The sequence below is a fragment of the Grus americana genome, chromosome 1 (genome assembly GCF_028858705.1).
Source record: "Grus americana isolate bGruAme1 chromosome 1, bGruAme1.mat, whole genome shotgun sequence".
Lineage (NCBI taxonomy): Eukaryota > Metazoa > Chordata > Aves > Gruiformes > Gruidae > Grus > Grus americana.
This window is the reverse complement of record NC_072852.1, coordinates 171,449,833-171,594,011: the sequence shown is the minus strand read 5'-3', so window position 1 is coordinate 171,594,011 and position 144,179 is coordinate 171,449,833. Positions and strand designations below refer to the sequence as shown.

The 144,179-nt window shown below is 41.3% G+C and overlaps 2 protein-coding genes across 3 annotated transcripts in view; both read left to right on the top strand.

Annotated features, from left to right (window-relative positions):
- The window catches only part of LOC129205009 (GEM-interacting protein-like), a 5,358-nt gene extending 1,974 nt beyond the window's left edge, over positions 1 to 3,384 (top strand). The window contains exons 3-10 of the mRNA XM_054821972.1: positions 147 to 535; positions 698 to 842; positions 1,099 to 1,638; positions 1,919 to 2,080; positions 2,258 to 2,367; positions 2,487 to 2,682; positions 2,913 to 3,038; positions 3,325 to 3,384. Coding sequence (XP_054677947.1) covers positions 147 to 535; positions 698 to 842; positions 1,099 to 1,638; positions 1,919 to 2,080; positions 2,258 to 2,367; positions 2,487 to 2,682; positions 2,913 to 3,038; positions 3,325 to 3,384 — 1,728 coding nt within the window. The remainder of the gene's footprint in view (positions 1 to 146; positions 536 to 697; positions 843 to 1,098; positions 1,639 to 1,918; positions 2,081 to 2,257; positions 2,368 to 2,486; positions 2,683 to 2,912; positions 3,039 to 3,324) is intronic.
- Positions 3,385 to 45,252: 41,868 nt separating this feature from the next.
- NDFIP2 (Nedd4 family interacting protein 2) lies at positions 45,253 to 94,866 on the top strand. 2 transcript variants are annotated; one of them, XM_054827801.1, is made up of 9 exons: positions 45,258 to 45,416; positions 66,146 to 66,305; positions 67,753 to 67,880; positions 71,694 to 71,753; positions 74,909 to 74,996; positions 84,075 to 84,199; positions 87,295 to 87,361; positions 91,079 to 91,184; positions 93,055 to 94,866. In XM_054827801.1, exons 1-8 carry the CDS (start codon positions 45,381 to 45,383, stop codon positions 91,180 to 91,182), a joined length of 768 nt encoding a protein of 255 aa, XP_054683776.1. In that variant the 5' UTR covers positions 45,258 to 45,380; the 3' UTR covers positions 91,183 to 91,184; positions 93,055 to 94,866. The 2 variants fall into 2 exon arrangements, with proteins under 2 accessions (XP_054683785.1, XP_054683776.1); XM_054827810.1 differs by lacking the exon at positions 71,694 to 71,753 and having other exon boundaries at positions 45,253 to 45,416.
- Positions 94,867 to 144,179: the final 49,313 nt, after the last annotated feature.

Sequence of the window (144,179 nt, the reverse complement as noted above, 5' to 3'; positions counted from 1 at the left end):
GACACCCAAGCAGCAGCCCCAGGCCCCCGGCGCCCTGCTGCCGCCGCACGCACCCATGGCCATGCCCGTGGCAGGCGGACGCTGGAGGGGAGCCACCGGGCTGGGCCACCTCCAGGTCACTCCCTGCCGCTCCTCTCTCTCTGCAGACGGGGCAGCGCCCCGCGCCCGCAGCTCTGCCTGGCCCTGGGCCAGCTGCAGGTGCTGACCAGCAGGAAGGGGGCAGCCGGGGATGCCGCCCAGGAGGAGGAGGAGGGCCGGCACACCAACTCCCTCGTCCTCGTCTGGCCCTGCGGCTTCTGCACCGTCACTTTCCCGTGAGTCTGGCTGCCACGTCCCGCGCCAGGGCTGGGCAGCGCCTCTGTCCTGCCCCACGGGCCTTCGTCCTGCCTCTGCAGCTGTCCCCACGGGGCAGGGCTGTGCCGGCGCCCGCCTCTGCCCGCAGCCTGGGCAGCAGCGGGCACTCAGGCTGTTTCTCCTCTCTCTCTTGCCGCAGCTCCCGGGCACTGAAGGAGCTCTGGCTCAGCGCGCTCCTTGGGTAAGCCCAAGCCTGGGGGTCCGTGCTCACACCAGGGAGGGTGGAGGGATGCTCAAGGCATAGTAGCCCGACCATGCGCACAGAAATCCCCCTCCGGAGCTGGGGAGAGGTAGCTGGGGTCTCTCTCACAGGGCTCTTTCTCTGCCCCTTCCCCTGGCACAGGCCACCAGAAGGAGTGGAAGGAGCCCGGGTGACCCAGCTGCCCTCCATCAAGCTCCTGCTGCAGGAGCTGAGCGGCCGCAATGCCGTGAGTGTCCCTCCTGCCTCCGCTCTGCCCAGCCCCGAGGCTGCTCCAGCCCAGCATCAGGTGCATGGCTGCTTCTCACCTTCTGCTCTCTTTTCCCCTTGCCCAGGCCACGACGCTGCACGCCAGCAGCCTGCAGAGGCTGGTCCAGGGCCAGGCACAGGTGCGGATCGCGCGGATCGCACGGCTCGGGGTGCCAGCTCGGCCGTCCCCACCTCTCACGCAGGGCCAGGGGCCGAGGCAGCTCGCCGGGGAGGCCCCGGCGGGGGGGCCCTTTCTGCTGCGGGGCCGCTCGCTGAGCGCAGCGCCTTTCTTGCAGGCTGGTGCAGAGCAGCGGCCACCTCCCGTCCCCTCCGGCGGCAGCAGCGAACGTGGCCTTGGCCCCTCGGCTGGTGAGTGCGGATGCAGAAGACGGGGGCAGGACGGCCCTTCTCCCCTCCTCTGCCCGGCGGCCACTCCTGCTGCACTGGCGCTGCTGCTGCCCTTCCCGCAGGGCACGGCCGTCCCCATCGCTCTGCGGCGGGACAGAGCTGAGCCCCGGGGCCCCTCGCTCCCAAACGGCGCCCCTCTGCCTCTGCCTCTGCCTTGCTTTCAGCGGCGGGGGGACAGCGCCCAGAGGCCCCGGGAGCGCTCGCCCGGCGCTTCTCCTCCTCCACGGCTCTTTGCTCTCTTGTCCTTGGCAGCAGGCGGGACCCGCAGGAGGAGGAGGGGGCTGCCCTGGCCCTTCGCACGGCGGCGAGGCAGCTCGGCCGCTGCAGAGGCAGCCGGGCAGTCGGGCTCTGGCGGCAGGGGGGCTCTCTTCGGCCAGCCCCTGGCAGCTCTCTGCAGCCAGGACGGCACGCTGCCCCAGCCCATCCAGGTAAGCAAGCCTGGCCAGGGGGTGCCCATCCCGCTGGCTCCTGCGGACAGGCGCTGTCCCCGGCAGAGGAAGCCCGGCTGGGGCTCGGGGACAAAGCCGGCTCCTCCCCGCGGGGGTCCCCCACCTCCAGCCACTCCTCTGTCCCGCCCCGGGGAAAGCAGAGCCGGCCACACTGGCTCCTGCCCCGGAGGGAGGGAGGGAGGGAGAGAGGGAGGGTGGGTCACCTGGCCCAGGGCCTGTCTCCAGCCCGGCCACTGCCCTCCTCTGTCCCCTCCCGCAGGACCTGCTGGCTCTCCTGGCCGAGCACGGGCCGTCCACGGAGGGGATCTTCCGGCTGGCGGTCAAGGAGCACGTCTCCCGGGAGCTGAGGGAGGCCCTCGACAGCGGAGCAGAGGTCCACCTCGAAAGCCAGCCTGCGCACGTGCTGGCCGTCCTCCTGAAGGTGAACCCTGCTGACCTGGAGCCCGGCAGCTCCCGGCTCTGGGGATGCTGCTGATGGGCACCTGCGAGAGCAGGAGCCAAAAGCCAGCCGCCTGCTCGGGAGCCCGAGTGCCGGGGATGCTGCCTGTGCTCGCGGCAGCAGCGCTCCAAGCCTCACCCGGAGCCCTTGGCGTTGCAGGACTTCCTGCGGAAGATCCCCTCTAAGCTCCTCGGGGCAGAGCTGTACGAGGAGTGGATGAGCGCCCTGCAGAAGACCAGCAGGCAGGAGAAGCTGGCAGCACTCAGGGAGTAAGTGGAGACCAGGCGTGGCCAGGGAGCCTTCCCTGGGCTGGGCTTGGGTGAGATCAGCCCTGGAGAGCGGTGATGACAAGGTCTGCTTTCTTCACGTTGCCTTCCTGCTGCCTCAGGGTGGCCGGCAAGTTGCCCCAGGCCAACCTCGTGCTCCTCAAGAGCTTGCTGTCCCTGCTGCAAAGGATCAGCAGAAACGCGGCCAGCAGCAGGATGACTGCCGGCAACCTGGCCATCTGCGTGGGGCCGAACCTGCTCAGCCCACCCGAGGAGCAGACGCTGCCCCTGGACGCCCTGGTGCAGGTGACGGGGCAGGTACGCCGTGTTTAGCAGCTGGCGCCAGCCTTGCGGGCCCAGCCCAGCTTTGGTGTTCAGAGGTGCCTGGCTGCCTCCTCTCTTCCGCAAACGCTGGTGGGGGAGCTGCTGGGAAGAGCATCCCCACAGCTGCAGCTTTCTGCGCAGAAGCGAGGGTCGGGATCAGGAAAGGCTCCTGTTTGACCCCTTTTCAGCCACCCAGGTGCAAACCACTGGTTTGCTGTGTGCAGGTGACAGGGCTGGTGGAGTTCCTCATTGAGCACCACGGGGACCTCTTTGGGGAGGAGGTGGCCGGGCTTGCCGGCACATCGGCCGAGGAGTCGCCGGCACCAGGGCCGGAAGCAGAGACAGCAGAGGTACGTCAGGGCCACAGGCAACGTGACAACAAAAGCCTCCCCCCTCAGAAGGTGGGACTGCCGCCGCTGCTGCAGGGACAAGCAAGGTCATCCCCCAGCCTGCAGCCCTGCAAAAGCGCAGGGTGAGGCTGGTGCGGGCTGGCCGTCGCGCTTTGCGCGCTGATCCCGCCAGAACTGTCTGGGCTGAGCTGAGCAAACCCACCCAAGGGAGCTGCCTTTGAGAGCTAAGGGAGCAACTGGGCAGGTAGGTCCTTGCCAGCTGGTAACTTCCACATTCCCACTGCAGGTGCCTCCAGTCGCTGCAGAAAGCCAACACCTGAAGAGCTCCTCTGGGGAGAGAAGGTAAAATGAGCTCGCTTTGATTAAGAGCAGGAGTGGTTCAAGTTTGTCACAGCTTTCCCTGTCTAACCATACTATTGAATGGAAAGCTTGCCAGGCTCTTCACAAGAAAGCAGAAAGCGAAAACTGACCTGTGAAGAGGGGAGCGACGGGCACCCGGGCAGGAAGAGGAGAAGGCTGGAGAGGGAGCTCTCGGGGATGGGCGACTGAGATGAAATCCAAGCAGGGCGAGAAGAACGAGGAGGCCAGGTGTGTAGCAGACCCTGCCATCCCTCTTTCAAATGCTCTGAGTCAAGGAAATATTTCCATGGTGCACAGAGATGCTGCTGCTGCTCGGGTTTTGGCAAGGAGCACATCACGGCTCCCTGGGGGCTCCCTGCCGAGCCCCGCTGCCTGGCCAGGGGCCCCTGCACATCTCTGTCAACTTGCCCTGCTCTGACGCTATGGCCCATGTGGAGAAGGGGCCAAAGCAACACTAGCTGCGGCCAGGAAGGGGTCTCTTTGCCGTGCCAGAGGACTTCCCAAAGAAGGGGGGACAAAGTCACGCCCGTTCCTGCCTTCCTGGTTCCATCAGCGCTTTCTGACTCTGTCCTTGTAGGTGCCGATGTGCTTTTGCTGCTTGGATTCCCCGGATGAGCTGCGACACCTGGGCTTGGAGGGGCACGATGCAGCCCCAGCACCCCCTCGGCGGAGGCGAGGAGAGAGGCACCCATGCCCTTCTGCTCTGGCGAGCACATTTCCCTCGTGCTCCGCTCAGCCGGAGCGGCCCCGCACCGCCGTCAGACCCCCCCAGCCTGCGCAGGAGGCCTTGCTGGCTCACTCAGTGAGCCATTTGTTGGTCAAAACTGGCATTTTCCTTGGTAGTTCACCTCTCTTGATAAGTCCATAACCTGGGATTCCAGCAGTCCTCTATTACTATGTCTTTTAGAAACAAATTTTTGGATATACGTTGTGGTTTTTTGGATACATGTTATAGTATAACCTCCAAATGTAGTGTCTTAGCTCCCTTTCCTCCCCTTAAGCCAATATAGGTACATTGATAAGTGTTCTGTTGTAGTGGTTTTGTCATTTAGAAAGTAGTCGTTTCACACTTTTTGAGCACATGCTTCTAGGAACTGTGTTTTATTTCACAAGACTAGTGTTAGAGTGACTTTTCAGCAGCAGTAGTAGTAAGAAAGCAGAAGGAATGACAGTAGTCATACCCCCCCACCTTGCCATCTGCACCTTTAAAAAATTCCTGCTCTTGGGTCAGTGCAAGGTCTTGTCTGCAGCGCAAAGCAGAATACCTTTACAGCTCTTGCTCAAACGTGACTAGCTGGCAGTTTCCACGAGGTTAATAACTCCAGATCAGCTGCATAAAACATTCCTTTCTTGAGGCTTCTCCAGCAGATCAGCTCTCTCTGAACTGAGGCAAACAGCCCCCTTTCTGTCAGTCATAGCCGGAGTTTTGAAACCAGCTTTTCCCAAAGCTCCAAATACTGAAAGAGCCTCTATTGGTTTGATGCTTGAGCCCTGTCTGATGTCCAGTGGGGTCGAGCTCCTTTCAGAAGGAAAAATGCAAGTGCCAGCCACAACAGGGAATGGAATTGCACGGCTGATCTGCAGGTCTTGCAGTGGTTGTGCAGGAGGCAGCAAAGCATGGAAATTCAGGTGCAAGCAACTCTCCTGGCTGGCACCTCAAGTGTTTCGGAAGCAATGCCATCTTTTCTTCACGGGCAAAGGCTTGCTTGATGGCCTCAACAATCGCTGCCCTAAGTAATTACACTCCAAATTGCCAGCACCTCTGCCCTATGGTAAAACTGAGGGGTTTTAGGAAAAAAAAAAAAATCCTGAAATCATTTCTGGGGGAAAAAAAAATAAAAGAAATCAAAACCACAACACCCTATGCACTCAAAAGGCAGAAATGTCAGATGTTGAGACCTTACTGTGGGCATCTTTCTTACCATGTCCCTGCCATTCATTTACCTGCCTTGATGGTTAATTGAAAACTGCAGATCAGCATTTGGTCCGCAGTTACTCACCGGAGTCGATGGTGCTATTGTACACACAAAGCTGAGTACTGACAGAGTGATTGGGTTGTAATCACGCTAAGTGACTGACATCTGCCTATTCCCCTTGCCTTTGCTGGAATACATTGTACGGACTGTCTGCAGTTCCTAGCACTTCCTCCGATGTCCTTTCTGAAATTGCTTACTATTTCTTTACAGAAATAAAGTCTCAAATGTATACCTGGCCAGTCTCAGTATTTGGATGAGTCCTCTTCCGTTCCCTTCCCCTTCCCTCTTCCCTTCCCTTCCCCCTTCCCTTCCCCCTTTCCTTTTCTTCCTCTCTCCTTCCCTGTGTTTCACTTTTCTCCCTCTCAGATTTACCTGCCCAAGAAGACACCAAGGTCATGCAAGGGCTGCACTTGTAGAGGCCTTGCCTTTCTCCCAGGAGCTTGCTTTGTTCTCAGAGGAAACCTGAGGAGACACCTGCATCCAAGAAAAGCTCTTGACAAGGAAAGGACTGAGTATGTTACTACTTCTGATCAGGGAAAGAAAAGCACCGCTTTTTGTCCAGAAGGCCACCACTGGTCAATCTATTATCTTGCTATGCTTTTGATCTCCTCTACTTTCCCATTGGCCCTGTGCTCAGCTCATGAGTGACAAGAAGCTCCAGACTTGTGTCTGGGTCATGATCGTGACGTTGCCTTGCGCTTGCAGCGTAAAGTGGTGACGCTTGGCTTTGAGCCACAATCCATGCCAAGGGACTGATGGGAAGGAGGGCTTGAAAAAGAACAGCCACGTTAAATGGTGCCCAGAATCCCACCCACTCTCCAGGACAGGAAGAGGCCTCTCGAAGGACTCACTAAGACCTCGATGTATCTATCTTCCACTTCCATATTCCTTCTAGTCATCCTGTAGCCAATACAGTCATGTCGGTATTTAATTCCAGTTGATTCCACAGCTTTGTAAGAGTTGAAACATCCGGGTCATCAGGAACACGGATCTAGAAGGCTGTTGATCTGAACTGGCCCTGACTACCTGTGATGTGACAGCGTCCATAACTTGGGTTAGTCACCGGTCGTCCTGTGACATAAGGACCTACAGCTCTTCCACCTTTCTGCTTGGAAGCTTGGGGTTTCCTGCAGGAGGGCCTTATTTACCTTTCCTTGCAGAGTTGCTCACCCTTTTAGTGTTGTTTGTGATGAGGAAAAGATCCTTTCCGTATAGGTGTTAATTTATTTACTTCTCATAAACATCTAATACACATTCTATTATACTAATGCCGCAATGGTTTTCAGTTGCGGATGTTTGTAGCTACAGCAGTTCCAGAGCTGCTGGCTACCACACTCTGAGGTCCAGAGGACACCAGACTTCTTCTGAAGGCTTTCTGCCAATGTCACATTGTTTGAGACACCACTCCATTAAAACAGGACATTAAAACAGTAAGAGGTTTCTAAATGAAAATCCAGGGATAGAAACTTGTTCCTCGCTGGCAAAGTGAAAAGCACCATGAGGCGAGGCTGTCCGGAGCCTAGCTGCTGTGCTTGAGGAAAACGTCCCTTGAGTTGCAATGGGACAGACAGGGCACCGCCTTTGCAAGCCTGATCCACAATATAATACAACACAACAGATCTGTGTCCGAAGAGCATGGACTCCACCATGAGGACAACCACTCACAAGGGAGGCATTGCCAGAGTGAAGGCTGCCAGCTGTCCTCATGTCTGACTCTGTCATTCATGGCTATACGTTCCCTTTACCGTGTGCTCACAAAGCATGGGGCTGGCTTCTCACCCAGACAGCACATAGCCAGCACAGCAGGTCACTCCGTAGCTCGCTGTTTCCCACCATGATTGCTTATCTATGCAACAGGTATCTTCTTATCTATTGTTTGTGTATGGAGTAGGGCTCATAGGAGATGCGAATGGTAGGAGGCTGTCTTGGCCACAGTGATCACAAAATGGTTGATTTTAAAATTTTTGATGTACTGAGATAAAGATCAGGGTTGCTACCCTGGATTTCAAGAGAGCAAATGTTAAACTACTCATGGAGGTAGTTTGCAGTGTCTTCTGGGAACCCGCGAAGGCTTAGGGATCCTTGAGATCTGGTCAGTTTTTAAGAACCATCTTCTACAAGCACAGGAGCAGGCAATCCCGTGGTGTCCTAAGTCAAACAAGATGGGCAGAAGACCAGCTTGGTTGAACAAGGAACTCCTTTTGCAACTCAGGAGGAAGAAGAAATTGTATGATCTCTGGAAGGCTTTGCAGGAAGATCTCAGAGCTGTAATTTGCATGTGTAAGGTGAAAACATGAAAGGCCAAAGCTCAACTAGAGTTTCAACTGGCAAGTGTTGTGTCAGACAATAAAAAGGGCTTTTTAAAGTATGTTCATAGCAAGAGGATGTCTAAGGAAAATACTGGAGTGATACTTGATGAAGACGGTCACCTTACAAATGGTGATGAAGAAAAGGCAGAGGCATTTAATGTGTTTTTTGCCTCAGTCTTTCATATTTATGATAAACTTTGGGGTGCCTCGTCCCCTGAGTGGGAGGACCATGAGTTCAGGAACAGTAACTCTCCATTTATGGACACTGAGATTGTAAGGGACCAGCTTTATCAGCTGAGTGTTCACAGTTCCATGGGGTCTGATGGGATTCATCCCAGAGTACTGAAGGAGCTAGTGGATGTTATGGCAGGAGCCCTTTCAATCATCTACCAAAGGTCTTGGGAGTCTGGAGAGGTCCCTGCTAACTGGAAGCTACCAAATGTTATTCCAATTTCCAGAAAGGGTGTAAGGGGACACCTAGGGACCTCTTAGTCTAACCTCAGTTCCTGGAAAAATTATGGAGAAGATTATACTGAGTACTATTGATAAGCATTTAAAGAATAATGCAATCATCAGGCACAGTCAACATGGGTTCCTGTTTAATTAATTTGATATCCTTCTACAATAAGGTCACCTGCTGAGTAGATGAAGGGAAGGCAGTAGATGTAGTTTGTCTGGATTTTAGTAAGGCTTTTGACACTGTCCCTCCCAGCATCCTTCTGGTCAAGTGTCGTGGTTTAGGCCCAGCCGGCAGCTGAGCGCCATGCGGCCACTCACTCACCCCTCCCCCAGCGGGATGGGGAGGACAAGTATAACGAAAAGCTTATGGGTCAAGATAAGGACAGGGAGAGATCACTCACTAATTATCGTCACGAGCAAAACAGACTGAACTTAGAGAGGGAATTCATCTAATTTATTACCAAGCAAAACAGAGTAAAGGAATGAGAAATAAAATCAAATCTTAAAACACCTCCCCCCACCCCTCCCATCTTCCTGGGGTCAACTTCACTCCCGGCTTCAACCTCCTCCCCCCTCAGCGGCACAAGGGGGCAGGGAATGGGGGTTGCGGTCAGTTCATCACACGGTGTTTCTGCTGCTTCTTCATCCTCAGGGGGAGGACTCCTCTCATCATTCCCCTGCTCCAGCATGGAGTCCCTCTCACGGGGTGCAGACCTTCAGGAGCAAACTGCTCCAGCGTGGGGTCCCCCACGGGGTCACAAGTCCTGCCAGCAAACCTGCCCTGGTGTGGGCTCCTCTCTCCACGGGTCCACCGGTCCGGCCAGGAGCTTGCTCCAGCATGGGCTTCCCACGGGCCACAGCCTCCTTCAGGTTCCTCCACCTGCTCCGGCGTGGGGTCCTCCACGGGCTGCAGGGGAACCTCTACACCCCCTCATCCTTCCTCCATGGGCTGCAGGGGGACAGCCTGCTTCACCATGGTCTTCACCACGGGCTGCAGGGGGATCTCTGCTCCAGTGCCTGGAGCACCTCCTGCCCCTCCTTCTGCACTGACCTTGGTGTCTGCAGAGTTTCTTACATCTTCTCACTCCTCTCTCCGGCTGCAAAAGCTCTCTCCCTCAAAGTGTTTTTCTACTTCTTAAATATGTTATCACAGAGGCGCTGATTGGCTTGGCCTTGGCCAGGGGTGGGCCTGTCTTGGAGCCGGCTGGCATTGGCTCTATCAGACACAGGGGAAGCTTCTAACAGCTTCTCACAGAAGCCACCCCTGTAGCCCCCCCACCCCCGCTACCAAAACCTTGCCACGCAAACCCAACACACCAAGTTGTCCAACTGTGGGATTAGCAGGTACATGGTGGGCTGGGTGAAGAACTGGCTGAATAGCAGAGCTCAAAGGGCTGAATGGCTGGTATAGTAATACAACATAAATTAAGGTTTCCCATTTTTAACATCTTTTACAAAATATTTTTACATTTTCTTCTGCAGCCACTGAGGAAGGTGAAGCTTGTCAGAATGGATGAATCATAGTGGATGAAGGGAAGGCGGTGGATGTAGTTTTTCTGGATTTTAGTAAGGCTCGTGTTAAATGCTGATACAGCAAGAACACAGAACTTTCTCAGAGGCTAATCTGAAACTGAAATACTTCCTAGAAGAATCAATAACTGTACAAGGATTTTCTACCTCTTGTTTATTTAAACATATGCAGGATTTTGATATTTAAAAAACCCCACAACAACACCCAAAATGATGCAGCATATCTAAGAAACCTGTTTTGGTTTGGGGTTTTTTTTTCCCTCTAGGAAAAGAGGAATGAAGACACACACAGAGAGAAGATGACAATCACATTTTATATAGTTCTATAAAGCACTCTGACCTGGCCTGATCTACAGTTGTTTTTTGCATCTAAGTTTTGATTATTCTAGCAAAATGCCTCTTTTTTCTTTCCTCTCCCTATATTGCAGCATACGTCCATCATGTATTTCAGTTACGTGGTGTGACTCTTCCAAAAACCCTTCTCTTTTCCCACTAGAGGGCTCTCCCAAGATACACATGGGACATCCACTGACACACAGTCTTCTACTCTAGATGGGCATTTTTAGTAATATTTTGGGCACAGTAATGGCTGGCCTGCAATGAAATGAAATTAAATTAAATCTCTGTCAGGTTTTGCAAAAAGAATTGAATATTGGTATTTGCTTGGGTTTTTTTAATATAGACATATATTTGATGGGGTGATTAACTCAAAAAAACCCACACCAAAACAAACCTATGCACATTCTGAGGAGTGAAGCTGGCAGGATTTTAGATATATAAATCTTGGAAACATACGAATAAACAGAATTTGTATACAAGTATTTGACATCTTCGTTATCGCCCATCGTAATATGTCCATAAATCTGTTGGCCCAAGAAACCTTGACTGTGATACAAATCTGAAACTAAACACTTGTACCAGTGCTCAGTAAATATGTCATTCAACTAAAAATAGAAATGATTGTCATCAGCAAAGGGTATCCATGAGGGAATGATATTTCCTATAAATATACTGACACATGTGGATTAGTTTAATCTAATGAAGAAGATGTAAACAAACTAAAGGACAGAGCTTTGAATGGAGGAAGTAGGATGCATAGAAAATGTTCAAGGGAAACTTCTCTGCTAGTTAAAATTCTTAATGTTATGCCTTGTTTAAAAAAAAAAACAAAACAAACAACAACAAAGTTTCTTGTTTGTTGATAAACTACTACATTAAGAACTTGTAAAATATTATCCCCAAAGAAGTCAATCAATTTTAGGAAGAATTTCAACAGGAACAGGATTTCTTCTATACTTTTCTTACATTTTCAAATCTCAACCTGTGGTTTCGAGTATCTAAATTTCAATTTTCTGTCAGAGGTCCCTGAAAAGGGGCAGATTTTCAGAGGGTGATTGCTTAGTATTTTCTGATCGTAGTGTTTTGTCAAAACCAGGCACATTTATAACTCAGGTGAGGCTCCCAAAAACTCATTCAAAATAATTGATGACGTTTTAAAATTTAGGCCATGGAGTTAGAGACATGAAAACATTTTATAAAGAATAATTTATTTGCCTTCTATAACCCTTTTTATGTTTCCATATTTATCTGTAATCAGAAAATGATGGCTAGAAATGAGTTTGATATTCAGAGAATTTTGGCAAAACTCACGCATAAAAATAATATCAGAAAAATATTGATGAGGATAAAAGTATGGATAAAAATACTGACAATAATGCAATTTACAGTCAAAGGGAGCAAGAGGAAGATCCAGCTTCACTGACTGAGGAGTTCTCAGCTGTGCCATGCAAGGAAAACACCAGCTGGCTCTGAAGCCCAGCCAGATTTAATTGGGTTAAATTAGTTCTTGTATGGTCCCATTAAAGTCAGTTTGTGTTTGGAGTCAGTGGGCAGTCTTAGCTAAGGGCACAGAATAACTTTGGAAGAGATAACCTAATTGTTCTTTGGCAAAAGTTATAAAGCTAACTAAACTGTAACTTAAGTAGAGTACAGTTAATCTCCTCCCCCTCCCCAACCATTTTAATAAGTGAAATTAAAGTAGTGATATTTTAGGATTAAACACACTACAAAAACCTGCAGAAACTGTCTATTGATTTTCTCAAGGGTATAGCCCAAGATTATATTGGGCTATATATAACCCAATGTATATGTAGCCAAAAAAATCCAATATATGTTGGAAAAGTGTTCTTCTAAAGGATAATGAGCCCGAAGAGAAGATAAAGAGCTTTTTTGTAACTAGACAATAAAAAAGTTGTTGGCCAGATATACTGTCTTTCACTGTAATTTTGGTGTTTTCTAGCTGGTAGAGGTCATACTTCTGTTATTTATTGATCCTCAAATGTGTGTTTGGTTTTGTACAAATACGTAGAAAGTAGCCATGTTCCTGCTCAAACATTATCCAAAACATTAGCTACTTATAATACTTGGAGGCATACACAAAGCACTAAAGTACAAGGCCATATTGGGGGAAAAAATATATAAAATGTATTTTAAGAAGAGACTTGAATGCGGAGGGAGAATTACTTGGTTCAAAACAATTTACAAGCATTTCCAAAAAAATCTGTAGCACTACCTATAATAAAAGTACCCATATGCATCTCCTGGTGCTCAATATACAGCTCCCAAACAAGAAGAAAAGAGGAGAGCTGGTGATAGTGACCAGGCCAGCCAGTAATTCGGGTCGCTGGACATGTTCATGAGGATGAGGCAGGTCTGGGGTCAAGAGAAGTCAGATCAGTGGGTAGGGATCATGTCTGTGACAGCAACCAAGGTCAGCCACTGTACAGCAATCTCCAGGCAAACCCATAGTGATGAGGCAAGTCCAAGGTCAGGGTCATGGTATGACAGACAAATAGATCAGGAAAGGATTCTTGAGGCCATCCATAATAATGATATATTGCAGGGGTTTTTATTTTTTATTAGTCAATGTTTCATCTCAAGTATTGGAACAGTGCTGTTGCCAGCAGCATAGATAAATGCTACGTTGCTGTTTTTCTCCTTGACTGTTTCAATTTTTTTAAAAAAATACCTACAAATTCCAGCTGACCTTGAGAACTGTGTCAGTCAGAATGCCAGTACATACTGAAAGATTGCCATGGAAAAGTTTACAGACTGAACAGAAAATACAAATATTATTAGTCTCATTTTTCAAATGAGGAGCAGAACTTGGTCAAAGTTATACAAGACGACCTGAACTCAGTTTCCCAATTGCTTTGCAAGACCAGCCTTCTGTCCATCACTTGGCTGTTGAGTGGTCCAGGTTCCCTGGTAGCGACCAGTGGTTGTGCATTCCCAGCTGGAAGTGCCCATCACACAGAACTGGTGTCAGTACTGGAGGGTTTCTGTGCTCTGACCAAACTGGGTGAAGCATTTTTGCTACGTGAGCAGTGTGTTATCAGACCCAGGGATATTTTCATGCTCCTCGGGGTGGATGCACAGGCACCTACGAGACACAGGCACATGCTGGCATTCCTGTCTACCCCTGGGCCCTCATTTCTGAGGGAAAGAAAGAGATACTGAGGCTAGACAGAAACCAGGGAGCCACAGCTGCCTCCATGTCTGTTCTATCAGGGGTTCAGGATCCCACAGCATGACTCCAGCAGGTCAGCCCAGACATAGACACAAAGACTTCGATAGCTGCTGAAGTCCTATCCTGAACAGAAACACTTTTGAATTGAGGCATTTCCTGTCATCATTTAACCCTCAAGTTCCTTGTTTTTCCCACTACAATTTAGCCCCTTCCTGCTGCACACACTGATTGCTGGGCAATGCAGAGCATCTAGATTGTTATTTCCACCCAGTCTTTTTCCTCAAATTTATGTGAGAAAATGTTACAGTGATTTTTGAAGTGACCTGATCCTGACCAATGCGAGAGCCATCACTGTGCATCATGCAAGAGGAGCAAACTGTCAAGTGGTCACAGCTTTAGCTTGAAAAACCACATTGCTTTGTAGTCTCGTTTTATTTTAAGCATACACAGTGGACTTTCAATTAAATGCAAATTAGCTAGCTGTTTTGTTTAATAACTGTGTGTAACCAAGCCCTCCAAGAGGTGAAGATTTGCATACTTTTCATCTTAACATTATATGCTAAAAATGAAGATGTGAGAACAGATGCTGACATGATGCAGAATATTTCTGGATCTCATAGTCTGTTTTGTGCATTAGTGCTGCTCTGCAAATGTTCAAAAGTAAACTCATTTTGGAATGTTTTATAACCTATAAAAGCTGTAACAGACTAACCTTGCATCTCAAATTAGCCGTGGAGGTTGGTATGTACATGTGCTATAAATTAGACATAATATTTTATATTTTTTTAAGGATATTGTAAAACTATAATATAAAGTACAACAAATAGTATAAGTGATAATAGTTTATTAAATGCATACACATTATATATTATTGATCACTGTTATAATTTTAAAGTGTCTAGAGATCCCAAATGACAATGGGCTCTGAACAAATATATTGTATGTGACGGTTCATGCTATTAGGGCTGTAAAGGGCAAACAGAGAAAAGATAAGAAAAAAAAAAGACAGTAGAAATAGCAGTTTGCCTAAAATCTAGACTTTGTTGGTCAAAATGTGTTAGACAAATGAAATAGCCATGCAATTACAATGCATCCTTTATCCCGGACTTAGCTAGCCTCTTCAGCTCATGCTCAGTTCAAACACATTTTTAAGTCCAACTGAGGTCAGTAAACTTGAGCTCTTCCTGTCCTGCAAGTAACAGGTTCCAGACCCCTCAGAGCAGGATGGCTGACCAGTGCTCTGCATAACCTCCTACGCCCATGGAACTCTCATGGCATCTTTACCTTTCATGAGATTAAGCAAAAATACCCACAGTTTTGTGTCCCACCGCAAGGACCATCAGCTTATGCCCCTCTCATTGTAAGGAAAGGATCCGCTGCTGCTTCTCCTCACTAAGTGTTGAAAGGGTTCAATGGATGGAATAACTGTTTTGACTTAGTTAAAGAAAGTGCAAGGATATCTACTCTGCAGATGTACAAACACCAGAGCTGGCGCTGGCACCATGTATTTTACAGGACATTAGACCCGAAAACCATCAGGCCCTGAGTGCATAGTACTCATAAGTACATCACAAGACCGAACTTCAGAACCTACATATTTTTTCACTTTAGACAGACTTTAGACACCTAAATAAATCTTTTTTTTTTCTTTTTTTCTTTTTAATATCTTTACTACTTCACCAATCAAAGGCGCTCCTCTTCGTAATGAAATACTTACTTAACTAAAGCTACAGTAATGTAGGCATCCACAATACTACTATTTTGCATACCATGCTTAACTCCTAACTTGCCTTTGACCTAAAGGCACATGGCATTAAGAAGAGTTATGATTCAGTATACTTAGCTTTAGGCCTATAGGGTCAACAAGAAAACTGTGGGACTGTAACAAGGAAAACGTGGGCCTTTTACTGAGGGCAGCGGATGATTTCAGTGGCTGCAGACACAGATAAGCTCATGATGTCCCTTGAGCGATATGAGGAGAGAGGAGGGGCATGAAAGTAATCAGAGGGCTGGAGCACCTCTCTTAAGAGGGCAGGCTGAGAGAGTTGGGGTTGTTCAGCCTGGAGAAGAGAAGGCCCCGGTGAGCCCTTATTGTGGCCTTTCAATACTTCAAGGGGGCTTATAAGATGGAGAGACACTTTTTACCAAGGCCTGTAGTGACAGGACAAGGCACAATAGTTTTAAACTGAAGAGGGGTAGATTAAGATTGAAGAGAAGGAAGAAATTTTTTACGATGAGGGTGGTGAGGCACTGGAACAGGTTGCCCAGAGGAGCTGTGGATGCCCCCTCCTTGGAAGTGTTTAAGGCCAGGTTGGATGGGGCTTTGAGCAACCTGATCTAGTAGAAGACGTCTCTGCCTACGTCAGGGGGAGTTGGACTAGATGATCTTTAAAGGTCCCTTCCAACACAAACCATTCTATGATTCTATAAATATTGTATCCACTTTTGGACTCCCCAGTACAGGAAAATAGGGTGAGTTCAGTGGAGGGCCACCAAGGTGGCTGGGGCTGAAGCACTTGGCCTGTGAAGAGAAGCTGACAGACCAGCGCTTGTTCAGCTTGGAGCAGTGACAGCTCCAGGGACACTTAAGAGCAGCCTCCAGTGCCTGCAGGGAGGTCAGCAAGGAGATGGAGCCACACTCTTCACAGTGGTGCACAGTGGGACGACCAGAGACAACAGGCACAAAGTGAAGCAGACTGGATATAAGGAAGAATTTTTTTCCTCATGCAGAGGAGCAGGCTGCCCAGAGAGGTTGTACCATCTCTGTCCTTGGGGTTGTTCAAGACTTGACTGGACACGACACTGAGCAACCTGGTCTGACCTCAGTGAGCAGGAGGTTGGACTGGAGACTTACTGAGGTCCCTTCTAGCCTGAATTATCCTGTGCATTTATCATCTACATCTCTGTTAGTCACCTTAGGCTCCCTTTATAATTAACAACATTTCTAAGATGTGATTAATTTGACCTATTTATTTTAACTCAGAAGAGTGGTGCCATAAAACTGCTGTTTCTTCACTATGAAGATAATCCAGACAGCTAACTCAGATCTAATTATCAACATGTTAGGTGTCCAAAACTAGGTCAGGTGGATCTCATCCTGAGTGTTTGCTCTCCCTGAAGGGTCCAGTTGGTTACCAGGAGGGAAAGGAAGAAGTTATTTTTGAACAGCATCATAGCAGCAACAACACTTGCCCCAAGAGAAAGGTATCTGATATCTGGACTGTATTCCCCAAATTCTTACCTTTTTATCGAAGACCTCATTGATATAAAACTAATAAACATGTAGAGTATGGATTTTTTCACCTCTCTGTTCATACTCTCCATGTTGTTGCCCAATTCCCTCTCTGCCCCTTACAGCTCACACGGGGCTGTGCCCTGTGCCCTGGGCTCTCTCTTCCAGTGACGGATCCATGGCTTCTTCCTGAACAAACCACAGGGCCAGTTCTCCCTGTTCCTCAGGAAATGGTCCAGCTGCTCTAAGCTTGTGTTGACACCCACAAAATTATAAATAGCTCATTTAGATGCTTCTGCTGGGACTCTGATTTGTGGCAAAGAGACACATTCGGATTTCTAAATTGAATTGTTTAAAACTACCTTTCTTCATGTAATTTGTAAATAGGCTACAGAAATAACATTCACGCTGCCACAGAATCTTGCCCCTTTTAACAGTGCAACATTAACTCTGATGTACTCTCCTTATACATACATTTTGTAGCTGTAGACATAAAAAACATTGCTGTGTTTATTTATGTTACTAATAACATGTTGGCAACAAACAATACAATTAAGTACATCAATAAATTACCATAGGGATAGTACTGTTGATTTTTCCCTTGAATACTCTCTTCAGGTTTGTGTTGGGTTTGCGTGGCAAGGTTTTGGTAGTGGGGGGGCTACAGGGGTGGCTTCTGTGAGAAGTTGCTAGAAGCTTCCCCTGTGTCTGATAGAGCCAATGCCAGCCGGCTCCAAGACGGGCCCGCCGCTGGCCTAGGCCAAGCCAATCAGCGCCTCTGTGATAACATATTTAAGAAGAAGAAAAACACTTAGAGAGTGAGAGCTTTTGCAGCCGGAGAGAGGAGTGAGAAGATGTAAGAAACTCTGCAGACACCAAGGTCAGTGCAGATGGAGGGGGAGGAGGAGCTCCAGGCGCCGGAGCAGAGATCCCCCTGCAGCCCGTGGTGAAGGCCATGGTGAAGCAGGCTGTCCCCCTGCAGCCCATGGAGGAAGGATGAGGGGGTGTAGAGGTTCCCCTGCAGCCCGTGGTGGACCCCATGCCGGAGCAGGTGGAGGCACCTGAAGGAGGCTGTGGCCCGTGGGAAGCCCACGCTGGAGCAAGTTCCAGGCCGGACCGGTGGACCCGTGAAGAGAGGAGCCCATGCCAGGGCAGGTTTGCTGGCAGGACTTGTGACCCCGTGGGGGACCCCACGCTGGAGCAGTTTGCTCCTGAAGGTCTGCACCCCGTGAGAGGGACTCCATGCTGGAGCAGGGGAACGATGAGAGGAGTCCTCCCCCTGAGGATGAAGAAGCGGCAGAAACATCGTGAGATGAACTGACCATAACCCCCATTCCCCATCCCCCTGTGCCGCTGAGGGGGGGAAGGTTGAAGCCGGGAGTGAAGTTGAGCCCGGGAAGATGGGAGGGGTGGGGGGAAGTGTTTTAAGAGTTGATTTTATTTTCTCATTCCTCTACTCTGTTTTGCCTAGTAATAAATCAGATGAATTCCCTCTCTAAGTTTGGTCTGTTTTGCTCGTGACGATAATTAGTGAGTGATCTCTCCCTGTCCTTATCTCGACCTACAAGCATTTCGTTATGCCTTTTCTCCCCTGTTTAGTGAATAAGGGGAGTGAGAGAGCAGCTCTGGTGGGCACCTGGCCTCCAGCCAGGGTCAACCCACCACAAGGTTATATGTGTGAAAAAGTTCAGCAGTTTTCAAGCCATTTCAATGTGTGGATCTCCTATACAGCAGAAAAAATATCCCAAAGTTAAGCTTGCTAGAACCACCCTTGCTGTTCTTGGCCATTTTTATTACAAATACTCCATAAATTCCACAATGTGTAGGTACAACTCTGATTTCTAGATTTTTCAAAACTATGTCTTTAGCTTAATTATAATCACGGCTTTTCATGCCTTGTTAGTGTTCTGTGCTTATGACTAACTTTCTTCTATCACTTTGCATGTTAGTACCCTTTTCCTTTGTGATTCAAGCAACAACATCTTTGCTTATACTAATTCAAAGCAAGAATGCGATACTGCATTTAAAAGTGTAGGTGTTCCTGACACAACTCTTGCTTCTACATGGTGTATTTTGTCTTCAAACATTAGCACCCCAAGGCACATGTGTGATTGAGCCTTGGGAATGTCTGTGTCCTTTTGAAGTTTGTTTGCATTGCTAATTCACAACAGGGTTTAAAGTTAAGATTTCTGAGCACAGAAATAAGGACTGATTACCATCTTATTTTCAGCATCTCATCCATAGACGTGTACATTTTGTTTCCATGATTATTGTAAACTGTAGACTTTGTACATATTGACAGATTAATCTTGTACTAGACGATTACAGAAAACTCTAACTTAGAGACTAATTTGCATCTATTTTGCTAACTTATTATAAGGAAAAAACTTCCTAAATAACAAAGTTGGTAAAAAATCATATCCACTGAAATAATATGTTTGTTGGTGTATACAATATACATTAAATGAAAAATATCGGATGAAAAGATGTGACTCCTGTAATGTCACAGAAATTAAGTAGGTGCTTAACTTCAAGAATACAAGTAGTTCTACTACGTGTCTCAGATTCAGCTAGCTTCAGTACTTGCCTAGCTTTAAACATCTACTTACATACACATTCCTATTGCCAATGGGAACTGAGAACCCTCAGCACCTTTCAAGACGCATTCAGCTCTCTTTAGGGTTAGGATGCTGCTTGGATTCAGATGTGTATGACTCTAGAATGAGAATGTGTTTTATCCTGGATTAGGTTGCAAGGGATCGGAGTTTTTTTTGCTTGGACCCATTATTTTTATCATTAAGAAAACAAACAGAAAGATAAAGCTAGGAGAGAGTTGTTTTAAAACACAAGTGTAAACATAAAACCCCCTCCAAGTCTTTAACAACTGAGTAGATAAGATTATGTCTCAGGTACTCATCCCACTAACGTTGCTTTCCTTTTTCATTTTGTGAAAACGTGCTCCTTCAAAAGTCGAATTGTCCTATTTTGTGGTCTTCAATCTTGAAAACACTTATCTATGTGCTTACATTTCAGACATCTCAATAGAACTGGCATAAACAGTACTGTTCCCAGGTAAATTTTACACTTGGGAAAATGTATGCAGGATCAGTCTTGATGAAGAATTGCTTGAAAGAACATTTGAGCTATATTGTACAAATTTTCCTCCTACCTCAATACTCATGCTTTATTACATGTCAGAAGATCTTCTTCTGTATTATATCATATATCTGTCATAGAAAGTAAATACTGTTCAAAATTATCTTTTTTATTATTGTTACTTGGCAACATTAATGCTTTCACTGTTGCAAGGTCTCCACTGGAACATCTGCCATACACAGGAATCTTTCTGCACTAACATGCTTTAGTCATTTGCCTGAAGACCTCTGCAGAAGAGTCACATTTTCTTTGCAGGAACCATATTTATCACTCAGCAAAATTAATTGCTATAATGTCTCCAGAATTTTTCTTTCAAATATTGACTCTTGACCATGCGTGGCCTAGGACAGATCTTGCTAGCCTAGGTTTACTTTTTTTTCATGCTGGTATTGTTCTAATTGCCCAATTAGGATTCAAAGACTTCTCTTCCTCTTTTACATTTTTTCTTACAACTGTAGTAGGTTAAGTAACTGAATGTATTTCCAGTAGACATTCATGGAAAAAACTGTCATGATTTACAGCAAATACCCCATGCCCAGTCTTCGGTTGTCTTTATTCATTATTTTTACTGAACTCAGTCCAAGGATTAATTTGAGCTATCTCTAGATATGGAACTCTGCAGCTTCTCTTTCCATTAAATTGAACCAGTCACTACTTCTGTGGATATATACAGAAAAATCACCTTCTTGAATGGCAAAAATGAAAATAAATAGTATTAAAATGTGCTCTCATACAAGCCTTCTATATTTTTCATTAAAAGTTGAATCAGTAAAACTGATATTCATGTCCTTAGCTATTAAAGCAGACATCGCTCAAATATGGAAGCAATTACTCCCATTCAGTTGCTTATCCCTCCCCTGCAAAATACATGCTATGATAAAATAGAAAGTGACTGTTGATCAGGACACTATCATTTCAAGTCCTATGACTATTTGAGAGATTAGGGATGTTTAGAAACATGGATTTCAGTCCTGATTTATATGGAAAGGCTCACTAGACAGTAAGCTGGAGTGCCTAGCCAGATTTTTTTTTATGGCTATGAATAAGAAAAAAATCATGCTAGATTCTTGTTTGTTTCATTTTTTAGAAAAAACAGTATTTTGTTAATGACTGTGATTGTTGCTTCTAATTTCCATTATGATGTTATAACAATATATTCAATTTTGGTTTTTTGATGTCACACAAATAAAAAATTTAAGAAAATGAATACTGTGGGTATACGAGAATGTGTAACCATTCTATGCACCTATCTGTAATGCCTCTCTATTTTGCCAAGTAACCCTTTTGTGATTATGGTACTGATGTCACACAAGCATTTTGAATATTAGAGTTTCAAATGGAGTTTGGAGTTTCAAAATCAATGTGCAGCACTTTGCACAGCCTGAATTTGAAGACTTCCAGATGAAAAAATGAGAATCAAGATTTCAGTAGTTCTTATATACATGAAATACCCTCATTAGTCTGACTGACCATGGAATTTTTCAGTATGAACATTAAACATTTATATGCTTTGGGAAAAATAATCTCCGGTTCAGTTCTCTGTACTTCACTAGCATAATAAAAGGATGGATTTTACCCTACATGTCATCTCAGGGGGAAAAAGGAAGAAAAAAAAAAAAAAGACCAAAACCCTCTCTGAAGAACAGAGAAAAATATACTAAATATTTTCCAGCTCTTTTTCTATCTGTGTTTGCACAGCTGATGTATTGAGGCAACTCAACTGGAGATGTAAGCACAATAGGCAGCCACACTAATCATTGTACCAGATGCTTAAAAGCTTCTCCTCAAAGTTTTCCTTAGATTTTTTTTTCCTTTGTCTGAGGGATCCTAAGGCTTGCTCACTCTCGGGAGGGAGCAATGTTTTTTTACTTACTTACAGAGGAAACTGATGCCTTAATCTTAGCTTTTGTTGCCATTTGGCTGCTCTCTCTTTTACAGTATTTTAGAACTGAAAAAACTTAGTTTCAAGATCTCATGTGTAGGTAATGCCCTCCTTAAACCGATACCAGAAAAAATAGACAGCTCTGATGAAATACACTTTTTATTTTTAGTAGCAAATCAGGAGGAATAGGAACTCGTTTTGTGAATTTTTGTAGTCTTCATCCAAATGGAAGATAAGAAAACTTTTAAATTAAATTTTAAATTAAAATTATTAAACTCAGTTTGAGTCAACTTTCAGATTATAATTGTCAGTTATGGGAGAATTAGACACGTCCTCATTGCCGCTTTCTACGGCATACTGTACCATGGTAGACTTAAATATAGGTAGACCACTGTTCTCTTTCTCAGACTTTCTAAATACTAAAAAGAAGCAATCTGAAAACAATCTAAGGTCTGAAAGAGTATTGTTGTCTTAAAATGTGATTAGACTCTGACCCAGCTCTTTAATGCCAATTAAATCTAGGAATTTTTCTGTCCCTAAGTTTCCTTTCATATAACCCTGACGGCAGTTCTCTTTTGACTAGTCCTTCTGTCCTTGCATGACACGGCCCCCGTCAGTACATCTCATGCCACCCACTCGTGCTGGTCACTGACTGAAGATAAAGCAGAAACTAAGGATACATTTCTGCTTACCAGTAAAACCGAGCAATTCACAAAGGTAACTTTGTAAGAGTTGTCTTTGGAAAGTCTTGTATTTCAAACCAAAAAATTATATGTTTATTTTTGCTAGAAAGCTTAAATGGGCATGAAGAGATGCAAATACTTGGCTGACTGGTCTTTCTTCCTTTTTATATAGCTTCGGTCTTACCATGGACATCTTTGATTTTTAACTTTTAAACCAGCAATGTAATCTATTTTGCCTTTCCTTTATTGATTTACTATGTTGTGAAAGGCTCCAAGTTTCAACTGCTGGTGACAGAGACCAGAAAAAAATTACAAACCCATGGAAAATAAGGTTGGGAGTGACTCCCAGGAACTACGTATACCAGTGTTTTTCACCATTGTTCTTTATTTCCACCAGAAGCAATCACACTGACATCAGCGGACTACTCAGATTAAGATATTGTTTCATACAAGCAAGAGTCTGGCTGCCTAAAAAGAACAGTACAAGGGACAAGACTGAATCTGCAAAGCACTGCACCAGTCCACGTCCAACTTGCACAGGTTAATGTGTAACCCTATATCTAAGAAAATAAGGTGGTAAAAAGCTGGAAAGAACATCCCAGTCTAGTGGCAAAGATATAATGGAAAGTCTTTTCTCACTGATATTAGTAAAGAAACAAAGTGACTTAGCATAATCTTTTCCAAACGGAAACAGTAAAAGAAAAAAATTAAAAAAAAAACCAAGAAGCCTTGGTTTTAGAAATCCTGAGCACCTAGGAATGCTTAGTAGACATGCCTGTGCTAGCAATTTAAAAAAACTTCGGAAAATCCTCAGGCACTGCAATTTAATGCTTTATATCATTAAACTCCAAGTATGATCCTTCGGAGAAGTCTGGGCTTTGCCCAGCTTTCTAACAGTTCCCAGGCATGGTTTGGGTATTAGCATGGGCAAGAGACCGTTCCCAATAGGCAATTTAGGCCAGGCCACCCTGTCCTGGAGAGCCTAGTCGCATAGGTACGGAGGTGGGGGTTGCGCCGTGCCAATTGCCTTTAGTGCCAGAGAACAGTCCTTGGTACATTTGATTTCTTAATATAGACCAGCCAGCTGATGTGGAAATTTCCAGATGCCTGACAATTCAGGAAGTCCAATTGCTTAGGTTGAATGTATGGATTTAGGGCCTAATTATAGACCTATTTTTAAAAAAGTTGTTGGCCTGAATAACTGAACAAGTACAGGGCAAAGAGTTCTTCCTTAATGCAGGAGGAAACTTGATGGCTAGGAGACATGCCAGCTGCCAGCTGGATCGCTCCCTCCCAGCGCTGTATTGGCTTTCCCCTCCTCTGGCTGCTCAGCAAGCGCCCAGAAATGCTCCTTCCATTGCCCATTTGTACATAATTTATGAACGTGGAAAGACTTAGGTTATCACCAGCAAACAGTTGTGACAAAAATAGCAACACGAATTACTTGACTTGGTTTTCTTAAATTCCTTTACCCTCTTTGTTACCGCACTGCATTTTCAAGCAGATTGCATCTAAAAACCAGCTGATGAACTATCAACTTTCAGGCTTCAAATATGTAAAATAAATCCTCATGTTAGATGCTCAAAGAGGGGAAAAAAAACACTTTCTAGAATTCAGTCCTTGAAGTGCACACCTTCTTTCGGCTTTAATGAACCGTGAAAATATCAAGGGCATAACTTGCACCTAAGTACTTCAACGTACTGTACTTCAATACTGTACAGTATTGCATCACACACTTCTACTTTAGTTTTTTTGGCAGGTATGAACTGTCTCAAATTTTCAGTTCTATTAAAGAACACACATTCTTTAGCAGTCACTGCGAGGTGGTGATCCTTTAAAAACCCACAGTGGAAAAATGTGGGGGGAAAGTGAAAGAATCAGCCTGTTTCCGAGGAAAATGACACTTGAGTGTGTCCTTCCTTTTGAGACTATTTACTATTTCAAGGTATTCTGGAAGAAGGGATGGAAAATTCAAATGACAATTATGTTCCTATAAATGTAATGAAAAAAAAAATCACCAACCCAAACATAAATTGGTAGTTTATTTTATAATATATTGAATTTTCTCTCTTATTCAAGGGTTCCATCCATAGAAAACAAAACTTTTAAGAATCTTTTATAAAAGAGATAGTCTGTTGCAATTAATTTTTGGAGCTAAAATTATTTGAAGATTAAATATAAGCATTCTGTCTGTGCACCCAGGCCTTAATTTAGTCTGCCCCCAAATAATTCTCAGTTGATGCTTGTAGGTATTTAAATTGCTTTAACTTACTGATATTTATGTTTACAGGCTGCTGGCTAACATAATTTTTCAGCTTATACCAATAAGTTTGGTTTTCTTTTGGTTGATGTTAAATTTCTTTTTCTTAATCCAATTCCATACCTTATGTACCTCCTATCATAACCAAATCATTACCATATCTAAAAAGATGGTAGAACTCTTCTGTAGTTGTGATATTCTGAAAATTTTACCTTCTATTAAATCATTTTTTCAATAGTCATTTTAAAGAGGATAGAGTATATCCTAGAGTACTCATCAATTGTTACAAAACTGAAGTGAGATTTCCCTCTCTATCTATATAGTACATTTTTCAGTCCCAAGCTTCTAATTTTATCATTCAAATGTTTTGAGATTCCAAATTTTTCACCAAAACCCAAGACTATTTTACAGAACATCATTATGTTTCTTTTTTTTTCCAGATTTGATAAAATCAATATATTTAATAGTATTTTCCATGTTTTTCTTGAGTAGCTGACAAATGTAAAACACTTGATCCCCCAGGGGTAACTTTATTCTAAATCCCACATTGATGTTCCCTTCTCATTTCCTTTGATTTTGGGATAATGTAGTAAAGATGGCATTAATGATAGAGATGCCATGATAATCTTCCGATTTAATCTCATCATGCTTTCTCACAATTTGGTATGTGTTAATGTTCATTTGTTCCACTGAGATATTTTCAGACTACTAAGCCTAACTTGTAAAGTCTTTTTGTTATCTTATGCATTTAATAATCAATCAAGAGATTTACTAGTATCTGTTATCTTGCTGTTCCCAAGCAATCTAATTTCCTCTTCAGTTTCTTTTAAAAATTATTTCTCCCATATTTGCTTCCAGAAGAAGTTGTTTGCTTTTAAGATATTTAAAAAGTGTACTCAAATCTTCCCTCAATTGTTCTATAACTGTATTATTTGAAATTAAAAGATGCCCAGCTTTGTCAGAACGTCTTCCCCAGTTCAGTGATAATATCTTCCTATATTCCCTTTGCCCTACTCCATCTCTTTCAGAGAGCTACATACCTAGGAGGTCTGAAAAAGAGAAGACCAAGAGAAAGTTAAAAGCAGTCTACACAAGTCGGGTGGACAATGTGAATAGAGATCAATTGCTCATTGCCTTTTCAAGAAAAATAAGTGAGGGGTATCCAATAAAAGTGGTGGGTGACAGGTAAAAAACCAGAAAAGGAAATACTTCTTCACACAATGTAGGTCTTGGCCGTGTGGCACCCGAATACTAAAATGTCACAAGAGTTCAAAAAGGAATAAAAAAATTAATTGAAGAAAAGTTTACCGGGGACCGTTAGATACAAAGATGGTGCACGTGGTTTGTAAGCCACAGGTTGCTGGGTGCTGGGCAAATATTCTGGGAGGTGTCACTATAGGCTTCCCTTGTTCTTACCCTCTTCTCTGTGCGTCTGCTATTGGCAGCTTTTGGGACCAAGATCCCAAGGGAGTGGGACATTTTGTATGGGACAAAGCCAAGGCTGTCCTTGTCCTCTCTTCGGCTTTATCACATTTTCCAAAGATTTTGTTTCTGAAGACATATCATCTTTGAGGCACATCAATTCTCAGTTGCTCTTTTCGAATCTTTATCAAAACCCCGTTCATATCACTGTTGTTGCCATACTGATGGCCTCTTGTTTGCATCAAGATCAGCCATAACATTCACACGGTTTTAAAATCCACATGCATGTTTTATTAATATTATCTGATATCCTTATCTTTATTTGGATCCATCCAAAACACTGTATTTTATGAGCAACTCACTTATTTCTTTCCATTCTTTATTGTGCCAAGGTGTTGGGTTTTTTTTTTCACTGCCTTTCCTTACTTTACAATTTCACAGGTTCTCAATTTCACAATTTCTCAACTTCCTTTATTAGTATTATGACAGGCAGAAGTTAAGTGACCACCAGCTGGCATCATAATTTTTCAAAACATCTTCTGAACTTATCATTTTGCATATTTAAAGCATATCTATAAATTCTGCATATCTAATATAGAAACAAAGTCAATATGAGTAATGCAAGCTAAAGATGTTCCTTAAATATGCAATGGTTGAGAGGTAGAGGCTATTGGACTAGTGTAATTACTGTCCATAGCTTTTACTTTTCATTAATGCTTGATTGGTACCCAGGCAGATTCCAGGAATGAATATCATAGGACGGAATTTTATTATCCAACAAATCCCAGGAAAAAAAAAAGGATATTTTGCAATGGAGCAAGATAATGGCTAGGCAAGAGAATCTGACAGCTCAAGTCCTGGACAGTCTCACTATTTGTGATCTCTTGCTATGTCTCCTCTAAAGTTTACTATTTATTTGATTTATAGAATATGTGTGGAAGTAGTGTGATTTTCATGATAGTCCAAGAATAGAAATGAGGCAAGACCTGTGGGAGAGAGATTTTCATTTACTAGATAACTGCTAGAACTGGGAAAAAGGCAAGCTCTGAGGCATAAAAGTCTTTTTTCAGGATATTTCTCCCTGCATACCTTTCCTCCTTTATGTAACATCTGCATGATTTAAAATGATTCATTATTTGCCTGGGCATTTTTTGTAATAGCAGATTATTAATGGAAATAGTTATGGATCTATGCAGTATTTTACTCATCTGTTGTTAGCCTGTTGTTGTTTCACTTACTAATAATTTGTTTCTGTGACAATTTAAGGCATTCTGTCCATTTTTAATCTTTGACAACTTAAAAAAAAAAAGTATCTCAGAAAGACAATTTTATCAATTAAAAAATGAATTGCTACTGTGACCTCTTTCTTCATTTTGTAACAGGCTGCCTTGTGGGCTTCCTGAGCTGGGTGGGGAGAAGGAAGAGAATTAGACAGAAAAGACACAAAAGGTTGGTTCAGTTGCCTCAACTTTCCATCGCCATTTCAAAGGCCCTTGGGTTCTCAGATAGATGCCATCTGACACCCCAAAAAGCTGAGGTATCCCCTAGGTTCTGCCAGCCCCATTAGGATGCTTTGAGTATCCCAGGGCATTTCAGATGACCCTCACTTAGAGTCTCAAAAGATGGAAAAAGTGTGGGGTTTTTGTTTTTTGTTTTTTTTTATCTAGCATTTCCAGTTGATTTGGTAAGTTGTGTAGTACAACTATAATGTGAAGGGAGACAACGAAAGGAAATAATTGCAGTAATCCAGCCTTACTTTCCCATGAACTGGGGCAAGTCTAATAACTGTCATAAGTTATTAGTGTCTTATGGCTGTTTTTTTAAATTCCAGTGGTCTGTATTCTGTTTCATGGGATACCTACTCTATTCCAGAAAATATTTAAAAAAAAAAAAGTTTTGGAGCAACATAGCAGCTTGATGACACCTGAGAATTTATTTCAGAAGGATTTACAAATCCTGTTTTTATAGTTGCTTCATGCCTTTGGGCATATCAAAACAGTTAGGGACATGCAAAGTATCTGGCCCTTACAGTTCAAAGATGTTTATTTTAGCCTTGCTTATTTTAACCTTAGGAAGTTCTACTATTGTGGTACTAACTGTTGTTGCAAAAGGCACTCATATTATTCTAGGCTCATTTAAAAATAAATGATAGTGATTCAGTGAATGAATTATTCATACTTTGCTGAAGTGGCAACATGTTACTGTACCAAGATATAGGAAAATATAAAATTATATTTGTTCTTTAGCTTTGGACACAATGGTATTTTTTAAAAAATCAAATACTAATGTGTACTTTGGCACAAGATCTTTAGCATTTGTGCCTCCCTCTGATAAAAGGTGATGCAAGAGCATTCATCCAGCCTCTGTGCATACAAGGACATTGCTTCAGAGGAATGCCAGACAATGTAGTAGCTCTTCTGTAGTAGCCAGGAAAAACATTGCTTACGGTTAGCTGCTAAGTAACCTTGTTTTTATCCTCTTTCCTTTTTAAGTACCCAATTCTGCTCCCGTTGAGGTGAATGAGAGCTTTTGCAGGAAATTTGCTTTTGTTTCATAGAAATTTACGGGAAGGAAATGGTCCTTCAGGAAGAGTTCATTCCTGAGCCTTTATGAATTTTCTCTAGCAAGGTTCACAGCAACAGCATTTCCACCACATTTACCTGCAACTCAGAAATAACCTTAAACTGACATTGCTGTCAACTATGTATATGTGTGATTAGCTGTCCAAAAATCAAGACTGACATTTATAAGATCCTCCTACGGCCTTACAAAACTAACTTTATGTGCTTTCATAAAATCCAAAAAAACTTCTGTCTTTTTGTATCCATTACCACTCCTTGATGAAATACCTGGTGCTGAGGTGCTGCACATCAGATGCCTCTTCTAGTTTGCTCTTATAAAGGGAAACTGGACAGTTTGTATCATTGTCTGTGTGCTACTATGAGAGAAAATTAGATTACACCTTGCACTTTGAAACAGAAACAGGAGAGAGTTGTAGCAGATTTTACATTCTACAAGAGATAGGAGTTGTGGAGGGATTACTCAAAAAATACAAGCAATCGTTACACTCACTTTTGCTTGCTTCGTTTTGTGAAAACAGCAGAGAGCAGTTGTGGTTCTGCATCTTTTCTTGGTTATCGTGGACATAATCAATCACAGATTTGGAGGCAGGTATTCCAAATCTTGAACTCTGCATGACATTCAATACAAAGTAAACATACAGTGGTTTATTGTTCTGAAGACCCAACTTTGAGCACTTGCCTGTGAATATTCCAGCTGTGGTGCACATAGTGCACATATTCTAGTTAGCAATGTCTGTTGGGATTGTGTTTGTCTCCTGAATATTGCCAGACTTCTGTACTGAAGACACGAAGAATGAAAGAAGTCTAGTCACCACTTAGTGGGGTTTTTTCCTATTCATGCTGTTGGGAACTAAGCCAGTCACTTAGTATTGGGGCCATCGATAGACTCTGACCCACTGACATTATTGCCCTAATCATTTGGTTTTGCATAGAAAGTTGTTTTTTTTTTTTCTTTCTCCTTCTAATATAGGTATTTAATCTAAGTCTTTCAGATTTAAGACCTCTTAGAGTGCGGCTTTGAGAAGATGATCACAGAAACCAATTCTAATGGTGTTTACAAACACAGGCACTAAATATAATTACTCGCCTTTAGTGGCAACAGTACTAATAGTGAAATGAATTAGCAGCTTGACCTATTGGATATATTAATTTGCCAGCTAGATTTGGACAAAAGTAGTATAAGAGCGTGTGGTATCAGCCTTTTTATCCTAAAAGAGGATACCAGCACTGGTTTCCTGAGTACTGACTGATTCACTATTATTCTCTCTCACATATGAATCACTATATTTTGCAGTAATAAATGTCAGGTGTAATATTTAGAAACAGCAGAGTAACAAGTTACAGCAAAGATCCATACTGCTTTTTCCTTTGCTAAATCTGAACTTTGTATCAGTTATCTCTACCCTGGTGATAAGTAGCCTTCTCAGAATTAGTAGACGCTAATTCTGTGACATATCCCTAGACTCTCATTACAAAAATATCTCTCTCCTATTTAAGCAGTACCTTTTTTTCTGATTCAGAAAAAAAGACTGAAAAGCTGTCTTTTTTCCTCTCAGCTCTGTTCTTGTAGGCATCTGGTTCAGATGGAGTTAAGGGTTTTCTAGTTCATTCAAACATCTGGTGCTATAAATATTCATGCCTTGGTAGGATTCCAGATTTTTTGTGTCCATTGGCTTCTTCTTCTAAAAAATATATGAGGAGTTTATATGAGGGGAGCTTTCCTACATCTTGCTTGGAGTTATGACTGTATCTCAAAAAACTGCTGAAGGAGAAAGAAAATTGAGGTTGTATAAAAGCAGTATAACTGTACTGAGTCAGACCAAAAAACCCACAGACATTTAGACCAGCATCTTCTCTCTGACACCGATCAACAACACATGACACATTCGACAGTGCTAGCATGATTATACACTGAGTTCCTCAACGCTCCATTAAGCCTTGTCTAAAGTTAGCAGAGAAGCCCTTCTTACAGCCAACAGAGAGAATGAAGCAAATGTGGACTCCAGTTGAAACAGATCCTCCATCCTTAGAGATACAGCCAGGTTGGATGGGGCTTTGGGCAACCTAGTGGAGGGTGTCCCTGCCCATGTCGGGGGGGTGGAACTAGATGATCTTTGAGGTCCCTTCCAACCCAAACCATTCTATGATTCTATGATTATATCCAAAATTTGACTGGGCAAGGCCTGAGTAACCTGATCTAACTGGGCCTGCTAGAAGCAGAGAGTTGGACTAGCTGATCTCCGCATCTCCCTTCCAACCTACACGATTCTGTGATTCTGTTGTATTTAGCATCCATGAATCCACTGCTAATCCCTTGGTAGGAGAAAAGCAAATCCTTCTTATGCTTATCTGGGATCTTTTCAGTTATGCAATAAGAACATCTAAACACACATTTGGCAGCTTTTTGAAGGCACACAGAGTATAGCTAGATGCCTACACATGAGCTAGCTGCCCAAGCTTCCATCACAGTCAGTGGAAATCAAGTCAATAGAGCCGATAGTTGCACTAAATTTTAAGAATCTAAGGTGCCCACACTCTCCACAAACTTGTTACTAATTTGTTGCATTTAAATTACAGCTTAGGTCACCCCTGCCAATCTGGTGCACTACAGCTTGTGCAGTTTATGTGGGTCACACAAGTTTTATGCAGAACTGGGAATTGACTGGTAGTCTAATTAAAGCCTTGACAGCCTAATCAAAGGATTGTTATTAGTCTGGGTACAATGGTACTAACAATTATAATTCAAATTATCCAAACATTATGGCTCATCCCAGTAATGATACAGTGAAAAATAAGATATCCAAACTTTATAGTAATTTTCCCTTTCTCTGGTATTATTCTTACCCTTCCACTGTCACTGGTGACACAGAGATCACGTCCTAAGGTTGATGGCTTCTGTCTAGGGGGAGGGTGTCATGGCGAGCCATCCATGGAAGAGGTATGATGTGTGGGGGCGGTTCTTCCTTCTCTTTTCTGGAAATACGATGTTGGTATTGATGGTTTCTTCCTCCTTACTCTTGGGTCTGCTTAGTGTCATTACTATGTACTTGCTAACGCAGTCCACTTGCTCCTTATTCATTGGTTTGCAATTCCATATTACATCCAAATCTACTATGTACTATGTACGGTATGTTTTACATGTATCAGATACCTGTTGTTTGCTCTTTTTATTACCCCTAAATTGTTTTACCCAGCTTCCAAGGTTGCATTCCTTTGGCAGCCAGTAACTGACTACTGATGAGTTGTTTATGACCCAGGGCCCTCTGTTATCATCCCGTGTCTGCACTTTCAAGGCTCCAGTTATCATCCTACGCCTGTACTTCTCTACACTGCATTGTTATTCTAGCGTCATACATAGATCACTAGAGAAAGAAAAACTACATGTTGTATCTACTACTTATAAAAACATATATTACTATAAGCCTTACACCATTCAAACCAAGGCTGAAACAAATCAGGTAGCAGTCACTTGGTTATCAGACAACTGCTGTTAGAGCTAAACAAACTAAACCCAACCTCCAGGCAGGTCAAGACAAGTCCAGGTGAATCTTGACCTGTCCTAATGACTGTGTTGTCAGCTTAATGCAGAGCCTGCAGCCTGCTACTCGCAATGATAGCACTGTATGCACTGGGCTGTAAGGCTGAAGAGTCTGGAGAGCTATTGAGCTCACCGTGTAACAGCTGCCTCCATTTGAAGAACTCAGTCCCACTTATAGTGTCCTGAATGTGTTTTGAATCCTGGTGATGCATTCCTTGATTTTCAAGGGGAGTAAATTATTAACATTTTCTTTACCTACTTCTGATAGTGCTAAGATCAAATAATGTTTTTAAAAGTCGTCCTGAAAAGCACATGCTTGGCAAAATTGTTTGGAAATGCAAATACCATGGTCTTATCTACACATGCTTTACCTCTTTGAGAGCTCATACGTCAGCAACTGGTCCATTACACTTTTGGAACCAGCTTTTCTATCACTCTCATGTCCGAATGAGCCCAACAAAGACCACACTTCCTTCACGACTGGGACATTTGCTTTAGAGTAGAAATAGCTGAGACCAGCATGTCCTTCCAAGTGGACATTTGCGTGCTGAGTTGATCAACAATCTGTGTTGCTTTTTGACACCTGAGTTGCAGTCATATTCCTGTAGTACTTGCTGACTTGTCACTATACCTGCTACACATAGATTCACTTTTGTTGGGATTCTTGCACAAGACCCAGATCTTTATCTCCAGTTGTAAAAGTCAGAAAAAATTGCTGGAAAACACTATGGGTCCCATTCAGCCTGCAACTCTGGGCTTTGTTTCTGTTGAAACTTGCTATGGTATATATCAAAGGCTAGGAAATTTAAGATGATGCATGTCTGAGTCTGTTCTTCAAATGGAGTTGGCATATGGTCAGTGGAAACAGGACCTAAGAAAGCAATCTTAGATCCGTAAGTACAGGGAGCAAAGGACTATTTCTTTGTTCCAGTCAAACTCAAAAGTATCAGCCAGCATCTTAGGCAATATGGTTTCTCACGTCTGTTGGTTCCTAAGTTTGCAAAGGTTCTTGCAAATCTTTTTTCACCTCTCTCTCCTCCTGTTTGGTGCCTTCTCTTCTTTCTGAGATTTAACATTGCCTGCAGATTTTACAGAGGTTCCCATTTTCAGTTCCTACTATCTTGCTTCTTATTATATTTGTCAGCACAAACAGCTTAATAGCAGTATTGTCAGCACATGGTTCGGCACTCCTGGAAGCTCTCACTGCACTGTATTCCAAATGACAAGGAAATAAACTTACTTAATTCTTACTCAATGTAATTATTAAGTTATAGACTTATGGATGGAACATGCCATGGTTCTGATCCTCAGTCACTCATTCTCCTTTCTGAGATAGGCATCTGTTTGTTTTTTTTTTTTCCTGTTATGGCCACATTGTGGAACTAGCATGGTGGTTGATGCTCACGTGGTTTTCACCTCCAAGAGAATATGGCTGGCATGTGAACACAGTTCCAGAAGTACAGGAGACTTGTCTGCTATGCCTGGAATTAACCTCTTCAATATGCTTTCCCTCTTTCGTCTTCTCCTCCTTATTCTGTAATGAGCAAAATTAGCCCTTAAGTGGCCTTTTCCTCAACTTTCCAGTGAGAAAAGGGCTAATCAATGAGATATCCTAAAAAAAAAAAAAAAAAAAAAAAAGAGCTCCAGCAGAGATTAAGTACCTTCAGATTAAGTACCTTCTCCTATTCTTCTGAAAAACACACCCTTATTAAAGATACACTGCACACCCCATGGGTCACCTGCCAGCTTCCTCATCTTGTGTGCTGCTTTTTTATGTCTGAATTCATTCAGGACCTCCTTGCTCACCCAGGCAGGACTCCTGCTGCCTCTAATTTCCTGCTTGGTGGGATGGACCTTTCTTGAGCTTGGAGGAGGTGATCTTTGACTATCAACCAGCTCTCTTGGACCCCTCTTCTTTCCATGGTCATATCCTATGGGATTCTTCCAAGCAGATCTCTGAAGAGGTTGAAGTCTGCTCTCCTGAAATGCAGGCTTGTGGACCTGCTTTTTGCCTTGCTTCCTCCTCTTAGGATCCTCCCGGATCCTCACACGGCCACTGCAGCCAAGGCTGCCTCCAACTTTCATATCCCTGACCAGTTCTTCCTTGTTTGTAAGTATCAAGTCCAGGAAAGCGCCTGTCCTTGTTGACTCCTCAAGGCCGAGAGAGCTGGGATTGTTCGGCATGGAGAAGAGAAGGCTGAGGGGGATCCCACACGTGTATAAATAGGTGAAGGAGGGAATGAAGAAAAGGCAGACAGATGTTTTTCAGTGGTGCCCAGTGACAGGACCAGAGACATCTATCTTAGAATGAGATTAATTGCATCATGGAGGTGCCCTTTTTTCTCCACTCACTATAAAAAACATCCAGATATCTAGATCTGATGCAGACATCTGTAACAGAAACATCTAAATTTAGGTAAGCGAACCACACTGTAGTGGAATAAATCTGGGCAACACAGCTGACAAATATTTCAAGATGTGTTCTTCCTTTTGTTTAGCTGAACTCACATAATGATGTGCAGGATCAAACCCTTACTGCACTGCTGAGTTTAAAGCACTGCTGTACATTCCAAGCAGCATATAAGACACTCAAGCACAGCACTGTCTTTTTTGCCTCTAAACTGATATGAATGCTGAAATATCATGCCTGAAGCTATATACATGCACTGCACAACTGAACAAAAACCACCTTCAGTGGAAATTGTCATTGAAGACTATTCTCAAAAATCATCTTTACTTTCATCCACTGCAGTTCTAGGTCAGCTCAGATGTTAATGGATACTCCCGCTCAAGTTCAGCAAACTAGGCGTTTTTTCCAGAAAGCTACATGCTTTTGAAAACAAGAGTATGGAAAAGACTTGAGCAATTTTAATTACAGTTGTGACTATGTGTTTGCATATTACTAGTTCCTGAGGTGTGTCTGGATAAAATTTGGGCGACTGCCTCTATTTAGCTGAAATAGTACAGTGTATTCTGACAGAGGGATACATGTTATTTGACTGTTACCATGCTAGTCCGGTGAAAAAGAATATTCTTCTCCATGTTTAACAAGTTATCTTTTGAGGAAAGCAGTCATATTCAGATAGTTTTAACTGCCACCTAAGCTCATGTGTTTAGCTAATAGGTAAAAACTATGCATGTCAGAAATCCTCTGAAAGTCATTTGAAGGGCTTCGCAAGATACAGAATGCTGACTCAACAGGAAACTTGAGGCACGGGGCCTTAGAATTTAGGCTGAGTTAGCGTTGCAGCTGGCTAGGTTTGGTTGACGATATGGTGGTTAATGGCATGGTAATGCTCTATTTTTGTTTATATTAGACTTAGCTTCAAAGGGGACTAAGCTAGCATTACAAGGAGCCACTGTAACAGCGCAGCACTGTGTGGTTTTTAATGCAGTTGTATTACAAACACAGAATAAAAGGCTAGTTCCTAATCCAAGAGGTTTATAATTTCTGCAGAGCTCTATTTTAGAAGAGAAGAAAATCAATTTGGGCGTAAAGCCTGCTCAAGAGCTGTAGATATGGGAAACACATAATGATGAACAGACTGAAAGTTATTAGAACAAAACCATCATCAGTGCTGTGCAGGACAGTGTGTCACAGCACATCTAATTTGAATGATCAGCATCATCTTGATACTGAAAAGATCATTTTCACTTTATAGCTTTTTCAAATAGATTCTTATATTGTGTTATAAGTGCTAGGAGAAATGCCAATACATTAGACTTACTGACCTAGCAGTAACTTACTCAGCTTCCCTCTGTTCCTGCAGAACTTGGCATTCATTCTTCATAGCACCATCCAGTTTGTGTCACATTATGTGGAAATACAACTTTCTAAGAAGAATCCCCTCTCAGAGACAAGCACACACTGCCGCAGCCTTTATTTATGGCCTCGATACCATTTCCTCTGGATTCATAACTTACTCCACAAAACTGGCTAAGCAACCAGCTCGCAGCGGCAGCTCGCTACATTTTTTTTTTCCTGCAAACACACCAAGCTATACTGAAGAAGCTGTACAGCTACTAATGTGAGCATTGGCTCCCTGAATTTGTCTGAAGTGTAGCTATGTCTGTTTGGTAGATAATGTCCTTCACTTCTATGGTCTCCTGCTTTAACCGTGCTTGTGGCCAGCAAAGGTAATTAGCATAAGCTGTAACGGAGACAACAGAAATAGGGATCTTAGACAAAGTACAGCTATGCACAGGTATAAAAAAATGTTTTTATAAATATATTAACAACAAAAGGACGACTAAGGAGCATCTCCATCCTTTATGGGATGCGGGGAAAAAAATAGTCACAAAGGATGAGGAAAAGGCTGAGGTACTTAATGCCTTCTTTGCCTCAATCTTTAATAATAAGACCAGTTGTTCTCTGGGTATCCAGCCCCCTCAGCTGGAAGACAGGGACGGGGAGCAAAATGAAGCCCTCATAATCCAAGGGGAAATGGTTAGTGACCTGCTGCACCACTTAGACACACACAAGTCTATGGGGCTGGATGGGATCCACCCAGGGGTACCAAGGGAGCTGGTGGAAGTGCTCACCAAGCCACTTGCCTTCATTTATCAGCAGTCCTGGCTAAGTGGGGAGGTCCCACTTGACTGGAGGTTGGCCAATGTAATGCCCATCTACAAGAAGAGCCAAAAGGAGGATATGCAGAACTACAGGCCTGTCAGTTTGACCTTGGTGCTGGAGAAGGTTATGGAGCAGATCATCTTGACTGCCATCATGTGGCACATACAGGATAACCAGGTGATCAGGCCCAGTCAGCATGGCTTCATGAAAGGCAGGTCCTGCTTGACCAACCTGATCTCCTTCTAGAACAAGATGACCGGCTTAGTGGATGAGGGAAAGGCTGTGGATATTGTCTACCTGGACTTTAGTAAAGCCTTTGATGCCATTTCCCACAGCATTCTCCTGGAGAAACTGGCTGCTCAGGGCTTGGACAGGTATACTTTTCACTGGGTAAAATCCTGGCTGGATGGCCTGGCCCAAAGAGCTGTGGTGAATGGAATGAAATCCAGTTGGTGGCCAGTCACAAGTGGTGTTCCCTGGGGCTTGGTACTGGGGCCAGTTCTCTTTAATATCTTTATCAATGATCTGGATGAGGGGATTGAGTGCACCCTCAGTAAGCTTGCAGATGACACCAAGCTGGGCAGCAGTGTTATCTGCTTAAGGTAGGTAGGCTCTACAGAGGGACCTGGGCAGGCTGGATCAATGGGCTGAGGCCAATTGTATGAGGTTCAACAAGGCCAAGTGCCGGGTCCTACACTTGGGTCACAACAACCCCAGGCAACGCTGCTACAGGCTTGGGGAAGAGTGGCTGGAAAGCTGCCTGGCAGAAAAGGACCTGGGGGTGTTGGTCGACAGCTGGCTGAATAGAAGCCAGCAGCATGCCCAGGTGGCCAAGGCCAACAGCTTCCTGGCTTGTATCAGCAATAGTGTGGCCAGCAGGACGAGGGAAGTGATTGTCCCCCTGTACTCAGCACTGGTGAGGCTGTACCATGAGTCCTGTGTTCAGTTTTGGGTCCCTCACTACAAGAAGGACATTGAGGTGCTGGAGTCTGTCCAGAGAAGAGCAACGAAGCTGGTGAAGGGTCTAGAGCACAAGTCTTAGGAGGAGCAGTGGCAGAGGGAACCGGGGTTGTTGAGCCTGGAGAAAAGGAGGCTGAGGGGAGACCTTATCGCTCTCTACAACTACCTGACAGGAGGTTGTAGCCAGGTGGGTGTTGGTCTCTTCTCCCAAGTAACAAGTGATAGGACAAGAGGAAATGGCCTCAAGTTGTGCCAGGGGAGGTTTAGATTAGATATCATGAAAAATTTCTTCACTGAAAGGGTTGTCAATCATTGGCACAGGCTGCCCAGAGAAGTGGTTGAGTCACCATCCCTGGAGGTATTTAAAATGCAGATGTGGTGCTTAGGGACATGGTTTAGTGGTGGACTTGGGAGTGCTAGGTTAACGGTTGGACTTGATGATCTTAAAGGTCTTTTCCAAAATGATTCTATGATTCCATAAGTTTGTCAGAATATACCTGAACTAGTTTAAAACTGCCTCTGTGACTAACAGGAAATAGCTGTGGCAGCATAGAGATCTGTGCAGACTGCAAAATCCATCCTAGACCAAGGCAAATATTTGACATGTTTCCCACCCTGAGCTCTGTGTTGCAGTAATGACAGTTAAAGCTGGTTCCGCATGGTATTTGAACATATCCAAGGACCAGATTCACAAGACTATACACATGTATATACACAGTAAACAAAGATGACAACAACGTAATTGAAAATCGGTATTCAGCTGCAAAATCTCAAAAGTAGCCCAGTGTTCCTATTAATGATGGCACTGCCTGTGTTGCCTAAAAAAGGAGAAGAAAAGATGAAGAAAACCAAGCCAACCTCCTGCTGTTTCTTTCTAAGAAATTCAGTCCCAGTTGTTTCTTTAAGCCAACTTCCTGCTTAAAGCAGCTATCTAAACTCATATAGAGATCAGAAAATTTGTGCAGTTTACATAACCAAGAACTTGGAATCAAAACTAAATAGTTTATCAACAGAGTTTGAAAACTGAGGAAAACAAATACAGGCAGTGAATTCACAGCCTGGTTTCAGGTCAGTCCATGAATACATTATGTGCATTATTTTAATTAGATTTACATTTGGAAAAATCTACTTATTTCTCACTGACATTATCTGTATGAGAGGTTTGAAGATCATTGCTTAAGATGCAAAATAATGTTATAAAACCTGCAATTTTTGTTTAGTTTTGAATAGAAATGTACAGCTTTTATTCTAAATTCTTGATGTGGCACAACAAGCAAAATAGGATAGCAAGCATAATATTTACTTAAAATAGTACAAAATTGTAGAGTAATATAAATATGCAATATTGGTTTTATGTATGTTTATTAAGATAAAATTAACCTAGTTCTGAAATCTACCTATTCTCTAAGTTCTATCAAAACCCTTAAAAATTTGAATAGGCTTATACAGGTCAAGAAGTGTAAAGTTAAATATAGTGCTTCCTTATTTGCTGGCCATTGATTGAATAATTAATGAAAAACAAATTAACAATTGCTAACAGTCTTGTAGTGCTTGCTTTTTTGCACTTAAGTTCAGACTTGTTTGAATTCCGATCACATCCTTCAAGTTAACTTTTCACAGAACTGAGCTTGCAACAGTTATTACTACCAAGAAGATTCTTTTCTTGGCTCATTTTCATGGTGGAGCAAAGTTTAAACTGTTGTAAACTTGCCGACTAACAGCAATTAAGTTTCTTCATTCCTAAAACAAATCTGAAGCAATACTTTCTTTTAAATGTCATTTTGACAATATTTTGTTTACATGCTATTTAGAGCACTATTTATGTTTCCTTAAATACAGATCTTTTACAATAAACAATTTACTGCAGGATCCAGAAAAGAGTGATAACCATTACTGTCACTGTAGACCCTTAAGGTTTAAGAAGGTCAAACTGAAAAAGTAAATTTTAAAGCTAATACTGAAGTGGTTTATTCAACATGATTTGTTCACTTAAGTAAAAAGGTCCTAACAGTTGTGCTATACACATTTCTCACATTCAATATATATTTTGTACAAGAGAGATGTGGACATATTGGCAAGAGTCCAACAAAGGGCCATGAAGATGATGGAGTGACTGGAGCATCTCTCCTGTGAGGGCAGTCTCCAAGACTGGAGAAGAGAAGGCTTGGGGCAGATGTCATCAATGTATATAAATACCTGAAGGGAGGGCGCAAAGAGGACAGAGCCAGGCTCTTTCCAGTGGTGCCCAGTGACAGGACCAGAGACAATGGGTACAAACTGAAATGCAGGAGGTTCCATGTGAACATCAGGAAACACTTTTTTTTTTTTTTTTTTTTACTGTGAGATTGACAGAGCACTGGCACAGGTTACCCAGAGAGGTTCTGGAGTCTCCATCATTGGAGATATTCAAAAGCCATCTGGACATGGTCCTGGGCAGCTGGCTCTAGGTGGCCCTGCTTGAGCAGGGGGTTGGACCAGATGACCTCCAGAGGTCCCTTCCAACCTTAACCCTTCTGTGGTTCTGCAATTTAAAGGTGCCTTAGTGCTTGCTGATTACTTTGTATTATAGACTAATATTACAGCATAGTCAAAACCTCTGGAACCAGTCAGTTAATTTAAAATATACAGATAACGTTATTTTGAAAATACAAAGATCTGACAGAAATGCATGACCTTGCTTTTTTAGCCTTCTACCAGCACAATGACATAGCCTCCTGTCCTGGTTTCAGCTGAGAGGGTTGATTTTCTTCATAGTAGCTAGTATGGGGCTATGTTTTGGATTTGTGCTGGAAACAGCATTGATAATATAGAGATGTTTTTGTTCCATGGACCTATTGTTGAGCAGTGCTTACACAGAGCCAAGGCCTTTTCTGCTTCTCACACTGCCCTGCCAGCGGGATGGCTGGGGGTGCACAAGGAGTTGGGAGGAGACACAGACAGGACAGGTGACCCCAACTGACCAAAGGGATATTCCATACCCTATGATGTCATGCTCAGTTTATAAGGAGCTTGGCGGAAGAGGATGGGGAAGAGGATGGGGGGGGGCGGCAGCGGCATTTGGAGTGATGGCGTTTGTCTTCCCAAGTAACCGTTACACGTGACGGAGCCCTGCTTTCCTGGAGATGGCTGAACACCTGCCTGCCCATGGGAAGTGGGGAATGAATTCCTTGCTTTGCTTTGCTTGTGCGTGCGGCTTTTGCTTTACCTGTTAAACTGTCTTTATCTCAACCCACGAGTTTTCTCACTTTAACTTTTCCAATTCTCTCCCCCATCCCAATGGGGGGAGTGAGTGAGAGGCTGCGTGGTGTTCAGCTGGCAGCTAGGGTGAAACCACCACACCTCCTATCCAGTTACATAGCTTTAAAAAATAGTTACAAAGTTCCAGAAAGAGTAAGAACTCAAAGATAGACATATTTAAAGCCTAAATTAGTCACATCATCTGTTTTGAGGATAAGTCCCATAGGTACACTGATAATATTCCTGAAGAAGCTGGGTCTCTGTATATCTCACAAGTTGTATCACCCATCCAAAATTTGTCTCTAATTATGAAACTCCCTCCCCACACACATCTTTAGTACCTCTGCTGACTCTACCCCTGCCTCTACTGACTCTTTTCCCAAGCTTCTATGGAATATTTTCTAATTTTCCTATTAAAGACATTCTGTTTCTTGCCTATTGTCCTTTCTTTGCTTAAAAGAAGTGATTTGCACAAGTTCAAAACTGGAAGTTACATTTTAATAAATGCTTACTCAATTGTATTCTAACATTTAAAGACTAAAATGCTATTTGGCAGCTACTAACTAGTGCCCAGGTTGGAGTTTCTAAGACAGTGTATTCCATGGAGCTGAGATACAAAAAACCCCCACACTTAAAAAAAGTGTGGAAGTCAGGCGACATTTTCAAAATTTCAGATCAACACTCCATTTCTGTTTTATACACTTTTCAGGAAACATCTTCCTGGGCTGAGATGTCCCATGCAACACTGCAGAAACAGTTTACTTTGGGGAAATTTTTTTCTAAAAATATTTAAGACACTAGAAGTTAAACCTGTTACATGAACAATCCAAATTCCATTTCCCATGAAATCTGGTAATATAATCAAGAGCTTTTCCTTCAATTTGGTAACAGAAGCACAGTGCAGTACTCTGTACAGACTATTCTTAAACTCAACGTGACCTTTACTAATAACTGTTCCTTTTAAGACAGAATAATTAAAGAGAAACTGTCATTATGTATAGAGGTAAAGAGGAAAAAGGAGGAACTCCTGTTAGGAAACTAATAACATTAATCAATTTCTAACCTATATTTCCTTGCCAACTTTGTTTCTTAACTGTTAGGGCTTTTGACGTGCAACAGAGTTCTTGTACAAGAAACATAACAAATGCAATGAATAGATCAGGCCCGCACTTACCAAACTTGTTTTGTTTGGGTAGCTTTAGTGAACGCTGCATTAGCCAGATACGGGCTGCAAGCAAAGCCCTGGGCGCACGCAGAAAACCTCACGCTTCCACCCCCTCCTCCCATGTAATCCTGTGTATCTTTACTCCCTCCCACCCCCATCTAGAAACAAAACTCTGAGCTCGCTCTCCACTTCTTTGCCGTCCTACGCACACAAACTGGGACTTCACTCCCTCAAGTCCTCACTCGCCTGCGCTGGTCAGCCCCCGCACAAGCAAGCAGCCTAGATAAAGGCGATGATCTGGGCTGCAGGACAAAGCTCTGCGTGCAAGCCATCAGTAACAGCAAGAAGCTGCTTTCGTGAGAGCATTTACCTTCCAGACCAGTTATACTCTGCCTCACGTACAGATGCTCCTCTCCACTGCAGCTAGGAGCTGTAGCTACAGCAATTTTGAAATGGCTTCGTACCACAGCTACATCTCTGACAGTTTGGGAAGCCAGGAATGAGTCATCCTCATCTGATATGCCACTACGGGTGACGGTGTTTTTCACTGTTTTTTACCCTAGGAGGTCAAAAATGTATAAACACATAAACATTTATAGTTTTAGGAGTAAGAGAGGAGGAGAAAGTAACATTTTCTTGCCAGAGAATGGTGCTTTGTCTGGAATTTTCAAAGGAACCAAAGGCAAACATGCTCGTGACTCAACATTGTTACAGGGAGATGCCTATTCAAGATCATTCTCCAGGTCTGAAGTATTTCTTCAGTGCCATAGCCTACATCTTCTCGCCCCATGGAGATAAGTAGCTAAGCAAGGTATGGTTTTGGGACAGAACAGCTTCACATAATAGTACTGCAGAGAAACGAGCGGGGAAAGGGCTGAGATGCAGACATCTGGCCATGAGCTGGGCACTGCACATGCACAGCCACCCACGAAGCCTACAGAGGGTGGAAGCAAGGGCAGGTAGCCTGGGAGGAATACAGAGAAACTGTCTGAGCAGCCAGGGATCAGGTTAGGAAAGCCAAAGCCCTGATAGAAATTAGTCTGGCCAGGGAGGTAAAGGACAACAAGAAAAGCTTCTATAGGTATGTCAGTGATAAAAGGAGGATGAGGGAAAATGCGGGTCCCCTCCAGAATGAAACGGGCGACCTGGTTACCCAGGATATGGAGAAGGCTGAGGTACTCAACGACTTCTTTGCCTCAGTCTTCACTGCCACACTGCCCAGGTCACAGAAGCAGGGACTGGGAGAATGCAGAACCGCCCACTGTAGGAGAAGATCAGGTTTGAGAATATCTAAGGAACCTGAAGGTGCACAAGTCCATGGGACCTGATGAGATGCATCTGTGGGTCTTGAGGGAACTGGTGGATGAAGTGGCCAGGCCACTCTCCATCATATTTGAGAAGTCCTGGCAGTCTGATGAAGTTCCCGCCGACTGGAAGAGGGGGAACGTAATCCCCATTTTTAAGAAGGGGAAAAAGGAAGACCCAGGGAACTACAGGCCGGTCAATCTCACCTCTGTGCCTGGCAAGATGATGGAGCAGACCGTCCTGGAGACTATGGTCAGGCACATGGAAAACAAGGAGGTGACTGGTGACAGCCAACACGGCTTCGCTAAGGGCAAATCGTGCCTGACAAACTTGGTGGCCTTCTATGATGGGGTTAGAGCATCCGTGGATAAGGGAAGGGCAACTGACGTCATCTACCTGGACTTGTGCAAGGCATTTGACACTGTCCCGCACGACATCCTGGTCTCTAAATTGGAGAGACATCGATTCGATGGATGGACCACGCGGTGGATAAGGAATTGGCTGGATGGTCGCACTCAAAGAGTTGTGGTCAACGGCTCAATGTCCAAGTGGAGAACGGTGACGAGTGGTATTCCTCAGGGGTCGGTATTGGGACCGGCACTGTTTAACATCTTTGTCGGTGACATGGACAGTGGGATCGAGTGCACCCTCAGCAAGTTTGCTGACGACACCAAGCTGTGTGGTGTGGTCGACACACTGGAGGGAAGGGATGCCATCCAGAGGACCACGACAGGCTGGAGAGGTGGACCTGTGCGAACCGCATGAAGTTCAACAAGGCCAAGTGCAAGGTCTTGCACATGGATCAGTGCAATGTGAAGGACAAATACAGGCTGGGCAGAGAATGGATTGAGAGCAGCCCTGAAGAGAAGGACTTGGGGGTGTTGGTTGATGAAAAGCTCAACATGACCCAGCAACGTGTGCTTGCAGCCCAGAAAGCCGTGTCCTGGGCTGCATCAAAAGAGGTGTGACCAGCAGGTCGAGGGAGGTGATCCTGCCCCTCTACTCTGCTCTTGTGAGACCCCACCTGGAGTACTGCGTCCAGCTCTGGGGGCCCCAGTACAGGAGAGACATGGAGCTGTTGGAGAGAGTCCAGAGGAGGGCCACGAAGCTGATCAGAGGGCTGGAGCACCTCTCCTGTGAGGACAGGCTGAGAGAGTTGGGGTTGTTCAGCCTGGAGAAGAGAAGGCTCAGGGGAGATCTAATTGCGGCTTACCAGTTTCTGAAGAGACCTACAGGAAAGATGGGGAGGGACTGTTTATCAGGGAGTGTAGTGACAGGACAAGGGGTAATGGGTTTAAGCTGAAGGAGGGTCGATTTAGATGAGATGTGAGAAAGAAATTCTTTACTGTGAGGGTGGTGAGGTATTTGAACAGATTGCCCAGAGAGGTTGTGGATGCCCCCTCCCTGGAAGTGTTTAAGACCAGGTTGGGTGGGGCTTTGTGTAACCTGGTCTAGTGGAGGGTGTCCCTGCCCGTGGTAGGGGGGCTGGAACTAGATGATCTTTGAGGTCCCTTCCAACCCAAACCATTCTACGATTCTTTGATTCTATGACCGGGGGTGGCCGCCAGCACGGCCAGGGCCTCTAACAGCCCTCGGCCTAGTGAGTGGCGCCTTCGGCAGCGGCACAGATGGCAAAGCCCGTGGACAGGAGATCGCAGGCTGGACCGTGGGCTCCGCAGCCCCGAGTGAAAGACAAGGAGAGGAGCGACAGCGGGGCGGCAGGCGGAGCAGCAAGGCGACGCAGCCCTGCCCAGGCGGAGCAGCCACGGAGGCCGCAGCCCCCCGGGCCCGGGAACAACACGGCCCCCGCCCTTGCGGCCCTCCCAGCAGCAGCTGCGCGCATGCGCGCCCGGCACCCTCGGGGTGCTGGGCTGCAGGAGCACGCGCGTCGCGGTGTGTCACGGAGAGGGGGCAGTGACTCCCCGCACCACGCCCCGCCCCACCGCCGTGCGTGCGGCGTGGCTCTGCCGGCACCGCCCCTGGCGGGGGCGGTGCGCGGGGTGTAGGGCGGTGCCTGGGCCGGCTCCACTCCCCGGGTTGCCGGGGGGGGCGGGCGCAGCGGGGGAGGGCCGGGGCGGCGGCGGCGGCGGCGGCTCCGGTCGAGCGGGCGGGGGAAGGGCCGAGGGACGCGGGGCAGGTCGGAGTAGTTGCGGCCGCGCTTGTGCGTGTCCGCGGGCGGCTAGGATGGATCACCACCAGCCCGCCAGCCGCTACCGAGTGGTGAGTGCAGCGACCCCAAGTCGGCCCCGCTCGCCTCTCCCCGCCTCCTCCGGTCGGGACGGCGCGGCGGGGGAGGGGGCGGCGGCCGGGGCGCCCTTCCCCCTCTACCCCTCGGTTCTCGGCTGCCACGCGCGGGGCTTCGGCAGGGACCCCCTGGCGCTTCTCCAGCGCCGATACGGGCCCGAGCGCGGCCCCGTCCCCTCCCCTGCCCCGGCGGCGGGACTCTTGACAGCCGGGCCTTGCCCGGGCAGCGCGGCCCCGGCGGGACCTGCTCCCCCCCCTCCTCCCACCCCGGCAGCCTTAGCGCCCGGCCTCTGAGGGGGCAGCTGGCCGGCCTCGGCCGCGCTTCCCTGCACGGGAAACCGTCCTCCTTCCCCTCCCTCCGGCTCCCCCTCGGCGGTTGGTCCCGGTGTGGGGGCGGTGGGTTTTCCCGAGTGCGTCCCCAGCCGGTGAGGGGGTGGCGGGTCTCTCCGGAGAGCGGAGTCGAAGCAGGACAGCGGTTCACGCCTGCCTCGCTGTGGAATTAGGGAAGGGGTAGGGTTAGTTACCTCTGGTTAGTACGTGTCTGGGAGGGGAGCGGCGTTTCTGCTCTAAAACCTTCTTATTCTTAATAGTTCGTAGCCGTCTGGCACGAGGATAGAGGGTAATGCGTGTATGCGTGGTATCCTTAAGCCAGTGTGCGTGTACACACACACACGCGCGTGTACGCTGGCTTACTGAAGATTAGATGCAGGGGACTGTAAAATGCCGAAGACTGACCTTCAGTAAACCTCTGTGCGTGTGTGTGTGCACACGCACAAACACACATGAGCACCCTCACTTAGTAAAGCTCAGTCTTCAGCACTTTTCAGTTCATTGAGTCCGATTTAATTGTCCTAAAATGTTCCTAAACTTCACTACAGAAATAGTCATTTAGGATGCAAAAATCTTCCTCCTGCCCGAAGTGCTCGTACTGCTTGTTTCTTGCAGGCATCAGTTTGATGTCAGTTATATTAATCTTGCAGTCATTAGCTTAATGTCAGTTATACTCAAAATATATAAGCTTTTCTGATGATTGGTTGCAAAAATTACTTAGGTGCAGTCAAAAGTTTTAATTTTATCCTGCAGTTCCTTGTACTCCATGGCTTTGCTGTGTATGTAAGTTTGTATATAGAAGTCTGAAATCTTTGTAATTCAAATTTCTACTACAGTATTTTAGCTAAATCCTGAATTACTTATCGTACTGTTTGTGTTTTACTGTTTGAGCAGTGAAAACAATGTCCACAGAAGTAATCACATTTACTTTTGTGCGTGTGTAGAACTGGATGCTGATACTTACATTCAGATTGGTCCTAGATTATGATCTAAAACAAAGTAATAGGGGAGCCCTTGTAATAAGTTTGGAATATGTATTTTGATAGTCTTCAGCGTGGGAGATTTCTGTGTGCTCTTGGACGATTGTCATATAGCTGACGAACATACACATGTAGAGATTTCTCAGGAGTGACGTATGCCTTTAGGATGCTTGTGGGTCGCCAAGTGCTTTATGGGTCAGTGCTTTCCAGCACGCTTCTTTTCCTGCACCACGCTATCATAACTTGGAATCAGCAGAAGTCCTAAAGTCATTCCTTCTTCTTTGCAAGGGAGGACAAAAATGCTGGGAGAGGGTTTTGTTAAGAGCCTGCAAACGCTAGCTTCCCTGAGGCCTGAAGTAGCCTGGGTATGTTTTAAAAGGCCTTAAAAGTATAGGCTTTTAAACTTCAGATAAATATAAGGGAAACTTTAATTCCATTACTCAAAGGAGTAGAAAAAAAACATGATAAGGTGGAATGAAGAAATAATTTGCCTGTCTAATATTTTTGTTACGTTTGATTAGGAACTTCTAGCAATGGTGCTGGTGTTCAACTTTGGGTAAACGTTCTTTCGTGCGGCCTTCCAAAAGGGCTAATTTTAATATTTGACAGCAGGAGTTGGCCTGGTCAGTTCCCTGTGTATATTAAACTTTGTGGTCAGTTCGTGTCACTGAATTTTGTTACAGAAGTGTTCTCTGAAGCCTTAGCAATTACAGCACGTTAAGTTCCATTGAATTTGTTGTAAGTCACAGTGAAAGTGCTATCTTAAGCTCTGATGTCCTCCAGAGTTTAAAATTACTGATTACTGTCCCATAGGAAAGAGCATGTTATCTTCTCTCTGTTATATCAGACCTCTAGACATTGAGATTTTTGCATTGTTATTTATCTACTGTGTTGGGTCAGAGAATGGAAGGAACAAGGCAATTGCAGATACACTTAATTAGCACCTGATTATTCAAGCATGTGATCTTAAGTGTTATGATGTATTTGCTTATGTAAAAGCTATGATAGGTAGTAAGCAATAGATTATTGCAGATTTTATGTTTGTGTCCTAATTTTTAAGGACAAAATATAGAAGAGAAATACGACTTAACATGGCTGATACCGCATTAGTTTTGTGAATGTCCCGCTCCCTAGTGCTAAGCTTATGAAATCTGACCAGTTCTGTTATGCTCACTGTGTATTTTTTTTCTTCTTTCATGAATAATAGGAAACACTTTTTTTTTTTTTTTTATTGTACCCATTCTGCCTTTACTTCTAACTGATCTGTTTTGCTCTGTTCAGGGCAAGTTCTCTTCTAAATAGAAAGAATTATAGGCATATGTTATCGGAAGAATTACTGACTGTCATTTCTGTTCCTGGCAGTGACAGTAGCACTTCAGTGAAGTTGAAGGAGCTATCTGACTGCTGCCTCTTTTTATTTGTGGTTTCTTCAAGTAAGTTAAACTAAAAGACTTCAAGAATGGCAGGCAATTTAGTTTTGAGCTTGAGCACAAGAAGCCAATTTTATGAGTTCTTATGAAACAGAAAATGTCTGATCATAAAGCTAACCCTCAGCTTCTCTTGTTTTTTTAATCCCTGTCAGAAATAGCGCTAAAGCTTCATTCTGCATCTTATTCTTTCTTGTGCATCTGCGTTTTATTTAAAAAGCAGTTTAAAAACGTTCAAACCAGGCAACTGTTAAAAAGCTGGTACTTGAATTTGCAGCAAAGTAAGCGTAGTGAGCAAAGAGGAGGCAGTACATCAGCATTACGTAACTATCTGCCGCGGGCATGTGTGATTTGTATTGCTTTCTGCTCCTTCTTTTATGTCCTCTCTTCATAGGGCAAAAAGACAACTAATTGATGGGCAAGAATTTGTCATGCTTCCCTGCAGGAATATGACATCAGAAGTAAATTAGCCAACCTTTGTTGTCTTGCTTTACTTCCTTTTTTTTTTTCCTTAGTCATTTGCTTGCTGCAATCCTGTTGGTAAATGTGTCTTAAATTTTACGTTCATTACAGGTATAGTCAGTTCAGTTGTGTCGTTTCCTTATTGTTGTATTTTTTCTTTCGTTTTCCTCCTATTCTGCTTGTTGTTGGATAAGGGGACTGAGACATCAACTGTAGGAAAATTATAATAAAAATTCTTCAGTGATCATTCTCCTGATTCTTTTTACCTTCTAGCTCTTTGTCATCTGACCTTAATTTGTGCATTACTGTCTTGTCTGAAATGTCTCTTCCTAGTCCAGCTTGTTTGAAGAAAAAGTGATTTGAACGATGCTTTGTGAATCAATACTGAAACAAAGAAAAAGAAATGCAGCCGTTTTCTGCAGTGGGTAGAACTGGGTGAGCAACTAAGTGTTAAAGCTTGAGATTGCTCCCCCTCCCTCCCCCCCGCCCCCCCTTACTGTGAAATGTGGTTTTCCAGATAACCGAGTCATGAGGGAAGACTTCACGTGTATATGAGTGATTTAGGCACAGAAATTCCATTGAAGGCTGCAGGACTTACATGCTGAACTGCTTAAGAGCTATAATCAACTCACTGTTCCACCAGTCTTTCTTGATTAAAGCTTTGGGTTGTCAGTCTGAGGTCAGGTAGTCACCAGTCTTTGACTTACGAGGTGGTCAGAGCTAGATAGGTAAGTGGTAAAATGGGACGGTAGCAAACTGGGACAGATGGAACCAAAGGCAGCAGTTCACATGGATGTCAGCTTAGCTGTCACTGAACTTGCTGTGCCACTGTAGCACCTGGTTCGATGGGGTTTTGTAAGTGATGTGTGATGCAAGACACTGAGACAGCAGCCTGCTGTTGTACAGCACTATGTAGGGATAAAGAAATGGTGATTTTTAAAAGGTATGTGAATCTCGTATGAATGTAAGTTGTGTGTGCTTTTTAGAAATAGGGTTAAGAGATGAAAATTGCTACTGTAAACACTTTATTCCAATGCATTTGCCTGCATAATGTTATGTGTTGTGAATAGTTTTACAATTATCTCAAATAAGGCTTAATTTTCTGTATCTCTTAACTCCATTGTCATTGACTCTTTACTCTCACAATGTTATCTGGTTAAACACCTTAATTGAAGTCAAGTTGTCTTTGTAGGTCTCAAACACATGAAAGTCAACCTACACAGGAAATGTGCACAAAGAAAAATATCTTCCTCCTTCCTTTCTTTTCACGGGACCGAGCCTAATACTGACTGGCAAATAAAACCACAAATATTGTTTATTCTACATCTTGGATATAAGATCCCTAGCTTATATCTAGCATATTTTCTGTAGTATTTATTGTCTTTGGACAGCTCTTATGTAATTGGTGTTACTGAACAGATCGGGGGAGCTTATGTTAGGGAAATTCTGTTGCTTTCCACAGATCTGGTGGTGATGTCGTAACTGGAAGATAAAATACTGCATTTAGGGGCCTATGTTTATAGTACTGAAAAATATCGAGTAGAGATGCATTAAGTGATAAGCTTTGCTGTTGCTTGCCTGAGGCAGTTACACTGATACTTTTAGTGATACGAGCCTCTTAATCACTGAAGATAGAATTTTTCAGTGTGCTGACTTTTTGCATGTGAAACAACTAGCATAGACCTTTAATAGTTTAGAAAGGCAAATGAGAATCTTCTGAAATGAAGTAAATGACGCTTTCAAAGAATGGGCTGTCCTTGCATCTTAATTTTTTTTTTTTTTTTAATTTAATAATAAACATTTAAACTTTTGGATTAATTTCTGTAATGTTTTTACCTGTGGCAGATTTGTCTATTAAATTTAGTGTTCTTCTCTTGAAAGAGTAGCTTTAGTATTTTTATAAACATTTTTCCCTTTTTTTATGAAGAATCCTGCCACAAATGAAGAAGAAAAATTAGAAATGTTGAGGTATGTTTGCAGATACAGTACTGATGCAGTTAATGCTTAAAAAGCAATACATTTAACACTTTTTCACTTTTTAGTTAAGTTTTTCAGTACTTTTGTGTTTCTATGAACAAGGAAATAAACCTCATATCTCTTTATGTGTTCCCTCCAAATCAAGGTAATGAGGCACCAGACAGGTACAATCCTTTCTGGCTATTTCCCTTTGTAAATTTAAAGCAAGGTGGTCTAACTTTGTGTGTTGCCATTGGTGTCTGTTTTTTGGATCTCTCTTTTGGAGGGTCACAGATGAAACATCCAGCTCTGCATCTGATTCACAGGAAGAAATGCTGGCTCACCAGTACAACAGGAGTAACAGCGGTTGCAATCGCTTTCTGGTTCTTTATGTGGGCACAGGTTGTGGCATGTGGGCAGTTTCCTTTCTTTTTGGCGTGGGCACAGAGGGACATAAAGTGGTATTTATCAACCCTGTGCACAAATTGGTTTAGTTATATAGGGCACCAGTTTTATCATACTGAACAAAATGAGTAGTAAAAACCAGCAAGACTTACTTGGGTTGTTCTGCTCTGGTTTTTCTCCAGAGGTTTTGGTTGAGTCTGCATGAGGGTGGTGCAAGAGATAGCAGGAACAGGACTGTCCTTTCTGGTGGTGGCAAGCTCTTGGCGTGTCTGAGCCTATTGTGTGAAACTGTGGGATTTTAAGGTTCTTAAAAGACACACAAAGCCAAAAGAAAGATGTACCTGATACATGCAGTGACACTAAGTCATATAATGTAAAAAGACAGCTTCAGACTGTGGTGTGTGTGCATGCCACATCTAGCAAGTCTTCTAATCCTATTAAAAAAGGTGGAAGTTCAGCAGCAGGAATAAAATGCCTTCAAATAGCAGGGTTCTTAGCAGAAGTCAGCTGTGATGTGACCAGACTAGATATTCTTTTTATGCTACTTTACAAAAAAGTACTCTAAGCACTCTCTTAGCTTGTTTGTATCTGGAAAATGTGGTAAGAACCACATCAGGATAATCTCAGAAATCAAGCGCTAGGTTAATACAAAACATTACTAGCAGTCTTCTAGATGGGGAAAATGAGGTACTTGTGACAAATGGCTAATTCTAGGCTTATTTTGAAACTTTCTTCCCGGTGACAGTGTTGACAAAACAAGGAAGATGTGGCAACTGGTAATGTCATCACACCGAACTTCGTGAGACCTCTGTGCTCAGTTTACAGTCCTAGATTTGAATGTGGTGTTGAGTTTCATAGCCTCAGACCTCCTAGACTTCAGGTGCGTCAGCTACTTTGAAAAGGGGAATGAACAAATGGACGTATACCAGTGCACCCGCGTTAGGCAAGCCATTTTCAAACGGAGAAGGAAAGTAATGCTAAGAGATTATGAGCAAAAAAAAAAGAATGAAAAAATTTGGCAGCTTGTTAGGTTGGAGAGGCACTGCCAACTTTGACTGAAATGCAGCTATTGCACAGCCAAGACTGTGGGTTTGAGCTGCCTGAGGCTTAGGTCTCCCACTTCCTGAACAAGTACTGTTGCAGCTAGCCGGTTTTAGTAAAACGGGCACCCCCTTCGCCAGCTGTGTTTTTAATGAAAATGACTAACTTCTTCTGTTTTGTGCTGAAGTCATTTCAGACTTGCACAGCTGAGGCTCACAGCACATGTCAGGATGTGGATGCCTTACGGTTTTGAGATTTACAGTGAAAGTGGAAAATATATTTCCATTTTAACATTTAACTGCTTATTCCGCTTAAGCATCATTTCCACTATCAGAGGCTAAGATTAGCCTAAAACTGATATAGTCTAATTTACTTCTCAGTCAGTCTATAGCCAAAACATTAGATATTGAGTCACCCCCCAAACCCATCCCTGGCTGTGCCTCCTCCAACTGTGTTTGGAATGGACAGAATGATTTAGAAAACAAGCCTTCAGACTTTGAGTGGTGTAGACACAACAAAATCTGGTCAATACCCTGTATGTTACTTTATTTCTGATTGTAATCCCATTTTTCTTGAGTTAGTGTTCAAGGTGCTTGGCAGAAATTTGTCATCTTTCTTCTTGTAAAACATGGCTTTTCAGTAAAAAATAGAATAAAAATCTTGGTCTCTAGCTGTTGCATGGTGACTTAAAATGGACAAACCATGTTTGTGAATATGTTAGCTTTGAATAAAATTTTACCTTTGACAGTAATCCTATTACTGTTGACTGATTATTGTTGTAAGAGAGCTCAGAATCATGTCCTTGGTAAAGCTGTATATATAGCTTGAGTTATTGAACGTGTTTTTGCTTTTCCCTGATTAATCTGAAAAGGTTATGTAGAACAGCCTTGAGGAAAAGTTATTGACAAGAAGATGCTTACAGTATCAGTTATGTCCTTATTGCAGAAAATAAAGATTTTTGTTGTTTTTTTTTTTTTTTTTAAAGTAGCACAAGCTCATGTTTAAGCATTGCTTTGTTAATGGTTAGTGTAGTTAACCCTTGTCATCTTTGAGGAGTGAGCGATGCCTTTGGTAAAGCATGAGACAATTGGGGTAAGAGTTCTGGGTGAGGCCAATTGTCCATTTTGATCATGGTACTTTGAATCAATTGTCATATTTTGGAATTTAAGGGAAACAGTACTTAAGATATTTTTAAGGAATGTACTGAAGCATTAAGACTCTTAATTGAAACTCCAAAGTTGTGGTAACAAAATAGACTTGCATCAAATGCATAGAATAAATGATTAGGCAAAAGATTTGCACAAGCCGTTTACTCTTAAAAACCTGTTCCAAATTCTAGAATGAGAGTGCATAATTCAAACGAACGAGCAGGCCACTAAAACCCTGCAGTGCTGATGATGAAGCATAGTGTGGCCCGTCTTCTGTCCTCATGTACCTTAATGTCTGCTACTCTTTAAATTTTATTTTTTTATTTTTCTTTTTTAAATACTCCCTATGGTTTAGAGGTAGCACTGATTTGGTCATCTTCTACTCCAAAGAGGTGAGCTTGCTGGAGTGCTGCTTTTTTTGTTCTTTTGTTTTTATTTAGCTGCCTTATAATTAAACAACCTGCTGGAAAGTGCCTGCTTCCAGATGTGCGCATCATCTGTCTGGCAACTGAGAGGTCCAGAGCATTGTCCTTTGGGCCACATATTTTGCAGGTTTGCTTTAAAATGCTTAGTCAGTGCTCTTTAGCTCTAAGGGGTTGAAAAAACTTGATACTATCTGTTGAGACATAAACATGCATTCTTCAAAGAAAAGCCCTTTAACGTTCATTCCTGTTGTATGAGTTACGTTTGTCTTTGCTACTAAACTTTATTAAAGATGTGTGTCCCATAGTGGATGGAAGAGAAAGAAGACCACAAATCTAAATGAGAATCTTTTCAGTAGAGCCTGTTCTTCTGTGTGCAATGTACAAAAAGTGTGTTCAGCTGGTGTTGTGTATGTCTGTGGGTTTTTTAAACCGTTGAAATGTCTGTGTTATCTCTAAATTGAGGAGCTTGAGTACTCCATTTCCAGTTACTAAGAAAATGAGTTTTGCTGAAAATGTCAGACACGATTGACCTGCTAATGCGAACACAGAGTGTTTGCTCTTATTGATTAATAATATCCTCTGATTTATCTTCTATTTAATTAATGATTTACTTTTGGGCTACTCTGTTGAGTAGGAAACTGTTCTGCTCGACTAGCTTTATTCAAATACACGAGCAATAAAACCTCTGTATTGTCAATAAAGTTGAGACATTTGAAGTTTTTCTTAAGAGTTTTCCTGCAGAATTTTCAAGGACACTTACCTGTGATATAGGAGACACAAACTCCAGTCCTTTTTTTTCCCCTACTTCTTTCAAATCAGGGACTTAAGGTGACATTGTACGCTCCTTCTATCAGTTTCTGTGATAGTTCTTCAGGAGGAAGCTCTTCTTTTTCCTTATCCTGCCCCTTGTAAAATCAGTTTGCCATTTTTAGGGTCCTCCTGCCTTGTCTTCATTAGGAAGCCTTGTGCGTGAGCCTTCCTACTGTACTTGGGCCTTCAAGTGAAATATGCATAATATATTTGGAGAAATATTCAGCTTTTTCAATCAACCTTGAATTTTTCAGCCCAGATGAATGTAGGCTAAAATGGAAGCTGGAACTAACTGTTGAATATTGAGTTTGCTCCTGGTGAGAGTACTTTTGCAGGCTTTCCTATTCCCTCTATTCTTACAGTTTACATGTTTTATATGTTGTGTGCGACTTTAGAGTGACCAAGTTCCACTTTCTGTACTGATTCTATAAAGCTGCTGGTAGGTAAAAAACATGACCTTTCGGCTTGCAGTTCTTGGAGCTGTTACTAATGATTTGCTGAAGCTCTTGATTCGTGGCAGCTGCCAACAAATCCTGATGAAACATAGTCCATCATCAGGGAAGATAGTGAGAATGAACAGGAAGCATCATTGCATGAAACCAGGGACCTGCCTCCGTGTTGGGTACTGTACGCAGTTTCGGGGTCTCACAAGAAGAGCCTAGAGGAACTATGGAAGGTAAAGGGAAGGAGCTGCCTTAAGAGTGGCGTCTGCAATGGGTGGTGGCAGTTGGAAGCGATCAGCGCGTACAGCGTCACCAAGGCAGTGGGCAAGGCAGTTGCGGAGCTGTTATTCACCAAGTTGTGCAATATTAAAACTGGAGAGCACTCACTGAAATTTGCGTTGAATCGCAGAAAAGACGAGAAGCAAACATATGCAGTTTATTAATACACGAGATAGTTGAGGCAGATGGTCCTAGCAGATTCAGGATCACAAATTCACACGCATCAAATCCTTAGCAGGTGTAAATGGAATAGGCAGAGATGTACAGTTCACCAGCCATAACAGAACAGCTGTGAACGTCCGGAGAGCCTGAGAAAAATAGATGGCAAAGGTGGCTTGTGTGCTCTCCGTGTATCTCCTGCTGATTGTGTTGGAGACGCAACACTTCCTCAGCCTGTGTCAATAACATGCTTCTGGTTTATTAATGGGTCTGTATTATACACTATTACTTCCAACTCGGAAGTCTTCAATGAGGACAAGCCTTGTTTTGTAACTTATTTATAGGATTTAAACCAGTTCCTCAAGCTGTTCTGCAGTTACTGTTTGACAAACAGAAGGCTACATGGTAATCTTTTTAGTTACAGCTAAATTCTAGAGTAACTCACAGTTGTGATACTTTATAGTGTACAAGCTCTAGAGTTAAGTTATTTTTAACAACTTTTTTTGTGGAAATATTTTTATACTGGTGCTTGAAGATTTGAAAAATGTTGGTCTCAACCATAGTCTTTATTAGTATTAGAGACTTCAGGTTTTTGTTGACAAATTTCACAATTAATTCCTATAACCATGCGATGGGACACTCTTGGAAGCTATGCTTGATTTATAATAAATATGAAGCATAAATCTGTTTGGATCATACCAAAATTCCAGTATTCGGAATTATTTCTGAATAATTCTTTAGAAGAGAAGAAACCTAAAAAAAAAAAAAAAAAAAGAGAGAAATGGAAGTATTTTAAAAGATAACTCTGAGCATTAGTCTCAGAATATTTACTTTTCTAAAAGAGTTCTCATATTGGCACATGGTATGTTACTGTCCTTCACTAATAGGTCCACTTTTGCTGTTAATATGGGGGATGGGAAGGGATAGATGTCTTAGAAGCTGTAGGGCATGAATGCAAATGTGTATGTTGTGCTGTTAAATGTGTAATTAATTGTTTAAATCTGGATTATAATCCATAAAACATGAAAGAGCAAGTAAAATGTTATATGCAAAGTAGCCATTGGGATGGAGAGAGATATGTCTATATATGTCTACACACACACATTATATATATATATATATAATTTTTTATTTCATTTTTTTCCTTCACAAAGTCCTGATCACCATTTCTTATTTTTTATTTTCTTTCTGCTGACATGCCTCTAAGCTTCTTTAAAAAAAAAAAAACAACTTGAAAAATCCAATAGATTAAAGATCCCTAGTTAAAGAGAACTGACTAAAATGATTTAACTATCACTTAAGTGAAGTGCCTGTAAAACACTTTCAAGTGCTTTGGATCACTTCATTTTTACATGAGGAGTCTCACTTTGGCAGAAAAGCCATTCTGTTGCAACGTACTTTTCAACAACATTCAATATAAATCTCTTTGGGTACTTTTCAACAACATTCAATATAAATCACTTTGGATGCTTTTCGGTAGAAGTTTGCCTCCAGAGGTTGTGGGTTTCCATGGTACCTAATCCTTATTTAGCAGACACACTTGGTATTTCTGCACAGCTGTGGAATGGCAGCAATGGACTTCTGTTCTGCTTTCCTGCTTCTAGTGCAGATTTCACACCTTTGACCTTCTAACATATCGACTGCTGTTGAAAACTTTCTGCAGAGATGCATCAAGGAAAAAAAAAAAACAAACCAAACAAACCCACTCCACTGTCATGAAGGGCTATTGCTAAATCTGGATATGTCATAATTGATGCTTGCCAAGTGATGGGGTGGTGGGAAAAAAGTGATGTGGAACTGTTCTGTGCAGTCGGGAATTCTGATCAAATTTGATCACTTAGTTTTAAATACATGAAGGTGACAAGTAGCTGAAAGTTGCTGGGCTTTTGTGTTTTACTGGTATGTACTGAAGTGCCTTATAAGCTTAATTGCTTAGTACTCTACTAGAGTATTTATTAATGTGAAGGCTCCCCAGTTTCTGGAGGAGGATGTTTCTCTGGAGCGTTGAGGCTGTGGCCAGGACTGTTTCAGGAGAGAGATTGGTGCTGAACTGCAAATAGCTGCCTTCCTACTAGCTGCTCTGCACGGGTTCATGGTAGGTTGGTGTTGCAACAGGAATTTGAAGAAAAAGGCATGATTTTGTTGTAAACTACCTTATTGGTAGAGGATAAAAACTGATACTGAGGAGAAAGCTAGTAAGTTAAAATAGAATATGGTTTGTGCTTGTTCCCCCCCCCCCCGCCGCCCCCCCCCCCCCCCCCCCCCCCCCGCCTCAAGAATTCTTATATTTTACAAAATTGTGAAGTATTTCTTTCAAAGGCTGTTGTGGATATGTTTGGTTTTTTTGTTTTTTTTTTTTTTTTGTTTTTTTTTTCCTGATAAACCGGAAAATTATAACATCTATTTTGCAGGATTTATTTATGTCTTCCGTTCTTATAATTCTTATCTGAGTGTAATTACAGATTATTTGGTTTAGTTTTGATTGTTCAGTGGCTACTAGAGACCTAAATTAGGGCTGATTGATCTTAGCACTTGAATGGCATTTATGGGTTAATGGTATAGGTTTTATGGGTTTTCATAAAAATAAAAAGGTAATATTTGATAGCATGAGCTGTTTGAGACTATTAGGTGTCATTCAGAAACAACAGAGATGGGTAAACAGCGGTCATGTCTCCAACATGAAGTATTTTTATAACAGGTTCAGAATTAAATTTTATTTCAAGATTTCCTTTTGGTTTTTTCCCTTGCAAATGCCAATCTTTTGCTATTATCAGGTGGATAAACCTATTTTTAGACTATTAAAGCTGAAAAAATGCAAAATGTCGTTACAAACCAAGCATTTAATACACAGCCTGTATTTGTTTAAGTGAAATTATTTTTATGTAGGTAGAGAATTCTGCTTCCAGGCCTCAGTCTCAAGTCTCACTTGTAGTGAACAGTTTAGCAGAGATTTACAAATTGCTACCAGCAGTACGCAGATGTAAAAGGCCTTTGAATTTTTCAGCAAATGAAAATATCAGGTGTAACACAGAGAGGTGAGAAGCTTCCTGAAACGTTAATGAAGATAATAGCAGTTTTCTTTTTAACCTACTGTTGGTTACAGCGCTCATATTTACTACAGTAGAATTTCAGTGGAATAAATACCTGTGTACCAGTATGGAAGATGTCATGAATCTAATGCAGAAATATTGGAATACTTTTTGTGCACTGCACAAGCCATCTTGAGATGAGTCTTTCATGCCCTTCCCTCCAGCGCTAGAAGCTGCATTAAATGGATATTTTTGGTTGACCTTTTGGCATAGTCTGAAAAACTGACTCTAGAAGACCAAAGTGTTAACTTCTACAAAGTGAAGATGATGAACCTCTGTTGCTAAGAGTGTTGCTTTTTGTGGAGGAAGTGGACTGACTGATTTGCATACAAAGTTTGAACTTGCATGATCTACTTAGTAGTCTCCACAGTTTTACTTAAAGCAGAACATTAGGTCCAGTGTTCCAGGGTTTCTATGCATTGTTTTAATGCAGTTTGAAGGAACCCATGAACTGGTCAGTGTGAGGTCAAAACTGGAGGAGCCAAGCTTCTTCAAAAATGTAATATTTGAAAGACTAGAAAGGAGGAGTACGTGTTAAAAGTGCTTGTAATTTACAATTGCTAGTGAGAATGCTGTGAAGCTCCATGGTGCCCCAGCCAGAATCATCACTACTGAAACTTACACAAAAGCTTATCTGAAAGTCAGGCTTTGCCAAGATAAGCTGATAATAAAGGTATAAAAGGAAGCAGGAAAAGAAAGCTGGCTAGTTGTCTGAGGTTTTTGTCCCTGTGTGGCAGTATCTTCTGCATAATTTTATGCTACATTAAAGGAATGATATAAATAGCATGAGAATAGTGTGTATAAAGAAGGTCTTTTAAAATGTTTGCAATGTGCTGTTGAAGTTAATCATGTTGCAATAATTTTATAATGTACTGACTTCTGTAAATCATTTCATGAAATGGGAAAACAGCTTTTGAAATATGCATAAAATCAGGTAACAGAAATAGTACTGTTTGTGTTACACTATGAGTATGACTCGAGCTAGCGTGTGCTACTTTAGTGGACTTTATCAGAAAACATTGTTCTAATCTTGTGTATGTACGGTACAGGTGACATAAGACATCTTATTATATCCTTTTCCCCTGATACTTTTCAAAATTTGGCATATATTAATATCTCGCCTACATTGCCACTCTTACACAATCAGTCAGTTAATCACAAATGAAGCAAGCTCTGTTTATGCAGGCAAGTAAACTTTTGCAGGTCAGACAAAATTACTATCTGCAGGTAAATGAAAAGTGTTAAGTAGAGAATGAGATCTTCCTCCAAGTTTTTATTTTGAAAAGCCTAAAGACTAAAAGCATCTGCATCAGTCCCCTCAGCAAAGGCTTCTGTACTAAACACTTTCGTGCAGTTTATGTTCTTTGTAGGGTGTCAGCTGACTTCAGGCATTGCATCTGATTACTTTGGATGTAATTACATAAACAAAATAATAGACTTCAATGAAATTACAGGAGGAGATGCAGTACTTCTTTAAAGATATTATTTATTAAAAAATAAATAAATTACAAAGGTAGCTGTATTTTCCACAATATTTTGGTGCTGAAAGGTCTGACATTGATTTTAACTTCTTCTGAATTAAATAGTGAATCATTGTTTTATAGAGCTTTTCTGGGAAAGAAACTGAAGGTAATATAGGGTAAAAATCATATGAAAGAAACCAATGTTTTTTCCTGTACTGTAAACTCTTTAGTAGTTACCATGAGATTTTGAGTCATTGGTGGCAGAAGAGCCATTTTTCCTTGATTGAACTTTGAATTTTGAGTGTCATAACATGGATATATCTTGACAATATGAGCATCATGACTTTTGAGCCTGTAATGTACTGTAGTTTGAGGACTGTGAAAGCACAGATTGAAATACTTGTATAAACAGTTTAGGAGTAATACATCCAATAACAAAGTATTCCTTTTTTTATATATTATAAACCTCCATATAGTCTGTACACAGGGTATCTGGCTGACTAGGATGTGAAGGAAAAAAAAAAAGTCTTTGTGCCCTGCTTTTAAAATTTGAGGATGAGAGGTGGGGGAAGATACTAATATACAGTTGTCTGTAGTTTAACAGAATCACAGAATGGTTTGGGTTGGAAGGGACCTCAAAGATCATCTAGTTCCAGCCCCCCTGCCATGGGCAGGGACACCCTCCCCTAGACCACGTTGCACAAAGCCCCATCCAACCTGGCCTTGAACACTTCCAGGGAGGGGGCCTCAGCACCTTCATAGTAAAGAATTTCTTCCTAATCTGATCTAAATCTACCCTCCTTCAGTTTAAACCCATTACCCCTTGTGCTATCACTGCACTCCCTGACAAATAGTCCCTCTCCAGATTTCTTGTAGGCCCCTTCAGGTACTGGAAAGCCACAATTAGATCTCCCCGGAGCCTTCTCTTCTCCAGGCTGAACAATCCCAACTCTTTCAGCCTGTCCTCATAGGAGAGGTGCTCCAGCCCTCTGATCAGCTTCGTGGCCCTCCTCTGGACTCGCTCCAACAGCTCCATGTCTCTCCTGTACTGGGGCCCCCAGAGCTGGACGCAGTACTCCAGGTGGGGTCTCACAAGAGCGGAGTAGAGGGGCAGAATCACTGCCCTTGACCTGCTGGTCACACCTCTTTTGATGCAGCCCAGGACACAGTTGGCTTTCTGGGCTGCAAGCACACATTGCTGGGTCATGTTGAGCTTTTCATCAACCAACACCCCCAAGTCCTTCTCTTCAGGGCTGCTCTCAATCCATTCTCTGCCCAGCCTGTATTTGTCCTTCACATTGCACTGATCCATGTGCAAGACCTTGCACTTGGCCTTGTTGAACTTCATGCGGTTCGCACAGGTCCACCTCTCCAGCCTGTCAAGGTCCCTCTGGATGGCATCCCTTCCCTCCAGCGTGTTGACCACACCACACAGTTTGGTGTCATCGGCAAACTTGCTGAGGGTGCACTTGATCCCACTGTCCATGTTGCTGACAAAAGTGTTAAACAGGGCCAGTGTTGCTAGAGCACTTGCTGGTGAAGACTAAGGCAAAAAATTTGAGTCATTGAGGTAGCCTTCGACATATCCTGGGTAACGAGGTCTTTTTTTTCATTCTGGAGGGGGCCCACATTTTCCCTAGTCTTCCTTTTGTCACTGAGGTACCTATAGGAGCTTTTCTTCTTGCCCTTGACACCCCTGGCCAGATTTAATTCTATCAGGGCTTTAGCTTTCCTAACGAGATCCCTAACTGCTCGGGCAATTTATCTGTATTCCTCCCAGGCTACCTGCCCTTGCTTCCAGCATCTGTAGGCTTCCTTTTTTTGTTTGAGTTTGCCCAGGAGCTCTTTGTTCATCCATGCAGGCCTCTGGGTGTTTTTGCCTGACTTCCTCTTTGTTGGGATGCATCGCTCCTGAGCTTGGAGGAAGTGACTCTTGAATATTAGCCAGCTGTCTTGGGCCCCTGTTCCTTCCAGGGGTTTATCTCATGGTACTCTACCAAGCAGGTCCCTGAAGAAGCCAAAGTCTGCTCTCCTGATGTCCAGGGTAGTGAGCTTGCTGTGTGCCCTCCTTGCTGCCCTGAGGATCTTGAACTCCACCATTTCATGGTCACTGCAGCCAAGGCTGCCCTTGAGCTTCACATTCCCCACGAGCCCCACCGTGTTGGTGAGAACAAGGTCCAGCATGACACATTTCCTCGTTGGCTCCTCTGTCACTTGAAGAAGGAAGTTATCATTGATGCATTCCAGGAACCTCCTGGATTGCTTATGCCCCGCTGTGTTGTCCCTCCAACAGATATTGAGAAGTCCCCCATGAGGACTAGGGCTTGTGAACGTGAGGCTGCTCCTGTATCTGCTCGGTCTTCCTGGTTGGGTGGCCTGTAGCAGACTCCTATTGTAATGTCCCCCTGACCCATAGGCTCTCAGTCGGCTCCTCATCCATCCCCAGGCAGAGCTCTATGCACTCCAGCTGATCATTGACATAGAGGGTGACACCCCCTCCTCGTGCCCCCTGGGTGTCCATCCTGAAGAGCCTGTATCTTTCCATTCCAACACTCCAGTCATAGGAGCCATCCCACCACGTCTCCATGATGCCGATGAGATCACAGCCCTGCAGGCGTGCGCACGTCTCCAACTGCTGTTGTTTATTCCCCATGCTACGTGCGTTTGCATAGAGGCATTTAGGTCCTGGCGATTGTTTTGACCATAATCTTGGTAAAAGCAGCTGTATTGCTTACTTCCATATAGTGGTTCACTGGGGGCTTGGGAAGGGACTGGGATGATGAACTGTGAGTTCTCCTGAGTCCTTTAATTAAAAAAGTGGGCAAAATAATCTTACTATTGAAAAAAAAAAAATTCCTCGATGTGATTTCTATCTTTTAACGTTAAATGCTGTTTCAGGTAACATTTAAGTACATAGCATAAGTAATGCCTTGAAACAGACGTTTTCTGTTCCCTTCTGAGTGTTTTTAGCTTGGTTTCTATGGCAATGAAACCTATGCAGAGTGTCAGGCCTCTTCTTCCCCTGTCTCCAAAAATAACTTCTAAATTTACCAGCCAGTATAAGCCAAAATTAAACGGGAAGAGGGAGGCTCAAAGGTAGTCAGATTCCTACTGGTTTCAAGCAAACTGGTGACTCCACAGAGGAGAATCAGTGCCCTGTGAAGGCAAGGCAGAGTTGCTACAAGTCAAAACCGTATAACCACCCTGCTGGCATGGGCAAATTTTCCAGCCTGTTGGGGCAAGTTCTGTTGCAGTTGTGGGGTTTTATTCTTTTTTTTTTTTACCCCAGAGTCCCCCAAGAGGAGCTGAAGTTACTGCCTTGAGGAGAGATTAGGAGACAGGACGCTTGAACGAGAACTAACAAAAGCTAGTTTCTGTTCATGGAACAACTTGTGTTTATTATTGTAGCTGTAAACACTCAAGCTGCTAATCCCCCTCTTGTGATTTTTATGATGGAGTATTCTGTAAGGAGTCTTAAGATTTTTCTTTAAGTTGCTGCTTTAGAATAACCTTGATGCTTTTCAGAATTTCCGAAAGGCCTGTGTCGTAGAAGACAGGATAAATAGAAATGCTTGATCCCTGAATACGAGTCCTATAAAATAAAGATCTTTTGAATGCACTAAAGGGCATAATGAGACTCTTTTGTATGGAACCCTTAGGATGGAATTTTTCTGTTTCCTAATTGCAGTTGCTGTAACAATTGAATGACTTGTTAACTGGGTCATTGAAGGCAAGAAGTCTCATGTGCGTGTTCTTCTCCCATCCTCACGTTACCTCCTCCATCCTTTGTAACCATTATTAAATTACACATAACTGGTAGAAAGGTTCAAGAAAGCATGTAGAGGGGACAAAATTAATTTCCTCTGTGATGGCAAAGTGGGTTTTGAGCAGCAATGTGCTCTTTGACCAATGAGCTGCTGTGGATCTCTCTGTGTCTTCAGGATAGTGACAGCACATGCTATGGTTTGGTAGGGAAAAAAAGTTGCAGTGATTGAAGTGGAGGGTGAAAGGAGAGGAATAATGGAGGTAACAAACAGAAGTCCATTAACTAGGCTTTACTACTTCCCCTGCTCGTACACCAGGTTGTTGTGGTGCGGTAGTCAGAACCACACGCACACATCCCAAATGAGGGTGCGTGTACCAGCCATTAAGGTACAAGTATGCCAGTAATGTTATTTGTCTCATTGCTAATCAAATGACAGTTTTATTTTAAAATGGTTTTATTTTAGCTACATCCATTGCAATACTAGATTTTTCTTGTGAATGATTGTACTTAATTTAGAACCTTAACATTTGTAGATCTCAGGCTGTTTTTCTGACCTGCTTGACATTTTTAGAATTGAGTGTTTTGACTTCTTGCTTGGTTTCTGTATCCCTAATTATATTAGGTTGCTTTGAAGTGGTTTTGTTTTCTTTGGCCTTAACTACTCTAAATGACTGTACATATTTCTCAGGTTACTACTTCTTCTGGATCTCTGATTAACCATTAAATGACCTGATTGCTCAGTACCGAAAAACCTTCAGTAACCCCTATCAGTTCCATTGAGGGTGTCTTCTCAATAGTATGTGCTCACGTGTGTATTGTGCCTGTGTGTATATATATACTTACATGTGTGTGTATGTATGTAATTTATATTTATAGATAAACCCTTTAAGCTGTAGTTCTTTGAATACAGTATTTGAAGCGACCCCTGAAAAACAATTGCTTTAGCAAATGACAAATGCTTTAGCAAGTACCTTTATCACTTTTTCTAATGTGACACATTTAAAGAGAAGAGTGTGGTATATACATCAATGTATAGAAATACCTGAAGGGAGGGTGCAAAGGGGATGGAGCCAGGCTCTTTGCAGTGACAGGACCAGAGACAACGGGCACAACCTGAAACACAGGAGGTTCCCAGGTTCCCTCTGAACATCAGGAAACACTCTTTTTATTTAATCTTCTTTTTTCCCCTCTTTTATTTTTTTCATAATGTGAGAGTGACAGCACTGGCACACTTTGCCCAAGGAGGTTGTGGACTCTCTACCCTTGGAGGTACTCAAAAGCCATCTGGATGTGGTCCTGGGTAACTCACTGTAGAATGCCCTGCTTAATACAGACGGTTGGACCAGATGGCCTCCAGGGGTCCCTTCCGACCTCAACAATTCTGTGAACTTTGATATACTTTGGATATAAAGCAATTTTGGTGTGAATTTTACACTACTTAACAGGGAATTTAGTGTTCATTCTTCTCAGAATATGCGTTTTGCAATAATCTGATTGTACTTTGCCTAATATGAAATTGATGTAGTTGTATTCTTAGTACTTTTGTTACTGAAATTAAAATTATATTTTTCTGTAGGATGTTCATAGCAACTATCAATTTGAAGTTACCGAATTCTTTTTTCAGATATGTTCAACTTACTAATCTTATTTTCTGCGTTTTAAATATGGTGCCTCAGTAGTTGCCGTCTAGGCATGTTATCAGGTAGTTTACGCTAGTGGGAACTAGCACTTTTTTGTTTAATGCTAGTACTCTTTCTTCTTAGAGTTGGATTCATATTCTAAACACTATCAAGTTAGCTAAAATAATCAAAAATACCTTCTCTAAGAAGATACTAGTTGCTGCATCCAAATTCCACAGTTTTCTTGCTTATCCAGATTCTTTTTTCTGTATATGATTAACTGGACATGTCCTTTAAAAACTGCATTCAAAACCAAACAACAAGCAACCAAAGAAAGCAGCAACTTAAAGTTTTATAGAGAAAGGATCCTTTCCAGACTGTAAAGAAAAGCAGAATGTTTTTAAAAGTCTTAGAATTTGAGTGGAGAAGCTCTCTGACAAGATGCAAGAGTGTAAAAATCCCAGTTACAGAAGTAGAAATGTGTCTTGTTTTTTTATTTGTTCTAGATTAATACAATAAAATAGTGTTGCTCACCTGTTGTATTATAAAATGGGTTAATACTTTTTTATGAACGTATTTAAGAAAAAAATTGTAATAGTGTTAAAATATTCATCTAATAGAAAGTATTTTATATCCAGCATTTTCCCATATAGTAAACATTAAAAAAACCCTCAAGATTTTTAAGACTCTGTGAACATCACTGATGAGAAACAACCCATTTTTTTGGGGGGGGAAGGCAGTTTGCTTAAAAAGGATTTAACTGGACTACATGCTGTTTTGTAAATAATTTTTGTTTTGTTGATGAGTAATCTTCTCTGTCTTTGAAGGTGGTTCTGCAAGTACTAGGTTATCATGGAAAGTATTTCCTGAATGCATCTGAAATTTGTGTGTTTTTCTTCTAAGCTTCACAATGAGGATGACCCCCCAGAGCCTTCAGCAGCTGAGCAGCCTTCCACGGCTACAGAGACTACGCCGACTCCCCAGACAGCAGCAGCCTTATCTGAAGCAGATACTTCCCCACCACCTTACTGTAGCATAGCTGTAGAAGCAGCTGCAACCTCAGGTATTTTTCTTACCTAACAGCTTGTCAGGGAGGAGCATGTATGAATCGGCACTTGGTGTTGTGTTGGGTTTTCTTTTTTTCTACGCACGCAATTGCAGTAAAAAGTTAAGCTTTCACGCACAGCCCTTTGGTTCAGAAGAAGCGCACCTCTAAATTACGCTGATTGTTCCAAATTTCTAGACTAAATGGATGTTCATTAATTAGTGTAATAGGTTTTATTTAAGTCTGCATGTAGTTCAGTTCTACATTTAATCTACATCTTTGAGTAGTGCTCTATTATTAGACCTCATTAGCAATTTTAATTGCCTCTTTAAGAAAAAACACAAAGCACTGATTTGCCAAACTCAAACTTCTTACACGTGTACCACTGTTTTGTGAAAATATTTCCATTGAAAGGTTCCTTTTGCTTTAAAGGCTCTTGTTAAAACTTCTTGTGGAGAATGAGAAACGGGTATTTTTCTCCATTTATGCACTGCTCCCATTCTCATGAGGTTGTGAGTTTTCTTTGGGCTATGGGAGACTTAACAGCAGGCAACATCAAAGTCCCTGTTTAAGCAAAGTTGCTTGGATTTGCGTTTCCCATGTGCCAAATGTTTTAGAAGTAATCTCCAACCTAGTTTTTTTTGATATTGATTAAAGGAGCAATTTCCTGTCCTTGTTCTTTGGGGCAGTGTTTACAAGTATAATACATAGCTATGCAGAATTATCCTTATATATAACATCTTTGTGTTGGTGTGCTGACAAATCTTTTTACCACGTGACCTGTGCTGACAGATCTTTACTACGTAAGCAATCTTGTTACAAACTACTGCTGGCTGTAGGAGGAAGCTTGAGCTGTATTTTAAAGAATCTTTATTCATTTTGTTAATAATTCTAATTTATATGATGATGCTTTACTATTTCAATATATAAGAATGAAGTCTGTGTTCCATTTTGATAGAAGGAACATTTTTAAAAGAATGTGGTGAAATTGAAATCTTGGAATAACTGATTTTTCATGGAACCACTGGAGTTAGCAACAAGGCCATACTAATAAAAATACAGAATGATTATTACTGGACTTAAGTAATCAATTGATTCTTATAATTAAAAGCTTTAGTTAGGATGTTTCTATGCATGTCTTTTATGATTTGATAAAAAGCTTTTGGTTGGAACACCTAGAGATGTAACTCAGCAAATATGATTTCTTGTTCATAAAATTTTTGGCTTCTTGCAACATCTAGGTTTAGGTTTCTGCCTTGACTAGCAACCAAAACTACTATCAAGCCATTCACTATTTTATTTTATAAAAATTTGTTTTTAAACTGATAACTTCAACTACAGATATCATCAATTTTGGCCTCTGTTGAAAAATATTCTTTAAAGCTCAGTAGTTACGTGCATGTAAAATTTAATATTTTTGACATTGTTCTGGCTTAAAAATGCATAACCTCTTTATTTTGAACAGAAACACAGAATGAATTTTATCCTGTACCACCTCCATACAGTGTAGCTACCTCTCTTCCTACTTACGATGAAGCAGAGAAGGCCAAAGCTGCAGCAATGGCAGCTGCTGCAGCAGAAGTTGCCCAACGAGTAAGTGATATACTTCTGCTTTATTTCAATTTTGTGAAACATGTTAGGCTAATCTAATTATTTATAATCATTGGGCCCACGTTATGGGCTATTTATTAGAATATTAGGGAGTTGGTGATTTAAATATTTTGGATGCTTAGGTTTTGTATAGATAGTGTAAGTTAGTTGTAAAGTACTATGAAAAGTGTATCATATTCACTCTTTTCTGAGACATAGCTGCTGTCTAAACAGCTTTAATAGCCAAATTTTGCTGTTTTAATAGTTTATCCAGTATTTTGTCATCTTTTAATTAGGTATCCACTACTAATGTTAATTTCTAGAGTTATTGCTGATATTTAGTGTTTCAGATGGTAAAAAAAAATATAATGAACAAAGTAGACCTTTAGAGAAAAGAGGAATTCCAACAGTCTGGAAGGGGCAAAACCCCAAATAATGTAGGTCTTTTAAAAGGAAAGGTCCCTGTTGTTTGTTCCATTAAAACTTTAATACTGAAGTTCAAAGAAGTAATCCCTGTACTTAAACCAAACAAAAAACCCCAGACCACAAGTTATGGTAAACAGTAAATTAAGTAAAAGATATATATTCAGTGCTTATAGTTTTGTAAGAATTAACACTATAAAGAATACAGTCTTCAAAATAGAAAATTGATCTATTCAATGAGTGTTAAATGTTAGTTTTGTAAGCAAAGTTCTTCTTTTATTTTCTTCCCAATTTCAGAATGTGGAAATTCTGCAGTTTGGTAGTATTGGCCGTAATATACTATACCCAAATTAGGTTTTCCAGTGCTTTCACTAAAAATCACCACCTTGAGATCAAATGTGATCGCATTTGAGATGCATTTAAAATGCAAAAGTGACTGCAGCGTGCTTGTGACTGGAAAAAAAATTGTGTTCACCCAGCTGTTCTTTCCTTGACTGCTGTGCAGTAATCACAGTGCACAGCACTCACTTTAAGGTATGCACAGCTAAAGTTAAAATGGACTTGTGCAACATCACCAGTGCAGGTGTTACACAAATCTGTTATATTAAATGTAGCAGGGAACCAGGAACATTTGCCTGGTTACCTGCCAAGTTTCTGCTATGAGGTGATGATCTCCAGTTGTAACCTTTTAACTGATTTAACAGGAGTATGGATTCTATGTAGTTGGTCCATACTGCTTGTCATAGAAGTAAAACTTTTGCTGAAATACTGGTCTGAACGAAACCCTCAATCTGAAATTATAAACCTTTAAACTTCCTTGGAACGTTAGCAACCCAAACCTTAATTTTCTGGGTACCATTACCAGTCCTGTGACACTTCAGACAGGACATGTGTAACTCTTGCAAGATTCTTGTTGTTTTTAGCTTTGTATGTGTAGAACCCTGTGGGGTGAAAGTTTCAGACATACAAGCAATCTTCCTTGACCTGAATTTTACAGGGAAAACCTCAGGCTGATTTCAGCCAATTTCAAGAATAAAGCTAAGGAAAAAAAATTAAAATCAGTGTTTCTGCCTTGTCATTTGAAGCTTTGGAGAACTCTTTCTCAAGTGTTCAGGTCACTATGTCAGAAACATCTTTTGCCCTTTCTCAGAAAATCTGCGTGGTTTTGGCCAAATTACAAGTTTTTGAAAAATGAGTTTCTGCAGTTGGTGCTGCAGCTTCAAATTTAGTAAATGTGTGGAGACTGTCTTGCATGAACAAGTTTAGACTGCTCACAGCTCTGAAGAGGATGGGATTGCAAGTGTGCTGTTGCCAGAGAACATTCTCAAATGTTCTGTCTCAGAGTAGGATTAAGGGACTAAAAGTAGATACACCGTATGACTGCTCTTGACTGCTTTTGGTGAAAACACTGGAACTGAGAAATAAGAATTTCTGATGTGCCCTGAAGTAGTTTTATTATTATTGGCCTTCGGTTAGAAGGGGAGAGGAAAGCCACTTGATTCAACTGCAAGGGCATTAATGGTAGGTGGAGGGAAGAAGGACAATGATTCTGAGCCTCTGAAGCTTACGTCTTGTAGGAGAAGTCTAGTTTTGGTTGGGCAAGGAGGTAATTGGCTCAAAGTGAACACAGGCAGGGTTCAGAGAGGATGGGTCTAAGTCAAAATGAGAAAAGGCAAAGGTGAATGGAGAGCAGTGGTATGGAGGGAATACAGAGAGATTTAAATGGGAAGCAGGATGGAGAAGGATAAACTGGGATTGGTGGAGAAAGGAACTGAAGTGGGACAACATGTGATACTGAGAAAGGAGCTGAAGCTGGTGACAAAGTGAGAAACTTTTATATAGTCTGCTTTTCCAAAACATACAGTAGAACTTGACATTCAAGAACTAGGTGCTGACACCACAAGAATTTCACTTATGAAAAATCAGTAGGAACACACTATCATTCCCCAAAGCAGAGATTGGCTAAAAAGTTGTATGCACTTATGGCAGTATTAAGGTAGTATCAGAAGTTTACTCAGTGTACCTAAAAGCCACAGTCCTGCTGACTACTAAAGATCTCAAATTTGATAGAATTTCTGCTCAGTTTGCTTCTGTGTTTTTTTGTTTTTTGGTTCGTTTGTTTTTTTTAAAAGCACATGCACACAAATGCTATGTTAAAGAAACAGTATTAAAGTTGCAAAGTTGAGATTTGGGGAAAAAGTAAGAAATGCTGAAGTTCCAGTTTTGTAGATGATAATAATTTTGTGCTAACACAATTTTAATTAGTGTCATGTTAATTACCTTACCACGTGATACTGTCACAAAATCCCTGCCTTATTTAATACCTCTAATGGACTCACACTGGGGTGGACTAAGACTGTGTAATAAAACTGTCTTAGTCTGGCAGATGACTGGAATAAGAAAAAAAGGTCATGTTATGGTTACAGAGGGGTGGTTTGCCACCTTGAGGGGAAGGATTTTGATCCTTAGCTCTGAATACCTGTGGAAGAACAGATAAGTCACTTAACTGCATACCAGTAGCGCAAAGTTTAATTGTTTTCTCACTTTCACTGTCTTGGAGATCACAAGCAGTGACAGCTGCAGACAGTATCTGACTTGTATATTACACGCTTTGCTCAACATACACAATGATATAATGTGTAGCTTTTTCAGTTTTTATTTTCAGCCTTGTGAAATCAGTGCTCTTATGAATGTGAAGTCTGCTATCATCTGTGCTTCTAGTTTCTTCCTTGTAAAATCAGGATACATTGCCTTTTCACTACAATAACGTGAACAGTTGGAAAAAGTTAAATGTCCTTGTGTTACCTTGAGTGATACGTGAAGCTGATAATTGGTTCATGGTATAATCCAAAATGTGCGGTAAAGAAGGCAACCAACTTACTCATTGAGCAAAAGAGAGGAAAATGGTATAAAAAGGCAGCACACTTAATAAACAGCTTTCATATTTTTTCCCCTGAATCGTGTAGGGATCTTACAAAAAACATTAGTGTCATCATTTTAAAGACCTCATCATAGACCCTGCATCCACAGATTGTACGAACAATCTAAACTTAACGTTTAGCGAAGCTTTCAGTACTTGCTTTTGTAGTCCTTTGCATAGTTTGTCTTAGAATATGTTGTGCATAAACATCTATTTCTTTCAAATGCTCCCAGATGGCTCAATGTATCAAAGAAATCGTAGCAGCCCTATGTCATCAGTAGTGATAGCATTAGTTACCCTGGCTTTTGATGTTTTCCTTTTCAAATTCTCAAGGTCAGTTTTGAAAGGTTAATTTAAATGGACAAAAATATTGCTAACAGTTAAATGACTTGTTTGTATGTTGCAATGAATGGCTTTTACTTAATGCTTTTCAGTTGCATTTGTCTTACGTTTTTCTGTTTTTACATGCTTAGCACGCCCAGTTTAGGGAGTCTAGGAGTCTGTTTGATGAAATATTCCTCAGTCGTCCAGAGGTATGGTATAGTTCTCTCTGGTTTAGACTTTAACTATGAATTTTCCTGCTGCCAAACAAATGCTTCTGGGGTTCGTTGTGCATTTTTTCCCCCACCATTATCTTCTCCATATTGTTTTGTATGCTGAAGGTGTCATTTATGGGGTTTATTAAGTAATTTGACCCTTTCCTCAGAAGTTTTTCTCGGTAAATCCAGTGCATTGAGAACAGTTATATCAGTTTAGTTATCCATGGGGTTCCTGAAAACTCTGGTTATTTACTTGATTAAAGGTGGTTGTCTTACTATACACCATGATAGGTTTAATTTGAAAGAAGCTAAAAAGCACTGGGGGGAAAAAAGAGTCCTCCCTTTGCAGAATACTACAGAGCACTGTAGTTTCAGAGGAGTTAATAGATTTGACTTCAATAGATGCTGTGTACCTTTTGGTGTTCTTTTGCTTAGAGAAATTACTCTGTGTGACATGCCATTTATGTTGATAATATATTTTGTTCTTTAGCTGTTTCTCTGGTCATAGGAACAGTAAGTTTTCTATTTATACAGATCTCAGCATATTTAGCAAACAAGAAATATTGTCCATGATCCTTAACATGGCTGAATTTGTCAAAAATCAATATGAGATACTGAAAGTGTATTATGTATTTTATAGATTTGTGTGTGTTGTTATATGACATTCTTCTCATTAAAAAAAAAAGTATTCTCATTGATAAAAATGTCAATATTACTATGAAATTACATGTAGTTCTAAGCATCAGCAGAGGGCAGTCATTCTTTGTTGTCCCTTTTCATTCCTCAATGAATGGTGGCAAACAATTATATTTTGAAGAAAGACTGGGGCAATTGACACAAACTAGATCAAATGAGAGCACTGTGGAAGACAGACAATATTAGTGGGACTTGAGCAGTGGCCAATTAGTGTCTTCCATCCGCAGGACTGATCATAAACCCACACAATACTAAATGATCTAGTTACATGCTGAACGTGATTTTAGCACAGAAAACTATTTCATTTCTTAACCTGATAATTTTCATATGCTAATTTTCGGAGACAGGAAGTAGAACTTGGTTTAATATAATTCCCATTTGACGTGGAGTGTGATGAATTACAACTTGTTCACCCTTACTGCAACAGTGTCTACTTGCAAATGTCTGCTGTCATGTCCATGGGTTATATATTGACCTGTGTTTCTCACATGTGTAAGCCTTAGAGAAGCCTGTGCATATAGAGAAACCTATTAAACTTGTTATTTTACTTGAGCAAAATTTTCTTTTTCTGAAGCAAAATTTTACATAGAACGTAATTCACTAATCGGTTTGGAAATGCTAGTATGAAGTAAGGTAGTTAGCAGACAGTTTAAAAAAAAATCCCAAAATTATTTTATATTGGCTTTTATATACCTTCTGAAATTAAAATTGAAAATATTTTTTGTTGTCCTGACTTGCAAAAGGAACTCTCATGGCATACTTTTCAGAGATAAGCACATTCAAATGTAGCTCTTCGTTAAATGCATTTCCAAGCCTACCTTCCCTTCCCCCCGCCCCATCAGTCTTGTAGCTGCAACAAAACTGGGCTAAATAATATTTTCGTAGTCACTTAAGATGACCGTTTAGGGACATCTGAAATAACGTAGAGTTGAATTATAGCCCCTTAAGATTGTTGTTCAGCTAGCTTTTTGTGCTTTTCTTAGTATTGTGGATATGAATAGCAGTGTTTATAAAGTAATACAGAGTCCTGGTTAATTAACCTGAAATGAAATAGCGCAGCTGGAATTTCATGGCAGTGTTACCAAGAGTAATGCTGGCTGACCTGAGTTGGTACAGTTCATTCTAGCACATTTTTAACCATAATCGCTGTACCCTGGTAAATTATTTTGCTGTGTTGACAATGGTGAACATGTCAATCACATGACAGAGCTGTAGATCACTGTGATTGTTTAATGCCCTTTTAGTTATGAACTTACTATACAAAATAATGTTTGGTACAGCAACTGAGTAGTACGTTAAAATCAGAGGTACATTACTTCAGTAGTAAGTGTTTGCTGTGGGTGAAACAGCTAAGTAAATGCCACTTGAACTCATTTTTTATAGGTCATTTCTTATTTCAATTCTAATACATTATGATTAATTGGAGAAAAAAACAGGAAAAGAATGTTACTCATGCTTATGTCTAGACCATATTACTGCTGCTACCGACAGCATTATTTAACTTGTATCATCCTGCATTGTTTTGATGTTGCTCATTTAAGTATAAAATTGATGTGTTTAACTGGTTTGACAGTTTTCATCAGGCTCTCTTTAGTAACTGCTGTCATCATGAAAACTTTTATGTTTCCCAGTCTACAGTTGCAGCAGTGTTTTACTTGTGCACAGAACTGCATACCTAAGATCTGCCAAGTTCTGTTGAAAATCACGTACTGAGAAACAAAACAAACTCATACTTTCAGTATCTTAAGATCTGTAGTATTTTGACACGATGGGAGAAATCTTTGGATTGTTTTGAGTGACGCCTCTGTTTACTTGTGTTTGACTTAAAAGTACTATGCTTTTTGAGTTTAGAAGACTTTTAAACATTTTTAATGTGCTCGCGCCCTCTAGTGTCCCTAGAGGTTTTATTTGCTTTACATATGTTTCTCTGTAGCTTATAGGATAGTCAGATTGGTTAGTGCAGTGCTGTTGTATCAGTAATTTATTTTAAGATACTAACCTTATTCTAAAACTTTGTTCTATATTTTGAGAAGCATTAAAAGACTTTTATAGCAGGGAAAAAAATAGAACATACTATGTAATGATTTTTCCAAAAAATACTTAATAGCTTGGCTGCATATCAAGATAGGTACAGTAAAACAAGAGATTTCTGTTGGTTTTGATTATTTCAGATAAGTATTTTGACAATTTCTAGCTTCATTTAAGATGAATAGGCCATATGTACAGATCTTCTACAGAAACTTTCAGTTAAATTTGGACTCTGTCAATATAAGCAACAAATAAGACTTGTTTTATAGATATGAATTATTTTTCTGTTAAATTTCCTTGATGCAGACGTGTTACAGAAATGTCAATTTTCTTCTAGCTTTAGAAACATAATTAATACTTTAATCCTACAGATAGTTATTCTAAAATAAACTTTTCACTAAATTATCACTAACCTGTAAATCCAGGAAGAAGAGTATCCACCACGGGATGATTTCAGTGATGCAGATCAGCTTAGAGTGGGCAATGATGGCATCTTCATGTTGGCATTTTTCAGTAAGTTATCTTATATCCCAGACCTACTGAGGTATATCTTAATTGTACCTTTTTTCTATGGAATATAAAAGATAGCTGTGATAAACTGCATTAATGTACTGTAATGAATGGATTTTTTTACTTGTACACAGATATAAACAATTCCTGTTCCAGATATAGCAAATACATTGCACTTTTTTTTTCTGTGGCATCTGTCACGGATAAGGAGACAAAGCAAAATCATAGTAAATGTTTTGAGGTATAGCAAGGCTTCACTGTTACCTGTGAATTGGGAAATTCTGTCATCTTCTAGTTGGACTACCTACTTTAATTCAAGGCTGGGTCATAGAAATCTGGCAATTGATTTTTAAGTAGAAAAAAATTGAGGGAGAGATGATGTGCCAAAAGTTGCTGATGTTAGCGTAGCGAATTAAAGAGCTGTGGGTGGATTTTTGGAACAAATCCAACAACACTTATTTTCAGGTTGAACTAACCACTAGCATATAAAAAAATGTACCGCCTTCGGGTAACCTCTGATTGCAACCAGCACTACTATAGCACTTCTTCAGGTACTGTGTGTGCGCACTGTGCATCTCCTATCTTGTTAATTATGTACTGCATTGAGCAAAATTGGATTTAGCCACTATAAGTTACTTCCAGAATGAAGCTGCTTCTGTTTTGCCAATTGCATATTTCTTTCTAATTTCTGAGGATATTTTCCCTGTCTGAAACACACGTGTTTGGCAACCTGGATGGAAGCTTGGTGTCAGGGATGTAGCTGTTCTTTTTAGCATTTATCAGTATGAAAGCTGCTTGATTATCCACTGAAGTCTCCTTTCTGTCTGTCAACCTAGATCTCATTTTAGTTCTTTTTTCTTTATTGTCTTTCACAGTCTTTTTATTTAACTGTTACAGATGCAGGTTACAGAACTTTCACAGGAGCTTTTTTCATGTTGGTGTACAGTGTACTAGGACAATGTGGTGTTTGCATCTTGGGATAAAAATATATGTGTCTACCTCACGTAGCAAATACATAAATACATATATAGGGGAATGAAATGAGTTTTGTAGTCTGACTTCTTTCTGTACTTGGACCATAGAAAGGATATACATTCTTGGGGGCAAAGGAGGGTATGGCTTCATTTTTCCTTTTCCCTTTTTTCCTTTTCCCAATGTGCTACAGCTTTTTGTATTTAACCTGTTTAGCTTCTGTATCATGTGAACTTGTTCTTGCTTTTAAATCCTGGTTCAGGCCTTCGTTAGCACTGCACTTGGAGGTCAAGTGGATTGTTGGCTCTAGTATGTTTTAAGTCCTTAAAATCACAGCTGAAAACAAACTTGTTAGCTTGCAGCTAAGAGCACAGTAGTAGTAAAAATCCTGCTATGCAGAAGCTGAACTGGAATCAAAGGCTGCAGGAGGGCTCCAGTGACACTCACACGCAGTTGGCCAAAACTGCGTGCCCCGAACCTTTTGTGCACCTTCAAGAACACAGATGTTTACTTGGATAAACTGGCAACTTTCTTTTCAAATAGCTGTTTAGCTGAGACTGACTGCACAGAGCACTACTTTTACACATATGACAAACATACTCCGTAGATCATAATTTTTCTTGATTATTCTGAGACTGTTACTGCCAACTTTGCTCGCCTGTGAATGAAATGCGTAAAATGAGTGCTTACACATTGCAAGATGTTTATGCAAGTGTATGTTAATTTGGGATCTGTGTTGGCTGTTATGGATACTGGTTACATATGGAAATTGATAAAGTTTATTTGTTGTTTGTGTTCATAGTATGAGGAGTTCACAAAAACTTATAGCATTTATAGACCTGTAATAGTAATTTCCAGTAGTTTTTCTTGGGGAAATTGCAGAACCAAATGAAAAATGAGCTTAACTTAATAAGGTTAGATCATAAATAGCAGGTGGTGTATTTCTATCCCTTTAATAGGGAGATAAAAGTCTCCATAAAGTTGATGTATGTAGATTTAAGAGAGCAGGAGTTAAAATGAAATTTACAGTACGTCTATCTTCTGGGTTTTTTCAGGATGGGATGTGTTTAAACACTGCAAGTAGAGGTGGCAGGTCTCAGAGAGTCTAGAATAAGTTCCCTCAGTTAAAATGCAGGAGAACAGTGTCAGGAACTGTGCTGTGGTGAGAGCAGCATGGGAAGAATGGCTTGTTCCAGATGTGCTCTCCACCTCCTCCTGTGACTGTTATGTACAGTGTTGGGAGAAAGATCTCGGGTGGGGGGGAGCCGAGGGCAGGCTGCCTTTGTTTTAAATATAAAACAGTGAAGTTAGCACTTTTAATTTCCTTTTATTCAACTGAAGTATAATAAAATGAACTTTTTACTGAGTTTACCTGCATATTGCAATCAACTAGTGATATGTAGCTACCATCTAGTGGTAGCTGCCCAAGTTGCATAAAATCACTGTCTCGAGTCCATCTAGTGGCCACATCTGTTTGTTTGGGGTTTTTCTTTGTTTTAGGAGCTCAGTGCATGCAAGTTACAAACCTGTTTCCGATCTAAGTTGCAAAATACTGTTCTGTTTAGTGTAACTAAATAGAATGAGACGATATACTCTAAAGAATAAAAGTCCTTTGTCTGAACAGGTGGGTTTTTTGCTTTAGCACTTGATTCAGAAACTTAGTGGAAAGATTTGGAAAACAACCTGTTTTATTTCTAATATGTAGTAAAATCATATGTTTTAAGAAATTGGTGTTACTCTTGAAATCTGTGATTATGTTGGTGAGCAAAGAATCTGCTTTCTAATGGTCAGGGCTGACGTTTGTCAGGTTCTGATGATTTTGAGGTAAATGAATATGTTAGTGAATATATTCATTTTGCTATGAATGCAAAATGCAGCAGATTTTGCTATCAGACCACTTAAATTTTTTTTAATACTTTTTTTAAGTCAGTTGTGCCTTATACAGCATAGTGTAAACTTTTCAGAATGCCAGAGGAAATTGTTATAGTTGTTTGTCAGAGTGATTTTTGTTTGTTTGTTTTTGTATGCACAACAAAAAGGAGGAATTTCTGAGCTGTTTCTTTTCATTTTGAACACAGCTGTAACAGTGGTAGGACAAGTAACTGTCACGACCCAAAGGGTTTGGTTTTCATGCTTAATCTGCCTGTAGTGGAAGTCTTTTGAGTTGTGTCTGATTGGCTTATCCTGGTTCATTACTGAAGGAGGTCGTTTTGGGCAGTAATAAAAGGCTTATATGGTTTTCCCTTATGTTTAAGGAGTGCTTTAGAAATACCAGCCAGCCTTTTCACCTGAGGGCCCCAGAAGGAATTGTGGAGCTCATCTGGATTCTTTGAAACCATGGACAGGAGTTTTGGGTTGTCCCTATAATCTAGGAAAAATTAATATTCATTTGAACCTCACAGACAGGTTAATAAAAAGGAAGAAACAAAATTTTGCAGCCAAAATTTAAGTTCTCATATAGAGATATGATTTGTTCTTTTGAACAACATCTGGGCAATGTAAACATTGTGTACAACTCACACCAATAAAATCTGTTGTTGTGGAGAAATGTAAAGGTACGTATTGTCCCAGATGCTATATTGGAACAGATAATTACCATACCAAAACTTTGTAAACTAAATTTCATGCAGTTTTCAAAGCTATTAGATGCTTCAAACAGCCAATAACCAGCACACAGGCTGGGAGATACACTCAGGGATTTCAGGCGGCACAAGTTGGAAAGCAGAGTTGTAGCAGAAGCTCAGGGTTAGCACAGCCTTCTGTTGTACGCTTCCCCAGGAGTGGTAAGCATGGTCTGAGTTTCCAGTGGGAGGATTCCTCTGGGTGAATTTAGGAAACCTGACTTCTGTGTGTCTGCATCATGAATGTTACGTGGGTTTCCCTTAGTCATGCAAGAGAAGCTGAGGGGAAGTCATTTGACTGAAATTGCTAATGTTGGAAGAAGATAAGGGAACTGTTTGGGGAGTGCTTGTGTCCCTTTGATTGTCTGAGGACCCCACCTGACCTTCATACACAATCATGTAACTTCTTTCTTTATGCAGAAAGAATTTGACTTGCATGGTTTCTCCAGACATGTTGGATGTAATACAAAATAATTGGAATAAGGAAGCTTCCAGTTGGGCGTTAAGAAAATTTACTAACAAGGATAACGAAGCAGTACAAATAAATTGCCTAGGGAAGTTTTTGAGCATTCATCACCGAGTAGAAAAAAATAATAATTGTCTGTTGAAGTTGATAGCAAATGCTTCCTAGTGATCGTCGTCAGACTTCAGGTGAGCCCTTCAGGAGGCAGCAAAAATGTATCCCAGTTCACAAATGGAATAAATTCTATGCAGGAAGTGGGAAGAATAATTTCTAGTGGTGTGTGAAGATCTGGAAAGTGTTATTTATTGGAGTATGCTAAGTAAACCTAGGCAAAGTACAAAACATTAAGCTCTTTGGTGTGTGCTGTGCATTAAAATAAGTCCTTCAACAACCAAGTCGAGGAATAAAGGATATAACTGAGCATGACTGCTTTTTGTATATATAGTTGCCATTATAATCACAGGCTTGAGCCATGGTTAAAACTTAGAACCAACATAGGTCTTCAGTTTTGCTAGCTTCTTTTCATGATACTGCATATAAACTTAAGACAAGTGATTCATGTGTAGCTGTGGAAAGCTAAGTAAAAAAGATCAGCAAGTGAAGTGCAAGAACAATTGAGGAAAAAGCAGATTTGTTCTAGTATGCTTGTCATTATTGCATCTTCTGATGTCTTGCAATATGTACAACTCAAAACCTGAAAGTTGGAGTAGAATTAAAAGATGTGTCAATATTGCTTTTCATCTTAATGAGCATTGACAAAAAGCAAGCATGGATTAATAAATTATTCATGACAAAGCACAGCTTCATACATATCTTTGCCTTGCCTCTGTAGTTATTGGAGAATGAAGCATGGCAATGTATACAAGCTTGTTTGTCAAAACCAAGTTGAATTATTTTACTCCAGCTTCTTTGGAATTGCCGATAGATAAAAGACTTCTAATTTTAATTTTTGATATGAAAAATCCTATGCTGACCACTTCTCCTCAGAAGAGGGCTTTGGGTGTGCAAATAGCTGATTGATAGCCTTATTTTGCATGTCAGATTCTAAGACTTTTACAACATTTAGAACATCCTGTGCTTTGTATTTCAGCTGGGATTATCTTATTGCAAACCATAAAGAGAAATAAAAGTACATCATCATTGTTGTAAGCGCGCTGCATTGGATATCAAGAAGACTTTTTATTAAAAAAGACTATTAGTCCAGCCCTCCTCCTCCCAAAAAGCAGCTTCTTACCTATTTTTTGAGTTTTGTTGTCATAAGGAAATAACTCTAATGATTCTATTCTTTTTATGTGAATTAAATTAGTGCAGACTTACTTTCTGCTCTTGTTGTCACTTCAGGAATGTATAAAACCCAAAAGTCTTGCTTTTATCAGTCCCACTTGTCTGTATGGTGTTACAGGAGCAAAGGAGGAGACTGAAATTGTGATGCCAGCGCAGTTAGTGTGAGTTTCATCTTAAATGTCTGAAATTTATTAAAAGAAAGGACAATAGCTGAAAGCTGGGCTCAAGAATTAATCTAAACACTAGCAATGTCTGGGATAGGAAACAATTGTTGCTGCAGAGTGGTTAGTCTTGCAGTGCGAGCCTATAAGGTGAAGGCACAATGTGATTGCATGAAGAGGATGCAGTAAACAGTAGTTAACGCTTTTTCAGTTAAAATCATGATGTGGTTGTAGCAGCTTATTAGACTTTCTATCTAATTTTTAGCAATGGCTTTCTTCTTTCTGATTGTGTGTGTTAGTGTCAGACCAGGAACATTGTCTGTGTGAGAATGCCATGGGAAACTGAAGGAGTATGAAGGATGAGGTCATCTCTTTAACTGCTGAGCAGTGTCACTTATGTTTCTCAAAGTGAGTGGATGCAGGCAAATAGTGGAGGATTGCATTTATTGCAGCAAGAAGCTTATACAATGACTTAGTTGTCTCTAGTAGATAGAGAAGGAAGTAGATACATCTAGAGAAAATAGTAGATGTTTCCTTTTACTAGTCTCTCCCCTCACCATTGTATTGAAACTTGTGCTGTGGCTTCTCTGTGGCAACATAGGGATGAAAATTATAGGCAACTTTTATTGCAATAATTAGGTGAGGCAGGAATTATACAGAAAATAATGTTAGTAACTCTTAACCAGATGCAGCATAGGCTGCAAAGCTCAGACAACTTGCATGACTGGCAGAGGGTATACATGGAAATCATCATGGGAAAAGATACCGACAGGTAGATAAGGCTAATCTTGATGTGGAGAGAAACACTTGGAAGATAGATAAAAATCTCATTTGTTGCAGTTTGCTCAGAAGCTGGAGATGAATTTCTGAAACGAAAGAATGGATTTGGCAACCAGAATGAGACAGTGAAGATGATTTTTGGAGTAGCAATAGAACATGGGAGGTGAGAGAAACGATGGGAAAGATTGAAAATATGTAGACATTATTGTTGCCCATCTTAACTTTGTTAAAATGATGCAACACCAAGGCATTGTTGGGGGAATTTCCCCTACGTGTTACCTAGGTTTTACAGAGGTGGAAGTAATATGTTCCTCATACAGCTGAAGACAGGGAATTTTGATTAGGTCCTCTATGCAGAATTTTTTTAGTGGATGTTACAGATCCAAACTTAAATAGTGAGATTTTTCTTCTGTATATAGTCCACTTTTATTGGGATATGTGAACTTCCGTAGTTTACAACTTCTGTATAGTTTATCCCTTTTCTTTCCCACTTACATAAACTGATGGAACAGCACATTGGTTAAAGGGGAGAAAAGGTATTGTGAACAACATTGGAATATGCTCATGATGCCTTTGCTCTCAGGAGCTGGACAAACAACTTAGCACTAAATGTTTGCCTAATACTCATCCAGGGACTGTGGGTTCTATTTTGAATATTCCTTTAGGTCAATTGAAAGGAGGGTAAAATTATCACTGTGTTCAACTTTAATTCTAAGAACTAATTTTTTTCTCCCTCCTATATTTATGATTGGGAAATCTGTAATTTTTATAATGTGTGTACAAATTTGTTCAGGTATTATAAAAATCCTTATTTTGTAAAAAATACATCTATTAAAATTGTAGGTATTCTGGGAAATCCTCTAGTCTGCATAGTCCGTTAGAAACATGTCTTATCTTCTGTCCTTTTTAGCATACCTATCTTTGGAGCCACAGTTACAGTCACCCTTTGCAGCTTGAGTAGTGAGAAGAAGGGGAGAGACCAGTAAGCTGTTATGTTGAGACAGAGAGAGAGACACGTCAGAAGAACTAGCTTTCTGAAATCTGTGACTGTTAAGAGTGTGGTGGATTTGGAGAGCTTGCTTAAAATAGAGAAATCCTGTTTTCAAAACAATGTATCCAAGCTTTCTCAAATGTAAATGCTTTTCTTGTGTTTTGGAAAGATAGTTAAATGTTAGGGTCACAGTGTTCTGTAGTTCTTATGTAATAGAAATTATCTTTTTTTCTCCTTCTCTGCATATACCAATTTGGATCAGCATTTATTCAAAGTTGTTGCGGTTTCGGGTTTTTTTTTTGTTTGTTTGTTTGTTTTTTTAAGATTAGTGATTAGCATAAAAGTAAGCTTTCTCATTGCCACCATCTGTTACCTATGGCTCTGCCCGAAGCAAGATGTTTTCTCACTTGCACAAAATGACTGTGTTGACGTAACGTCTTCCAAAATTGGAACTTCAATTTCTTTACAGTTCATGGAATCCCACTGCAGTCATACAGACTAGTTTTGCATTTGTGGGCAAATCATTGCATCTTCGTGTGGATTGTTGGAGAAGTAGTAACAAAGTTTTAAATTACAGAAAAAGTGGTTGTTTATAGATAATACTCCCAAATTGACTTTTAAGAAAAACATTGACCAATTTTCTGTTCCTAATTTTTGCTGTAAATGTTCAAACTTTTCAGTAAAAGACAGACCTTTTTTTTTTCTGTGGTGATTTAATGTCTGAATTTTATGTGGTTTTTGTTTTTCCCCTAAGTTTGGGGATTTAAAACATTAAGGATCTGCGTGCAGAGTTTTGTTTCTCTCTACCCCCCTTCCATTCCTGCTTGCCTCTTCAGTGGTTTTTGTGTTTATTGTGGGTTTCTCAAATGTTTTCAATTTTCCACCGTCTTGTCCCCTCCAGAACTCCTGAATTATCATCTTCCGCCAGCTCCCCCAGCTCTTCTGTTTGGTGGTGGTTGGTTTGTTTTTTTTTTTAAGTTGCCCTCACTTACTGCCAAAGCTGGGACATGACTTAATTGAGAGTTTCCACACTTTGCCCTAATGCACACAAACTGAAGTCAATACAGATGATGATGTTGATTGCCAAGTACGTATGCAGATATGAAACTTTAAATTGTAAAATTACTGGGAGTTGTGTGAAAGTGTTAATTGAAGTAACAGTGGTAGTTATGCTCTATGTCCTTTTTGTTTCTTGATTTCTTAAGCTTCTGTGTAAAACTTCCAAGGCTTTTTACGTGTTATGCTTGAATGTAGATCTAAAAGAGAAGACAGTAACCAATGAAACATCAGCTTCTCAACTTATCTTCATTTCTGTACTATGTTTACAGAGCAAGAGCAGATACTTTTATTCTGTTCAATCCAAACTGGATAAAGCTGAATATGCAGCCTTGATACATGCATGTATGTGTGCATATAACTATATTTTTGGTTATAAAAGTGTAGCAAGGTTGGTTTTTTTTCTTTGTTTTAATCCAAGTCTTGTATGTTATAGTCCTTTGTTTGCATTTACCCCTCCTGTCTAGTGTCATCTGGTTAGATTTCTGTAGCAATGTAATGCTTTCTTTTAAGTTGGAATTTTCTCTTGTTTAAAGTAGTAGGTTCCAGCCTGTTTACCATTTGCTTTGTTATTAAGTGACTATACCATGGGGAATGTCTGGGTTCAAAGTCAATCTCTGAAAGCCTGAATTACCGGAAGGGAATTACTGACTGTGTAAGCATGTCCTTATTAGTTTAAAAGTGAAATTAATGTTAAGTCTGTTTGCTTATCTATACAGATTAACAGAAGCTACTGTTTCTTTTATTTTATAGTGGCATTTATTTTCAACTGGATTGGATTTTGTTTATCCTTCTGTATAACAAATACCATAGCTGGAAGGTATGGTGCAATCTGTGGATTTGGTCTCTCCCTGATCAAATGGATTCTCATTGTACGGGTATGTTTCTTGATTCACACTGTACAGACTCTGTTTATAGAACCAAACCATAACAACTTAGACAAGGATATATAATAATGGAATTAAAAATCAGTAAATTAAATTCCAGTGCTTAACACAATGCCTAGAATTTTCTCTAACTTCCACTTTAGTAGAGAATTTACTTGCTATATCTTTGTATATGCTTACTAATGATGAAGCTTAATCTATTTTTACCTGACATAACATTTTACGTTCATCTTTCCACTAAAATAAATGCAGAATGACTCATTCTTTGCACAAATATTTACAAGCGTACAGAAGAAGTGGAGCAAGTACCTAAAATGTCACTGGTATTATAGTGTCCTATATGAAAGATTTATAAATGGCTCAGCCTATCCGTGGAGGGGGGATCAGAAAACATTGCTTCCTTGTATCTGATTCTTTCATTCCTTGTAAGGTACACAGTGAATCAAGTCAAAATTGAATATGTAGTCACATTTTACCCTCTTAGATGCTCAATTTCTTGATATTTTCACTGCAAGACTAGATACTTTTCAGAAAGGTATGTTAACCAAATGGAAGTTACGTAGCTGACTAAGTGGATGCTAGATGAAATGTAATGATTCTTTCTGAACTTGAATTCTACATGTCTGAGAGACACAACATTTAAAATCTCATTAAAATTCTCTAATGAAGAAAGAGATCTCGGATAACTTAGTTATCTTTTATGCCCTGCCAACTCTGAATTTCTTTTATTTTTTTTCTGTGTGCTAGTAACTTGATTTGCTCTTAGCACGATAGTACAAGGATTGTAGAGAGAAGAGATTGCATGATCCTTCCTGTATATTTTTTTTTCTTCCCCAGGGCAGGGGAATGCTGCTGGACCAGATGTGATTCTGGTGTATTTAGTTGGAATTCAGGGTTTGGGATGGAATTTATCTTTAGGGAGTGAGAAGACATGAATTTTTTAACTATGGATTCATTGGGGATATTTTCAGCTTCCCTTGAGGCATGCTAAACAGAGGGCAGAACTTGCTCATTGTGTCAGTTTTATTATTCCTGTCCACTTGAAAATGTGCTCGTAACAAAAATTAATATATGCTAAACTTCCTTGAAGAATTACTGTGTTCTAGACTATATTTAAATTCTTATATATAATCTGTTACTAATTCCAAAATATTAGAGCTGACCAATTCCAAGACCTCAGGGGCGGGGTTTTTTCGTAGTGACGATTATCATCTTCCTATGTTGTCTCCCTTTCTAGAGGGAGCAGAAAATAAGCAAAAAGCTCTTAAGGTGTATGCCAACAATTTTGCTTTAATGGTGACACACCAGCATGTGTCTGTGCACAAAATTGTTCTGTTCCTTTGTTTCAAGCTCCTCCGAAGGCTTGTGCTACCCTTCCTCACTCAGGGTCACGAGTACAAAACTTTATAGTGTCTAAACAGTCTAAGTTCACGTGTACTCTCTTTGTATCGGTTTTTACTGGGGAGGGGAGGAAAGAATAAAAGCACAATTTTGCTGTTGAAATTCTACAGCTATGGCTGCCTCTGCCTAAAGGAAGTGTGAAAGTAAGGCACGTAGGCCAGTATTCGATTACTGGTTTTAGTAAATCTTCTTTCCAATTAAATGAAATTGTAACTTAAAAAAAAAAATGTATTGGTATATATGTTTAGAGAATTGAAAATACTGACTGTCGAGTGAGACGGGATTAATAATGCTGTCAGCTTCCTGGGAGTTGACTATTCATTTGATATTTTAATGAAGTGTCAAAATATGAAATGCTTACTCTGCCAAGTCATAGAGATGCTAGTATTTATATAGTGATAGTATAAGTACCAATTTTTTAGTTCAACTTAGCATTTCTGTTTCTTGATTTTTTTTTTCTTGGATTGCCCATAGAAATGAATACAGTACAGGATTAAACCTTTAAAGAATTCACATGATCTAGCTTTATTCTGGAGAAAACATGTAGTTCTCAGTGCACAGTTACTTGAAAAAAAAAAACCAAACCTGTATCTAGAGTTCTTTAAATGTCTTGGATTTTTATCTGGTTGCATATGTGGCTCAGTATCTTCTTTTTTCCTTTTTTTTTTCTTACTTAAAAAAACCCTGAATTACCTGCTTGAATTACATGATTTCTTGGTTGATACTACTGAAATGTTCTAGAAGTGGCAAATGGGAAGCACTGTGGCAGGATGCAGTAAGCATTCTGAATGATAGTAGGATGGGAAGCGTATGAAAAGTGTGCAGAGCTACTAAATAGGTTATTTTATTCCTTCTGGCAACTTTTCACACATCTCCCCGTTCCTACTACTTATGTGAGTTTTGGAGACATTTGATTAGCCTTTTTATCAGTGAAGCATGCAGTCTGGAGTCTGGTAAAGGCACAGATACCTGTCTCCAATACCATCACACCCTGCCCTCCAGCTGCCTCCCACATCACAGGGAGGACAAAACTGTCTACCGTGGTCACTAACAGGAACAGTTGAAATGCCACTTCAAGGTTCATTTAGTTGGTGTTCAGCTCACTGCTGGGAACTGAATGCTGGTTTGAAAATGAAAAGACTTTAATGAGTTGGGGGTCTTTATGGGGCTGGTATTCTTGGCAGCGATTAACAGTAGGGGGTATACAGAAGGTCAAAAGCTCTTCTTTTGAGGGGTCAGCAGAACATCCCTGTCTGATAAGATTAAACTAATGTGGCTTTTGGTGTTAATATCTAAAGCAGCAGGCTGCTGTAATGTGTTTGGGATGGCAGGCATTGGGCGGGGGGAAAAGGAAAATCCACAAGTGGTGATTCATTATAATAGAAAACGTCAGATGATTCTGTGAGTAATACAAGTTTTTTTAATACATGTATATATATTTAAATATGTATACACATACACACACATTTTTTAGAGGTTTTAAAATAACTTTGCCACAGACCAGCTGACACTGAAAGTGTTATTTGTATATTAAACTGCTGCACAAATACCAGTTTTGCATTTTAGTGGAATATATTACTTTTATTTAAATTTGCTTTTTCCTCTGTGTTTTCTGTGTTTGCATAGTGCGTTAAATATGTCTGTCATCTGTCTTACTGCAGCTAAGCCTCATGTATGTATTTCAGTTTTCAGATTATTTTACTGGATATTTCAATGGACAGTACTGGCTTTGGTGGATATTTCTTGTACTTGGTAAGTGGCAATTGAAAACATTTCTGGTTAGATGTGGAAGTACTTAAAGATGAATCATGTCATTGTAAGTAAGAGTTCTGTAACATGTTTAGCTATGTGTTTTTCTTTAGCTGCTGATAGTTTTGTGTGTTGTTTTTATTTCCGTAGTATTCATAAGTTACTGCTTACCATAGTGGTGGTATTCTGTGAACTGTGAACTATTCAAATAACCTTCAACTCAGAAAATTTTGTTCTACATATGTAATTATGTACATACCTGAGACTTGTAATTTGTGCTTTTTAAGCTGCTTCTACTGATCTAGGGGTGCGGAACTGTTTAACAGAACTTTGGCTTTATGTAGAGAACATACTGAAAAGCAAGTGATACCTAGTACTTACCTGTAAACCTAGTACTTACATATACAGGTATAAACCTGTATGTCAAGTATTAAATTCTAAGCAGTGTGACTGATCCTAGGAAGGTGGAGTCTGCTGTCTTGTACATAGGTCATGAAATGTCCTTTTCTAGTCCTTTGAAATGCATACTGCATCAGTAGTTTCTCAGTCGGACAAGAGAATGGCTTCATGCTTTCTGATCACAGTGCTCCCATGATGTCAGCTTTCTCTTAAGAGGTCTGTCTGCCCGTGTTCAAAGTCTTATTATATGCATTAAATTCTGCTCTTCTGTCTGTTTTTAAATAGGATATACCAAACCCCGACCACTATACCTTTTTTCCTACTGTTGATTTTGTAATCTGAATATAGAATCTGGAATGATTTTGTCTTACAGAAGTGGATTCTACTATCCATTTTAATTTCTAGCTCTGGAAATATAGTAAACTCTTGCTGGTTCAGTAGGTGGCACTCTTCCCTTTGAGTCAATTGACTCCAATGGCTAACAGCAAATGTTAGAATGAAATGTAGAGTAAATCTTAAGAAAAAAAAAAACCAAACCCAACACTGAGATCGTGACTGTTTGTGACTCGCTATTTATCTCACAGGAAATGCCAGAAATCTTAAATGATGTTTCCTAAAACTTTCTCTGTCTGCCTTTTAGTAAACTTTGAGGGCGTTCATCAGACTTCTTAATATTCAGTTTGGTCTACTGTTGTGTACTTGGTTGCTTGAGATATGTCGAAACTGCAAACGTTTAACACGTCACAGCATCAGTCCCTTGAATGCTTTCGTATTCTCTTTGAGGTGATTATATTTAAGTAGGAAGTGAAGTGACTCTTTACATGTACAGATATCTCCAGATAAATCTTTAATTAAAACAAACCCTTGTGGTGTCTGAGATTTGACACATTTTTCACTTGGATGAAAATAGTGTGTTCTTCCCCTAAAATTTTCCCCCCACCGTGTCTATAGAAAAAGCTGCGCATTTGTACTTTCTCTTTTTACTAGTATTTTGCAGCACTTGTTCAGAAGTTAGCTCACTTAGACTTAGGAAGGAGAGCCTTATTTTCAGTCTTAATTGTTTCAAGATAATTTTTTTTCTTTAACTCACAAAGTTTATAATATGCCTTGGAATAAAAGTGAGGCATGCAGTATGCATCCAGCAGTCAACGTTCCCTTGTCTTATGAATGTTTTGCATGAAAGATGCCAAAAGTGTTTTTAAACTGGTAAAGTGGATATACCGAGATTGCTGGAACACCATAGAAGGATTTAACCCAACAGAGCTACTTAGCAGGACATGGAAGAGTATTATCAAGTCATGGGAACAATGCCAACCAGATCTGCCTTTTATTGTTTCGGATAACTTTTCCATTAGAGCGTGTGAAGTAGCATGTGCTGTGTCTCTCCAGAAGTGAATGGACTCAGTTGGATTATTTCTTTTGCTTAGTCTTTTGACATACTTGAGCCCACCTATTGCCACCTTCTCCTCTCTTCTGGTGTTCACCTACTTGTTTTTGTTCCCTTCCCTTCTTTCAACATCTGGAAAAATCTGCTCATGCTTCATGGAAAAGTGAAGTGGTCTACTTCCAAGGAGCTGTCATGTACAGTGAACAAATTGATGAGAGAGACAATCCTAATTTTTAAATTTAAACATTAGCCAATGTTTCTTTTTGAGGAACACAATGGAAAGTGATGGGTTTTTTTCCTTCCCTAAACAAAGAAATATAAAATATGGGTTGAACTTGGACTGGTTTTCCAACATGTGTAATGCAGAAAGTATGTTTTCAGGCAGCTGAAGAGCTGCCTGCCCACCTTTTGCTGTTTCAGCTGCTTTTCAGTAGAATGTGGGACTATCTCTGGTAACGTCTGGGTAGCAGCTTTTGTTGTAGACTTTGATCCAGATCTTAGTGCTTTCTTCTCTATGCAGAATTCACCTTAATCACAGAAATGTGTCTGGCTTGGGTCAAAGTTCCAGTGGTTGACAGATTATTCTCTGTGTTTGGGTTTTGGTTTGTGTCCTAATGAGGCTTTGGTTTTAAAAAAGCAAAAAGAAGGTATAATAAAAATTTACAAGCAAAAAGCATTTAGAGAAGAAATGAGCAGAGCGGGGGGAAAAAAAAAAATCAAGAGTTTCGACCTGGAGAGCAGGAAGAAAAAGTGCATCACATAGCAAAATATCAGTGTAACCATAGAGATTGTTTATTAGCATGTAAGATGATGAAAAGGATTAAATCCTTTGCTGAATTTGTTAAGCTTCGGTTTAGATTTTCATTTGAATCTTTATGTATATGTGTATGTATACATGTAAGCATATATCTTCAAGGTACCTACATGTTCATTAAATGAGGAAGATTGCTCTCTAGGCTCGTGTTTCTTTCCACTGGATGTGGAATTCATATTTCGGCCCTCCAACTTTTTGGGCAGATAGTTTTATCTCTTGTTGGATTCTCCCTGATCCAACTGATGACTGGATTAATCTGTTGATGTTTACTTTAGTGGAGGAAAATGGGCCAAAGAGCTGTGTCCACTATGCAACAATGTGTTTTTCTGGGTTGGTTTGTTCAGATGTCCAGCAAATTTCTGAATTGGTAAAATGATGTTGACAACATCATGTTAGCGATTTCCATTGTTACAACTGTACCTTCTGTGTGACTATTCTGTATCTCTTGTTCCTCTGACCAGAGCTGAAATAGTCTTTCAAATGCAGTTAAATTTAAATATTTAAAAATAATTGAAATGTGGAGTTCTAAATGTAATCATAACACGTTGAGTAATTTTCTTTGAATTGACTGTTGTTCTTCCTCCTCTTGGACCACATGTATTTTCCTGGATGGTTAAATCTCAAGCCATAGTCTACTATAATTTACTATTGGCTTGTTGCTAGAGCAATCTGTACTGTCTTTCTCTTTATTTTTTCCTTTTTTTTTTTCTTTCTTCTCTTGACTTGCAATACATTTATCTTAGACGTTGCTAAAGGTATGTTTTGTGGTTCGAGTAGTCTTCTAAGACATTAGTAACTTATTTTAAGAATTCTACTTGAAAAGAATATGCAGAATGTATTCTTTCTTTTTTCTTCTTTTTTCATTCTTTCATGCAGTCATTTTAGCAGACAATACTTGAACCCAGAATGAGTGTAAAATTTCTGAAAAGCCTTCCATAAGGCTGTATCCTAATATTACAAGATAAAAGCAGAAGACTTGCTTGTTGAATTTGTGAATGATGTGTAAAGACCTCACTTTGTATAACCTAGATTGTAAAAAAGTTTATTAAAATAAGAGTAATGTGGGATAGCGTGTACTTAGGTTGATACACCTCATTTTGTGCGTTTTCTACACTTTCAGGACTTCTCCTGTTCTTTCGAGGCTTTGTTAATTATCTTAAAGTCAGAAATATGTCTGAAAGCATGGCAGCTGCTCACAGAACAAGATTTTTTTTCTTGTACTGAAGGTAAGCAATTTTTAGTGATAAGATTTTCTCTCCTAGGAAAACTGAGAATAATTAAATTCTTAATTTAAAAATAAACAATCAAACTTCTATCACAAAACAGAAGTTGCATGGTTTTGAACATCTGTCCTGAATGTTGTCTATATTCTACGTGGACTCAGAAATACTTGAAGTCTCCGAAGTCAGGAAATTTGAAAGCAAATAATGCATCCTTTTTGCCTCCAGTCCTCCCTAGAACTAACACTGAGTAACAAAACCAAAGAGGAACCTGTTGTTTTTCTGAAGCAAGAAACAGCATCTGCTGCCTGTCAGGATACCGTCCTTTGCGTTGGAAAACCAGCTTTAGTAGTCAATCTGTTGTCAGCAAGTTAGGAAGCACTGATCTGCCTGCATATTAAGTCTGATTGACCTGGGTCTGACCATGCAAACAGTAGATGAGTATTGTTTCTCTTTACGTGACTGGATTAAGACAGTCATGTACAAGTATGATTATTGTGTATGTGACAGTGTGCTTTATATATCCTTCAGGTAGCTGACTAATCAGTCTGGCACATATCCACCCTTTTTTAATACTTTTTATCCATTAGGTGGATCTATTGGACTTTACTGTGTAACTTAAACCAGGGATCTCCGTTTAACTTTTTGTACTTTAACTGCATGATGAGATAAATCTAAGCCTCAAAATAAGCACTGTAGCATTTTCATTACTCTGCATTTTACTTAAAATGCCTAAACACTGTATTTTGGCTTAACTGAGAAGCTGTGTTTGCTGTAATAAAGCAGATTTTTGTAATTTTTTTCCAGGGTTGGTCACAGGACCAGTGTGAAGTAACCAGCAACACATTATCTAAGCATGAAAAAAAATGAGACAGTATTTGCCTAGGGGGAAAAAAAAAAAGGTTCCTTTTATAAAAGACAGTGATACACATTTCAAAACAGCTAATAAATACTTGTGCTATACTATATAGTTCTTGATCATGGAAAAAATCTGTTAATATAACTGTAACAATATTTCTTCTTAATGTGCCATTTTGTCAAAATTATGCGGTTAAACTTAAATAACTAAGGTGTATATTACCTTTTAGTAAACAACCTAAATTGGTATCTACATGGCAGCATTTCGTTTTTACAGTAGTTACATATCTCTCCTTTTCTTAGTAATATGGTAACCTCTTCAGAATACTGAAACTTGTAGAGATGAGACTGAAAATGTATGTTAGCTTTCAGTAAAATAAAGTGTAAAAATACTATTTAAAAAATAATATTATATAATTTTATATATATAATTAAATAATATTGTTAGGGTTAATTGTTATTTTGAAACTGTAGCCTGAAGAGAATAATGAGAGTGTACGATAATGTGGTCTGGGATTCTTTGTTCTGCCACGGTTAAAATTCTGCTTTGGGACAAAACTCTATTTAATTCAGCATTAACTGAAGTTAATGAGTTGTCCTGTCTGAGTTCAGTGGCTTTGAATTTTTTCTTTACCTATAAGCATCACTGAGAGGTATGGGCTGATAAGATCCGTTAGAGCGCTGGACTTGTAAATATTATTTTTTCAAAGTATCTTAAGCATTGAAACAAGAAGTTCAAATTAATTGCTGTCGCACTTAAATGTCCCTGTTCTTGCATAGACAGGAAATTTCCTCTACAGTGACTATTAGTTTTAATAAATAAAAATATTACCTCTACAGTTACAAAATATTCTCAGGTGTTCTTTTTAAATGATAACAAAATAAGTTTTTTCACCTATCCTGACATGGGGAGGGAAAGGCTGCTGTTTTGCTGCTTCTAGGTTTAACTTCAGCTAGCAATGCTACTTCTAGTGAATCACTGCGATGAACTGAAGTACAACTCTTTTTTTATCTCCAGACTGCATCGAACAGACATTCCTTTCCTATACCAGTGTGAAACTTTCAGATGATCTGTAACCCTCCAAGTTAATAGAAGACTACTAAAACCAGAAGACAAATTAGTGAAGAAATGGCTTCAAAAACTAATGACGGGATGGTTTATGCTCAAATGCCAGTCCTGGTCATTCTAGTAAATATTTATAATTGCTGCCTTTTGTTTTAGCACATTTGTTTATGTGCTTATTAAAAAGATAGTACTGAAGTAAGAATAAACCATCTGTTAGTATAGATTAGGTACAGTCAGACTTGGTTAATCTGTGCTTGTTCTATCTGAAAGATTGAAGTGGTAACCTGTTTCACAGTGCGTACGTACCACTGACTTGCTGATCTGAACTTTGAGTACAATGGAATGCATTAAATGATTCAGATTAACCAGTTCAGACAGTTTTTTATATAATTTAGATTCATCTAATGATTGTGTAGAACATTTTTAAGTTTACTAAACCCCAAAGTCCCTTGTTGTCACAGACTTGTATTCACCAATATTTTATCAAATTCAAACCGATATACTGGTTTGCTTAAAACTGATACTCCACTTTGAGTCCCCTGTAAATAACTCTGCATAAATGACTGTTTGAATTGCTTCTTAGGAAATATGTCAAAATATATTTTGTAACAGCATATTCTCTAAATTTTGTTTAATATTAGAGCTATGTACGTATTTTTTTGTTAATTGGCCATTAAGTTACTATTAGATGGAGGTAAAGGCATTCAATCATTTGTCTCATCCTAACTTTCCTCACATGAATTGTTATTAACTGGTTTGGGCTTGAGCCTGAAAGACTGTTACTCATATGCATGATCCCATTAAAAGATAGAGTTTGTTCATGTTAGCAGGGATGGACAGCCGTACATTGTCAGTCCTCGGTTACACAGTTTGGTCCTCGTAGGTGTACCTTTGTTCCTGAAACAGAGTATTGCAAATGCATTCCCTGGGTTATAACACTGGTTCTGTTTAAGAAGTCTTGAGATCAGTATAAATACAACATCTGCCATAAGGGCTTCTCGAAAAAAATTTCATATAGCTACCTTGCAACGCTTGTTTAGAATAAATACTTTCCCATTTCCTCAGAATAAACTGATTTAAATGTAAGGTAGTTTTGGAAATAATCTATGAAGAAAAAAACCCACAACAACTTTTAAAGCTCTGAAAGTAGAAAATGTGTGTTGCACCTCTCCCAGTATTTATTTAAGGTATACCATTACTTTCTTACAAATATCATCTCTTTAAGGGGTACTGTCTGCTGTTCATGCATGTGTGGTTTCCTTTAACGTTTGTGAAATTTATGCTTCTCCTTAAGTAGGAGAATACATCTCTCAGTCCTTTGTACAACTGGAATCTCAGTTGCAAAAATACATTGGTTGTTGGTTGCACCTTTGAGGAAAAAAAATCCAAATACTTTCCTCCAGTTTTTCTTTTTATATTAGAATTCTGCCTTTTTATTACTAACATTAAAACCAGTGAGGTTTATGTTGTTTTAAGCTAGTGCTGTATTCAGTTTTGTATCTATAATGAATGTTTAAAATATACATATGTAAACTGGTCACATTATTCGTTTTCTTTATCTTTCAGAGATACTGAAAGTGATTAAAACTTTACAGGCACCTCCACTTCCCAACTCTTTATGGAAAGAATAAAATTAAGTATTATGTTCAATATCCAATTGGGATTTCCTTCTAAACTTATCTGTTTGTTTCTGTGTTCTTTTGCATTCATTGTCCATATGAAAAAGAAGCAGATAATAAAACATTGCTTTGTTTTGCTAATTAAGACTTACGCTTTTTGGGTTTTTTTGTACTTCACGTTGAAAAATGCACACTGCAATATTTGTGTCGACAGGGAATTACAGACAAATTACTTCGCAAAATAGGTACTAACCAATCCTCTCTTCTCCTTTACATCCCGTGTTTTATGGCAACAAACTGTAAGGACGTTTCTTGTAATGAGTTAATGCAACTGAACAAAGCATGCAATATTGATTCACTTTCTATGTTTACCAATGTCAACTAGTACTATTTTCCAACTAATCAGTTTTCCCAAATTAAATAGCAGTCTTGTAATCGTTTTATTTCTGTTTGCTCCACTATTATAGAAAGCCTCATAGAGATACTTGGATTTTGGTTTTCTGTTGATTTTTTGTTTGTATGTGAGTTTTTTTTTTTCCTGGACTAGCTTTGAAAAATTCTCATTTGGACAGAAAGAATACGTAGGGTTAAAAATGTACACGTTATCTAATCCTCTATAGTTGATGCAGCAGTTTGGTAGCCTGAAATCTCATCAGCAGGAGGAAGGGAATTGGGACACTGTTTTCAAAGACTCTGCAATCTATTCCAGATGTGTCAAATGCTGCATATTTTCCTTGCTATTTCCTGTGAGCTTGGTTAGGAGCAGCTGGCTCTGTGGTTTAGAGACACCTGGCCAGCTTTGCTTTGTGTCTTAGTCCGGGGGGAGGGAGGAAGCTCCAGTATCGCAGTAAAGTTGACTGTAAACAGATTTTGTATGAATGCAAATAAGGCTTTGAAGTTTGGGGCAAAAACAGCTGGGGAAAGGGAGATGGGGAGAGAAAATTCCATTTTGTTCAAGCAACTGGCACAAACGTAATTTCTTTACTTTTGTCATCTACTTTTATTAATATAGACACCACAGGAAGATAGACATCTTGAATATGATTCAAATAGCCTGCGACTATTAATGCATTTCAGAAATGATCCATCACTCGTACCTCCAGTGCAGATGACTGATGAAACTGGACTTCTTGTAGAGAGGAGGTTCTCTCCAAGCTTTCACTTTTCTGTCTCACTTAAAGCATGGACATAGCCCTCATCCTGCAACACCTTTTAACCTGGTTTCAACACCCTACTCTTTCTGGGTCCATTTCCCTCCCTTTGAATGATGACAACAGATGAGGAAAAGTGGCTTTATTAGTATGCTGTCATAACATCAGAAAGCTTTTAATCTCTTTTCCACTTTTTGGTAATGTTGTCCGACAATACTCTGCATTAGTCCCTCCTGGGTGGTTGCTTGCATTGTTCACTTGGAACAAGAAGCTCATCTTATGATTAGAGGGCTGGAGCATCTCTCCTATGAAGACAGACTGAGAGAGTTGGGATTGTTCAGCCTGGAGAAGGGAAGGCTCTGGGGAGATCTTACAGCAGCCTTCCAGTACCTGAAGGGGCCTACAGGAGAGATGGTGAGGGACTGTTTATGAGGGAGTGTAGTGACAGGACAAGGGGTAATGGGTTTAAGCTGAAGGAGGGTAGATTTATTAGGAAGAAATTCTTTACTGTGAGACTGGTGAGGCACTGGAACAGGTTGCCCAGAGAAGCTGTGGAGGCCCCCTCCCTGGAGGTGTTCAAGGCCAGGTTGGATGGGGCTTTGGGCAATGTGGTTTAGTGGAGGGTGTCCCTGCCCATGGCAGGGGGGTTGGAACTAGATGATCTTCAAGGTCCCTTCCAACCCAAACCATTCTGTGATTCTATGATCTCATGAAATCACCATTGCTCCCTGGACTTTTCAAAGAGAAGGTCAATAACCTCTGGTACGGAAATAGGTTTCTCTCAGTAAGAAAAAAAAAAAGTTAATCATGCTAAAATGTGATTAGCCTATGTGCACAGCTACCCAGGAACACTAGAGTCCTGTGTATTGTTTGTCGTATCTATGTTGTTCCTTTCCACCCAAGAGGATAAGGATCCCAAGGTCCTCATAATTATAAAGAAAAAAGATAAGGATACCAAGAGCTGTAAGCAATCATATATTTTAAGCATTAGATCCTCAAGGACCCTGGGATCCTTATCTTTTTTCTTCATAATTCTGAGGATCCTTTTACCATCTGTATCTGCTCTACTTAGCATATCTTTTCCACTTCCATCTTCCTTCTCCTTTCTCTGTGCACTTTTTAGGCACCCAGCAAGGACAGGCAGAAGGCTGCCCTACTGCATGTTTGCTGCAGTTCATAAATAAAGCACCTAGTATTTTTTTTTCTTGTCTGCAAAGATGGTTTGTATTTTCCTAGGTCCATATTTTACAGATAAGCCAACTTTTTAAAATCAATGACTTTCAGACACTGAAAATGCTTAAAATTTGGGACTGCTCCATCCACCTGTTTCAAGCATTGCTTGTGCAAGTGGAATTAAAACAGCGGCAGAATTTGGTTTAGGTATTTTTTCCGGTATCTCCTGAAGTGTCTACATAATCAACACTAAACATTTTTCTGATATGTAATTGCTTCCCGCCCCGCCCAAGTGAAAGAAAAGTCAGCTTTCCTGGATTTTTGTTTGAGGTATATTTTCTACTTGAGGAAACTTGCAAGCAGCAAACTTAAAAGTATTGCAAACAGCATCAGCTTTCCAGCTGTTGTTCTTTTTTTGAGTGTAAAACAGGTATATAGCAAAAAAAACTTAGAATGTTTTGGTTCTTTCATGCTGAGGGTTGGTTACAGTTATCCCCATATTTTTACATCTGTTCTTGCAGTCTTCACTCTTAATTTTTCTTGTGGTCAAAGAAACACTGTGTTTGTGGGGGTATCCTTGGTGTAATATGAGTTGTTGATCATTGATTCTTTGTTACACGTGCCTGTACAGACGCCCATTCTTCTTCATTTCCCAGGTTGGTGTATTCCCGTGGCTTCCAAATGCACAGTTTCACATGGAACAGACTGCTGCTGCTGTAAATTGTTTCTTAGTAAAATAACTATAAAGCAAGCTTCGCTTGCATGTGTTCATGAATTGAGTCTTGTAGTTTAATGTAATTGCAGTAGCATTGCTGGTCAGTCCACTTTGGCTGCTGTATGCAGCTGGTGAGAGCTCGCTCCTGGAGTCTGAAGTCTCAGGTGTACTTTTTTCCATTAGTAGTGACCGGGTGTTTGAGCGAAATCTGCAGGTCTCACTGGTGAGAGCATTATTGGAATAAAGCGAGTGCTAATTTACATCTTAACTGGTAGCGTGAGCAACTGCAGGACCATTACTTAGCTGGTCTGCTCTTCTTTGAGTCTCTGATTTCTAATTAATGAATTAATTCGACAAGGTCCCTTCAACTTTCACAGAAATTCTGTGTGGATTTTCGTCTCAAAGGATGAGGAGTTGGTTTTGATGGATCAAACTTACCTCTCTACCTCTTGGAACAAGGAACTTCTGAAGAGAGCCCTATCAGTTCACTTCTCTGTATATACAGAACTGGAAATCATTTCTGCAGATTAAATTGATAAGCCAAATACTACTATTTCTACCTGAAATGTGAATCAGATCCCACTTAAAAGCTGTTGCTTTGAGGATAGTCTGATGCTGCAGTTAAGCAAAGCCAGGAATTTCTATTGTAATAATTATCGGCAGTCAGTTGTAGTGTATACTCTACTTTGGATTCTCAAGTGCTCAGGAGTCATGATTTTGGTGTGGATTTTTTGGTTTCTTTTGTTGTTTGGTTTTTTGGGTTTTTTTGTGTATGATATTCTGCTGGTGTTCATCATAACATGGACATATGTTAAATGCAGGAAATACTGACAACATAATCCCATCGTTAAAAGCCTTTAAGTGTACACATTCAGGAGACTTAAGTGTTTCTGAATTCTGACTGAAAGCTGATGTGATGTGTAGGACTTGGCAGGTTATGTATGGCTTGGCTTGCGTCTCTGCCTGAGACTTCCGTCATAAAAATGGTGAGCATTGCTACGCAAGTGCGCTCTGGATATGTCACGGGTTCAAGCTGAGATTGCTGTGTATTAAGGAGAGATTCACTGTGAAGGGAGCAAGAGAAACCGGGGGAAGAGGAGTGCTTGGACCTTTAACTCTGGATTCACAACAGCTGATGTAGCAGGTGTTTCTGGCAAGATGATGGGAGCACATCTGAGTGCAGTCCTCACCCCCTTCCTCCCCAGTTGACCAGCCACTTTGTGTACCTACGTAATGTGTCAAAAGGGCCCTTAGGTTTTGGTTTCTTCCTGGAGACAACTGGAATAGCAAACTCTCCTCTGCTTGGACAGAGAGAAGGAGGTCCCAGCTGCCTGTCCGCGAAGGCGCTTGGCCAGCAGTTGTTAGCCTAGCTGGCCCCATGGGAAATGCCTCTGGCTCTTTCCCTGCCTTGCCAGCAGGAATGCAATTTGCAGCCCCGTCTTTGATTATACAATCTGCATGGCATATGCAGCCTTCTCGACTCTTGCAACACTGAGGTTTGCATTAACAAAGAAATCAGTGTTGTCAACTTTGTATTTTGTCACAAATCTTGTGATGCTGGGCAGCTTTCTTACCATTTCACTTAGTGTGGTAGCTACATGAGGTTCAGTTTGGGGTGGAAAAAGGTATGTTCCTTCCTAGCATGTTTTTTTTTAAAAATGTCTTAAATGGGTGCAATGCGTTCATGCTCCTGATCTTGGGTGGACCTCTCTATAACTACTTGGTACAAAGAGGGCACTGAGATTTGTGACTAGCTTCTTATGAATTATGATTTTACTCATGACACTTGCACTTTTTAAGAGAAACTGCTGCTTACTAGAAATGTTATCTATCCAGTTACAGCAACAGCTGAATACTAATAGTTCTTACTAATATAATGTAATATAGCTAATATAATGTGATAAACTAATATGTCTAATGTAATACATTATTTCAGTGAATGAAAACTTTGAAGTATTGTATTAAATTTTTCATGTTGGAGTATTTTTTTTTACTTGCTTCTAACTTTGATTTTTACATTTAATCTCTATGAAGTTTTTTTTTCCTTTGGGGGATGTAGACAGCTAAAGGGGGAATGTTGCAGTTCCAAAGGCTGAGTCACTTAATTAGATTGTTTCTAGATGATCATGCTTCTTTGAACTGTGAATGTGAAAATTACATGAGCAATGAGTTACCAAGAATTTAAGAATCAAATTGATCAAGAAGGCACACCCAAGAAATAAAACAAAGAAAAAATGCGCCCTCCCCCCAAAAAAAACCCCCAAACAAACCACCGAATGTAAAAAAGGTCAGTTTTTCAGCTTTTTGACTTTCATCATGGCTGTTCATGCAAAACTAACTTTAGTTCTGCAAAGTCTTGCCTTGTAAATTCTCAGTGTGAATCATAGAATCGTTTTGGTTGGAAAAGACCTTTAAGATCATCAAGTCCAACCGTTAACCCAGCATTCCCAAGTCCATGTCCCTAAGCACCACATCTATGCATGTTTTAAATACCTCCAGGGATGGTGACTCAACCACTTCTCTGGGCAGCCTGTGCCAATGATTGACATTTCTTATTTTGGTGAAGAACTTGTTCCTGATATCTAATCCAAATCTCCCCTGGCACAAATTGAGGCCATTTACTCTTGTCCTATCACTTGTTACTTGGGAGAAGAGAGCAACACCCACCTGGCTACAACCTCCTTTCAGGTAGTTGTAGAGAGCGATAAGGTCTCCCCTCAGCCTCCTTTTCTCCAGGCTCAACAACCCCGGTTCCCTCAGCCACTGCTCCTCCTAAGACTTCTGCTCTAGACCCTTCACCAGCTTCATTGCCCTTCTCTGGACATGCTCCAGCACCTCAATGTCCTTCTTGTAGTGAGGGACCCAAAACTGAACACAGGACTTGAGGTGCAGCCTCGCTGGTGCCGAGTACAGGGGGACAATCACTTCTCTCATCCTGCTGGCCACACTATTCCTGATACAAGTCAGGATGCTGTTGGCCTTCTTGGCCACCTGGGCACACTGCTGGCTTATATTCAGCCGGCTGTGGACCAACATCCCCAGTTTCTTTTCTGCCAGGCAGCTTTCCAGCCACTCTTCCCCAAGCCTGTAGCAGCGTTGCCTGGGGTTGTTGTGACCCAAGTGTAGGACCCGGCACTTGGCCTTGTTGAACCTCATACAATTGGCCTCAGCCCATCAATCCAGCCTGTCCAGATCCCTCTGTAGAGCCTACCTACCTTAAGCAGATAACACTGCTGCCCAGCTTGGTGTCATCTGCAAACTTACTGAGGGTGCACTCAATGCACTCAATCTATTTTAGAGCTTCTAATTATACAGCATCTGTGTCACAAAAGTGATTAAACAGCTAGTGTGTGTGATTTAATCCAGATTTGGGGCTTGTGAAATGGATAAAATTCAATCCAGTAGTATTTGAGCTCCTAATTAGTACAGAATTGTTTTGCCCTTCAAATGAGAAATACCATACAGTTAACTCTCAGCTATCCAGAGCCAACTTACCTGCATGATGAATCAGTAAATGCCACGGGCTGACACCTGCACAGGTCTTGTTTGGCTGCCAGATCTGCGCTAATCAGTTTAGTCATGGCAACTATACTGCTATGAGCCTTGATCTAGGTTTGAGTTTGAAGAAGTTATCATGGCCACCCTGTGTCCAGATCCTCGGCTAGCAAGTCCTCCACCACTGAGCTAGTTCCATGCAGAGCTGGTTTTGGCTTCTTAGGCTGTGTCTCTAGTATCTGGACTACTGGGAAATATTGTGCAGAAATTTCTACGTGGAATCAACTTGTGTCTGACATGGCTGGTTGGCACTGAGGTAAAACAAACTTGGTCAGGCCCGAGTTTATGCCTTTTGGGCCACTCTGAGCATCAGCACTCTATAGCACATCTTGAGTATCCACATTAACGAGATCATTTTTCCTGATGGTGAGAAATTAATATCAGGCTGATGTATACAACACAAAGTTCTTTACAAACCTGGTTTTACATGTATTGCTCAAGTATACAACAGGTCGAGCTGAGTTCCTGCTCTCAGGATCATTTCTGTGCTTAAAGTAAAATCTCCTTCTCTGAGTATGTCAATTCCTATCTGAGTGCTATAGCTAGGTTAAAGGGTTGGCTAACCTCTTACCTGCTTTCCTTTGGACCAAGAGTTTCCACACTCACTGCAGAATCAGTCATTTGGGTTAGATGAGACCACAGGAGGTAATCTGGTGCAAGCTCCTGTTCAAAGCAGGGCCAGTGCTCAATTCAGGCCATGCTGCTTAGCTGAGTCTTGAAAACCCTAGAGCTCAGCCATTCCCTGTGCTCCCTGGGTGACTTGTCCTTGTCCCAGTGCTTCATTATCCTCATTTGTCATCATTGCTGACTGAGCTTCCAAAAGGGATGTGCTCAGTGCTCCTTCTGCAGCAACCTGGAGCTCCAAGCTCCCTCCTGGCAGGCATGAAGAGGGATGTAACCTGGATCTCTGGGTTACTGAGCAGCCCTGCAAACTGCTCAGCTGTCAAGTGACAAAGGAGAGAAAGCATTTTGAGAGAAAGATTGGCCACTCTCGAAGGAATTGCCCACATTTCAAGCACTCAAAAGGGATGGTGGGTCTTCCACTATTTCCTGCCAGCTTGTTTAAGTATCTTAGTGCTCAGAGCACTGGATGCTGTCAATTCTTTTAGTCATTCCTAAAATTGTCACGTCCATGAGGCCTCTTCCTCCATATGTGGCACCTGGGTATTCTCCTGTGTTTCCTATTTCAGACTAACTGTAGGTTTAAGTATCTGAATCACTTGGAACTCATGCAATCTAATTTCATTTGCCTAAAAATTTAGTCATCTAGTCTAAGATAGTCACTATGGATGACTCTGTAGTCAGATCAAGAGATGCATCTGCAAATGATGCTTTTTTCCATCCAAAGCTGTATGTCCAAAATAGAGTCAACTGAATCAGTGTTGAAAAGTATTTAGACTGCAAACAGCACCTTTCAGTACCTTTTAAAAAATGTGCCCTGCAGGTTCTTAAGGAAACAATAGATTTTGGTCACACTGGAGCTTGCTGAAGAGTTCCTCATTTATAGGAAAATTGCTTTTCTTTCTTTGAAATTCAGTTGAGAATTTTGCCTCAGCTTCCAGCGTTCCTGCCCTTCGGGCACATCTGTCCTGTGGCTGAGGATACCACAACTTCCAGAGTTGCCAGTCCCCCGGGGTTCCCTCAGGATCCCGCCTTATATTTGGCAATAGACTTCGGTCTGTCGTGTTTCGAATGGAATGGTTTGGGCTTTGTGAAATCCTGGGTTTTTTACAGACTTTGTTTCACAAGTAAATAAGGATCAGCTGTTCGTTCCATTCTGATCCAATAACTGAGGGCACATAATGAAGCAAGTACGCAGATGTCAATTTTTTTTCCCAAAACATGCCTTTGAGCTGTGGGACTCCTTTCCCCAGTATTAAGGTATATTGTTGTGATTAAAGTGGCTAAGTTCTTTACAAAGACCAATTTCCATGGCCAGGCTCCTTTTTGGTATAGCTTATGGGGGCTGTATGTTTTCATGATAGAGCTGGCAAGGTGTGTTGAGAGTGCCATGCAGCGAGCAGCTAGTTAAAATTTGTCATGTTCCCAGCTCATTTACCTAGTTTATGAACAGTACTTGTAGCTGTTAATTTGGGATTAATTGCTACTTTAGCAATTTTGAGATTTTGAAAGGTCACCCAATTGCTCTGAGACCTACAGCCCCGTTCAATTCTTCAATCCTCCCGCTGTGAAAGCAAAGAGCTCTACCAGTTCGGAGTCTTACTTTGCAGCTTGGCATGAAGAATAACAAACCCTGCTGCAGGAGTGCTGCTCAGCGGCTAGACAATGCTTTCTAGGTAGGGCTTAGGGACTTGCACAGTCACGAATTAAATGTCTCAGAGACAGGCTGGGATAGTTACACTGCTAAGTACGTATGTCAGTTGCAGAAAGGGATCCTTGGCCCCCAGGCCAGTGGTGTAGAGTGGCTTACATCCATGCTACTGGGACCCAGCAGACCTGCGCAGACCTGCATTCACACTGCATGCGTCCACACCAGGTGGCCTTGGCTGTTGTTGGATCCTAAGACAGAACCATTGTTTTGCATTTACATTTTAGTTCAAAGCGCCTGTATTGCAGCTTTTCAGACTGGTGCTTTTCTAGCATGAAGCAGATGATCTGCAATATCTTAGAGTGCTCAAGGATTCAAAGGCTGCTGAGATAGTGTTTGGAGGACTGAGACAGTAGCAGAGGAAAGAGTCAAACCTGTTGCAGTCTTAGCCATGCTGCCTTTTGGGAGCCTCCTCTGGAACTATTTCTTGCCAGAACTGCATCCAAGTTCGGTCATGGGGAGAGACCGTAGCTAGAGCGGTCCAAAATAGCACCCGAGAATGACCTAACAGCTAAGCAGTGCAGAAGATCAGGGCTCCAGTACTTGCATTCACTCCCCGACTCCTTCACTGAACAATGTGAGCATAACCTTAAAACCTATTTTCATTATGCTCCAAATTTACTTAGCTGCAAGCTCAATCAGATGAAACCCTGGAAGAAGCCTCTATACTGTTTAAGAAGGTGTGTAGATTCTCTATCTCAGTTCTGTCAAACTGATTTAGTTGCTCCAAACTAAGCAGGATTTTCTTGTGAATTTGAAGGTTAAGCCTGAATGTTTTAGTCTGTTATATGAAATGAGAAGTGATTCAAAACATAGTGCAATAAAGCTGAGGGACTTGAGCGTTTAATTGCGGCCACTGGGGAACGGGAGGGTCTAACACCACTTGAAAACTCAAATCTGCCCTCTCCACCGCTATACAAATTAAAATGCTGTAACTGTGTGACTTGCAGGCAGGTAGCAGAAGGTGCACGTTAATATTTAATTTTCATCCTGTGCGACGTAGGAGTGCCTCCCTGCTCCCGACTCCGCTCTGCATCCCATCTTCTGGCGGGCTGGTTTCCGTACAAAGGAAGGGAGTTCCAGAGAGCTCTGAAAAATATCCCTGGGTCCAAACAATTATGAAAGGAAGGTGTGTTACCGAATACACTTGCCCTGCCCAGCCAGAGAGACCGCGTTTCGGATAGTTTCACAAGCTGTAAGGCCTCAAATCCTGCCAATGTTAGCACATAATCTTCGCTTTGTGTTTGTAAGTGGTCCCATTGCTTTCGAAGAGAGGAGGAGTTAAGAAGAGAGGCCTCTTTTGTAGGACTGGGTTTTAGTCTGATGTTTTCAAAATCTCAATTAGTGTTTTTGGTTGAAAAGAAAACACAGCAAATGTGACTTGTTTAGTATCCTAGTCAAGTTTTCCTCCTCTGGGTTTCAGTGAAGAGGTACAGAAAGGATTGCAGAGCTGTGGACACAAAGGCAAAAGATAACCGTTCACTCTCTGAGGGGCTGGATGGGTGTCTGGAAGGTAATGCTTCACCTGAGCACTCCTTCAGGCCCGCTGGTTGTGCCCACCCAGAAGGCTCAATAAAAACCTTTTTTTTTTTTTTTTCCTTTTTTTTCCCTTTTACCGTTGTTCTACTTAGATGAGGCTTCCTGAATTCAGCTATATAAACTTTTAATGAGTGACCTATTTGCGAGGCTCCTTTCCGCATTGGCAAATAGCGTGGATGGGAGGGAGCTTCTTGCGCTCTCTGCACTGCAGCCGCCCTCTCCTCACTGTCCCCTCTCTGTGGGACCCAACCGAGGCAGAGAGAGCTTGGCCTGAAATCACCAGCCATGAAATACAGGGGCCGGACACGGCATTTCTGCACCTTGCTGTATCAACAGCAAAAAAAAAAAAAGGCACTTTGTGGTGAAACTAGTGGCATGTACCGTCTGCCCCAGGGTGGTGAGAGACTTCTCAGGCCTAAAGTAAACAGCTCTTGCTAAATGCTGAGGCCCACACTATTGTTGACATAGCGATAAATAGTGTTTGCAGCCTACAGTGTGCTTTCTTGTGCTGCTTTGGAAAGGTGTAGTGTGTCCGAGTGCCAAAAAAGCAATGGGTTTGGATCTGGTGTGTCATCCTTTACAAGGAGAGATCCCAGCGTCTGTCTGGATGGGGCATAACAGCCATCACTCCTGCTTCTTCTGCATGGCACTCTGAGGGCTGGGGGTTTTCTCCAAACATAGGAACCTCTAGATTAATTTCCGCATACAAACAAAAGATACTTGAAATAATATTTCATAGAATCATGGAATGGTTTGGGTTGGAAGGGACCTTAAAGATCATCTAGTTCCAACCCCCCTGCGGCAGGTAGGGACACCCTCCGCTAGACCATTTGTGTTGGTATTCTTTAGGCTTAATGCATTCCCAAATAAAGGGAATTAAGAACTAGAACTGCGGGTGGGGAAAGCCCCAAACCTGGATCAAAATAATTAACAGAAGTGATTGAAAAAGGTAAAGTTAAGATGTAACATTACACATTCTTTGAAACGCAGATGACTTCATACTATGCAAGACAATATGGCAAAAGAAGCTTCTAATGAATAATCCGGTTCATCATATGATATTCCAGTAAATACTGAAAAACAGAATTATTGCTCAAGGTTATACAGTCAGGTGTTTTTTATTAAAATATTCCTGAGTTAACTTCTGTGGACAACTCTGGTCAGAATTTGTCCCACAGACATTTAGCTTAGAGTTTTTAAAGAAAACGTCACCAGTAAACTTTAATTACTTAACTTTTGCTTTAACAAAAGGAGTTCATAGACGGTACTGATGACAGCTTAGTCCTCCATATTTGGCAGACTTGAAAGACATTTGTACTGCTACAGTGAAGATGAAATGTATACATTACATATGTTGTAAAGAGACAGGATACATAGAGAGGAGAATAAAAAAACCATCAATTAACATCTGGTTTCACCTGAGGCAGATGTGGGTTTCACATCTCGGACTTTGTTCTGTTTTAGAGTTCAAATACAAGCTTTGTGAGAGACCAGATACATGTCTTGACTACAAGCAGAGTCTGTCTTTCACATCTACAGTACCTAAAAGTGCATAGTTTAATGATGTATGCAGGGAGGACAAAAACTTCCATGTTTGTCTTGACATTGTACTCAGAAAGTGAAAGAAAAATGCGCAATTCAAATGCATAGCATCACTCCCTGTTCCAGTGGTTTTCCAGTGAGCTGCCCTGTAGGTAGGCCCATTTACAACTCTGTAAAAAATTGTCATTACAATTTGCTTCCCAATATTACACCTGCTATTTCTCTGCGGTAACTGATAAAAGGTACAAGAGTGATAGCCATTTGAACAAGTGACCTCGAAATGCCAAACTTTGGTTGCAAGGCAGTTCAAGGTTTGTGTACATGTCTCTGGCCTGAAACTTGAGTTCAAACATTGGTTAACTCAGCATGTTGGAAAGAGTCTGATAGCTTATTTGTGCACATCTCAAAACCACTGCATAGTTTGGCACAGGAAAGGAATAGCAGCGAACTGGCAGGTCAGCAGTGAGGTCAGCTGGCAAAATGGCGAGGAGGCTTGCACCATACCTGCCTGCCACTGGTTTGGCTCTAGATGATGCTAATGTCCCTTGCTCTCAGGAGCTCTGAAGTCACCCACAAATCAAACAACGTTAAAGAAACACCCGGTGCATTGTAGACATTTGTATAACACTGTAAACACAACTCAATTTTATTAATGGAATGTGCTTTATCAATGGAAATGGGAATCCAGAATTAGGGGAAAGGAGATTGATGGGAAATGTTGGTTTTTTTGGGGTGAGGGGAAGAGGAGTCTCTTCTGTGCGACGGGATTCATTCCTCTGGAAGGTCCCCACCAGGTGTTGTTTTGGTGAAGTCCTGTGGAGGAATGTGTAGTAATAAAAAATGGAGATTCAGTGAACAAACCAGGACACAAGGATAGATTTATGTCCTTGGCAGCTCAGGCCAGTCTCCATATGTTGTTAACATTAGATGGAGAGAAAAATTAACTGTATCATATGCTATTGCGCACAGCCTGTATTTTGAGTCTCTCCTGTTTAAAAACAGTTTAAAACAAATGGAAAAGATAAAATGAGAATTTTCCTCAAGTGAGAACAGATGGCAAAGTTTTCAGGATCTGGAAGGCAGAGGGAGACTTCTCCATGGCCAGGAGGAGGTGGGACGAGGAGCTCTCCTCAGGGCATCATGTCACCTCTTTCTGCAGCAGGAATGTCTAAATCCTCCAACAACTTGCTTTTTGTTGCAATAACCTACCTTTTGTAGCCAGCCACCCTCCCTTTGCTTTACTGTGGTTTGAAATTTAAATTATTACAGGCATAAAGTTCCTTGACAGACATGGCCATCACTCCTGATGACATTTGGTTCATTAAGCTGCATTTTCTATTTCCTTCTTTGGCAAGACGTGGGGCCTGCAATGTGGTACTCTCAAGCGTCTTGGTCTTCTTCCTTTCTTATATATCAGGAAATGTGGGAGTTTGTTATTGATTTTTGTGGCATCTGAGTTGCTCACAGGCGGTCTATCTGCCCAGCTGGCACGTCCGGCTCTTCCTGGGCTGCAGTGCCGGCAAGCGAAGGAGCCGTACCAGACATCGTTGGGACCTGGAGGTACCCTACCATGGGCATCCAGAGCCTCCAAATAAAGCAGGGAGGATGCTCTTAAAAGAATTAGTTCAGGAATTCTGCAGTTTGGCCCTATGTTTAATTAATTTATTAAAGATGTGGGCTGACTTGGGTTCCTTAAAAGCCTTAGTTGCAATTCTTTTCTTTTAAGATGTGAACCTTTTTAAGGTTCTGAAACAAACAAACAAACAAACAAACTCCACTTCCCATTTTTTCGAAAAATTTTGTCACTAGAGCACTGGCCTGGGGAGGCTTCAATTCTCGTTTAACCTGCAGGTGATATTTTAGTTCGTATCCATTTGCACCATGACAATTACCCCCCCAAAACAGTGCCCCCAAGTAACAAGGTGTCTGGGGGCTATTTTCACAATTCCTGATGATTTTTTCTTCCCCAATAAAAATTTATTGGGTCACTGAAATAACAGCATCATTAATGAATTATTCACTGGTTTGCTTTACCTCCCAGCAGAGTGCCCTAACTGATAGGCCTTAAAGTCATTTCCCTCTCTCTTTGTTGAATGTATATTTAAGTAATTACTTTATACAAAGGGGTGGAACAGCTCCAGGAGGAGAGCTTAGCAGAGCAGGGCTGTTTTATCGGGGCGAGCAGGATCCTCTCCCGAGAGAGATGGCTGCTGAGGATTTCACACCCCAGTAGGGAAAGACAGAGGTTGAACCAGTATCTCCCAAATCCTGCGTGCAGGCTGTTGAATAAAAGCAATACTGCCTTAATTTTGCAAATGATGCTGAAGCGCAGCCGTTTGAACATTTTGTTTGCCCTGAAACAGATTGGTTTGGTTTAATGTCAGTATTGGTTTTGTTTAATGTCAGTAAGGACACCTCTCTTGAAGTCCCATTTTCCTTTAGAAAAAAATGCCTTTTACTTTTTTCAGTGGTTTATTTCCAAGGTTTAAGTAAAATGAAAAAAAAAACCCCAAAACCACCCAAAGAATTTATTGAACACATCTATAGCTAGCTGGGCCTTGCAGAGAAAAGGCAGAGAGGGAAATGCAGCTGCAGGTTGATCCCTGCAGGGCAAGGAGATAGCTTTTCATTTTCCATCTGCCGCAAGATGATGAATTTCATTGCATCTGGAAAATACTCATGGCTATGGGATCGCAGTTCAGCTATGACCTTCTGGGCGGTTCGTATCGCCGTGGAGCCTGGGGGTTTGGTTGGGTGCGTAATCACTGTTGCACCACCTTACGCTCGGTAAACATTTTAAAAGCTGACTGCAGCTCCAACTGCTAGAGACTTTATTTTTCCATGTAATCTGAGATCTGAAGCATGTTTTGCAGAAGAGTTGAACTGTGGGCACTCATGAAATATACAGCAGAGGCTGCCATCGCTCATGCCTGTATTTCTAATTGCTGACAAACCCGGTAGCAACCAAATCGCTTTATAGGCTCTGCAAATGAAACAGCTGAAAGACTAGGCCAGCCAAACACCGTGGTATGACTACAAATAAACTACAATGTCTGAATGAATCTAGGGTGGATTATCTGTCTAATCAAAATTTGTAAGGTGTACTCAATAGTACAGAATCTGAATTTCTCAGTAACAAGTCATCAAATAATTCAATAATTGGCCAGGAAGTTAATTGTTTACACTAAAACAGCTTTCTTTCAAGACTTTGGGTGTGGATGAAGCATAATATTTATTTAAAGATGGAGATAAAAACTTACCATGCATACATAATCTTGTATGTACATCTCTGATGTAAATACCTTCTTATCCCTAATACCTCTGACTGCTGTAATTATGTATTGCACTACTTATACAACCAGGAATATATGAATTAAAAAGGAAATCCTGTACATCTTTTATATTGCACACAAAAGCACCCAAAGCAGGGAATCAGACCCTTTGTTTTCATATGGATTTTGTGGTTTTTAGCAAACAAAATGGCTTCTAAGCACATGTATTTTCCTCTCATGACGCAGTTTCTATCAGTTACAGTATAAGTTACGTCTCGAGAAGATCAATCAGCTTTTTTCCCCTGTCTTTGTAGTAACAGTATAGCGGAGGGTTGCGGGTTTGGCGCTCTCTCCTCTGCCTTGTTCGACAGCAGGCGCGAGCTCCGTGCTGCAGCAGCCCTGGGAGTGGTTAATGGTGAAGCAATTGCTGCCACGAGGAGATGCTCAGCAGGCTGGTCCCAACACGGTGTACGTCTCCCTTACCAAGGATTTTAAACTTGTCAACTGGGAAAACCCTACTTGCCAGAACAAGATCTTTTTACACACAGCGAGAACAATCTCCTATTGTCTCTGGGGATAAAATCGTGCCAATAAAAGATAAAAACCCCGTGCCAACGCAGTGATACATTACTATGTTAACCGCTTCACCACTATATTTAACTATGAGGTAAAAGCCTCTGAGAGAGGTAGGGTTTTTTTTGGTCTTGCACATCCAGATAAACAGAATGCAGCAATTACATTGAAAAGAACCCCATATATTACATTCAGAACTCCATAACTACGTGACTATGAATATTACAATTTTTTTTTTGTTTGCTCTTATACCCTGGCTGAGCATCTGTATGGTGGGGCAGGAGCAAAGGTTGAAGCATCTCCCGCTGCCTTCCCAGTTTTGTGGGGCTGCTGTCAAAAGTGAAGCATTCATATTTTAATTCTCTATAGCTGGAAATAAGGTGCTCTGACCCACTTCAGTCATTTCTTGTGCCTCCTCCCATGATGGTTCCTCCCCTCCTACGGAAACAGAGGCTGCCTCAGTTTGCCCTCACTAGGGCAGCCCAGCTCTCTATGAGCAATGGCTGCTTGAGGGTACCTGCTTGGTGTAGCCGGCAATTTTCAGGGAGTGGAAGGAGACTGGGGAAGGGTCTTAGATAAGACATGCGTTGGCTAGGAAATCATGGAAACTGGATCTGAGATTTCTGATTCCCCTTCTCTGAGCTGACTGCCCTGATGATGAGCCTGTGGGGTTGGGTTTCCTCTGCCCCTGACTCCTCCTTCTCCTCTGACTCACAATCTCGATGTCCTGTCCCCATCAGGTGAGATAGCAGGCCCTGGTGGCAGGGCAGTCTGGTGGTGAGGTACTTCTCTGCACCATGGGCTCTCTAGGTAGACTTGAAGGTGAAGCCAGAATCGCCTTCTCCAGAGACATTGTCCACGTAGGGCACCAGAGCAATTCCCAGGAGGTACCCTGGATGCAGCAAGCACCTATTTTAAGAGGAAAAGTGTTTAACCCTCCCAGACCTGTTATATTCAGTAGTGAAGATAAGGTCTGCAGGACATGAAGCAGGAGCTTGCAGAGCCTGTGTGTAAGATGGGTGCCTCTTCCCAGAGAGGAGTGTGCTCAAGACAAGGGGCTCTGGAAACTGCCATGCTCACCAGGGAGGCACTGGGGGACTGTAGGATCCTCAGGCTTAGGTGCTGCTGGCCAGTATAGGCTTTCAGCATCCTTTGGCTACTTGGATATAGGTAATCACAAGGAGAATTTAAGGGTCTGAATCTTGCCCTGTGCTTTCACCTGATTCTCCCAACGCAAACTGATGACTGTGCTGACAGTTTTTAAACAAATCTGCTGCTTTTCCTTTGATCTCCCATTGCTGTTCCTGTCCTGCTCAAGCCCATTTTGAAAGTTAGCTGGAAGAGTGACGGTATTTTTCATGCTCATAGTACTGGCGTTGCCTTTGAACAGTCCTCAGATGTTTGCTGAGGGGTGCCTTACCTTGAAACATTCCAGCCCTTCCTTCTCCTTTTATTCCCCCCTCCCCTGCTCCAACTTCCCTTCACTAAGCTCAAACAATATATCTCCTAAAGATCAGGTAGAGAAGCAGTTTATAGCATACATTCCATGTATGTATATCTACAATACACATATGCATGCATGCATAGTGTATATGTACACAGACAGAGTATGTATTTATATATGTATGAATATGCATATAGAGAGTATTGCAGAATAGCTCCAAATGCAGCGTAGCCTCTAGATGCTACTGCATTACAAACAACCAGCCCTTCTTTCAAAATCTCTTTTTTTAAGTTTGGATGTGCTCATTGTGGAGAGCTGGCCCCATTATGGGGCTTGCCCTTTTCCATTGATTACATGGCACCAAAATGTAGAATTGAATGCAAGTCTAGGTTCATGCTGAGAAAACCCTGCTAACCTCAGGGAGAAGGAATTAGTCGGTTTTGGAATTTTAATTTGGTCCCAACTGTATTTCAGCTTGCTTTCAAAAATCTGAAAAGCATAACAATCAGGAAAACCATGCTACATAGATCCATGTCATTGAGTTAAGATGTTTGTTTGGAATAAATAAATGGAAGTGCAAACCACTGCAAACAGTCTGGTTGCAGATTGTTGTCAAAATTATATACACACATGTATACATTTTAATTTCCTTCCTCCCCAAGATAAATTATCTCTTAAGCTTCTCCGGTGGAACACATGTGTCTCTGGAATTTCAGGAGACTAAAATGTGTGGAAATGCAACATGTGAAATCAGAATTACATCTGGTTATGTACTTTTTGACTCCAGTATGGTTCAGTCTCTTGCTTCCCAATAATGTTTAGATTAAGCCCTCCAAGATGAAAATTGATTCTCTTTGTGTCTCTGAATTTGCAGCCATAAGAATTAAAAAAGAAAAAAAAAAAGGCAAGAAAGAGAGACTTTTTCTGGTATAGTCTTTTCCTGTATTGCTCTTCATCTTTTCTAACTGGTAAAATTGGCTGTTATGACAGAGGCAGCATCATAAATAATAAGCAGATAAGCAGCAAGCTGTCCAACTAAGAGCTGCTTTCTCACGCTATTTCCTGCAGAGTCAGATTGTATGGATGCCTGCAAATATCTAAACTTGGGGCAGTATTTGAACATCCCTATTACCTTTCTGAGCTTTAGATCCAGCTCTTTGATTTGTTCTCTCAAGCTCCTTAAAGCTCCTTCTCTGCCAGTTTGGATGATGTGTAGGAGTCTGTGATGAATACGCTCATTATCTAATACAAAGTGGCATAAAACACTCATGCCATGAACTCCGCCACACAGCTATACCCTGCTGCAATTCTCTGATTCATGCTGTACGAGATTAATAGCATTTATGTTATTCATATATCTTGGTTGACCTTGATCTGTTAGAAACTCCCTCCTTTTTATCTCTGTCCCATACTGGGGAGGTTTTGTCCCACATTAACAATGGATCTTTTGTACTTCAAAGCACATTCCCCCCACGCCCAACATCCTGAGTTTTAATTTTCCTTACATATATAATATCTGTTCCCTTCTCTTTCCCTCTCATATTCTTACCTATGTTTAATGGGCTGATACTATCTCAGGAGCTGTAAGCTTTTATTTTATTTTTTTTTAAAAATCATCTTAAGTTAACCCTTTGGAAGCTGATTGCAGAAAAGTATTTAAATTCTGCTGGAAGAAACAAAAACATGCTCTAAGAGTAAACAGTATTTGTAGCTTTTCTCTGTGGCATTTGCAGGACAAATACTGTCATTTCAGCTGGGACAGTACATAAGACGATGTGTGTGTGTATGGGGAAAAAGATGATACAGGAATTCAAATAAGGGAAAATAGGAGTCACATAGTTATAGAGTAATTTTTCAGAAAGCTATGGTTCCTGAGTTTCTCCTTGGGCACATAACAAAACTGGAGCACGTTCCTGCCTCTTGTGTTGCTCCTGTGCTCGGAGGGATGAATCACTCTCCGCGGTCCCCCACTTCTCCTGCTCCCTGCTGCAGCACGCTGCTCCCCATTCGCGATGATGTGAGACCCTTCATCTGTGAGAAAATTTGAGTGGAAAAAACCCATGTTGTTGGAAGTAGGTGTCTGTGGTCTAACATATTTTCAGCCAACGGGTCTGCCTTTGCTGGTTGCAGCCTCCCGTGGCTGGTGATGCACAGGGAGGTCAAGGGTTGAGCAGGGGCTTGGAGGAGCAGTCCCATGCAGATGAGAAGCCATCCTTCCCTGGCCCCTGGTGACAACAGCGATGCCTTGGGAACAGTTTGCTGCCATGCTTCTTGGGAAGGAGCTCTGGATGGGCCCAGCAGCTCTTGTATCGGCTGTGTGGAGCAGGAGCTAACAAGGCTCTGGGCAGAATGTGCCCAGGAGGAGACAGAGGGACAAGAGCAGAGCTGGGATGGGGATGCTGGCGGTGCAGCAGGGCAGGGAAGTGCAGAGGAGCACAGAAATGGATGCAAAGGGGAGGCGAGAGAAGGAAAAGACCAAAAGTGGGAGGTGGTGACAAGCCTGAGTGTGAGTCTAGTGAAAATAAGGTGCAAGGGCAGAAGGTGCCTGTAGTTCTGGGGCCAGCCTCACACCTCAAGGAGTCACGGTTCTGTTGCAGACTTGGACATCCTACACCCTTACTGTCCTTCCTGGCCATCTTCCACCATAGCTGGAAGTGGGATCCAGCTCTGTCTGCATCCCAGTCTGTCACAATTGCTGTGACACCACCATGGATAAGCTGGGAACTCCAGCTACTGCCTCCATCCCTTTTCTTTTCCTCAGCACATGCCAATACTGAAAGCTGTCAAAACAGGGATATGCCTGAGTCCAAAACTCGCAACTGGCAAAGACTATGTGATTCTTAGAGTTATAACAGCTTTCCAGTCTATTTATTTATTTACATCTCCCTCTGACTTGTGATCAGTGGGTTCTTAATTTTTGTTTTCCCATCAATTTTCTGAAAGGCTGGATTAGAAATGTAATAGCTAAAAAGGCTGATCTGGAAACGTATATGAACCAAGAGCTGTGGGGAGAGACAATGTCTTTTATTAGCCACACTGACACCGCTGAAAAAATAGACAACTTCTAGATATAGTGGCTCATCTTGAGGTCATGAAATCTCGTCTTTATTTTTTTCCCCAGTGATATTGGTTAGGACTAATAAAAGATATGATGTCTCCTTCCAGATTCTTCCTTGCTTATGTCCCTAGACCATTGTTGCTCCAGCAGTGCTTATCAGTAAATATTTGTGGCCAGAGCTGCGCTGCTCAGAGCAGCTCCTCCCTCGACTCCCTCCAGCCCCAGCTGTCGTCTCCTTGTCGCCCCGCTGCTGCCGGCGTGCAGCCCCTGTGCCGAGCGGCAGCAGCCCAGGGAGCAGGGGGATGTCTGGCTCTGCTCCACATCCCTAATGCTGCACCCGCCTGCAGCTCTGTTTGCAAGGGATATGCTGAAAGGGAAATAATTCTGCTTAACGCAGAGTAAATGGAGCAGATCCTACCAACCTTTCTTTGCAATGTATGGCGAGGTCTAAATATTTTTTCCTGCTGTTTTACGGGGTTTTTACAGTACATGAATTACCGTGGATCGGAGCTTTTAAAGCAGACAGTGCTTTACAATGCGTATGAATTTTCCCTGTGCTCGCACTGTTGTTGCTCCTCCAGGTCTGAAGCACATTAAGATCCATCTATTTTATAATCCATTGCATAAACTAAGGGAGAAAAAAAGGAGAGACCAAGATAATTTTTTCTAATCTGCTTTAATCCTGCAATGAAAAACCTGACACTTTCTAAAAGAATTCGTAAGTGATAACAACTTATCGGTATTAGACCCATGGTTTCACTGTGCTGTGCCTGTGTTAAAGGAAAGCTCTGTTGACTCTGAATTTGCAACAGAGCATATATTACTTTCATGGGATTAGAAGCCCATATACTTTGGCCTTGTGAAATTGTTTTGCTTTCCTGGCATGTTCGAACTTCTTGAGGAAGTGAAGGACTTCCTCTATGAAGGGCCGTGCTTACTTCATTTCTTTGTGCTCCAAGTACTGAGACAGCAAGTTCCTCGGGAGATCTGTTCTTTGTTCACTTTGGGTTTATTTATGACATGCATCTGCCTGCCTTTTCCTCTCTGCATTCAATACTAAGAAGAAAAAAGAAAGGGGGGAAAAAAAAAAAAGAAAGAAAGAAACTCTTGGTGCTTCTACAAAACCATATCCCCCAATCTTTATTCAGGGATAGACAGACACTTTCAGGCACAGTTTCACAGTAAATTAAATTGCAGGGTGCTGTGCCAGGAAGTGTATCTGAATATTAGCAGGGAAAATATCCTACCCACTACCATCCTCCTGGACTTTGAAGGATCTCTGCTACTTTTTATTTTATTTTTTTATTTTAGATTACAAAAAGAAAGCCACGCACCAGTATGGCCAAACATTTCTAATTTCCTCCACCAGGCCACACCCAATTAATAGGTTTGTCTTCTGGCTTTTCAAGCTTGAGTTTTTGTCTAAGTTTTTCATGTAACTCCATGTGACAAATTCCTTGCAGGTCACATGAATTCCCACCAATGCTATACCACTCAGGTACCACTTGCAAAGTTATGCAAAAACTTTCACTAACACGATCGGTCCCAATACACTTTGGGTAGGATCAGGCTGTATTGCTGCTGTCCTACAGCATCACATAGGACATTGATTGAAAAGTGGTAAAAGCCTTTTTATCTCGTCTCCTGAAAAGTCTGCACTTGAAAACCACATTTTTTTTGGTGAAGCAGATATGTAAAAAACCAGTTTGTGATCCCATAGTTGGTTGCTAGGGTTAAGGTCTCTCTAGCTCCAAGTTAAACTCACCCTTTAAAGTTCCTCTGTGGTCAGGGGTGATGGATTCATCCCACTCAAGAAGAATGGTCTGAAATAGGGATTCTTCTCTCTCTCCAGGGATTCTTCTCTCCTTTTATTCAGGGGTAACTCAAGCAGTATGCTTACACTAGCTGACTACATGTTAGATGCTTAGGTTTAGACAAGTTAAATCCTGCCATGAGCAAAGGTAGTTCCCAGCTGACAGTCAAGGTACCCAGAGAATGATCAGGTTAATACGGAGACACTTGCAACAGTTCCTCACAACATCCCACAGCACTAAGCCACACATGGGACTTCTTTAAAAGCTGGATGATGCTTCTGCCTTTAATACATGTGACAATTTGTACTTACCAAAGCTATTTGCTGATTTCCAGCATAACATGAGAAGATGAAATGGGAGGGGGACGAGTGATGATAGCATTTAAATTTAACCTCCAAAAGGAGGAGAATCATCTGCTTTTCAGGGAAAATAAATAATTTCATTAAACCAGAGTGGACAAGATTTTGGCAAAAAGGGTGACTAAATGCTAAACTAGACCAGAAGGCCATGGAAATCTACCACTAGAGGTTTGTCAATAAGAGGTGAAACAAACTTTGGTTCAGTTTGGATAAAGAAACAAGATCAGTTGAAGAAAGATGGACCTGCTCCAAAGTTACAGAAGGGATTTCCCAACACTGAGCTCTGGGCACTGAAGTCTCCTTCCTACTGCTCCTGCAGTGAGCAGGAATCCAAAGTAGAAGGCTGTCTTACACAGCGTTGGGAATGGCTGAACAGATGACTCCAGATTTGGGGGAAAATTTTGCATTGTGCTAAGAATGTGTGAATACAGGGGTTGTAACAGAAGTCTGAACGGGCACTGCATTACTCAACGAGGACTGCTGAAAAGCCATTTGAGTTAATGAGTTACATGACACAAACCTGGAAAACAGGCAGCCAAGACCAGTCTGACATGAATTTACCAACTTGGTAAAATATCTTTCAGAATGAATGTAAAATAACTAAATATTTGCAAGAAATTCCAGGAAACACACTGAATGGAGGTAGCAGGCAGCATGAAAAAGCAGCAATGGCATAATGTTGTCTTGCTGTGCACGTGCTTGTGCATCCCTGCCACTGTATCCCCCATAACCATCTGCAGTTGTTGCCTGCCTTGTTTGGGATCTGGACAGGGGCTGTATTTTTAGCTTGACTTGCAACGTTGTCAGTGCTTGGCTCTGAGTTGCACAGGCTCTTGCCATTTCTAATATTCATTGTTTGGGACTGGAAAGCCTTATATAGCCTTGAGTTGGAAGATAATGTATTCAGCTTCTACAGTCACAGAAACTGACTGATTTACAACCACTTGGTGTTGAGGATTTAGGTAAAGCCTTCAAAAACCTCTCAGTGTTGTCAAGTAGAAACCAGGAAACTTCTCTAACTGGTACCATATTTCACAATTTCATTTTATTTGTTTCTTTTATAAGTTCCTTTTAAAAGTGGATTTAGCCCGGGATTTTAGACGGGTCTGTTGTGGTAAAGGATATGACACTATCTGGAAACACCAGTTCCTCTCCACTTACTGTAGAGGGAGCCTAGAGGGCTAGCTTAGATTACACATTCATCTTTCAGACTGCTGACATTAGATTAGAGGAATCTGTGTCTTTGCCAGTAATGAAATCAAACCACGAGGAGAGAAAGTGCCAGAAAGCAAATCCACAGAAGTTGGTATAGAGTGGAAAAACTTAGCTGGCTATTAGGAAATACTTATGAGAGAGTGTGGTTTAGGCACTACTTCTGAAAGTGAAGCACCTACTTTGAGGTTGCAATGAAATGCCTACTGCTAATTGGGGTCACAACTATGAAACAACTCCTGGAGCTGGTTACCTTAGTGCATCTGTTCTCATAAAGGCCAGCAGAAGATGGGAGGCAGGGTTAAAGTATTCTCTGGAAAAGGCAGAAATATGAGGCCTTTCTTTCCTCTTTTGACTGCCACTTGTGAGAAATGCCTGGTTTAATAGCCAACGTCCAAGAGAGGGTCCCTGGGCGTGAATTCCACACGGAGGGATGCAGGTCCCCACGCTTCAGACTTCAGTGCCTACTTTGTTTATGGAGATGTAGAAAGGTATGGCACAAAGCCAGCTCCCAGACTGGCCTTTGCAGGCAGAGGAGCATGTAGTCTGTGAATTGTCTGTCTTTAGATGTGAATTAGGTGTCAGCTTGCCTGACACTATCAAAACTTAGATTGTTGTGGATGTGCTCAGGAGAAAGATTTTTAGGTACTGAAGAAAGTTTACTATAGAAACCATGAGTTGGGTACCTCCAAGGTGATATAGCGCCTAAACAGAGAATTTGAGAATCTAAATTTGGCCTTAGAGACCTTAGCAGTGAAGCAATTCTGCAAGGGCCGTGTCCTGGTAGCTGCTCTGTACTTCCGCATGGAGCTTAGCCCAGGCTTAGCTTTTGAGTCCTTACCAGAGTTCACTTGTGCGACCTGCCATGAATTCCAGGCTGGGCTGCAGGGAGCTAGAGGACTTCCAGTTCCCAAATAACAGGTCCTACCAGGTGGGTCTACGCCAGCCTTGGGGAAGTGACTCACTTCACTGTGTTTTGCAGCCTGAGTTATGAACATTTCTATGTACCCTGCAAGGCCAGTTCTAACCATACAGGGGACAGACCCCATAGCTTTTCTAGACCTTGCTTTTAGCCCTCGAAACCTGGGAGACTCAAAACTTGGAGCTCAAGTGCACCTGAAATCACAAGAAGTATCTAAATTTAAGAGCACAGTTGCTGTGCCCATGTGGGCAATGGAAAGAGCAAGAATCACCTGCAAAAAGGAGGTACCTCTGCCTCTGGGCTGAGATGCTTGGGACACCTTGGTAGTGTTTGTGTGGGGACCTTGTCCTGTACCCCTATGACAAATGGGACTTATGCCACAGACTTGGTGGAAATGGATCACCCTTATCTTACACACATTTCTTTGCAGAGAAAGCAGAACCAAAACAGTGCTCACCTTTCATAAAAATAATTAATTTGGAGTGTGAATTTGCCTGTGTCCTAGGTATTGATGTTTTTGGAACAAAAGTCTGATCAAGTGTTTTTGCTGAGAGAGTGGTTTCATAAATCCTGTTCTGTTATACGATGCTACTGGTCCTATGTGTTTACTTTCAATTTACATTGTTAGCTCTGTTTATTGCCTTTTATTAAAGTTCATCAAGCGTATTGTTTTTAAGTCCTGTTATGAGAAAGATGAACACCAACATGTGGAATAACCTAGATAAATAAACTGAAAGTAGTTGAAAGCTTCTATACTCAGAAGTACTTATTTGAACTTCTTGCGTGGGAGTATTTACTTGCAAAAGACAGGATATTGATGATCAAACATGCAATTAACTGAAAAGGTTATGTGTTCTTTGTATTAAACAAAAGTATATTGCATAAAGGCTCTGGCAGTTTATTCTTTTAACTCTTTTTTCACTCACTTCTTCAGATGAATGAATGCATATGTTGCAATGTGCTTTACCATAAGCTGACTAAATGTAGTCACACATTTTTTAAAAGAAAAAGATCAGCTTTCAATGACTTAAAATCTCACAGAACTGCTGATATAAATTGCTTCATCTGTGCAAGCTGATCTGTCCATCTGTTATATTTTATACTGTTTCATTTCTATATTTTAGTCAGAGGATCATTACGAACATCCTACCAGATCTCCTATGTAATTTAGTCTGTAGGTCAAGTAGCAGTTCTGAGTCAAGTCTACAGTGTGTATAGGAGCTAGAGGGTCTCTCAAAAGACATCTCATTCACTTATAAAGCCTAATGGCAGGACATTTCTGCCTTAATATTCAACACTCCATCACGTTTCAGAAATGCTTTTATGTTAGCATCGTCCCTCTGTGCCAGCCATTATAGTGCACCTGTTTCTTTTTTTCTTTTTACTTTGTTGTTGTTTTTTTTTTTTTTTCCCAGGCTCCTCACAAGTGTCTGTATTCACAGTTTTTGTGTGTCTGTTTGTATTTTACTCTGCCATCTGACACCCTGTTTCTTTGCTGGGATGTACCTTTACAGTTGCAGTCTTTCACATTTCCTGTTCAGTTGTCATTTTTATCCTACCCCCTACTCCCAGACACAAAGTTACCTTTGTGCTCTTGACATCTCTAGCAGATGTCTTTATCTGACCTGAGTGCTCCCCAGCACCTGTTAGCTTTTCCCCAATTCCTAATTTAAATAACGCCTTCCCCTCCCAATTCCATCAGTTTTCTTGTTGAGTAACTTGGCTCCACCACACTAAGTACTCCTTTCCTTGTATGATCCTTCCCCTCCTTATTCCCATCTTATCCAGTATTTAGGAAGACTAACCCTCCTTTTACATATCTTCTGTAAAAACATGGTTTTCCTTGCCAACTGCTGCAAGGTGTAGCAATGAAGAGCAGTTCAGGACAGAATATGTGTCGTAATTTCAGCCCTAATGACTGTGTAGTCATGCTTGTATAACGAGATGTGTTCTGTACAATGTACTTCTTGCAGGGATAAACTGCATTAATACCGCACTATTGAAATTTGGGCATGGCCTAAGATTGTAAGGTCCAACTGGTCCGTAGAACTCAAATGGTTCAAGAGAGGATTTAAAAACCTAGAAGTTCAAAATTTAAATCACGTCCTTGATAATCAAAGTGTCACTCCCATGATCTCTTAACTCCTCCACCAGATGTGTGATACAAGATTGTGGCCATAGCAGGGAAATGTGGATCCATGGTGAGATACTCTTCAGTCTTGTGATGCACGGACTTACCTCTGATAACCCAGGCCTGAGCACAGAAGATGCTGGATCACCACAGCTGCTGCACAGGAGAGGAGAAATTCCTCTTTTGTAGGTAATGCAGATGACGCATGAAACAGGAATATGACCAGTTGGTGATTTTCCCAGACTTTCTAAGGCCTATAAGAGAGTGACCCAACTTGATGCACCTCCTAGTGACACCCAACCCAAATTCTGACCCCCAAAATGGAGTTGCCTTTTCTTAAAACTACTCCCCTTCTTCCCAGTGTCCTTGCCTGCTGCTTTTCTCCCATTCCCACTTCCATGTTAACATCTCTGACCTACTCTGCCCCATGCTGCAGATTTTGGAAGTGTGGTGCAGAAGTATTCAAGCTGGCCCCACATAAAACTTACCCACATTCAGTTCATTTGCTTAACTGAACTGCAACCCTCGCATGCTTGAGTCACATCAATGAGGCATGTTTCCCTGCTTGGGAACTGGTGGTGTAGGTGACAGCACACGGAGCAAACCATGTGCTCTGTTTAAAAGTGAAGAAAAATTTACTCTTTGAACAGTGAGGTATGAACATCTCTTCTAAGAAATGTTTTTTCTTAAGGAAGAAGAGAGTATGTCATCTGGAAACCTATCAACAAATTCTCCCCATGTGGAAAATATGATCTCTACTAAAATCTAGCAGGTGTATTTGAATTTAACAGAAGATGTCAAGGTTCTCTTTTAAAAGTACATTTCTTATTAATCAGTACTGCCAAAGCACAACGAGGTGTAGGATGCAGCATGGTGGTATCCAGATATTTTCTGGGCTCTTCCCCTTTTCCTTTCCTTCCTTCGCAGACTGCCTTGCCCTGTCCCAGAGCTGACCCATTAGGCAGTGGCTGTACTTGGCTGTTGCTCCTCGGTAATACATTGTATGACTGATTTTTTTTTTTTTTTTGTTTATTTGCTTTTTGTAGGGGCTAAGAATGTTTAATAGACTGCAAAAATATGTGGGTGAAATGTAGGAAAACACCCAGGGCAGTTGCTTAATTCGTCACTGAACTGTGGCCATTTTAACTGTCCGCGTGGCCACCTCTCTGTATGATGGGCAGCCTACGGCACATCTGTTCAGGACCTGCAACTGCATTAACCTCGGGATTATGACATCAAGAATGGCATTTGTACAATTAAAAATGTTATCTCACAGGGCAGCCCCTGTTGCCCTCGGCCACCTTTTGGTAAATTGTGTTGTAGGAAAGGTTAAAAAAAGCTGCTGGAACTAATCCTTTTGATGAAACCTTTAACAAGTATGTCAGGCTCCTCTGATCTTGGCCCTGGCAGAGTGTAGTTGTAGTTAATGTCCTCGGCTCTAACTCACCATCTAAGACCCTCTTTCCTGCCGCGTGTTTTCTTCATCAGTTTGTATTTCTGCCAGTCAGTGTCACAAAGCACTTCCTGCTTCATCCCCGCCTGACGGGGTTAAGCCATGCTGATGGTCTGCAGTTGTGTGCAGCTTCATTTTTCATAGATTCTTTCTGATAACCATAACATGAACTCTGGAGTATGTGTTAGGAACTGAAAACAGGCCAAGTGTTTTGTATTAGAGCCTGTATTCCCACATTCACCAATTCTCCAAGGGTTGAAAATGCATCAGTGACATGTATGAGAAAAAAAAGGCTGGGACTAAAATCAATTTTCTCCCCTCTTGCCTACATGAAACAAAATTAAAAGCACAATGAGCCTTATTCTTTTTTCATTTACTGCTGAAATTCCTCTGCCGTCTGTGAAGCAACTCTTGTTACACCACCGTAACTGGAAGGAGAATCAACCCCGGTGTCTGCTGCAGATGTTTATACCTTAAAAAACAGGAGCACGCACAGCTTCTCTATCTACTAATTTTTTTAAAAAGCCAGTAAACATTTTATCTTTATGGATGGATCTAGACCCCCGGAGAACTGCATTAACCAAAACTTGTAACTCGCTGTAAATGAACAATTTGATACTCCCTTATACATGACGGGCTTTCAATATCGTAGTATGTATTGTGACCCTAAGCTGTCAGTTTGATGCCTGTGTTAACACAGATCAAAGGAGAACTGAAACAAAATATAAAAATATAGCAATAAATAACCTAGTGTGCTTTCTTATCTCCAGCGAGAATTTTATATTAGGCTGGTTTATTTGCTTGGTATTACAGAGTCTTCTTTACTTCCGTTGAAAAAAACACTGGGGTGAAAAGCCGCAATAATCCTTTAGATAAAATGGAAAGAGTTATTTATGCCTGTGCTATTAATAGATGTCTCTTCTTAGAAACCAGCCATTTGTGGTTTGGGGTTTTTTTTAGCATCAATTTTTCTCCTTGAGATCTCACAACATTTTTTTTTTTTTCTTTTTTTTTCTTTTTTAACTATAATGCAGACCCGTGTTAACAATTCTGCCTTCCTGGCTGTCAAAGAGATTTCCTGTGGTCTGTTTTTGGCTGTGCACTCAGCCAGTTGCAGTGTATATCAGGCATTTGTTTAAAAAGTAAACAGCTACAGTCATCATCGGCATAAAAATTAACCCATGACGCGCAGGATTTTTCACTTTCTTAGCGTGTATCCAAGAGCCACCTGAAGACTCGTGGAGAGATGGACAGCCAAGGAGTTGAATGCGTTTGAGGGTGGTTGTTGCCATGAGAAAGGCAAGCCCAGTGTCATCGTCTGAATGCTAAGCAGGGGTAACCATGGATTTGCTCATGTGATTTGGTCCCTTTGCTCTGCTCAGAGAAAAGGACGGAGGTAACGCTGCTGGGGCCTTTCCAGCCGGGCACAGAACGGGACAGTTCCTCCCCCCCCCGCCCCTTCCCTGCCAGCACCAGGCTGTGCAGGTCCCACGCACACCCTTAAAATACGTCAGGTTCATTTTCTAAGAACAGATCAGCTATGGATGTTTTTCTCAGCATCGTTTGAAGAATAATTGTGGTTTCACAAGTTATTTTTCACAGTAACATGTGAAGGAAAGGCTAAATTGCTCTAGTCTGGTCAGGATGCAGGGGTACGTAGAAACATTTACCAAAAGTAGGTGCCATTAGACTTAAGAACCTAATGACTTTTTTTCTTTCTTTTTTTCTTTTTTTTTTTTTTTCTCTGCTGCAATTTTGAAATAAGGTGCCTAGTCCTGTTTTAAACATCAGATCACTGTCTGGCTCTGTCTTGTAGTTCCTAAGTATTAAAAATGTTTTTTGAGGCTTGCCAAGAATGCTATATGAGTGAGTAATGCCGTTTGACTTACTGAAAGGGTTCTAATGCAACATTAATTCAATGTACCAAACCTCTCACAGAGCAGTAATACAGCTTCCTTTAAAAGCTGATGAGATACCATACTGTAATGTCACAACCATAAAGATTTGCAATGCATTAGTTTTAGGCTGGCTATTTAAAATTGGGCAGTATAGAGATTAATCTGCATAATTATTTGCTTTAAGAATGAATCAGAGTATATATATTTCCTGCATTAGACTGTACTTTAAAAGTGTAATTGGAGATAAATGCTTCTGTTTGCAGTAGCACTATATGTTAACACATCTTCCAGAAACCTCCTGTTCTTGCTGATACAGAAAACAAAATACTGATAAATTATGTAGAGGTCCACAGGTTTTCATCAACCTTGGAAAACCAAACCTAGGGTTATACAACTAAATTCTTTATACACAAACTGATATACCAAGGTATGACACAGAGTAATTTGGGATAGGTCTCATTTCATCTAACTTCAGCTTCCAAAAGGTTAGTCTCCAGGTACATGTGCTTCTAGTGGATTACACACCTCATCTTTAAGTTGGGCGTCTAAGATAGATAGCTGAAAAGTTTCTCATGTGAAGTTGTTTTTTTTCTCTCCATCTAATCAAATGAGACAAATCGTCATTTTTTTCTGCCTAGAGATATTGCAAGAAGCAGAAAAGTTAATGAGCTCAGAAAAAAAAAAGAAGTTTTCACTGGGAGTAAACTCCTCAAAGACACAGAAGAAGAGTTTCAGAATAGCACATAGGCATCTCAAGTACGTTTTAGGTAGCAGTAGGTGCCCATGTTTGGAAGAACAAGCCATTTGCACCTCCTTGGGTAGATCTGTGTCATGAAAGGACAGACAGACAGGAAGTGAACTCATGCACTGGTTGGTCTTGGCAGCTCCCTCCTGCTCTTTCAGGGACTCTTTCCTCTAGCATTTGTTAGCCTTCCTCTTCTTACATCAACACAATAGTGAGCTCTTAGATTTTATGTTTATTCAAGTGTACAAGTGGGGGCAACCTTTCTCAATTCCAGCCTGGGAAGCAGAAAACCCAGGTGCCAGGGAAACTCAATGATTTCTACCATGTCTTCAGAAAATGTCCTCGTGCAGTGCTCCAGAGCAAGGCTGGAGCCTCCAGTCTTCTCTTGAAGCTTGTCCATGTCTACATGAAGACAGCAGGAGTCCTGATACCTAGGGGAGATCAGGAGAGAAGGGACATGGTGCTTGTGCAGTGACCAGGAGACCACACAGGGGGCTGAGAAGACGGGGGTTTGGGTCTGTGCCTGGAGAGTGGTTCCCCTTTTCCATCCCCTGCCCAATGTAGAAAGTACACACAATCCAACCTCTGTCACAGCTGAGGGACCATCCAGAAAAGAGGGTTTCAGTGATTCTCAGGCAAAGGAAGAGCAGAAAAGGGAACCTGGGATTTGGAGTTAATGCTGTTTTCAGAGCAACGGGAATGCCTGGTTCTAGGGGGGCTTGTGAAAGCACTTCACATTTGGTGGCCCTTTATGGGATGTGACATGAAATCACTTTCTAAGCTGAAACTGTGTACTTCCAGTGCTGATGAAGATGCCATTGCAAGTCACTCGTTTCACATATTAAGTGGATCAATTATTTTGGCTCTCTGACCTTCCAGTTCCAGGAATGCCCTGGGCTTTTTTGTTCCCAAGATGTATTTCTTTTTGCACAGACCACGAACTGAATTCATTTCTCCAAGGAACATGAATAAAGTTTGTTTTTCCTAAATTCCTGGCAAACAACTTGATGAAATCCATATGGATCGCTAAGACTGAATGCTTGAGTACAATGTTCTTCATGTGAGCAAACACTTGTCTTTTAAAATAGACGACTCATAGCTGTGGGGATTATATATATACATGTTTGAGATCCGTTCTGTGAGCCATCAGCTAGATTTCAAAAGCATAAGACAGGAAGCTGACTGCTTCTGAAGGTGTTTTCCTTATTCCTCTTGTTAAACATGCGTGCTTTTCAGATAAGGATTGTTAATTTTAATTTGTCATCATATCTGATAATTAAAGAAAAATTGTTAAGAAGTGGTTTGAAGTTTTCATTTTAAACTCTAATCCTTCTCAGCCCAAACAGCTCTGAGTTTTAACCTTATTCCTACCATTGTCAAAATCAGCGCGCACACACACACACACATCCTGCATCTCCTACCTTGGCCAAGTGGCAGATGACCCAACCTACTGGGATTTTGAATCAATCTCTTTTCGATATGTCCTGCGCTCATCTCCATGCCCCAGCATGTCTCCAGCCCACACCTTCCTGGCACCAGACTACCTGAGACATGCTTGAGTGCAGGCTAGGATGGGAAAGCATCTCGGGGACAAGTGTTTGGAAAGATTGCAGAGAAGGTGCTTTCTCACACCTCCTAGGCTGCTCAAAGGAAAGCTACGCCCTTCCCTCCTTTTGAAAAAGAAAGGGGTTGACCAGCTTAGCTAATTTAAAACTGCTTGTTGTTTGCGAAATGAGTAGCAGTGAAATGAATTATCAGTTAGCAGTGCTCATCTGTATGTGGTTAAAAACTGTACGGTGCTTTCTTATCCCTGCCTGTACATGAAACGTAGCAACTTCAGGTGTTAAACCCTATGGCTGTGTCACCGACAGGAAACCGTGGTCCTCTGCTGCTGCACCCTCTTTGGCATCCACAGCAGCCAGGTGCTTCACCATGCACAGCCTTCCCTCTTTTAGGGCAGGAGCAAAAAAGGCATGTTTAGTCCTATTCTCTATTGTCTTATCTCCTCGCCTCCTCAAAAGACAGGAGAAATGGCGACAGCCTTAAAGCTCCATGGGAAGTGCGTGCGATTGATAGAGCTGAGAGCCTGAAAGCACTGGTGGGAGAGCGAGCAGCAAAATGGGGAGACGACACAGCGGGGTGGCTGGATGTGAGTGGCTAGGAGGGTGAGGGTGGGGTGGGTTGGTGTCTCCCCGTGAGGAGGCTGGGTAGGGCTGGGCAGCTGCCCTTGCACCTGGGGGCTGGAGGTGGCTCCTGGCCATCCGTGGTGTCCCTACACAGTAGTGCACAATCATCAGTTTATCTGCAAAATAAAGCATAAGCTTTTTAGTGCACAGCCTCAGAAACCTTTAAAATAACTTGAGAGGAGAATAAAAGCAATTAGCAAAATATGTGGTTGGAACCAAGGCAGTTTCCGCTGATTTTTTTTCTAAATGTTTATTTTGTAAGTGGAGCGAACAACGTGTAGTAAAAAAAAAAAAAAAAATTATTAAGAAAAGTTTTCCTTGGCAAAAAGAAAGCATTTTAAAAGCAGCAGAAGATGAAATGTCAAGGCAGCTGTTGGATTGCAGTCGCTATGGTAATCATAACACAACACTTTGATTAGCTAGGCACACAGAGGAGACTCTGGGTAAGAGTCCGGGGGTGCCGGTGGTGAAGGGCAGGTTATTGTTTTTTGAGGAAGTTTTAAAAACTCACACAGAGAAGGATCTGTGCTTTTTAAAAGACAACATATGCCGAGTTTTCTGCTAAAAGGTATTTGTACACACATTTTGGTACTTCAAAAAAAAGCCCATCTTAAAATTAGTAACAGTCAGGTGCTTTTTGCTAAAATAATGCTTGCAGGACAGAGGGGTGATTCCCTTAATATAGGGTCTGAGTGTCTTATGTCTTTCCTGTATTGGTATTCACAACACCTTGTGGAAGAAGAAAGTATTTTATTCTTATTTTTTCTTGTGGGGACAAGAAACCAGAAAGGTTATGGTCTGGATTAATGAGAAAACACAGATGTTTGGGCACTGCATCACCTAACACGGGCACATCCAAACTACCTGCCTAGTGAGTTATGCTCTCCTGTGTCCCCATTTGTGCAGCATGACACGAACACATCGAAGGCAAGGCAGAGCTTCCTTTCCTTTTCCTCCTGCTCTCCTCCACTTCCCACAGACCAGAACTGAGCCTTAAATACTGTGTTATTGGACAGAAGTGCATAGTCCTTCCAGTCCATGTTTCGAAAGGAGGGAAAGAGGGTTGTTCAGTTTTGAAGAAAAGACCTGGCTTCTCAAACTTCAGTGGTGGGTTGAGACCTGGGAAAAGCTCCTGGTGGAGCTGAGCAAGGGTATGTCTGGGTGGAGTTCACATCAGCATGTCCCCGTCCCGTCCCCCCCCCGCTGAGCTGCAAACAAGGACATTTCAACTCCGTATTTGCGGTTTCTCTTCACACCTTTTGTCTGTTGTGTTTATTTTGACTAGAAACTCCTTCATGGGGTGGTGAGGGGGTGGCACTGGCTTCTATGGCATGTGTGCACAGCACAGTATGCCTCTGAGGCAATTTGGATGCTGTAAGTACACATCACCAACGCAAACAGTGAAAATGATGTTACATATTCTTTCAAAGTGTTGAAATAAATGAATTACCCAGGATGACACATGACCTGTTTATCCTTTTGTCTTTCTAAAAAAAGACGAATCAAGATCAACCTAAGGGTTTTTTTTCTCATGGGGCACCTTGAACAGGAATAACAGTTCCCAATCTTGTAACAGGCTTCCCCAGGACAGATTTCCTTACCTATTTCAGAGCTGCTGCTGATTTTGTGTGGTGTTGCGCTGAACTGTCAGAAGTCAGGGGTGTTAAAATCAATCCCTTCTCCATTCTGTTTGTCAATTAAAAATATCCTCTCGCCTTTGTGAATTCAGGAGTTAATCCCTTCTTTCAGCTGGCACTGGCTTCCCCAGGCAGCAGCTGGCTTCCTCCGCCACCCTCTGCGGCCATGGCAGCCCCAACACCCTCATCCCGGGAAGCCCCATCCCCGGTGCAGCCCCTCACCTGTGCGCAAACTTCTCTGGTTTGACTGCACAGATCGGCTTGCAGGAGGGAGACCTCAGCACACAGCCTGAAAACTCATTTCAGCCTGAAAAGTGCTGGAGTAATACAGTAATGTAAAGTAATACCTAAACAAACCCACAAAACCTAGAAGGGAAGAGATTTAAGTCCTGTAATTGCCCTAAGCTTTGCTAATTGTGAGACCACCAGCTGTGATAAAGGAAATTGATTTAATCAGTTGTCAGTCATCCTCCTTTTATTAATGATCAGAAGTTCACATCTCCTCCAGGCAGGGCAAAGTCCTGCTCTGCTCCGGTCCTCTCCTCTCTGTCATGCTGAAAGCTTTGGCTATAGCAAACCCTTGCATGTTACGCAGGGAGTTTTTTCTCTTCCCGGTGGTTTCTCTTGCTGGGATCATGCTGAGACGAGTCCTTGTCCTGACAACATCACTTGGAAGTTTCTTGTCAGGCTTGTTCCTTCATCCCTTCGCTTATTAACTAATATATCTGACTTCTAGGGCAGAATTTATGCTGTGGCTAAACTGGTTTCTGTTAAATACAGCTAGGCAGCTACATTGCCCTGAGAGGGTGTTGCCAAGTATAATAGGTAGTACAGAGATGAAGATGCTTCTAAGAAAAAGAAAAAAAAAAAAAAAAAAGCGTGCTTCTTTCAGTTTTACATGAACTTGAATGAAAATTAGCCATATTGCTAGTTAAGATTTTTTCTTTGACAATACAGCAGGGAATGTTCCTCACCACCTCTCCCTTACTCCGGTGCAAAACTAACTCTTAAAAAAGCTGTTGAAAGATGGAATTTTATCAGAAGGGAACTTGAAATTTTGCTGGCTGCAGATCCATCAATTCTTGCTTGTTAGGGTTTCAGTTTCAGATAGATGTGTATTGACAAGCCTTGGTACTGCTCTTGGAAAAATAAGAGCGCTCTTAAAAATAATCAGAAAAGAATGAAAAAGAAAACCAGAACAGGCATGCCCTTCTCTCTCTTCATTCTAAGCAAATGGTTCTGGAAATGCTTTTCCAGCAGTGCTGACTGGATCTATACAGAGGAAAAAGCTGTACCAGACTTTCAAACTGTCAGCACTCAGCAGAAATGGATCATTTTAAAACTTTTTGAAGGAACATTGTGGAAAAAAAAAATGTTTTGAGGTCAGATGAGAGGTTTTGCTTAAATGTTGACTTTTGTTTTGCCTCTTTCTGTCTACAGAATTCAGACTTGTCCATCTAAGGTTTAGACACCTGCGGTGGGGTGCATGAACCCCGCCCCTGCAGCCTGATGGAAGAACTGGTACTGCAGGGTATAAGCGCTGCATTTAATCTGTGTTCCCATGAAGAATCGTGGGGTCATGCATCTTTAGTGCTTCAAGCAAAAATACTGTTGACTCTGGCACGGGAGAATGACGGGAGGGGATTGAAAGTATAAAAGTGGGGTCTTGTGATCCACACTGACTGTGTAGTACCATTTGTTAATTTTGCACATTAATTAGACTTGTGAATGATGACCTGTGGAATTCACTACCTTGTGAGATATTCATCTGTGAAAAACTTGTCTTCTAATCACAAAGTTCCAGTGCCTTGGAGAATCTCAAAATCTTTTAAAGTTGCATTTGCATCATGGCTGAGTAAAATGTGACTTTTATGAAAAAAAATATGTGAGGGAAATGGATTATATACTCCAGAAATGGTAAAGAGAATGGAGAACTAGTGAGCGGGGATAGAAGAGATGAGGGTTAGTAGACAGAAAGGAAATTTTGCTGGAGGATGGTAGGAGTGGAAGTCAGCAGAAAAGTGGAATAGGAGGATTTAGAGGGCAGGTCTCTGGGTACAAAACATCACTGGAGCCCAGTCTTGAACGAGAGCTGAGAGCTGGGCCTGCAGAAAACAGCTACACCCTCAACACATGAACGAGATTGTGCACCAGCTTGAGTCTCACATAGCTGCAACAGCAAACATGTGCCTCAAGGGTGCCCACCAAAAAAAAAAAAAAAAAAAAAAAGGGGGAATTGAATGCTGCCCTTTAGGAAGAGTGTTGTGGCAAGAAGGACAACACTGTTTGTTGTACTTTCTCATCACTCTGTGACCTTGATACATTTTATTATTTTAAACACTTAATTGTGTTATTTAAAACCTCTTATAATTACTCAGTTCTCTAGAGGCATACTTACAGATTTTGCATAACAGTCTTGAGTAGATCCTGAAGCAATTATTGAGGAAATCCTGTGAAATACTATATTGTAGAAGCACTCTATGCGTTAGTTATAGCATAATAACTATGGGAATGTATGCAACTCGCCAGCTTACAGCCTCTTCATGCCTGCAGCAGGAAATGGCAGTTCCAAAGGGACAATACAAGGGATGGTATTGCAGTCCCTGCCAGAACTGTCTTGCTCCACAGTCACTACCTGAGCACTGCTCTCTACCCAAGGCAATGCCTAGCAGTACTGCGGTCCAACCGGGATGCAGACAGTCAGAGGTCAGGGAACAGAAATGTCAGTCATTACCATTGCTGGATGACTCTTTGGGTTGAATTAATATTTATTAGCTTTTTAGATACAATTGAAACAGCTATAGATTGAGATAGATGTATTAAAAACTAATAAACCAAAAATTATGAGCCATTTCCAGCCTTTTTTGCTTTCATCTCCACTTTGGGACATGTGGCATAATTTCTTCTCTCTATAAAGTTCTTGTGGGACTTCCCTCTGTACTGTGTATTTTAAAGGTTTTTCTTCGTTCTGTTGTGAAAACTTGCAGCGGCGGGAAGCAGGTACAGCACGTGAGCGTAGGCAGCTTGCTGTGACTCTACCCCTCTGGAAGTGAAACCTCTCGCAGGCAAGAAGACTGCTGTCCATTTGAAGAACATCCATGGGGGAAAGCAGATATTTTTAGAGGCACCCTCCAGAAGCGAACCATTCGCTGCCAGTTTATCTCTATATTTAAACAATAATCAAGCTCTTCCGCTCTCAGTTGGTGATTCACAGTAATTTTGTCCTATACAGGCTCTAGATTTGATGAAGGCAGCTGCGTACATTTGATCGGACTCTTACATCAGCTGAATCCTGACAGGCTGGCACTGTTCTGTTTTAGCACCGTCCTTCATGCATACAAATATTCTGGCATGAGGGTTTCCTAAACTACATGGCTGAGGCTGACCAGCATGGGAACAGTGCTACTGCAGAGAAAGAATAAGTGCCTTGCCTACAAGGTTCAGGCTGTTTTGTTTCCCATTTAGGTCGCTGCACTGGAAACGCGATACGTCCAGTTAATCTTCAACGGGCGATCTCAGACGTTATAGATCCACTTATACCTTGTGATGAATTACTTCAGTGTTTGGCAAATATTAAATAACATTTTTTTGTTGACATGGAAGTGTGACCTGCAGGCTGCAGCTGGTCCCAGTGTTTGGTGCTGTTTGTGTCCTGCCGTCTGGCTCTTCCTCCCTCTGTTCTCTCGCTATTGAGACGCAGCTGGTTTACGTCTGTCACAATCAATGGAAGGACATTTCCGAGCTGGTAATTGCAGAGAGGATCCGGTGCTGATGGCTTCTGGAGCTGCCAATCCAGGGAGCAGCTTTTGGCTCCTGCCGCGTACAGTATGTCTGCAGTTTGACCATTTATCTCACTTTACATACTTGAAGTGAAAGAAAGGTTTGTGCAAGCACTTGCTGCTCATTCCCCGGCATGTCTTTCTCCCCCTCGTCCCCTCCCTCCCTCTCTTGTGTGTTATCAGCTATTGCAACAGCAATAAAATGTGTCAAATAAGGTGAATGCTGTCGTCTGGTTCTGAAGTAATGCTTCACAGCGGCTCCATTCAAAATGTGACTTTGAAATAGTCACTAGTTCACAATTATGCAAAAAGAAATATAGTTATACTGGCTACATTCTAACTGAGTGTTGCAGGCCCAAACTGTCCAACTTTGGTGTTTAAATGCAGCTGCAGAATATTTATTTAGGCATTTTCATAGATGTTTCTAAGCTCAAAGGCTGGTGAAGACTCTTACCAAAGGTGGAAGAACAATGCAATCAGGCTGCTGCTGTAGGTGATGGAATCATTTAATTTAAGATATCAGGTGATAAAATATTAAGTGAGATCCAGTCTGCAAAATCCTGTTTATGTTGGGCTGTAGGTTCCTAAAAGCCACTCAATTTCCAGTTTTGCTTAATCCCATAGGCACCTAAATTCACTAAGCCTCACTACCTAGCTGAAAGTTCCTTTGGTTCCTGGTTTTATTCACCTGCAAATGCTCAGATTGTTGTTGCTAGGAAATGGGTGTCTGTCTGTCATCTAAAGCAGTTTGGGATTCGAGCTGAGGAGGACAGGCACTCAAATACTGCCCAAGCCCCTTGGAGAAAAAAAAAAAAAAAAGAAAAAAAGAAAAATGACATTTCATCAAACCAATGATTACTTTTATTTGACATAATGACACTGCCCATGTGTTGCTGATTAGCCGAGTTTCTAGCACGCTGACAGAAGAAGGGAGACGCTGGGTGGTTAGCACACTGACAGAAAACTGACAACAGACAAGAAAGGCTATTTAGCATCTTTCTTTGATCCAAAGAGTGTGTGGAGCTCTTAGAGCTCTTAGTGGAGCCTAGCTGCACCCAGCTAACTGCAGTGTGCACCCTTTTTATACTAGATTATCAGTGGATAAACAAGAAAAATGTCCTTGGGAGCAGGGATCAAAATAGTAGGTGTCTATCCCCTTCAATTTCCCAATTTTTTAACAAGATACGTAGAAATTATATTGAAGAAAGCTCCTAAAAATGCTACCCTTTTCCCTTCCCTTCCCTCTTCTCATTCTCAGTCCTGTTCATTCCCTTTGTTTCACCTGTTTTTAACTTTAACCAGTTGCTACTCTCCATCACAAATTTCACAGCCCTGCTCTCTCCTCTGCTGCTCAGTGTGTGCATATTTGTACAGGGAGGAATGCCGTCTTCCTGCTTCGGCATCTTCTTTGTTTAGGTCACCTGTTGGTCAAGACTATTCACAACTGTTTGCTTCTCAGGCTCCATGGAGACTGTGTATAAATGCAAAGTGAGGTGACAAAGACATCATAAAAAGGTGGATTTGCTTCAAGGCAGATATTGAGAAATACCTGATATGTAGCCACCAGGTAAGTGGAAGTAAACATCCTCCCAGCTCTATGGGATAAAGTAAGTTCACAATAATCTCTCTTGTTTCTTATCTCATGCCTTCAGTGAGGTGTCACCAGATGGCAAGAACTGTAGCGACCCCCTCCATCCTATTTTTCTCCTCACCATTTTCATCACTGGTCTATCATATCAGATCTGTACTAGGTGTGGGATGGAGAACATCACTCTCTTCTTTACAAAAGACTGAGTTTAAATAACTACTGTGCTGATCTGCAGAAGCCTTAGTCTATGTATGCCAGACTCCTCTGTCTGGCTGTGTTCTGGTATACATATACATCTAGTGTGGCATGGTATGTGGAGGAAGGAAAAAGACGGTGTCGGTCTGTTCCCCTCTCTTACTCTCCGTGCCTGGGTGTGCACAACTGGGCTTTGCAAGGGTGAGCCCCAGGAGATCCGCTCAGTGCTGCGTCTGGGCTGGTTGTGGAAATCCATTCCTGATTCCGCTCCTTGCACATGGACAAAAAGAAAAGAAACAGTATTTTGGAATTACTTTCTGGCTCAAAACTGCTTAGGTATTGAAATGTGGTGGAACAATATGGAAGGTTATTGGTGATTAATTTGACAAGTGACAGAAATACTTCTGTGGAGAAATCAATTTCTAATTATTATTCAATTATATATATTAAAAATCTCTCCTAACGCATATTCTTAAAGGGAAAGCCCTTCAAAACAACAGGACAAAATGTGTGCAAAGGCCTTTCATGCTGACTTGTTAGTAGTGTCTGGCTGCAGATGACTACAAATAGAGCATGACAGAGCAAATCAGGCCTCAGCAATCAATGACAGCTAAACTGGTAGGCTATAAGGCACATGGATAACTGATAAAAATACTTGCCTTTTAAAAAATTAATGGAAATGTCATGCTTTATTCCCATTTTCAATAGGACAGAGAAGACTGGAATTCAAGCACCTTCAGTATGATCTGGGGCAGCCTTGTTCCACAGTTTTGTTGAATTTTTATAGAACATTTCTGTTTTCTTAAAGTTTTATAGCAGTAGGTGTTTGAGTAGAGAAAACATCACAGAGAGAATGTTTAATAGGACTTCCTACTGTCTAGGACTTACCTGAGGGAATAGAAATGTTTTCCTTTATTTGCAAGATACGAAAAATATTAACTGAATATAAATTTTGAAAAAAACTATTCTAACTGTTCATTCACAAGAAAGGCGAATAAATTGATTTTTTAAAAAAGAGGTAGATATCATTCAAGGTTTAAATACTCCTAATCTTCAACTCAGTTCCACAGAATTTACTGTAGGTGATACTGTCCTTAAGAGAATCATGCACGTGTTCTTATCCTAAACCAAACAAATCATTCACAAATAAGAGTGTGATGTGTTTGCCTGTAGGTTAAAAGAATAAACGCCTTAAATGACAGCACATTCACAAAACTGCAATAATGACAAAGAAACTGTAGGAACTGATCCTTCCATTTACACCAAACAGCAGCAGGTGGATTAACCCATTTGAGCTCCTTCAGGGGGAAAAAAAAAAAGCAAAAAAAAAAAGCAGCCTATTCATCAAATTGTGCATTTCATTTTTATTTCCTAGGGTAAACAGTGGAACTCTATATCAAACACCAGGTGTCCATCGCATTGCAGCCTTGAGGCCTAAATCCAAATATTTGAATGTTGCATGAACATTGGGATGTGAATATGACTGAAGCTTCTTTGACCTTATTGAATGAACACATAAGGCAAACTAGAGTATAGACTGTGCCACTCATCACGCAGGGCTGAGTCATACGAAGATACTCAAAATGACAAACAACACCTTCAGAACTGACTTGAACCACTAATTCTGTAGCAGATAAAGAGGACAAAAGGGAAATAGTCACAGATGAATGCAGCATTCAGGTTTGCCAAATTCAGTTGACAATCACAACATTCCTTGGCAATGACTTTATGTGTTAAGGAAATAGTGCGTGCACTGCACACTTTGGACATCAGCAAATATATGTATATGTATATAACATCAAAGGGAAAATAATGGCAAAAAGCAGAAAGTAAATAAAATATCTGTACTGGATAGTACCAAAGGTCTTTTTATCCCAGTTTTTTCTCTCCTGTGAACAGATGAATACACTCACTACATTGGCCTCTCTCTCATGAATTAACAACCACTATTCCCGATGCTATTGTGTCTGGGGTGAGGATGAGGAAGGCTCAGCTCCTTCAGGACTCCATTAGCTCCTCTGCCACACTCTGCCACTTCTGAAAGCCAGAAGTTATTATTTCTTATAGTCAGACAACTTTGCTGGAAAGAGAACATAATATGTCATAAACTAAATATTTCATTTGTTATACCCTGAAATGCAGCATCTCACCTGCTTGACTAAAATAAATCATTAACACCATGAGTTCATAAATAACTTGAATAACATCCTTTCTGAGAGTATTTTTTATATAGTCCAGTCAGGCTGAATTCAAAACATTCCTATAGCTCCAAAAATACACATGCTCATGGTTTCTCCTGTTACAGATTGGTTATTACACTTGATACTAAAGTCTACACTAGCAGCTTGAACATGGAATTTTCTAACAAACACATTTGTTTATCTTTGGCTCATATTTAGACACAATAACACTGGTTAACAACTGCCTGCTTGTGCTTGCTCCCTAGAATATATAGAGCATTTGCTATCCTGTGCTATGATAACTGAAAAAATAAATAGTAGTAACATTAATTAACTCTGATGGTGATGGGGTTAGACTGTGCAATTCAGTGAACTCTTCATGAATATGTTTCTTTACAGTTTGGAGGCTTAAATCCATTTTCTTCTTTGCTACTAAGGTCTGTTTTATCTAACCTAATTGCATAACTATTTCCAGAAAACTCCTTAAAAATTATAAGAGCTGTAATTCCCATTATTTAATTTTGAAAAGAAAAAAGGAAAAAATAAGTGAGAAAGATTATCTTGACTTTTTTTCCCGTCCTCTTTGAAATATCAGAATCATTTTCTGCTTTCAAACAGCATGGATGAATACAGTTAGAGCCTACCTCTCTTCTTAAAAGTGATTTCAACTTGCTCTATGTAGTAGCTTCACTAGTGTGAGTCCTTGACTGGCAAAATAACAGGTATTACCTAGTATTTTCATGAAGATATTTCTGTTTTTCTTCTAAGAGCACTGAAAACTTTGTGATCTGAAAAAAAAGAAAAATAAGTGCTTGTGGATCTTTGGTCACAAGAAGAAGTCTGGGAACTTCCAATTCCACTCCCATTAAAAAAAAAAATAAATCAGTGAATATGAAAGCTTTAACTGGGTATTTAGTCAAAGGATAGCCTATGTTTAAGCGGCACAGTGTACAGCCACGTCAATAAAATTCAGAGTCACTAGCTGGAGAATAATCGACAATTTCAGCTCTTTGAAAGTGAATTGGTCACTCCTGAGTGAAAATGATTTGCAAGCTGTTCCACTGGCAGTGGAAATGATGAATCTACTGTGTTACAAATGTGTTTCCTACATCCCTGCTCCCTCACAGTCGTTATACCTAGTGAAACAGAAATAACAATAACTAGGAGTTATCACTGAGAGTTCAACAAACTCAGCAATGACCTAGGTTCCCTTTCTGCATCCCCTCTAGCCTGTGGTGTGTCTGATTTTGGACTTTGCACACATTTGTTGGCTGGATAGGAAGCACAAACCAAACAGGTTAACAGATCTCTATCATCCTTTATTGGGAAATCCAGATGGAAGATCAGTGGATAAATGGAGTAAAAGGGAGGACTTATAGATTAACGTGCTCATGGACTCGATTTCTGAATGTGGAGGGGTCACCGAATATTTCTGCAGCACACATTTCATTGTCCAGCATGGCTTTAGCCTCATATCACCCTCATGGTGGAAAGGAAAGTAGCAGCCAAATCACAAAGAAGGTTACCTGTCCCACAGCCAGGTTCTGCAAGGGAACCCTACCCAAGCAGTGATGAAGCTACTGTGAGCTCCAGCAGGTCCCGTGGCATGATCAAGAAACATTACGGCAAACATCCATCTGCTATTTAGATGTGGCTTGATGTGCTGTAGCATGGTCTTCCCATCAGTCCAATGCAGTTGTAATTGCATTAGTTCAAGTTATGTCATGTCTGAAGGCACAGTTGTCTGAACTTGGAGCTGCTGTCTTTAGGTACCTTATTGGGCACTTAGCTCACTGACATTCATGTCCCTCCTTTCTGGATTATGGAGAAAGGCTATTTATAAAATGGGTTCATCTACAGTGCTAACAAAAAGAAGGTACTGAAGCCCCTATTGAACCAGATTGTTCATGCAGCTTAACTGCTTGCTCAATCTCGGTCTGGTTTTGGGTCATTTCAACGTGTCACAGAATCACAGAGTGGTTTAGGGTGGAAGGGATCTCTTGAGATCACCTAGTCAACCCCTGCTTGCTCAGGTAGGGTCACTTAGAGCAGGTTGACCATGACAATGTCCAGTCAGGTTCTGAATACCTCCAAGGAAACTCCACAACCTCTCTGGACCACCTGTTCCAGTGTTTGGCCAGCTTCACAGTAAAAAAGTTTTTTCTTTTCAGATGGAATTTCAGGTGTTTTAACCTGTGCTCATTGCCACTTGTCCTGTCACTGGGCACTACTGAGAAGAGTCTGGCTGCCTCTTCCTCATCAATATATCAATGTATATTTTTATCACATGGACAAGATCTGCCCCTCCCACATGAGCTTTCTCTTCTCTGGGCTGAACAGTCCCAGCTTTCTCAGACAGTATTTATATGAAAGATTTTTCTATCCCTTAATCATCTTCATGGCCCTTTGCTGGACTCGCTCAAGCACATCCATATCTTGTACTGGGGAGCCCAGAACTGGACACAGTACTGCAGATGCAACCTTATCAGTGCCGAGTAGGGTGGAAGGATCACCTCCCTTGACCTGATGGCAAGGCTCTTTGTAATGCAGCCCAGGAAGAGGTCTGTCTCCTTTGCTGCAAGAACACGTTGCTGGCTCATGGTCAATTTGGTGCACATGAAGACCCTGAGGCTCTCAGTAAAGCTGCTGTCCAGCCAGTTGGTCTTCAGTGTATAACGTTGCCTGGGGTTATTCCTAACCAGAGGTAGGAGTTTGCATTTCCCTTTACCGAACTTCATGAGATTCTTTTCTGAGCAGTTCTTTGGCCTGTCAAGATCCCTCTGAAAGGCAGCACACCTGTCTGGTGTGTCAGGCACTCACCCAATTTTTTTTTGTTTGTTTGTTTTTATCTGTGAACTTTTTAGGGTACATTCTGTCCCAATATCAGGTTATTAATGAAGAGATGGAACAGCATTGGCCCCAGTATTGACAACTGGTCAAGTATGAGAATGTTGTGGGAGACAGTTTAAAAGCCTTACTGAAGTTGATGTAATGCGGTGGGTTGACGCTGGCTGGAGGCCAGGTGCCCACCAAAGCCACTCTGTCACTCCCTTCCTCAGCTGGACAGGGAGTGGTCAGTTCATCACACATTGTCTCTGCCGCTCCTTCCTCCTCAGGGGGAGGGCTCCTCACACTCTTCCCCTGCTCCAGCCTGGAGTCCCTCCCACAGGAGACAGTCCTCCACCAACTTGTCCCACGTGAGTTCTTCCCATGGGCTGCAGTTCTTCACAAACTGCTCCAGCGTGGGTGGCTTCCACAGGGTGCAGACCTTCAGGACCAGACTGCTCCAGTGTGGGTCCCCCATGGGGTCACAAGTCCTGCCAGCAAACCCGCTCCAGTGTGGGCTCTTCTCTCCACGGGCCCACAGGTCCTGCCAGGAGCCTGCTCCAGCATGGGCTTCCCTTCAGTGGTATCCACCTGCTCCGGCATGGGGTCCTCCACAGACTGCAGGTGGATATCTGCTCCACCATCAACCTCCATGAGCTGCAGGGGGACAGGTAAACAACATCCACTGCTAGCTCTACCAAAGTCAATCCTCCTGTGTGGTTGGGTGATAGTTCACTCCAGAGCTTGTTTCTGAAAGGTGTTACAGACAGGGCTGTACAATGTTTGGCACCCTCTGCTCTCTAAAGACATCCCATATTATTCCACCTGGTTTTCCACGCAAAGAAACACCCACATGTCCTCCTACCACATCCCAGGGCATGCATCACATATGCTTGAATTCATCCTGGAAAAACTTCGATGATGGTCAGAATGCCCTCAGTCTTCAGACACTTCAATCTGTGAAAAGCACTCAAAATAGTCATCATGACTCAGGGCTAAAGGACTACCACTGTGGGCAGAGAAGAAGATCAAGGCCAGCAGCTACATGGTGGCCATGCTGTTTGACAGGACACATGGTAAGCACCATGGATGGAAGCAAGTCCTTGCCATCTGGCTTAAAAACCAGGGGTCAGTTCCTGTTCTTTTTTTTGTCTAGCAGTAGAGATATAGTCAATTTCTTTCAGCGGGGCTTGCCTCTAACTGCTTTTACTGGAGATTAGGAAAAGATTTTCTTTCTTCTGTTTTTCTCATTATCTGATTGATAGGTACGTGCTCCGACTGCAAAATCCCGTCTAGTGCAGTTTTGTTCAGTAACCTATATTGTGCCATTAACATTTTTAAGGTACTCATTTTCCAAATCATACATGCATAACTGAAAAAAAAAAATCTGTCTGAATTCTTGGGGATTTTTTATGGGTCCCTTTTAACTTCCATGGCAATTTCAGCTACCTGTGGCCTTATCAGCTAAAGTCATGTGCATTTTTATAATATAAGACCGTAAACAAAATTATTTGTCTTTTTGAGTGCTTAGTTTTTGGTAGGATATGCAAAAACCACTGATTTGCACTTTTGCCTGTCCTGCTGCCTGAGAACTATACTAATCACACCTTGTGGAGGCACCTGTGAACAAGTAAGGATTGAGGCTTCTGCACTAAATTTGTTCCTTTTCAATAATCTTTTAGTTGTATCTCATCCCCAACTTTGCATTGTAATGGCCACACACTTGTATCTGTTCCTCCTCTGTTCAGTCATGCAGACCATGATGATCCTGACCTTACTGCAGTCCATTTTCTTTCACCAAAAAGTTATTCTTATTTGATGGAATTTCTATTTTGTTTATTATGAAATGTTAATTTTATTTAACAGAATATCTCTATCTGCTTCCAGAACTGCCCAGTTTCACTGGTTGTGGTCCTCAATTATCTTTCCTTAGGGAAAAAATGCTATTGACATAGCCCTTAGTAGTCTCCTTACCATCAAAACATTTACTTTATTTTCACTGAAAAAAACTTGTTATCAAATACAAGACAGATGGTGGCTTATTTTTCCAAAAGATAACATTTAATATAGACAAACATGCTGTTATATCTCCAAGGGTAGAAAAATATTTGATGTCAATGATACCACTCAAAAAATTTACTTTGCAGAGACCATATTATCTTTTTCTACATTTATTGATCGTTCTGTATCTATACAAGTGAATATGTCTATCTTTTCTCTCTGCAGTGGTTCTTTTTTGTTTCCTTTACTTACTGTATGATTTGTAGACAAATTAGTCTTCCTCTGATTTTGCACAAAGGGAACTTCACAATGCCTAGTCTAGAAACTCAGGTTTGATCATATGCTGTTGGGATTTTACTTTATTTTTAACACCGAAGAGGTGGGAGCTTCCTCTCATAATGTAATGAACGGTGTTGCTTTCCACATGTATTATTATTCACATCCACTGTTTAAATTCCCCTTATTGGTATAAACTCACCTTTGAAAGTTTTGAAAGTTTTATCTGTTTTATTTCTTCAGCTTGGACTTTTCTTACAGCATTAGTGTTATTGTCTCTAACTTCATATGAGCCTGTGCATGTGTCCAGCTTAAAATTAATGATATTCCACTTGCTTTCATGATCTACGGATGTTCTGCTGCAAATACTACACTTAAGAAAGGTCATTTAATGTGCTTGTGTTGTGTTGCCAACTTCCTTGTCTAAGCAATGAATGTCCTGCTGGCATTTGGACAGTTTTGCAAAACAATGCGCTCCATTCCAATCCTAGCTTTTCTCTTAAGGGCCAGAGATTTTCTGGGTTTATTGGTCAGCATGTGTTTAGCACGTTGTGTTTTAGGGACTTAGGCAAACTCAAGGGGCTCAGAAGTAACTTAGGGACATATGACAAGGAGACATGGTCTTCTCCAGAGGGGCTAACTCTGAACGGCGTGGATATACATTACTTGCAGCTTTTATATCATGTGGCGCTAGGCATAAGCACCACTCTTTGGGAATAACATATTTAACAATGTTGTTTATTTATCTACCATATGAGCAGATGAAGTGCTGGCAGCCTTCAGGCTCAGCTCCCCAGCAATCCACTTGGTTGCCTATCAGCAAGGCAAGCGAAAGGACAGGGACAAACAGTCAGCTTTTGGATGGAAACTTTCAGAATGAGCACATTCTGAAACCCACATGTGCTTCTTCACAACTTTTTCAGCCTCATATCTTTTCTGAGAAATATTTCACTTTTGATTTATCACCTGTCTCCATCCAAAAAAGTTCCATTGAAAGACTTCTATCAAGTCATATGCATGGCTATAATTTCAAAGAGGTCTACAGAGTCAACATGATTTTTTTAAGGCTTTTTCTAGAAACATAGAGTACAAGTCCATTTCTATCTCACAGAGATAGCAAAAGACTGTTGACATGAGAGGTTAAAACAGAAAAACTGAAAAGAAGATAAAAAAATCACACAATATTAGTTACCGTGCTAAACTGTGGTATAAGTCTGTCAGCCTATCAGGGGACTGCCTATGGATTTTTTGACTTATTTAGAATTAAACTTTTTGACTTTTCATTTTGAAGTGATATTTTCATTTGAAGTGGTGACCTTAATTAAATAAACACCAAGAAAAAGATAAAAAAGTTGAAAAGTGAATGGGAAGTTATCTAAACTACAAATTAAATAACATCTTTAATTGGGAATTGAAGTATTTCATATTGATCCAAAAATTTTCTTTCAAAACTTGGTTGGTTATTTTGCAAAAATGTCTTGATTATTTGGTTCTTTTGGAACTATTCTCATTTTCCCATTCTTTGTTCTTTTTTGTTATTCTGCTGAACAAAAATATGAATATTCATCCAGTTCTTTTCTGAGATGACTGTTATTTCTCTGCGTATGTTCCAGTCCTAACGAGAAAAAGCTGAGATTGCAGCTTTCACTAGAAAAATACTAGTACTACAAAACAGTGAGAAGCCCCTTTTTTTTAAATTATTATGTGAAGCCATTGAGACAAAATTGAAAGATATTGAGACAAAATAAAAAAAGCCCCAGAAATTAAGACCAATCCTTCTCTTACTTATCTGATACTAGATTTTCTTAAGGATGCCTTCCTTTTTCAGTACAATTCATTTTGATAACTCCCTCCTTTGCATACCAAAATTGTTAACAAAGGATATACTATTCAATTCCAATTCCA

Excerpts from the sequence above, each read along its gene's own strand:
- NDFIP2 (XM_054827801.1), top strand. The coding sequence starts at position 45,381 with ATGGATCACCACCAGCCCGCCAGCCGCTACCGAGTG. Across the intron at positions 45,417-66,145 it reads CCGCCAGCCGCTACCGAGTG|CTTCACAATGAGGATGACCC; the intron begins GTGAGTGCAGCG and ends TTTTCTTCTAAG. Across the intron at positions 84,200-87,294 it reads AATGGATTCTCATTGTACGG|TTTTCAGATTATTTTACTGG; the intron begins GTATGTTTCTTG and ends TATGTATTTCAG.